At 31.9% G+C, this 133,172-nt stretch overlaps 11 protein-coding genes across 11 annotated transcripts; 5 read left to right on the top strand and 6 right to left on the bottom strand.

The window, feature by feature from the left end:
* Positions 1-15,400: 15,400 nt before the first annotated feature.
* Positions 15,401-28,356, top strand: LOTGIDRAFT_235779 (hypothetical protein; the record flags this gene model as incomplete). The annotated part of the gene is made up of 17 exons (XM_009065311.1): positions 15,401-15,445; positions 15,767-17,589; positions 17,779-17,878; positions 18,053-18,449; positions 18,780-19,153; positions 19,421-19,580; positions 19,971-20,135; positions 20,705-20,878; positions 22,159-22,313; positions 22,478-22,619; positions 23,475-23,642; positions 24,492-24,634; positions 25,107-25,265; positions 25,515-25,922; positions 26,125-26,780; positions 27,543-27,698; positions 27,964-28,356. 17 exons carry the CDS (start codon positions 15,401-15,403, stop codon positions 28,040-28,042), a joined length of 5,304 nt encoding a protein of 1,767 aa, XP_009063559.1. The 3' UTR covers positions 28,043-28,356.
* A 342-nt stretch (positions 28,357-28,698) lies between these two features.
* On the bottom strand, positions 28,699-38,029 carry LOTGIDRAFT_221280 (hypothetical protein; the record flags this gene model as incomplete). The annotated part of the gene is made up of 20 exons (XM_009065310.1): positions 28,699-29,841; positions 30,095-30,184; positions 30,418-30,521; positions 30,815-30,902; positions 31,151-31,254; positions 31,579-31,773; positions 32,176-32,314; positions 32,690-32,835; positions 33,140-33,236; positions 33,527-33,697; positions 34,030-34,240; positions 34,659-34,771; positions 35,138-35,216; positions 35,398-35,525; positions 35,896-36,011; positions 36,303-36,441; positions 36,947-37,074; positions 37,213-37,321; positions 37,439-37,498; positions 37,598-38,029. The coding sequence occupies 20 exons, from the start codon at positions 38,027-38,029 to the stop codon at positions 29,701-29,703; spliced, it is 2,790 nt and encodes a 929-aa protein (XP_009063558.1). The 3' UTR covers positions 28,699-29,700.
* A 188-nt stretch (positions 38,030-38,217) lies between these two features.
* Positions 38,218-39,569, bottom strand: LOTGIDRAFT_167807 (hypothetical protein; the record flags this gene model as incomplete). The annotated part of the gene is made up of 4 exons (XM_009065309.1): positions 38,218-38,296; positions 38,741-38,861; positions 39,080-39,209; positions 39,470-39,569. Coding segments are annotated over 4 exons (430 nt in total), but the record flags the coding sequence as incomplete, so codon positions are not given.
* Positions 39,570-40,682: 1,113 nt separating this feature from the next.
* LOTGIDRAFT_195769 (hypothetical protein) lies at positions 40,683-43,288 on the top strand. The gene is made up of 3 exons (XM_009065308.1): positions 40,683-40,771; positions 41,150-42,501; positions 42,997-43,288. The coding sequence occupies exons 2-3, from the start codon at positions 41,207-41,209 to the stop codon at positions 43,136-43,138; spliced, it is 1,437 nt and encodes a 478-aa protein (XP_009063556.1). The 5' UTR covers positions 40,683-40,771; positions 41,150-41,206; the 3' UTR covers positions 43,139-43,288.
* A 4,118-nt stretch (positions 43,289-47,406) lies between these two features.
* On the top strand, positions 47,407-51,763 carry LOTGIDRAFT_235776 (hypothetical protein). Its single transcript, XM_009065307.1, has 4 exons — positions 47,407-47,468; positions 47,584-47,802; positions 49,654-49,926; positions 50,745-51,763. Exons 2-4 carry the CDS (start codon positions 47,707-47,709, stop codon positions 51,138-51,140), a joined length of 765 nt encoding a protein of 254 aa, XP_009063555.1. The 5' UTR covers positions 47,407-47,468; positions 47,584-47,706; the 3' UTR covers positions 51,141-51,763.
* A 2,744-nt stretch (positions 51,764-54,507) lies between these two features.
* LOTGIDRAFT_130339 (hypothetical protein) lies at positions 54,508-55,539 on the bottom strand (the record flags this gene model as incomplete). Its single annotated transcript, XM_009065306.1, has 1 exon — positions 54,508-55,539. One exon carries the CDS (start codon positions 55,537-55,539, stop codon positions 54,508-54,510), a length of 1,032 nt encoding a protein of 343 aa, XP_009063554.1.
* Positions 55,540-57,317: 1,778 nt separating this feature from the next.
* LOTGIDRAFT_235774 (hypothetical protein) lies at positions 57,318-67,335 on the bottom strand. Its single transcript, XM_009065305.1, has 12 exons — positions 67,208-67,335; positions 65,669-65,762; positions 65,392-65,536; positions 65,102-65,227; positions 64,711-64,807; positions 63,224-63,364; positions 62,564-62,690; positions 61,918-62,052; positions 61,279-61,604; positions 59,306-59,444; positions 58,457-59,079; positions 57,318-57,901 (listed from the first exon to the last, which is right to left on the bottom strand). Exons 2-11 carry the CDS (start codon positions 65,733-65,735, stop codon positions 58,844-58,846), a joined length of 1,539 nt encoding a protein of 512 aa, XP_009063553.1. The 5' UTR covers positions 65,736-65,762; positions 67,208-67,335; the 3' UTR covers positions 57,318-57,901; positions 58,457-58,843.
* Positions 67,336-69,578: 2,243 nt separating this feature from the next.
* On the top strand, positions 69,579-77,556 carry LOTGIDRAFT_52845 (hypothetical protein; the record flags this gene model as incomplete). Its single annotated transcript, XM_009065211.1, has 7 exons — positions 69,579-69,632; positions 70,077-70,197; positions 70,494-70,743; positions 71,237-71,366; positions 72,305-72,521; positions 72,806-72,970; positions 77,423-77,556. Coding segments are annotated over 7 exons (1,071 nt in total), but the record flags the coding sequence as incomplete, so codon positions are not given.
* Positions 77,557-82,271: 4,715 nt separating this feature from the next.
* LOTGIDRAFT_204607 (hypothetical protein) lies at positions 82,272-84,841 on the bottom strand. The gene is made up of 7 exons (XM_009065304.1): positions 84,662-84,841; positions 84,416-84,533; positions 83,930-84,070; positions 83,616-83,700; positions 83,325-83,442; positions 83,078-83,128; positions 82,272-82,721 (listed from the first exon to the last, which is right to left on the bottom strand). Exons 1-7 carry the CDS (start codon positions 84,759-84,761, stop codon positions 82,687-82,689), a joined length of 648 nt encoding a protein of 215 aa, XP_009063552.1. The 5' UTR covers positions 84,762-84,841; the 3' UTR covers positions 82,272-82,686.
* Positions 84,842-85,689: 848 nt separating this feature from the next.
* Positions 85,690-90,406, top strand: LOTGIDRAFT_167800 (hypothetical protein; the record flags this gene model as incomplete). Its single annotated transcript, XM_009065303.1, has 12 exons — positions 85,690-85,756; positions 85,966-86,117; positions 86,283-86,391; positions 86,683-86,800; positions 87,229-87,288; positions 87,416-87,522; positions 87,695-87,797; positions 88,045-88,120; positions 88,322-88,425; positions 89,580-89,669; positions 89,878-89,968; positions 90,368-90,406. 12 exons carry the CDS (start codon positions 85,690-85,692, stop codon positions 90,404-90,406), a joined length of 1,116 nt encoding a protein of 371 aa, XP_009063551.1.
* A 3,259-nt stretch (positions 90,407-93,665) lies between these two features.
* LOTGIDRAFT_130403 (hypothetical protein) lies at positions 93,666-110,764 on the bottom strand (the record flags this gene model as incomplete). The annotated part of the gene is made up of 34 exons (XM_009065302.1): positions 93,666-93,842; positions 94,256-94,369; positions 94,744-94,845; positions 95,119-95,249; positions 95,647-95,970; positions 96,328-96,547; positions 97,040-97,206; positions 97,512-97,894; positions 98,380-98,483; positions 98,787-98,979; positions 99,190-99,257; positions 99,545-99,721; positions 100,125-100,218; positions 100,749-100,921; positions 101,164-101,227; positions 101,490-101,572; positions 101,865-101,990; positions 102,342-102,465; positions 102,899-103,101; positions 103,363-103,466; positions 103,921-104,046; positions 104,956-105,115; positions 105,440-105,637; positions 105,964-106,062; positions 106,223-106,443; positions 107,132-107,285; positions 107,729-107,863; positions 108,324-108,557; positions 108,698-108,807; positions 109,019-109,127; positions 109,375-109,493; positions 109,833-109,964; positions 110,185-110,251; positions 110,666-110,764. The coding sequence occupies 34 exons, from the start codon at positions 110,762-110,764 to the stop codon at positions 93,666-93,668; spliced, it is 5,094 nt and encodes a 1,697-aa protein (XP_009063550.1).
* Between the last annotated feature and the right edge of the window lie 22,408 nt (positions 110,765-133,172).

The raw sequence follows: 133,172 nt of genomic DNA, 5'->3' as shown, positions 1-133,172 counted from the left end.
TGAAAAATATGACATCAACTCACCTTTTTCATGTATAATTCTACAATAGGATTTATAAGATGGTGCATTCTCAATTAGTTTAACCATAACCACACATTATCCGAAAGAAATAGAATTGAATAACGTCTTGGCTGTAGTTAATTATCACTCTAACAGCTTCACAGCCGATGTCTAATCAGTCCAACCAATCGAAATCTATATTCATTATTGTTTACAGTCATGTTGAAGCAACTTAAGGAAATAGATGCACATACAATTAATGCCTTCAATAAAATATACACCTCGAATATAATATATTCTTCGTAACCAGGAAATCGATTTAAAAATATTCCTTATTAACATTTAAAGTTAACACCAGATGTCAGATGAAGTGCTTGAACCGATGTGACCGAAAAAAGTCACACAATAATTTCTTTCCACAAATAGTATCCTTTATAGTAAATGTAACAAATTTTTAAAGTACCATAGTATATACTAGTATACTGCTGAACATTTTCACTGTAAAATTACTTGATTATACAAAAACACTTAAAAACTTCAAGATTATAATCTATTTCAATAATATAATTCAGAGAAGTGTTGTAGCAAAACCTCTTTTCAATGACAACAGACTCATAAACTTATCAAATAGAAATTCCTCTGTCTATCTGTCAACATGTTAACCTTACTACATGTATTTGAATAATCCCTGTATACTAGCAAACCATAAATGTAATACCCTTCATTTTCAACCCAAAAAATTAAAATTTGTTTCTTCATTACGTCTTGAAGATATGATGTGTTTGTTTATTAGTTAGGTAATTTAATATTTTAAGAAGTCGATAACTACTGGTTTTGTAGCTTGCTCTGTACGCACTAACAATTTGTACAATTGTTGAAATCAGGGACATTTCTTTTTAATTAGAGAATTGTCCATTAATGGGCACTTATAGTCGAATATCAAAAGCTTATTGGAAATAGAGTTTTCACGCTTTTGTATTCTACTCCTGACGAATCGTGCAATTTGTGTTCTGACATTGAAAAAAACAACAATATCTAAGGATAATTCTGTTCATGTCAGGTAACTACCAGTCCTTCATTTTTAAACGGATCTAAAGATATATACAACCTTACAGATTGCCGATATACGAATAGTTTTTAAACGGATCTAATGATATATACAACCTTGTAGATTGTCGGTATACGTATCGTTTATAAACGGATCTAATGATATATATATATACAACCTTATAGATGGCCGGTATACGTATCTTTTAAAAGGTTCTTGTATACAAAAGAATGTCGTTATACGCAGGGTCAAAAATGAGGCATTGACCAAAGGCCCACCCTATAAATTTGTCAGTGGATATACAAATCGTATTTTCAAACTGATCTAAGGATAGACGGCCTTTAAGTTTGGTGGTATACGAAAGGTTTTTTAACGGATCTAAGGACGGCTTTGGTCAGAATTTCTTGAAAATAATCATACTGTACATATGATGTTAATGTGCACTAGGTCCTAAATATCTTCTTGCCACTCCGTTTTGCGGTATCGAATGTTTTTTTTTTACGGATCTAGACACTGGAGATGTATACAACCACACTTTAAGTATTTGCCACTTTGAGGTTACGGTGAACACGTAATATGCTGGAATGTGGGTTTTACTTGAAAATCGAGATAATTTTATTCACTTATTATAAATCAAGATAATTTCTATTGTCATAATGCAAACTCTTATACATATTAAATTAATAGTACATTATTCCTGAGGATAATAAGCATTATGTTATCAACACTATTGATAAACATTTGGAATGTCTATTATTCCACTTTATCCACTTTACTCTGATTATTTCAACTTCTTTTACATGAACTCTACCATATAAATAAGCTCATAGAAAATATTTCATCTCAATGCAAAAAAAAAACTTTTATATTTGAGAACAGGTTCTACTAGATCAGATTGCCATCAGCAGATTGCCACCAGTGAGAATTCCATTAGGACAGTGTGACCATAGGTTCTGTCGGTCAGATTGCCATCAGCAGAGTGCCATCAGTAAGAATTTCATTAGGACAGTATGACAATAGGTTCTGTCGGCCAGATTGCCATCAGCATATTGCCATCAATAAGAAATCCATTAGGAAAGTGTGACAATAGGTTCTGTCGGCCAGATTGCCATCAGTAAGAATTTCATTAGGACATTGTGACAATAGGTTCTGTCGGCCAGATTGCCATCAGTAAGAATTTCATTAGGATAGTATGACAATAGGTTCTGTCGGCCAGATTGCCATCAGCATATTGCCATGAATAAGAAATCCATTAGGAAAATGTGACAATAGGTTCTGCCGGCCAGATTGCCATCAGTAAGAATTTCATTAGGACATTGTGACAATAGGTTCTGTCGGCCAGATTGCCATCAGCAGATTGCAACCAGTAAGAAATCCATTAGGAAAGTGGGACAATATGTTCTGTCGGTCAGATTGCCATCAGTAAGAATTCCATTAGGTCAGTATGACAATAGGTTATTTCGGCCAGATTACCATCAGCAGATCGACATCAGTAAGAATTTCATTAGGGCAGTGTGACAATAGGTTGTGTCGGCCAGATTGCCAGTAAGAATTCCATTCGGACAGTATGGCAATACGTTCTGTCGGCCAGATTGCCATCAGTAAGAATTCAATTAGGACAGTGTGACAATATGTTATGTCGGCCAGATTACCATCAACAGATTGCCATCAGTAAGAATTCCATGAGCGCAATGTGACAATAGGTTATGTCGACCAGTTTACCATAAGTAAGAATTCCATTAGGACGGTGTGACAATAGGTTCTGTCGGGTTGCCATCAGTAAGAATTCTAGTGGGAGAGTTTGACAGTAGGTTCAGATTACAATCAGCAGATTGCCATCAGAAAGAATTCCATTAGGAGAATGTGACAGTAGGTTCTGTCGGCCAGATTGCCATCAGCAGATTGCCACCATTAAGAACTACTTCCCGGGTTATACATACTCATTTACAGCTGCGTTGAAAAATATTCAACGCCACAGACCTTCACACGCCGACCGAGATATAAACCCCACGGCTACCATTTGAGCGACGTAACCAAAATGACGTCAAGATCCCACGCTTTGGCCGTCTATTCAACATTCTGTCCTCAAATAAACCAACTGGTTTAAGTAACTTCCCGCAAACCTCTTTATATTTCAATAAAAAACAATCGTCAGAAATCGATTAACCCCGATATATTGTAAGGTGTTAAACTTTGAAGAACATGGAATAAGATAAGTATGGGTAATCTTGAAGTTATTTATTTTCACGCCTGGTAGTGATTTATATCATTACTACTGTACAACGTGGTGTGTCTACAATACACAATTTAATCCTCTAACTTGTAATCTGTTTTGTCGTCAATATTATATCATACTGATCAATTTACATTTACCCCACACAGTGAACGGCCAATGTAGTGTTAATTCTTGGATTAAAATTATTTAAAAGGGTGCATTCCAGAACATATTTAATCTCCACATGATTGACTACGATGTTCAGGCGATCCCTACGTTGCATGTCATGTCCGATGATAGTTCTTTTGAATCGGCATTGTATTCTTTACTGTATGAACGATAGTGTTCATCGGCCATTAACATACTGTAATAGCAAAGTGCTGAAGTTTTCCGATGTTGCTCTTAGATACATGGCTAGAAACAGCTCTTGGCTTTACTGTGATCGATGTTTGACCTTCAGATCATACAGGGGGTAATATGTGCAGAATTCAAGCAAATATATTAAATTGTTTCAAGTGCTATTTGCATAAACAGCCACATTTTATGGACTGTCGCACCCTTAAAAACATAAACCTCTAAACGTGTTATATATTGCCTCTGATAGCTTTTATTGATGCAAAGTCAGCCAGATGAGATCAATACATCACTATTAGGTGTCATAAATAGGGAATACCCTATGTTACCCCATCAAACATTAAAATTGAACTGACACCTAACACAACATTTTGAGTCACAGCTTAAATATAGTTCCATATAAGGAACCACTTACTTTGCACAAATCCCGCTACACACGTGCAAAATGTTCCAGACGCAAATCTTGGCGATAACTGGCTACTGAAAGCTAGTATAATCATACATGTACGCTATTGTGGTCAATTTAGCATTTCCGATTTCTTTTTCAAACATTTCTCATTTTGGAATTCGCAAAGCCCAATACGACACCTTTGTTATCTTGTTGTACCAGCATGTTTATTAATGACAATCGAATTTTGTATCGGGCAAACCCGTCTAACTGTAAAACTGTCTCTGACCTGCTGCAGTCGTGGCATGACAGACTATGTTCTTTTAACGGACACCGTAGCTCTCCACATGAGAAAAATAAAAATAAAAAGAGCAGACGAATGCATTTTCGGGAGCATTTAAGATGGGGATTGTCGGAGGGGGCATATCTTCCAGCCCAACTATACAATAGTCGACTGTAAAACTATGGTTCCAGTCTTGGAATAATTGCAGAATTGTTCAAGCATGTATTATAAAGTTATGACACTAGTATAATATAATAATAAAAAGAAATATTTTTCTTACCGCATAACATGATAATTAATTATAATCCTTGAATCATCTTTTATAAAGATACAACTTAGGTTAGACGTAACTATTAGACCACACTACTATAAACGTCTTACTATTATGTATTGAAAGATTATATTATCTGTCGTTTTGGACAGTGTCTATTTCCCACGTGTTATTATCCTAATCTATATATATACATCATCTTTTTATTTAGATTTACGAATTATACTATAAATAGAAACTGATAAACTGTACATATTCATTAGTTGACCAAATCAATTAAGTCAATATGTCACCAGGTCAAGACATGACGGAATAGATCTTATAACATAGTCTTCAATTTCTACCTATCGATTGCTCCGATGTGGGATTTAAATGGGGGAGGGGGGGATTTTTAGTTCCATGTCACTAGGCCTAATGAGTATAAGGATTATTGTTATCTGGCGCTGTCATTAGATGTTGTATAATAGGCCTATATTATGTCATACCGCTATCGTATAGTATTTGCGTCCACTGAGAAACTTTTCTAGCTATGTCGCTGGACGATAAGAGACATTAAAGTGCTATCGATTTGGAATTTAGAATGTTAAAGTTTTTCTATCCTAAATTGTATGATACTCTCCTTTGATTGATATCGTGTGAAAAAATAAGATTTGATTTAGTCGTGACGCATCTACATCATTTTAGTTCCAAAATTGCCTAGTTTATCGATGGATTATCGTCTGCTATGAGATTAGGTACCGTACGTTCCAGTCCTCGAAGAGTCAAAGGAACGTGTATCGGAATCCACGACTAGTGTTTCTAAAATCGGTTCTTTAGGACATAAATTTAGCATATAATCTTATCATCCTTTTTATCATCCAAATTGTAGTACCCGAATTTGATTTTTAGTCATTTACGTCATCTCAATCCTATGTTTCCACCTACATATAGGTGTGCATTTATATGAAATATAATACTTAGGTAATTACAATACTTAGGTAATTAGGATTAATTTGGTAAAATTCTTTTGAACCTTTTGTAAAATAATTCGAATAACATGCATATTAATACAAAAAGATCATTTGAATCGTGTCATGTGATTGAACTAAATGTTTTTCATATAATAGTAAAACAAGGCATTCAAGCGTATACACCGGGACAAGTTATGAGAACACAAAGGTATTCACAATCTCACGTTCATAATGGAAGGTCTTTCTCTTTATCATTTGTATGGAATTAAAACAGATCATGGTGTTTCAATGTAATATAATTTATTGGTATTTTTAATCCAGTTTTGGTATGTCTGGACACTTGGAAGAATACTTCATAGGAATAACAGATTTTCATTGTATAGTTGGTATCTTAAAGCGACCTGAATAATGCAAATTTAACTTAATACAACCTGTGTGGTCTCTCTATTAAAACTGCACAATAACCGTCATATTACAGAATAGTATTCATGAAGTTTCTTATTATATAATTAGCCACATCTGCTGACATGTTTTGACATGACATAAGATGTTAGACACGTTACAAATACAATCTAGGTCGGATTATATGATTTATTACAATTCTTCTCCAGTCAGTTGCTTGAAAGAAAAAAAACATTGAACCATTCGTTTAGTAACAAGAGGTTTTTTCGCCTGTGTAGAAGTTCATTATCGTTTCTCAATTCTGATTTTCAGCCCGATGTCTCTTACACTAATTTTTAGGAAATCTTGACCAGATTATGATGTCGTCACAAAACCTCTTTAACGTGGGACTTTTTTTATGAACACCAGGAACTTTAAAGAGATTGTAAAGAGGTTTTCTAAAAAAAAAATGATGCGTATCGGGGACACTGATATAATATGTTCGCACATCAATTTGCACCATTCCACTACGTCACTTATAGCAAAATATGCGTTAACCGGTAAGGCATTTCGCAATTAGTGAACAAACACCAAACATTTCATTTTAGTGGAATTGCAGGAACCATAGACTTCTGATTGAAAATCGGAATGGTGCAAATTGGTGCTATCAAAATCCCCGATACACTTTTCGATCATTTGACAGTCATCTGCCTTTCAGTACCTACAAAAATAGTTGTAAATTCTTTGACCAAGAAAACAGGTTAAGAAAGACCTCTTTCGACTAAATCACTGTCAATATTTCTGTCATATTTGCAAAGATGTCTTTATCATGACGAGGAAATGATGACAATGAAATAATCCAACCGCAAGTTGTTTTATGATGTTTTTCTATTGGATATTCCACATTTATCATCCAAAACCTGCCATAATGTCAATACCACGAACTCTTAGTAAAGTTGAATTATAATATACCGCCCATTGAATCATGTAGGTTTAACCAATGTAAGTGAATAGTATTGGATATATAACATATCCTTGTCTTACTCCACAACTAAAACTACAATGATATTACTTTAAACACAACGAATCTTGACAATTTCACTACAAATTGATAGAATATTTAGTTGGTTTCAAGCAGGAGATAGAGGTTTTTTTTAATATATAATTATACATTCTCTGTTTGGGGTCGATGCAGGTATAAAAATTAAAAGACTTACAATCTGAAACAGAAAATCAAATTAGGTTTCTGCGTTGGATATCTACGCCTTTCATTTTCATTTACAGTACATATTACATGTGCATGATAATGCATTTTTGTGCCACAATCTGAATAGATTTTGTAATCTAAGTTTTGATTAAAATTCATACAAAATGAAATGTGGAGAATGTTAACTATGTAGAGATTTAAGATCGTGGGGTGGTTAGGGTTAAACATTTGGGTTTGAGACATGCATTAAGAAAAGGGTGTAGTGTTGATTTGGGGATTTAAAAAAGATAAATGAAATATTTGATGCAGTTAGAAAGTGTATGTTAGACAATATTGATATTTCAACACTAAACATACGACAAGATATTTATACCCTGTGAGAGGCACGCGCCAAATCAACATTCCTTTATTGACAGGTTGTTTAAGATTTGTTTTATTTGATCTGTCGCATACTTCAAGATGTTTTCATATTTGTCTACAAGATTTTCTGTGAAAAGAAACTAATTCATTGTTATCTTAAAACTTGCAAAAAATCAGAATGTTAATTAAAACTGACGGAGTTGCTTGACGTTTAACAGTGTCAAGGTGTTTTCAAGCTCGCAATTTTCAAATGACGCAAGTATTTACGTAAAGGACATTTCCATTGTAGGATTGTCTATGGTTATTAATTGACCATATTTTTTTCATTTCCTTTTGATGATCATACCCGTCTAGTGCAGCTGCCCTAGAAAATCATGTTGTTTCTACAATCTGCCAGTCTCAAGGTCGACAGTATGAAAAAAAATATTCCTTTTGTCAAGAGACGATAGTTATGAGATTAGTTAAGGAACAGTATTTAAAGCGAACTCTAGTTAGTCATGGAGGGAAGGGGCAGAGTTTTAGGTGGAGCAGTATTATATGGAATTGGAAGAAGTGGTAACTGCAAGCGGTCTACTATCAGTCAGAGGGATTGAGAGGCACTTATTGTACCTCCTCGAATTACTCCGAAGACTTATCATTGTCGGGATCTTCCACCTTTAAATCTCTTTAATGTAAATTGAAAAGTAGCTAGAATTGGATTTCAAAAAATTTCATAAGTAACCTCGGTGGTCAAATGAAATTGCAGTGAATTCCCTCCCTTGAAATACAGCGTTTATAAAACGTTACTGTATGCTCAGAGCCGAACACGGTTAGAGTCATTTAGAGTAATTGAAATCTATGACACTTGCTTTGTTACGTCGAACGTGGGTGTTGATTTTTGACTCGGTGGGCGTGTGAAAGTCTGGTAACCTTGGATAAATTTGCTCATTATCTGGAAAAGATGAATGTCAAGATATTAGGCCCAGGACCAAGAAAGGATCCTCGTCAACCTATGTTGTTATCCTTGTCAAATATTGTTGTTGTTTTCTCTCTACAGTGACGCAGACAAACATTACCAATGGTCTGTCTATACTCGTCAGAGTGAAAACCTGTTCAATGATATAGATGATTGTTTCTGTTTGTTACTAAGTACCTAAGAACTTCTATGAAACATCAAGGATGATTGGTAATATCAGATTATAATGTTCTTTTTCAGGGTGTTCAAGACCACGTCCATTGTCTCGAGGACATTTGCGAGGGAGTGAAGTCAACCTTTACATTGCCATAATTAGAACTATATAATCTTTATTTCTATCACGATATTGTCTGTTTAATCAGTATATGATAGAGAGAATTAACAGATTAGACCAACTGACCTGGTATTCATTTAGAATATTGCCTGATCAATAATTTCAACCACTATAACAGTATATTTCTATCATATTTATAGGCAGTTATTCATTCATCTTTTTTATTACACTTGTTTCTCATTCTTAAAATAAACTTGTTTATCCAATAATTCATCGAGGTAAAAAAAAAGTAATATATTTACGATGTACATGAAACTTATTTACGCCTACATTACCATAATACAGTCGATGTGCATTGCTTCCATAGTACTCGAAATCATTTCATAAAACATAGGCGTGGAAGAACTTTGCCATTTGACTCCCTCGCGGACTTACGCCTACACAGTTTTGAGCATTCAATGCTACAATATTTCGAATTCACGATCCTTCTCGAAGTATTGGAGAACAGAAAAAAATATGTTTCCAACGCTTTACTGCACTATTCTTTATAAACCTGGTACCAAATCTTGGATTGGACGGGCTTTTCGTGATATCATAATAATGAAATAAGGGGTGCAACTCGTGCCTTCAAAACCTGGACAGTACATCAACCAGTGAGCTAGACTTACTATTTGGAAGACTTTGAAATCTCTCAAACAACAAGAATACTCATGTCGTAAACAGCGATCATCGAGCTATACTTCACCACTGAAGCCGTCTAGGGTCAAATGTGTATCACACGTCACAAGGGGGTTATATGTCAAATATTACCTGTGAATCGTTGTGCACAATAAAACTCAGGACTACCATTTATAGTAGGTATTATATTCCGTTTTGTACTATGACAACTGACATTTTAGTCCAAATATTTTTTGAATAGAAGGCTTTGTAGAAACTAGAAATACTCATCTACATTAAGGAAAATGCAAAAACATTTTAATATAACCTTTAACATTAATCTACAATGAATGATGAACAACTTCCCGGTTATTATAGGATTACTTATCTTTTGATTTACTTTTTGTTTTCTCGGTTTAATTTTCCGGAACATTATGATATTTCTATCAATAACGCCAAGGTTGCATCTCAGAGAAGTTTTATGGTCGATATCTCGAGAAATAAAATATATTTGTAACTTCCGTCATTCAGATTTATCATTACGAGATGGTTTCAATTATCATGCATCAAGTAACGTTTATTTTGGTTTTTAAGACAAAATAAGACAACATAAAAAATCTATATAAAACTTTAATTTAATCATCAACGGTTATAAATTCTCAAAGCTAACATAAATTTCAAGGTTAATGTAGCAAATAGTTCCGTTAAAGGAATAGTTTTTTTTTTGAGAATTTGAAATCGGAGATGATTAATAAATTGATTATATAGATATTATAAAAATCAATAATTCAAAAGCAAGTTAGTTTTTATTTAACTGTATATTCACAAATATTACTAACTTCGTCTTATACCTTGACTGCAATTGCAAGAGTTCTTGTAGCACATAAGTTTGTAAAGGCAGCAATTTGGTTTGATGTTTTTTCGTTAGCGAACACATCCAATCAGAGTCCTCGACAGAAATCTGTAAGAAATAAGCCATAATGTTTACAGTCTAGCTGTCTGTCGAGGGCTATGATACAAACGGTAAAATTGCTATCAAGGTATAAGACGAAGCTCGCAATAGCTTGACATTGTGAAGATGATTTAATGGTTACATTCTTTAATCTTTCCAGTTTTTCTTTCATCTTAATATAGTTTTGATGATCTGGGGGTATAAAAGAGGATGGATTTTATAGAAATATTAAAATTATCGACACTAAATGGGATATTCTTGTGTAAAAATTACGATATTGGTTGTACTCATTAACTGAGTAGAAAAATGATATTTTAGAATGCTATTATTACTGTGTCAATTTGTAATTAACACTTAATTAACCAACTGATTTTATAAACAAATATTAGCTCGTAACGATGACCTATTCACAAAGTGTAGGAGTATTCATTAAATAAGAGACGTAAATGTGATTTGCAATTAGACCTTTAAAGTTCCATTTGAAGTGCTGCTATTTACGGACTCGGAATTTAAAAGCAACGAATTTTTCACATTAATCGTCATCATTTAGCATTTTACAAAAGAAATGACTGTAAGATGTTAGGTACATCAAAGCCTCGTCCTATGAATGTTATGTCAAACGCCCAATAAGAACATGGTGTTAAAATTTACCTTCCTACTTTTGCCTAGTTTATAAATAAAACATGTTGCTGACAATTTGTCCTGGCCTTTTTTTCAAAGACTTTAACAATGTGGTAATATATTAAACCTATATTGAAACATTGGTGTAAAATGTCATAGTACACAGTGTTAAAACTGGCGATTGTTTGCAGACAGTTAAGTTAATGAAAGGCCACTTTGGCCCTTAAGATAAACTGAAGATTCTGTATAGTACCACCCTGTATGTTATTGAGATGTAGGGTGCGGTTTATCATTTAGTCAATTAGATAAATTCTTCAGAAATGAACTTATTACTTTCGACGTTTATAAAGTGGTAAAACTCATTAGAACCTATACAATATATTTGAATGGAGATACGCTGCGCATTTCATGGAAGGTTATCGTTCTTTAATGTAAATTCAATTTATTCTTGTAATGTACGTCACATTTGAAATGAAAATGTTGTCCACCCTATACATTTCCTCGTGTTGTTACTTTCTTTTTATAGATCACCCTGCACTGTTTGACCTCATGTCTCAGGTGACAGAAATTAAAAGTCATAGGATGGAAATTAACACCACGATGCATAAGGTAAAGTTTGGTTTTAGGGGATCGGGCAGTGACGGCACCAGTGGCTCTAGTAAAATGATTTGCACCCCCAATTGTACCCCCACTCTAATTCAAAAATTCGATTTTTATGCATTTTTGCCCCAAAAATGTACCAAAATTCATCGAATCTATTCAAATTTTCGAAAATTTTCTTAGAATCCTCTTAGACGCTCCATTTGGGGCTTCCGACATGACGCCTTCACATAGTTGCCGCATTTTGAATTCAGCCTCGACAGTTGTCCCATCATTGAGTCAGTTTGCCCCCTATTTGTACCCCCAGTAAAAGTGTTCACAGCTTACAGTCGAAATTTTAGTTATCTTAGCCATGTGCATCCGTGTTTGAAAATAACATTGACGACTCGTCTTTTTCAAGACTCCGTCATAATAAAAATATCCGTTGACATACACTGTTTTTCCTTATTATAGACCAAGACGAACAGTTTTTGGCTACCCCAATTTTAAGGAAGCGGATAAACTAAAAACTGAACTTCCCAGTAGGAATTTTAGATACAAAAAGCGTGTATTATTGTACAATTGAAATTAAACTTTAATTTGAATTTCAGGAAAGCTTAAAGTTGGGGTTTCCCTCTGAAATGTTACACTTGAAATTATTTTTATATTGTAGAGTGGAAATAAATGCGTATTCGATAGGAAATGATCTAGATGGGTAAACGAAACAATCGAATGTCAGTATATGCTATTTAAAGAGACAATATTTCTGTAATATATAAAGGTTTGACATTATAAAATGGTTTCTATTGTTTAACTTGTGTAAATGACAAGAGTTTAGGATCTGTTCAGATTACCGGTATTATATGATATCAGCTGGTGTAGTTCTCATGTCTCAACAATTTAATATCTGTCTATATATATATCTTTAAAGTTAGGATGCCACCCACCCACCCACCCACACACTGTACACAGAGCAGATTTTACCTTTAATTACACATCACGAAAGATTTCCATATTGTAATAACTACAACTTGTACCTGGCTAAACGTTTGATTAAAGATAGATTCCCACACATTATATGAATCAAAAGATAGGTTCCCAAATATTATAATATGATCAATAACTTCGACTTGTATTTGACTATATTTATTATTAAAAATAGATTCCCACATATAATATGAATCTTGAAGTTGGCTATAGATAGATAGATTCCCGCATATTTTATGAATCAATAACTGCAACTAAGTCTTGTACCTGGCTATATTTGTTATTAAAGATAGATTCCCAAAAGGTGTCACTGAAAGTCACTGGTGCATGACTTTGTTTATTGTAAACTTGGCATTAGTTATGCTATGCATTAGTTATGCTATGCTATGCTAAGCTATGCTATTGTCGTTAAGGAGGATATTGGGTGTCATCACATTGAATCAAAGTTCAATTTTGTAAACCTATCTTAAAGGGACTGTAAAGGAGTTTTCTAAAATAAATATTTATATAACATTGATAGCATCGATGTGCACCATTCCAATCTTCAGGCAGACGTCTGTGGTTCTTGCAATTCTACTTAACTAAGCATTTTATGGCGTCACTGTCGTCTTGTATATCAATAGCAGCTTTTACGATTGTTACATCATAAAACATTTAGTTTTAGTGGAATTGTAGGAACCACAGAAGTGGAATTGTCAATGATGATAACAATGTCTCCGATATTACATACTCGCTAACCTGAAGGTCCAGGGTTCAATCCCGGCATAGGTCGAGATAATACGTTCGGATTTTTCAACCCAGTTTCCCCCTGTCAGTGATGCAGGTGAGAGGGGCTGACATGGAAAAAGCGTCTAGTCGTTCGGATGAGACAATAAACCGAGGCCCCGTGTGCTACAGGCTGTGCACGTTAAAGATCCCTCGACAGTTGTAAATCGAAAAAGAGCAGGCTAATGCCGCTGTCCTGGCAAAATCACCCTCATTGCACCCTGCATGGCGTTGTCCGTCTTCATTAGCCCACATGTTGCAGAAAAGTAGGACGTAAAACTCCATTCATTTCATTTCATTTCCGATATTACATAAAAATGTTAGAAAACTTCTTCACAATCCCTTTAATATTACCCAAGATCTCGTCACATTCCCTTTAATTCTGGTCAATAAACAATGATATAAGACTATTAATATGATAATACACAGGGTGTAGGTGGATAATAATATTAATTAATTTTCATTAGTTCTTATCTATATTTAGACATACACAATAGCTGGATGTTCGATACAGAATTCAACTCATTAAATCATCAGACGTGAACTGGTCGATCTAATTGGTTCTTTAGATCTCTTATCTATATTTAACATCATAGGTTAACATGGTTGATTCTTTCTTATGTTAAAAAATCATCATTATGTTGTTTTTAATTAATAATATTTAATTATATTGACGTCTCTTGTAACATTTCCGCATATTGCCTAAACACTAAAGGTTATTTTTTGCTGTTACTGGGGTCAATAAAATTATATGTAATGGTTTATTTTATGCTCTGCAAAATCTTTTTCATGTATAAAAGAAACAAAGAAAGGTATAAAAGTTCACCATTTTTAAAAAAATATATATCCAAAGTCTACATGTAATAGCTTACGATCAAAAACCAGTTCAATAGGTTTGATAAGATCATCCGATTCAACATCATAGGTAAACATGGATGGTTGTTTTTCCCTTCGTTCTTACCCTTTCAGATTGTCTCTGGGCAATTGGACAGGGCAAAATACCCAGCAGTTCTAGACCACTTATTCCAATTTCTCAAAAAAGGATTTGTTCCGTCCAAGGAGCCTACATCATGAGAGAATCAACTCCCCCCTGGAACCTCGAAAAAACTTTTCAAATTCTAAGCCAAGTTGTATATTTGACGTATGCCCAAGCCAATTATAGCTTCCTTTCGTGATCAAAATTTACCCAGATATATATTTTTTAAGCAACTTAGCTGACCCTACTACATAACTGGCAAAATTTGCCGAAATGGGAAAAAAAAGTTTTGGCTATATATGATATATCTCTACTACAAGCATTGTTTTCAGAATCAAAACAAATACTCTTGTCTTTTGGAAAGCTGTAACTTAGGAAAGATTTATTCGAATGCGGCCAGCCATAAAAATTCACCAGTCATACTTGCATTCTAAGGCAAGTGTTGTCTGCTTTTCGGATTCATTTGAAGAGTTACTTCCCATTACTCATGTTTTATTCAAAAAATTAGAAAGTTATTTGTTGTCTGAGTAACTAGATGAATATTGAGTTATTTCCCATCCTTTACTTTTATGGTTAGCTTCATTCCATTTTCTTACGTCATAGTCGAATATTTCTATTTACGTTTGAAAATATAGAATTATGGATTATATTCAACAAAGAGAATTACTCCAAAACTTTTAAAAATCAATTTCAGGACTCGAATACGAAAATAATTTGATGAACTATTGATCAAGAAAGGTCAAGGTTGCAGCGTATTCTTTCCCGCCATCATAAAATCATAACAAACAAAATGGAACCCCAATTATATGAAAATAAATTCAGAGATTATTAGATGGTATTAGATATGGTATAAAATATCTAAATCTTTTTTTGAGTATTCCATTTCTGAGTTTGTATGTCTATTGTAGGTTACTTCAGTTACAAATCAGGAAAGATATACTATGACTATCTCACTCTAGATCTATCTGAAAGACTGAAGACTCCGTTCAATAAGAATGATATGATGATAATTACATAGTCAGCGTTTGTAGGCTAAGGTTTTTGTATTTAATCATCCACTTGTTGGCTGATAAATTTCAAAATACATCGATATATGATTCAATTTCTGTTTTAATATTTCTATAATTTGTGTTATTTGAATTTTTCAGCAGGATTCCTAATCATCAATGTAAACAATATGGCAAGTGCTTCAGTTTTGAATAAAGGTGAAAGTCTAAACAAGGTAAATATAAACTATCTACGGTATTAAATATTCTTTGAATTGTTTGATTGGCCCATTACTTATAACTTTGATATATTTGAATCTGTTTAAACAGCTGATAGAACTCATTTTCACTTTCACTTTCAGTTACTGGTATCTATAACATTTTTCAGATGGAAATAAATATGATAAATAAAATAGATTTTGATTTTTGATATTTTAGTGAAAAAGGCCTAAAGACTAAAATATTAAAAATCAAAATCTATTTCAAACATTCGCTTGAAAATTAAATCAATCCAATATTGAAAGTGATGATTATTGTGTCTAATTTTATTATTTTAGTTACCAGTCTTGGAAGATGAACTGCAAAGTCCTCAACGATCTATTACAGATTTTTTCAAATCTCCTCCTTCAAAGCAAAAGAGTAAAAATTTATCGCATGTATTCTTTAGTACACCAAAAGAAAAGTGTACCAACGTCCAACCAAATTTATTAAGTAAGAAAAAGAATATATCACTTTGTGAGGAGATTGGTTCTCCTATTGTTGAAAATATAAAGAAAAAGACTTTAAAGGAAGATGAAAATAAGGTAATAGTTGTGGAAAATGAGGAGTCAACAAACAGGAAGGACATTGCTAATAAATCAGGTATATCCAGACGCGTTAAAACTAAGAAAAAGAAGAAAAACAAGAAAGTGAACGATTCATTGGATGATCAATTTATTCAACATTTTGATTCTATTCATGTGAAAAGTGACACTAGTACTGATGATGTTAATATATTAATCAATTCAGCAAGTTCAGTGACAAAATCAGAAAACATTCAAAATTCATCCAAAATTTCTGACTTAAAAAGTGAAGAATGTGAAGGTATTGTTGGTAAAACTAGTTTAAAATCTGTGAAACACAAAGCTAAAGAGGTTTTGAAGAACAGTGAACAAAATTCTCAAAATAATTCTTGTGGTGAAACTAAAAATGATTTAAAATCCAAAGTGAACACAAGGGATGAAAACTCTACAGAGAACAGTTCTGTTGATAAACCAGCTCTCAAATCAAAACGTAAAAGAAGTACTGATGGAGAAGTTGTTGAGAATAAGAATAAAAAATCAAAACTTACTACCAAAAAAGAACAAACCAAAACTTCTGCATCATCTAAAGAGCCACAATCTGTTGAAGAAATAGAAACTAAGTCTGTTTCTTATGAAGATTATTTAAAAGATTTACCAGTGGATAGTACCACGACAGATATTTTTGATGTTGAAGCCCAACCTACTGATTTTGATGATACAGGGCTCCTTGTCCCTGATGATTATCCATCTGTCGAAAAATATTTTGGAAAAAATGCTTATTCGCCAGAAAATGTGAAGGCAGCTAATAACTCACTTACGATAACAGTTGATGTCCACCAAGAACCAACAGCTAAAGAAGGTGTATTTGATTTATTTAAGAAGGGTTCAAATAAGAAGAAAACAAGAGAGAAATCAGACAATCCTATTATTCTCTCACCAAATTCTTCTTATATCAGTGTAGATGATGATGAAATAGTTTTTATCAGTTCAGAAATACAGGAAGTAGAAGTTGACCAATCAAAACCAAGATCAAAAATAACCAAAGCAGACGTACAAGTAACAGAATCTCCAAAACCCAAACCACTGCAGATATCTAAAGAATCAGAAGATTTCCTTAAATCCAATGAGAAAACGGTTGCACCTACCAAGACTGCTCAAGCAACTTTATGTTTTACTGAGAAAGGATTGAAAACCGATGTAAAGAATATAGTTAAGGAACCACTTCCTCTAATGCCAGATATTGATGCTATTCCTGCTGCAGAACCAGCAGAGAAATCACAAAAACCATGTAAAAAGAAGTTGAAGAAAATTGACGCTGACATCAAAGAATCAGAGAACTTGACTGATAAGAATCAACAACAAAAGAAAACCAAGAAATTTGACTCTGCAAAAGAACAAGAAGAAAAAAAGCAAAAACGAAAGAAAATGAAAAAATCAAAAGCTAATGCTGTCATTGAAGAAAAACCTGATATTAATGATAAACTGTTCCTAAATGAAATGAATAATAATGAAACATCAAAGAAGAAGAAAAGGAAATATAAAGTTACATCATTACAATTTGATGACAGTAAGAGAACACCAATTAAAATGAAGATAAAGTAAGTATACAGTATCATTTCACTTGTTATTTTTTAAGCATTTTGACTTGTATAGTTTTACTGGAACACCAAGATCGATAGTTCAATTTGATTGCCATCTGCATGGCAATGAGTACTGTAGGCCCAGATATTCATGGCAAGAAATACTTCTGTTTTCTGTTTAATTAATTAATGTAATGTTTATTATAGATGTAGAAAGAGTCTAGGTGGTGGTAATTCTAGCCTAGAAGAAAATGAATTCACACCAAAATCAAGCAAACAATGTTCTAAGAAAGATAGTGCTAAAAAGGTATGGATAAGTCTTAATAGATGAAACAGTATTGGCTAAAAAGCATCAAATTTTGATTTGTGGTTGATGTCACCAGTGGTTAATTGTTTTTCATTTAGAAACCAGGAGACCTTTTCCAAGTTTGTGTTAATCGATAATATTCCAATTATTAATATATGCATTCCTTTTTTCCAGCTTCTTGTCAAAGCTCAAGAAATATTGGTTAAAGCTAAAAAACAGAAAACCAAGAAGACAACAGAAAAGAAGACAGCTAAAACACCCAAAACTAGTCACCTAGTTAATCGTAGATCTAGTCCAAGATTAGCTTCAAAACCATCCATATCCTTAGAAGAGGTCATAGACATTGATGATGATGATGATGACACTGATGATGTTGAAATTGTAGAAGAAAAAGTAAAGAAAACAAAGGCTAAATCACGTAAAGTTAATGCTACTACTGATACACCTACAAAATCTACCAAACCTCAAGTTAGTACTCCAGTTAAATCTACCAAAGCAAAATTCGGTACTCCTGTCAAATCAACCAAAGTTAAAATTGGTACTCCTGTAAAGACTGCTACGCCGAAAAAAGGTAAATATGGAAATTTTAAATTCTGAAAATCTCAATATTATGTACATTGTGCGTTTCAAGATTTTCATACTGTTTGAAAAGTAGACATAACGAATGATAAATAAATTACTCATCTAATACCCAGTTATTAGAAACTGGTAACTTAATTAACATCTTCGACAATAGTTGCTGCTTTAATGTATTCGAGAGACAGGTGAGTTGCCATTCTCATGTGGTGTCACAGAACTTTATCATCATGAACTTTTGAATTATATAGCTTGGGAGTTCAGTGTATATAACATTTTGTTTATTTACACTCAGTATTCAAAGGGTTTTTCTTTCTATTTATAGGTACTGGTAAAGTGGCATCCATCTTCAATGTGAAGAAGAAGCAAGATAAGAATGAACCTGAAATTGTTAAACCACCAGAAGATCCTGAGAAAGTAAAGCAACGTCAAGCTTTTCTTAGTAGTGGTATACCTGATGTAGTTAAGAAGCAACATGAATCTTCAGCTAGCCAAGTTATAGCTTTACCAGAATATCCTCCTTTCCCTAAAGATAGTCATATACAACAGTTATCATCTAGTTATAGACAGACAATAACTAATTTATCTATAAAACTATTAAAACCACCTCAATATACAGGCTGTAATATAACCTGGTCACAACTACAGTTAACTAATTTATATAAACAGATTACTAGTGCTACTAATTCTTATTTTACGGTAAGTATCTGATACCTATTTAAATACTTTTTAAGCTACATAAAAAAGTTGGACTGCTTGTGTTTTTGTTTCAGATAGTCCCTGCATTTGCACAAATATTTTTGCTTAACTATGCTTATACTTGTTCACATAGCATCCAAATAATATTTCAATAGTCCAAAGACAACAACATTTAACTAAGTGGACATGAAATGAAATAAAAATTACCCTAGATCAAATACAAATTCTTGGGAGTGCTTGCTAATATTTGTTGTGTTTTTATTGTAGAATTTTAAACATCATGAAACTATAAGTGAAGATATTTGTATGAAACTTTTGGAGGAAATAAAGGAAACTAACCCTGTATACCCAGCACAACTTATGTATGAATCATTGAAAACTAAGAGATTAGATGAATTAAACACTTTAAAACTGGAAGAAACTGCAGGTATGAAATTTGTTATCAGCTATTTTTTATACTGCAAGACATATAGAAATAGGCATAGATAAGGAAGCACAAGATATATGAATATACTATTTTTGATAATATATTAATAACTCAACAGGCAGTGTTATCAAAGGAAATGTTTTTTTTTTATCAAAAGGTGACAATAATCTTGAAAGATCCCTTTGGATATTCTGTGCTAACAACAATACAAGCCACTTGAATGTATCACTATTCATATTTGAAAATTGTGCTCTTTTCCTGCTTAAAATTTTTTTCTGAAAAAAATGCTGAAATGAGCTCCATCAGCATGCAATTTAAAACCCAATAACATTTACGATTTTTCTCCAAGTTTTTGGTGATATTTAATAAATTTGTTCTATATATTAATAGTAAATACTAAACTAGAAGAACCAGTAGTAATTACCTTAGATGATGATAATGACGTTATCAAAGTGAAAAAGAAAAGTAAACTCAAACGAAAGAAAGAGAAGAGAAAATCAGTTGAAGAAATCAAAGAACCAGAACCAGAGAAACCTCCACTTCATGCTTCATCAGGTAATTTGGAATCCATCTCAAGGCATTAAGCCATAGATAAATTCAGGCAGTCTTAGGTCAAACTGAGATTTTGATGTTTGTGACTTATGTCAGATTGTTGATGAAAGTTTAAGACAGGATGCTGGCCTTTTCATTAGATATTTTTCTTACCTTAAGGAGGATTCAGACCTACATCACCTAATCACCCAGCAGACTACAATCTATCACACTACTGACTGAGCTATAGTCATTAAATCAAATATAATAAGAATAATTTATCAACTGTGAAAAATATTGCTCAATATAATATAAGGCCATACAAAATAAATAGTCTGTTTTACAGGCCTTTTTTTTCAAAAATCGGGGCGAGAGGGCGAATTTATTATTTATTATTTATAAGCGCTTTTTTAGATTTTTAACTAGGATAAATCGGAGTGAGCAAAAGCATTTATTACCACAAATTTAATGTATATTTAATATTAAGGCAACAATATGGCATTTGGACAGACTATTTATTTTGTATGGCCTAAAAAATATAAATTTGAGTTTCATCTTGAAATTTTCAATTTCAATTTTCCTTCACTTTTTAGAGTTGCTGTGGACAGATAAATATCAACCCAGTCATTCCTCTGATATTATTGGTAATACCAGTGATATCAACAAATTAAAAACATGGTTATTAGAGTGGAAACATAAAACACATAAAGATGCTAGAAAGATGAAGAAACTATTATCAAAACAATCAAAATCATCAAAGTCTTCCAGTAAGTTTTGTTGTTACTTTTTAGGTCAAGGTAGTCAATGTTATAAAGATTGTAATTATTATAGGTCAAGGTAGTTAATGGTATAAAGATGATAGTAATTATTATAGGTCAAGGTAGTTAATGGTATAAAGATGATAGTAATTATTGTAGGTCAAGATAGTCAATGTTATAAAGATGATAGTAATTACTGTAGGTCAAGGTAGTTAATGGTATAAAGATGATAGTAATTATTGTAGGTCAAGATAGTCAATGGTATTAAGATGATAGTAATTATTGTAGGTCAAGATAGTCAATGGTATAAAGATGATAGTAATTATTGTAGGTCAAGATAGTCAATGGTATTAAGATGATAGTAATTATTGTAGGTCAAGATAGCTAATGGTATAAAGATGTTAGTAATTATTATTCCAGGTCAAGATAGTCAATTGTATAAAGATGATAGTTATAACTATTCTAGGTCAAGATAGTCAATGGTATAAAGATGATAGTGATTATTGTAGGTCAAGATAGCTAATGGTATAAAGATGATAGTAATTATTGTAGGTCAAGATAGTCAATGGTATTAAGATGATAGTAATTATTGTAGGTCAAGATAGCTAATGGTATAAAGATGATAGTAATTATTATTCCAGGTCAAGATAGTCAGTGATATAAAGATGCTAGTAATTATTCTAGGTCAAGATAGTCAATGGCATAAAGATGCTAGTTATTATTCTAGGTCAAGATAGTCAATGGTATAAAGATGCTAGTTATTATTCTAGGTCAAGATAGTCAATGGTAAAAAGATGCTAGTTATTATTCTAGGTCAAGATAGTCAATGGTAAAAAGATGCTAGTTATTATTCTAGGTCAAGATAGTCAATGGCATAAAGATGCTAGTTATTATTCTAGGTCAAGATAGTCAATGGTAAAAAGATGCTAGTTATTATTCTAGGTCAAGATAGTCAATGGTATAAAGATGCTACTTATTATTATAGGTCAAGGTAGTTAATGGTATAAAGATGATAGTTATTATTCTAGGTCAAGATAGTCAATGGTATAAAGATGATAGTTATTATTCTAGGTCAAGATAGTCAATGGTATAAAGATGCTACTTATTATTATAGGTCAAGGTAGTTAATGGTATAAAGATGATAGTTATTATTCTAGGTCAAGATAGTCAATGGTATAAAGATGATAGTTATTATTCTAGGTCAAGATAGTCAATGGTATAAAGATGATAGTTATTATTCTAGGTCAAGATAGCTAATGGTATAAAGATGATAGTTATAACAATTTCAGGTCAAGATAGTCAATGGTATAAAGATGATAGTGATTTTGATAGTGATGAAAGTGAAGAAGATGATAGACTCTGTAATACAATGTTGATAACAGGACAGCATGGTATTGGTAAAACAGCTACTGTTTATGCTCTAGCTCAAGAACTAGGATACAAGGTAAATATTAACTCTGACAAAACCTCTGATAATTCTTCTCAAAGATGACTGGTGTGTCATTTATACAAAATATTTGTACAAGGCCAAAATTAGACAATCTCTGTTAGATAATGGTTAAAATAATAATTATTCCTTAGAATCCATTTTTGACTTTGCTACTTAAGGTATTTGAAGTGAATACATCATCATCTAGAAATGGTAAAAAGATTTTAGCAAGATTACAAGAAGCAACTCAGTCACATCAAGTAGCTCAAAATAAAGATGGTATTGCACCTCCTGTATTTGGTTCTACTGATAGCCCCTTGAGTAAGTAATTCAACTGATTATGATTATTGCTCTTTCAGTATTTTATATTTATATGCCCACATGAAATGAAGGATTTTGACGAAATTAGTTTGAGTGTTGGTTATCACCCAAGGATGAACCTTAGTGAAAATCAGAAGAATCGAAAAAAAATATTTAGTATGAGTTATTGCCCTTGTTCTTCAAAATGCGTTCAATTTTAAGCTGGTAAATACTCTAGAAGGCACAATTCTTGATGGATTTTGACGAAACTTGGTGTGAGTGTTTGTTATCAGCCATGGATGAACCCTAATGAAATTCAGAAAAATCGAAAATTCTTAGTTTGAGTTATTGCCCTTGTTCCTTAAAGCTCGTTCAAGTTCAAGCCTGTAAACACTCTAGAAAGTCCAAATTGACAGATTTTGACAAATCTTGTTAATATTATTCAGTATTACCCCAAAAAGTTCACAAGAAGTGTATGACCGAAGGTTGAATATTTCATACTGGTGATTGTTACGGCACTGCCAAAATCAAAGCTGCCAGTGGGTGTATGTGCCTGGCATGCCATCTTATAATCTATTGAAGAATTCATCCAGCTAACTCTAATTATGGCACTTCCAGCATTTGATACTTCTGAAGAAGTACCCTTGAGAAAGTTTGAATAGTTCAACTGGTTCATGGATCAAATGTCTGGTGTATGACAATTTTGAGTGCAGTTTTCTATTTTGATTGATCTATCTCAGCATTTAAAAGAAATCTAAATCTTTTCTAGAATTTTTTTTTAAAAAAAGTTTCATTTGATTTATAGCAAATTGAATATATGAAGTGTTATGTTTGTATTCAAATATTTTGATATTAATGTTTTATATTTTCTCACAGCACCAAGGAAAGATATAAAGAATAAACTTCCTAAAGCTTTTAATAATTTATTTAATAAAGCTAAGAAAGTAGAGACTAAAGAGACAGAAACTGATAGTAAGAATGATAAAAAAGAGAAATCTAATACGTGTAATAAAAAGAGAAAACGTGAAGATGAGTTAGAAACAGGTATGTTTAACAGTGTAAATTGGCAGATCTTACAAGTTGTAACACATTTACAGAGATTTTGAAATTAAAATGAGAAAAATGAAAACTGTCCAAAGATATCTAACTTTGTTCATATTAGAATATGTTGAAAGTGAAATAAATCAAAATAGACACTACAATCAGATCAACTAGCTACTTCCAAAAAAGTAAAGAAACTTTATTTTTAATTTACACTCATAGAAATACGATAAAATGAATGGAGTTTTACGTCCTACTTTTCTGCACCATGTGGGCTAATGAAGACAGGCAACGCCATGCAGGGTGCAATGAGGGAAATTTTGCCAGGACAGCGGCATTAGCCTACCCTTTTTCGATTTCCAACTGTCGAGGGATCGTTAACATGCACAGTCTGTAGCACACAGGGCCTTGGTTTATTGTCCCATCCGAACGACTAGACGCTTTTTCCATGTCAGCCCCTTACCTGCATCACTGACAGGGGGAAACTAGGTGGAAAAATCGGAAGGTATTATCTCGACATATGCCGGGATTGAACCCTGGACCTTCAGGTTAGCGAGCAAGCGTCTAACTCACTGACCCACCACGGCTCCCTCATTGAAATTGGAGAGACATATATTGAGTCAATCTATGATATGATTATAATGGGTCTTTACTGAGTCTATCACCATGTGGAATTCCTTCAGACTATAGTTGTGTGATTCAAGGGAAATTATGGTGCATTCATAAAATAGCTGTCATTATAAAGTTTGTTATGGTTATATTTCCCTTTTAGAATTTCCCCTAATCAGAATGATGTATGATGCATTGAATAGAAAAATATAATGTAACTCTAAAATAAAATGATAATTTCAGAAAGTCAAGTTGAAAAGAAAGCTAAGAAGAAGATTGATGTTGATGATCATTTAGAAAGAATGAGTCAGTTATACCATAAAGATGATTCTAATCAAGCTGGTGGTTTAAATTTAACATCTACATCTGTTATCTTATTCGATGAGGTATATATATATATATATTTATATTGGTATCTTTTGAATTAAGAATTTACAACAAACTCATTAAAATGCAATTCTAAAAAATTTCAGATAACTCCACTTGCCATCCATGATCAGACGAAAATTTTATTTATCTCTTGTTCTAGGTCTTTTATTATTCAACCAATCAAATGCTGTGGTGTAGAAAAACAATTTTCTTATCTAAAAATATTGTGTTGCCATTTTTAACAGTGTTTTGATTGGTTATGCCAACTTTTGATGTTATAATATAAAATTCCACAGAGCAGGAATCTTGTCAGATCATGAATATCAAGTGTAGTAAGTAACCTACAGAAAAAACATGAAACAAAACATAGTATTGATATTTACCTTGATGGTTTGACTAATCTCTTCATTATTCTAGAGTTACAATTCTCATTGCATTTAAGTTGAATATATACATTATCATGATTATATATTTTATGTATTTTTTTAGGTAGATCTAGTGTTTGATAAAGACCAAGGTTTTATGTCAGCTATACAGTATTTTATGAGTACAACTAAGATTCCTATTATTTTAACTACAACTAATAAAAATGTAGCTAATTTAATCCAAGCTAGATTAGAAATTATACAGTTTTATCCTCCAACACAGGTAAGATATTCAACGTTTTTAAACAGAAAGTTCAAGCTTAGTGGATGAGATTGGAATAAGTATTTATGTAGTCTTTTTATGATGAGTTAATAGCCTAAGCTTGATAGAAGTTGACTGTTGATAGAAATTGAAGCTGAAAATGCAAAATTTACTTTATTGCATACTTCATAATGTTGCTAGTTTTATAAACTTATTCAGGTGTAGAAAATCATTTCATTTTTATTTACGTTTTTCATATTATACTTTTAGAGATTAATAGCAAGTCATCTGCAGACTATATGTTTAGTAGAGGGAGTGCGGTGTCAATATAAAGATTTATTATATTTAGTACGGTATTATAATAATGATGTTAGAAGATGTATATTAGCTGTACAGCTCTGGTTAGAGAGTGGTGCTAGTCCTATACAACATCAATATCAACATAAAATAAAATCAGCTGGAAACACTATTACATCTCATCATATAGATTCAGATGAAGAAGACTTTGTACAATCTAAACCTAGATCTAATCGTAGAATTCTAGATGATGATGAATCCAATAGTTCAACAGTGGATAAAGATACACCATTGATACATAGTTTATGTTTTGAATCTGTATTAGGCTTAACTAATAAATTACATACGTGTATTGATACACATGTATCATCTTTTCTTCAGGTAAGTCTTAAGTATACTATGTTGAACAAACTTTCATGGTATAAGAAAGGTGACTGTTGCTGTATAAAGTTCGTAATAGCTTGACATTGTGAAGATGTGCTGTGCTAACCACCATGAGTTAGTTATGATCTTTTTTATATTCATCAGATAATGTTGAACTTAAACATTTTTAAATCTGTAATATTATTTTTTTTTTTTTCAGGAAAATTTTAGTGTGGAAAAATTGAATTCTACATTATATTGCTGTGAATTATTACGGACATTACGGTTTAATCTCTTACATCATAATATATTACATCTAGTTCCCTTACCTCAAACATGTCTGACTAAATATAAACCTACACCTGTTAACTCTACAGTTATAAAACATAGACGTATCTTAGATAGCGAAGATTATGATAGTGAAACATCAAACAACGAACCTCCAGAAACTGTCAAAAAACAGAGTCGGCCTAAATCTAATGAAAGTAAAAAAGAAAAACGATATATTTCAAAATGTTTATCAAGTTTTTCGACGTACTATGATAATATGTGTTTATTAGATAATCTACAGACTAGTTTTAATCTGAAAGATTTAGATAATCCCGTTCACACCACCCGGATTAAAGACGTTCATGAGCCTTCGTTAATCGATGTACAAACGACGTATCAGAATTCCTATAGCTGGTTACATAATAGTCATACAGACATTATGAACCATATTGAAGCTAGAAGTTGTCAGATGCTATGTGAAGAAATACAAGATATATATCTAGATATAGAGAAGAAGAATACCAAACATGATGAAAGCTTTCTAGATAAACTATCATTACCAGTTGAAAATGGTGCTACTAAATTTCAAGTTTCACACAAACACAGGTAAATATTTATAACTGCTGTAGATCTTATGTTTTTGAATACCCATTGATATCTTTGACAACCATTTAGTCACTAGTAATAGATACCTATTTGGAAAAGAAGTAAGCTGAAAATAATAATTTTCTCAACAAAAATTATTGAGTCGAAAATTGGCGTGTTGAGTGTTTTATTAACTGAATACATATTTATTAAGAACCTAATTCACTTTTTCATTCAATCAGCATGGGGTAAGTGGCTCACTTGTTAAGAATTTCACAATTATGTGACATTTTGACTGACAGGTAGAGTTAGATTATAAAGCTCCCTCCACCCACTTCTTAACTACTAAGATTTTACTTATTATGATCTATAAAGGTCATTTATGATATTAATTCATGAGATTAAATTTTATCACTGAAATACAATTTTCATTTGTCTGGAAGCAATGCAGTGAATTACCCATGCCTTTGAAGCTTAAAGTGACAGTTTCACCATCCATTTGACAAATCATTCATTAGTGTCAGAAAAGTGAAATTTTTATCTAAGCTAATCAGTAATAATTTCCATATCTCACTGTTTGAATCCATGTGTATCCAAAATTATCCACATATGATGACTTGTCGTTTCTTGAGATGCTGCCATATGTAGAAAAGACATATATAAAGACAAATTCCTAGTGTACCCTCTAGTCATACATATTCGAGACCTAAATCAACCCTTGAAAATGGTGAATCTGTCCCTTTAACACTGTTTTGAAGACTGTATATGTATTTGTTATTATAGGAAACATGAAAAGGGTATTAGTGAAGCTCATGATAATATAATATCAACACTACCTCCTTCCTCTGCTAGACGTAATGTTTCTCTAGACTATATACCTTATCTTCGTACCATACATCAAACTGAATGTCTTAAAAAAATAGAAAAGGCTAAAAGAAGGTATGAGCTTATCAATATTTTCAGTTCTTTTGTTAAACGGGTACAGTTGTTAAAATATTTGCTATGCATGCTGATAAGAGCTCAATTTCAGCTTTCCATAGCACTTCTCACGCCAGTTGTCAGACATAAATATTAATAGTCCAGAATTTGTGCTTGTCCATTGCTTAAGTCAAAAAAAACTTATTCAGGTCGCAGAAATTTGAACAAGGACACAAATTGCTCAGGTTGGTGGAGTAAATTATTATGTGATGGTTTTATTTTTCAGATTTCATCATCATTTTGATAATATTGGATTTGGTTTGAAGAGATCAACGTTGTCATACCTTGATAAAAGTTTAGATTGAAACAGTATCAATTTAGTGTTTCTGCATCCTCACTTTTTACAATCAGATACAATTTTTCTTACTGGCTAACATTAGGATATCAAGATTTTTAAGTTGTTGGTGACGGCATTATTTCTATATATTATTAACTTGGAATCAAATTTATTTTATTAATAAGCTGATCATGGCGTGGGTGAAAATTCCATTCATATTTTAATTGAAGATATGTGAATTAGATGTTGTATTTATGTATTTATTTGAAAACATTTTAATGATTTTATTTTGTAAACTACTTGCAACATTATAATTTGTACAAAAATACATTTTACATCTATATTTGTTTCTTATCATTCTGTACAATTACAATTGATGAGAGACTTAGGAACATTATAAACATCAGGTAATATTAATTGTACAAGAGTCTCGTGTCAATATTATGATCTACTGTTAGAGTTATAAATGGCACAATAAAGATGGCCTCTATAATGGCAGATGAGAACTAATGGCGGAGATGCCCAGCCAAATTGTTTATCTGTCGAGAGATCTGATTGGCTGTATTTGTCAGCGAACAATCCAATCAAATTGCATTTTCAGCGTCAAGAAAAATGTCCAATGTGAACACCCTAAAATGGGCAAATTACTTGATAATGTGGGGAATAAAAGTGAGACATCAAGATGATCATTTCAGATTATTTTTATTCACATAAATGAATAGAACATTAGCAATGAACTTTGTACCATGCTAAATCAGAAAGAATTCTACAGTAATGATAAAATTTGAAGTTTCTAACCAAAAACAAGGTAGATGAAATGAGATATATCCAAGCCATGAAACTTAATTATAATAAATACATATATAGTTATTGTAACTAAAAGAAAAATGTTTAGAGAGTTATAACACACAATCAAAATTTACATATATACATAACAAAAACAACATAAAATCATTTAGCAAATATAGTTTATCTACAGTATTTAACATTGGCAAGGATTGCAATAAACCTTTCCATAAATTTGACACATGTTAATTGAATCTATTCAATCATATTACCATTATGAATGGGGTTGAAAATATGTTAAAGGGATTGTAAAGAGGCTTTCTAAACTTTTTATGTGTATCAGGAACACTCCTATTTTTGGCAGAGTTTGCAATAGACTTCACATATAGTTAAGCCTTTCTAGGAAAATTGAAATTATGTTACTTACTGTCTCCAAAACTGAACTTCTGAAGGCTTAAGTGATCGTTATCCTTTGATTGGCCAATCACTGATATTGACTTTAGTTCTATCATCCAATCTGATTTCTGTATTAAAATTTGGATTTTAATTTGTTTTAAGACAGATTTTGAGAATAAAGCCCCTGATACACATAAAAAATTAAAAATCTCTTTACTGCACCTTTAATGATGTTACAGTTAAAATTTAGCCAGTAAAGTCATGTCCAGCATATAGTTGGCCACAGAGAAAGGTTGAGAACAACTGTGAACATTGCAACATGTTTCATGCCAGGCCTATTGTTAATATTATTCAATATTGCTCCTTTTTTGTCATTAAGTCCAAAATAGTCCTTTCTGACTATTACTTTAATTAGCTGTTATTACTTTCACCTATATTATATATTATTATTGACACAATGACCGTATTAATAATAGTTATTGAAATAAATTCAGCACCAGTATTTTAACTGAGAATATTACGTATTTCTTTATGTATATGACACAGAAAATCAACATAAGAGGCACTTCCATTTAATCCTTTATCCTCTACTAAGAAATGATTGAACCAGGATTCTAACTTGTCTCTCTGTCTTACAATAGTTAACTGAAAATTTAATATAATAACAAATTAAATGAAGAAACTTTAATACATGCAAGCGAACTGTTGGTCGTAGCCAGTTATCTTTATTCTTGAGGTTGGCAATGTGATAGTCCCATAGTGCATTTGATTTGATGAGAAAACATTTGTCCATAAGTATGGTATGAATTTTTCTTAGATAACTTCCTGTGCTAGATGCTGTGCTAGTTTCAATTACATGTGTTTAATATTAAACCTCTCTGTTCTTTGATTTACTTACCTTCAGATATCTATGTCTTTCATTTCTAATCTCTGATATAATTTCCATAACTCGATGTGAAACAGGATTATCTAGAGCTAGTAACTGACCCTATCAATATAAAAAAAAAAATTAATTACCAAAAGTCTGACTATTACACTCAGTGAAACTAATTTCTTTTTCTTCAGATTAGTTCAGATCTAACAGCTGAGTTAAATACAAAAAAAACAACTTTATATTTAAAGTCACAACGAATGTACCACTTTATAAATTTAAATGATTTTTATCTTTCGCTTTGTTGTCTCACTGTTGTTTACATTATATTTTTGAAGAACAAATCGTACCTTATCAATGTCAATTTGGGCAGCACTATTTACACCAAATACACTAGATACCCATTTACTAGACACATTATGACCAATCCACATAAACATTGATAGTCCATTTTCTACAAGATAAAATAATATTTAATTCTTTAAATAAAAAAAACATCCAGCTAAGGACAGCTCAATTCTCATGGTTCTGTTCTACCAACTGGTTAACAGGCCAACTTATTGGTACTGAACTCATTAACAGCTTACTCTTTTGGATTTCCAAATGTCAAGGGATCTTACCTACAGTCTGTAGCATTGATAGTGATTACAGTTCTAACTCTTTCTAATTAATTCAAACTAGACATTAAACAAATATTTAAAAGAGTGTTTCAAAGTTAGATAAAAGAGTGATTTTAGAATAAGCTACCTAATAGATATACACCATCATCTTGTAATCTTTCTGTAGAACATCTTATAGCTGATGGAAACTCTTTAGTATCAGGATCTAATGTATGCTGAAATTATCAAATATAGAAAAAATTGGTATAATGGCTTCACTCATTTGGTGTTTGTAGATCAAGTAAATTTGTAATTTAGCCCACCATATTCTCGAGCCAAAATATACTACTTTTTACTGCTCCCTGCATAAAAGATCTGTTGGTTGGTACCAACCTTTTTTTGTCAGTTTGCTCTTGACCTCCATTTACAATTTGTGTCTGCAAATTAAGATAAGCTTTAGCAAGAAGCCAGTGTTCATACGTACCAATGGTAAGAGTCTAGGATAGAAGAATACACTAGAAGATTCTACAGACATACTGTTAATGAGATGTGTTAGATAACTTCTATCATCTGTAGATATTTCTGAACCTAAAATATACAAAATACATACAAAATTCTAGGACAGGCCATGAAAAACAAAACAGTGGAAAGAAATTTCAAAAGAGGATTTATAACCTATTTTTCAACACCTTGTATGGGCTAATAAGTGCAATATGGCACATTTTGCCTGGAAACCACATCAGTTTTCAATTTCAACAGTTGCAGATTTTCAACATACACATCCTGTAGCATATAAGGTCTCAGTTTATCTCCATGTCAGCTACTCCAAATCTGCATCACTTAAGGGGAGAAAGAGATATCCCTTTTGAAGAAGTCCATTTAGCTATGATAGAAGTTATAAGTTGTACATACCTCCTTGTATACCATCATTTTTAATAACACAGTTACCATATAGTGGTAATAACTTCATACACTCTGGCAGTATTAACTGACCGGCTGATGAGGGATTAGCACAATTCTTTCTATAACAGGCTAATATCTGTGATACCTCGTTCATTATATGTTCTCGCACCTGTTTAGGGTTGGTGTTTAATATATTTCTTATAGCTAAAAATAGAAATCAAGGGGGATTGATCACAAAATCATTCAAACCTTTCATATTGTTGTAATTGTTTATGTCAAATTTTCAATTTTTTCAACATAGTTTCATTTGATCCAATGTCTAAATGCATTTTATTTTATCATGTCAAACATATTTAATCTAAACAATCATTAAATTCTCTGCACATATTATATTTGGAGTCTAATGGACTAGAAGGATCTTAAGTCTGTTGTCTGGGAGCAGATGTTAACTTTTCATCTACCAACCAACTAATCTAGAAGATTCAATTACCCTTTGGTTCATTGCTTTGCCATAAAATTTCTGTGTATTAGTATATCTGATAAAACAGTGGTTCAAGAGAATAAAATGTTGAATTTTTTGTTAATATATTTTTGTAAATATTGTACCTTGTTTAGAGAAATAGTTGACTAATGTATCAAGTTCACAGCTACGGAATAAATCAGCCATCTGTGTACAACAATTAAATGATAAATTATGTATTCTCAATCTTCTCTGTCCACTTACACTGGTAAATAATACAGCAACCTGTAATAAAATACAATTTATTAATGCTATCTTTTTATGTGGACGTATATAGTCGACATCCATGTCTATTTGTCTGCCCCTTCATATTTCCATGATAACACTCTAGAACCTATTTTAACCAAATGCATGATACTGAAGTGGATGTAAGCCTTAGTTTAATATTGATGTTATCAAATTTGTAATCCATGTATGTTATTATCATCTGAGCTTTTCAACATATCCTCTTGAAATGTTTCCGAGATTTTCAGATAAACATGGACAAGATCATTAATTTATAATGAAAAAAAGAAAATGTCTTTCCCTACATGCAAACGGTCCTAGATTACATATTAGACTAAAATACAATACTATAATGATGTTTATCCACAACCTTACCTGTACATAAGCACCATCTGTTTCTGATAGTTTATCGTCATGTTTGATTTCCACATTAATAGCTTGATCACAGTCTAGAGCAGCTAATTCTACATCTGTTGTATTAGCCATATAGAAATTACCATAGAAATCTACTGGTCGTATACCTGTAAGAAAGCATGTTTTCTTAAAGAGATGTGTGAGCTTAAGGTCAATATGGACTATATCTAACCTATCTTAAGTTTTCTGCATCTGTTTGGGCTAATGAAGCGTGCTATGAGGGAAATTTTGTCAGGATTGTGGCATTAGCCTACTCTGAGGGATCTTTCATGTGCATATTCTGTAGTGCCTTGGTTTATTGTATCATCTGAATGACTAGACGCTTTTTCAATGTCAGCCCCTCTTACTTGCATCACTGACAGAAGGAAACTATAAAGTAAGACGTGATAAAGGAATTATAAAGTTAAATACCTGTACTAGTACGAACTCTCAATATAACATCAAATGCTGAAGAATGTTTAACTTGACGTGATAAATCTTCTAAAAATCTGTCACCATCAATATCAGCCTGTTCATAAATTATTCATAATAATAATACAACATAGCATATTCTTATCAAGCTCTTATGCTAGCTAGCAAGACTCTCTACATTTTGTCTTTCTGTGTGGAAATATCATGATGAAAAAGATATAAAATGGACAATTTTGGGATGGAAGTAGCATTAAAAATGAACTCAATAAAATATCCAAACAACATGTTTCAGGTTCTGTTTTAATATCCCTTAACTGTATCAAGCACTATTGTTACAATGAAGATATTTAGCTATTGTAATATGAAACATTATAAAAACATAATTACCTGAAAATAACTATACTTATACATATTTCCACCAGTTAGACGACAGACTTCTCCAATACTAGCTATATCTAGATAAGAATTGGGGAATAAAAATAATTCCACACAGCACCCAGCAGCTACACATTCCTGTCCTAATTTAGTATAGAAATTATTCTGTGGTGAGAGTAGTGTCTGAAATGAAAAAGTTCATATCACATTTTAATTCAAGTTTAAATAAGAATGTCATGTGAAGATTTTTGAAAGTCTTGATAGAAAATGTAATGAATGGAGTTTTACATCCTACTTTTCTACACCGGTTTGAGTTAATGAAGACGTGTGATGCAATGAAGTGCTAATGACAAAAATCTTTTCTTCGATTTCCAACAGTTGAAGAATCTATTGGCAGAAACTCTAGGACATGGAGTCTTGATTTATGCAGGGATTAAATTCTGGGATTTCGGTTTAGCAAGCAAGCGTCCAACTCACTGAGCCATTGTGCCACCCAAATGAAACTCTGTACATACCTTCTCTTTATCAGTACCAAGTAGTTTTCTATCATCTCTGTTCTTTAATTTACCAGGTGCTTCAGCTATAGGTAATGATGTATGAAATATAAACAATTTACCAGATCTCTCGGCTGATTTCAGAGCATCTAATCCAGCCTGTATTACTGGTCCTAATACTAATTCTGTTTCACGTGATTCAGCAAACATCTGTGGTATCTGTGCTAATAAACTGAAATGGGAAATATATATTGTATAAGCTTAGGCAATAACTCACTAATTTTAAATTCTTGAGGGACAAGCTTGAATTGTAACAGTCTAACAAGCATGACTAGGATAAGACTTGAGAAACTCTAACTCTATCCACAGGATCCAGTGGAGTAGCTCAGTCAGTAGTGCTAGTTGATTAGGTGTCATAGGTTTGAATCCTCCTTAAGGTAAGAAAAATCATATGCTTGTGCCATTGCTTTCAACAGTCGGCCACAGGATCCAACAGATGATTTTGAGAGCTGGCCTAGAGAGTTGGACAGCAAACCTTTAAGAGTTCATCTGTGTAATGTGTCTAATGATATCAAAGCATGAGATCCAAGTTTGTAATACCTGAACATACTAACAGTGGGTAAAATTCATTTAAAACATTATAAACTAACCTGTCAATAACTGCTGCTGATTCTGATAATTTGACTAAGAAACCATCTAATAAGGGTACAAATACATCTTCTAAATCCGATACCACCAACATCTGAGGTTGAGCTAATGCCCCCTATAAACAACATAATAGAAATATTTGATACAAATATAATAATTATCATTGAATAAAACACATGCATTTCATCAGTATGCAAAAATTTGGCAATATAGGAGATTATATATTATATACATATATTTAAAAGAAACAGGCACAGGCCCTAATGTAGCTATCACAAAGGCCCTCGATAATATAAGCAGATTTTGCATGACATAATACGCTTAGTTATAGTGGAATTGCATGAACCACAGATGCCTGATTGAAAATTAGAATAGTGCAAATTGATGCTTTCAGTGTCCCCAATACCTCTTAACAACCCCTTTAATAAAGCAAATTCATTGACTTAATAGTAATAATTTAAAAAAAAATCTATATACATACTTTAACATTATAGAAGTGTAATTCTTTACCATAGGTAGCAAAACCTACTCTTATTTCTGATTCTTCTACACCTTCTTCTCTATAATCATAAAATATTCTAATGTTAGACCTTTAATTATACTTTCTGTTCTATGCAGAAATTTCAATATACAGTCTTCATACAAAGAAGTCCTGAAATATTTGCCTTACAAAAATTCAACTGAAGTCAATTAAATGAAAAAAAAATATGAGACATGTGACAAACAATCAAGTTAACTTACTTGGGTAAATTAACCAGAATATCATCTTTTAATCTTTCACAGATCAGTTGTACCAAACCACTTTTAACACTGTTATATGATACATCAATTAAAAATATAAAAGCTGGTTCTTTTGGCTCCACACCATTCTGAAAAGAAAATGAAATGAAGAGGATATTAACATCCTACTTTCCTGCTCCTGATTGTGCTCATGAAGACAGACAACCCCATAGAGTGTGCAAAAAGCGTACTCTTTCTCGATTTAAAAGTTTGTAGCACACCTCCATCAACATACATCACTGAGTGGAAGAAATCAGATTGAAAATCAAAGGTACTATTTTGACCTATGCTAGGATTGAATCCTGGACCTGCAGGTTAGCGAGAAAGCTAACTGTGCCACTGCTATTCCCCGTTCTGTAAGGAAATGCATCACACTGATATCATCATTCAATGATAATAATATAGAAAATTTTTTGGAAAAAAGCCTTCAATTTGAAGTTATGTACAGAAAATACTAACCTTACAGTAATCTTTGGTAGCAGTCATTTCATATGAACCTAAACATAGTTCAGCTCTATTATAACAATCAGTACGACGTCCAGTGTGGTCTAAATGGGCAAAATATTCATTTGGTACTGAAATGCCAAAATAAACAAAATATTATATACTGAAATCATAAATGTAAATAGTAAAGAAGAAAATGAAAACTATTGTAAATAAGTAAACAACCATGGAGAATTATGAAATCATAACATACAAGGGCCACAAAGCATGCTCCAGAACCTAACTTAAAACGAAATGATTGCAGATATTTCATCAAACTTGGTGGTTTTGACCAGCAAAAGTATCTCAGTTGCATTTTGACCTATAATATTTCTCTAACCATGTGACTAATTAAAAGAATTGAAATTGTAGAAAAATCTTACCATCAGTAGCACATCCACAATATACACATTGAAATCTTCTACCACCATCTATAAATTGCATATGTGGATTGATATAAGCCTTACATCTTTTACATCTTACTGGACCTAGTTCCCCAAAATCTACTAAGGGTGGTGCCGGCTGAAATAACACATATCAAACATAATGTAAGTATATCACAGAAACCATGCTTAAAATATCAATATTACATGATAAATAACTAAGCAAGACAGGGTTCAAATTAGACTTTGATTTGCATTTCATAACATTTTTGTAGAAGTTTTCTATTAGACATATTTAGGTTATGCTGAACTGCTGTATATTTCTAGAGTTGGCAAAAAACTCTTAAAAAAAACAATTTGATTTGATTCTAATTTTGGCTAATCATAGAAAATTGGATTGAGAAACTTAATCTATAAGATAAGAAGCCATGGATTCCAGAGAGAATTCTATATTTCAATATCATATATTCCAAAAAGGGGCAATCAGAGAAATTTCATCTACTGAAAAATTCCACTTTTGAATGAGGAAGAACATAGTGTTTGTAATGCTTTCACATAATGAGAGTATATAAAATATCAGAAACAAAGGTTGCTCTTTCCTTCAGAGTATAGAGGAAATATGGTATAAAAGGAAAAATACTTACTTCTTGAGGCTTTAATTTAGCAAAGGGTGTGATGGTTAGAGAGAATGGTATATGACTATTTTTTATTATATCTGATGTACAAGGTATATTATACATAGTAGATCTCATAAATCTCGGATTACAATTGCCTGTAATTATAAAATATATTTTCATCAAAACTTCATTATCAGTAACTCACAATATAGACTTAAATCACCTTAAAGAGACAGGCACAGATATAGTTATAATCTTTACCAGTTTTCTCATAGTCTGATTTAATTACACACCTTGATCCTGTACTGAAAAATCTGTTGAAACTAATGGTGGTACAGCACCTCTAGCATTTGTTACAAATAATTCCTCCCTATTTCTCCTGTCTTCTTCTATTACTTGAATCTGTAAAGAAATGCACACATTATATGGTATTTTTATCATATATTCACAATGATCTATTATTGGAAACAAAATAAAATAAAACAAAATCAACTTCAGAAAATATGAAATCAGACTTACAGGACTAGGCATTTGATCAGGATCTAATTTTCTTGGCTGTTGTGGTTGAGGTGCTGGTCTCTGATTACTGTACTGATTATATGATGGTTGACCAAATTGATCAGGCTGTGGTGGAGCACCACCACCAAATGAATTATACTGACTAGAAGGAGGTGGTACAGTTCCCATACCACCCATACTGGTTGGTGGTGGACCATGCCCAGGTGGTGGTGGAAATCCTCCAGGCCCTGGTGTCTGTTGATAAAACCCTGGTTGTTGAGGAGGCATTCCCATCGTTTGAGAACCTGGTGGACCAACGCTCTGATGACCCATGTTTGGGGGTTGTGTCATCCCCATGCTGTTTGGTTGAGTTTGACCGGGTGGAGATCCCATGCTATTAGGAGCCTGACCCATACTTGTTGGTGGTGGGCCCATGTTACCTTGTGGAGGACCCATTCTGTGCTGTGGCTGACCCATATTTGATGGAGGGCCGAATGGTGGCTGTCCCATACTAGAAGGAGGTCCCATATTGTTGGGTGGTTGACCAAAGCCACTGCCTGGGGGTCCTGTGCTGGATGGTGGAGGGCCCATGCTTGATGGTGTAGACCCCATTTGGTTTATGCTTGTTGGTGGAGGTCCCATCTGGTTCATGCTTGGCGGTGGAGGGCCCATGCCACCAGTAGGGGGTCCCATTCCATATTGTGGTGCCATACTAGTTGGAGGGCCTCCCATTCTCTGTGGAGGTGCATTTGGCATTCCTTGTGCTGGTGGTCTCATTCCTCCCATATTGGGGAGCTGACCCATGGGTGGTGATGTATTACTAGTAGGAGGAGGAAAACTTTGACTGGGAGGACCATCATTTATCTTCATTCCAGAAAACTGAAAAAATTAAGTGAACAATTAGGTATCAATACATATTCTTAAAGGCCATTGTTCACCTTTTTTGTGGGTTGATTTTGGTTTTGAATATATGTAAATAGTCTTCAGAAGTACTACAACTGCTTGAAAGTGGCATTATCCCTTCATATATACTAGAACCAGAAGTTTCACTTTCTATATCTATTTATGTAGTTTAATATTGTGGAGTCTAATTAAAGACAAGTCGCCATTCAAAGCTACAGGCACACAAACAGTCTTTGTCGCCAATTTTTGTCACCAATGCGAATCTTGAATGACACACATGGTTTCTTTGACTAAGGTACGATTGGTCAAACAGATGGCATACCTGTCCTTTATGATGTCCAGAGAACTTTTTGGATTTCTTTTTTTACATTTAGTTAGAATATAAAAGCTTACAGAAATGAATAAACTTAACACACTCACCTGTGCATTAGGAGGCTGTGAATTGGGTGGCATGTTGCCTGGTGGTGGAGGACCTCTTTGTGGAGGGGCACCACCTACTCCATTAAATGTACCCACTGGAGGTTGTCCTGGAACTGGACCTCTACAAAAAGCAAAACAAATTATTACACAACTATACTAGAATGGTCATAAAACTATGGCACTCGTGGTCTATATTCTCTTACACCCTTGAATTCTCCATGGAGACATTATTCCTTCCTCGTCAGACTTCAGCCCCAAACAAACACATCTCATGAAAAGTGGGATTATACTAAATGCACTCGATCTAAAACTTATTATCAAGCAATAGTTGAAACTTACCTTGGTCCTGATGGAGGGCCATATCTTGTATCACCTTGAGGACCTGGTGGCACACCGCCCTGTGGACCATTTTGAACCATATTTGGATTAAACATACCAGGTTTAACTCCTGGATTTGGTGTGAATTGGCCTACAAATCAAACATATCTAATCAACTGACCATCAAAAATATCATAGGGCACTTCAAAATCAATCAATAAATAGTAAAAATATTAATTCATTCTAAGCACTCAAAAATAGAAATGTCTGCAACCATACAAACCAAATGTTTCATCATGGATGCATGAAGATAATTTACATTTCATTGTTTTATGAAGAAATGATCAGGAAGCTCCATAAAGATACATAAGCTTACGTATATTTAAAAAGTCGTTTTCTTTAACTTATTACCTGGAGGTTTATTAAAATTCTGACCAGGGGGTCCTGATGGTGGTCCTCCATAGCCACCTTGAGGGGGTTGTCCATAACTCCCTGGATATTGGGAACTCATTCTTTAATGTTAATATTCAATATGTTAATGGAAAACCACATCTAAATAATAATAAAAAAATCAAATAGAGGATGAAACTTTCTATTCATATAAGGTGATACTTTACGATTGTTCAAAAATACGGTGCATCTGTTCCTTTAGGTACATACATCACAGGCAAACATAAGCTCTTGTTAATTAAGTGGACGAGTGGTAGAACTACCATAGCTGTTTAGTTTGTACGGATTAGGTAAGCTTATAAAAGTTGTGTGGATCTATTCAAAACTCACTTTCTACTCTACTTCTGGAAAATGGGCCACATATTTCAAAATTATGTAGATCTTAGAAAGTTATTGTATTGTTTAAGAAAGGTCTTAATTTCCCCTATCAGCAATATCATTAACTAGCATAGCAGTACCATAAAGGCATAATGTAATATGTAATTATGTTATATGTTCTTTATATGTAGGTCTAGGGCTTAGTACATGAAATTAGATCTCCGTACCGGTATTCATATTTCATACCGGTAAATTTGAAATGAACAAAAATCATCAAGGACAGAGAGATTTATCTACGGTTTATCATATTATATAACATAGTAGATCTCAAGATATCAACTCATTGATTCATTGAGTGGGCCTAGTCAAATTTTGTCATTTGGATTAGGGCCTATGCCATTCCCAAATCCAATGTTAATATAATCAGTGTGGTGTAGTTATTCTTTTCTACACTAAGTACAGCAATGGATTACTTTTGACAATGACAATGTGAACACATACCCATCCTTGAAACAAGGAAGGAATTGAATTTCAAACCTCAGTATGTGTTGTTATGAATTTTTTACAAATTTCTGACCATGTCTGTTCATCAATCGCTGTTCTGACACGCATACCACAACAACAGAAACCCATCGTAAACTCTATCCAATTATTGGCATTAACCTTAAAACTGGCAACATTTAATCAAGACATATTTACCTGTTAAGAAATTACAATTTTTAACCAAAAGAATGAATTATAAGCTAGTTTGTGGACAATATTAAAAGTAAAATTTCACACCGTACTTTTTGCCACGTACGGATAACCGACTTGTGCTTCCGGTTCTGCGCATTGATGCCACGTCTACAGGAAGTAGACAAAATGCATGTAAACAAAAAATAATACAGTTCCAGAATTTTACTAAAAAAATGGAAAAATATTGACAAGAAACCACAATATTGCCATGTACTAATTTCATTTCACTTCTATCTCACGTTCCCTATGCTATTATTCATAATAAACGAAATGTCACTCTCTGAAAAGGCATTCGGTACATAGAACTGTATACTGTCAGAAATGTTCGGTATTATCGAAAGTGTCATATCATTCTCACTTAGCTGAAAAGGTTGGTGTAAAATGCCAGTTGACTCTTGCCATATGTCTATATGTAGGAACAAAGCACAAACTTGCTTTTCTCCATTTTCAGTTATTTTCACTTAAAACACTGCCAACACTATTTTGAAACTTATATTCCAATAGTCGACAAAGTTTGATTTACCAATTTAAAAGTAATCTGACAGAAGTTTTTACTTAGTGAAAATAATGCAGTGCTTTATATTTCAGGTCCTGACCAATCTTAATACCAAATAGTATTATTAGCTTAGCTGTGATCAAATTAAAATGAAGTATTATGAAAGCAGTGTGTTTTATCTTATATATGTTCTATATATAACAACTATCAACTGTATACATGATGAATCTGAGCATGATGAAGACATCAACCATTCAGTATATACACAAGTTTTTGATGCCAGTAGTGATGCCAATTATCACTCTAATCCTCATCCTAAAAATCGTAATTTACAAATACCACTGATTATGTGGTGGACGAAGCAAATCTATCCTCATACCAATGCAGATCTGTCTTTAGTTGATTGTGGAAATGTTAAATGTTACTCATCATTCCAGAGAAAATATCTCTCAGATCCTAGAACAAGAGGTGTTATGTTTTATGGTACAGATATTGAACCCTCTGATTTACCATTACCTAGATATTCTCACCATGAATGGGCTTTGTTTCACGAGGAATCACCATTGAATAACTATATATTAAGTCATGACGTATTTCTCAAATTGATAAATCATACAGCAACTTTTAGCAGACATTCCGATTTTCCTTTAACAACTCAAAATATTTATCATCCACATTTTTTTACTGAAAGAAAACCGATTCCACTTGCTGTCAAAAATGAAAAGAGGAAAAAAGAGAAATTGGCACCAATTTTATATGTTCAGACCCATTGTGAGGTTCCATCAGATAGAGATAGATATGTAGCAGAATTAATGAAATATATAGATATTGATTCCTATGGTGAATGTCTTCATAATAAAGATTTACCTCCACATCTCCAAGATCCAGTACCAAATTATGAAATCGATGAATTCCTGGAACTTATATCGTCCTACAAATTCCATTTGGCTTTTGAAAATGCCATATGTAAAGACTATATGACTGAAAAGTTAATGAGACCTCTGCATGTAGGCTCTGTACCTATTTACAGAGGATCACCTGATGCTGTAGACTGGATGCCAAATAATCATTCTGTGATAATGGTAGATGATTTTACATCTCCTGAACAGTTAGCTGAGTTTATTCAATATTTAGATGAAAATGATGAAGAATATGAAAAATATCTCACATTTAAAAAAGATGGTATAACAAACAAAAACCTACAGGAACATCTTAACAAAAGAAAATGGCAAGTTAGTCGTGCTGGAAATATGGAGTTTTTCCCTGCTTTTGAATGCTATTTATGTGATAAAGTAACAGAGAGATATGAAAATGAAAAAGAACATAATCTGAATCCAGATGTTGAATTGTTACCACCTAAAATGGCCAATGCTTCTCATCTAGGATGTCCACAACCATTTACTTCTCTTGGTACTCCAGAAGATATATCTGACAGAAAAGATAGGTCAGTAACACTTGTATAAGTATTTGATATGAAAAATCACACTATGTAACATGTTTGTATTGGAATGAAGCAATGAAAGAGATCATTCAGCCATAATTTCTCATATATTGTGTATAGAAATTACTATTGATCATTTCTAGAAATATTCTTTGTGTCATTTTACGAAGGAATATCATAATGTAATGAAAACTGACTATGGGTCCTATTTGGCTCATGATAAAAATAAAAAATCATATGAGTGAAAATTTGAAATTAACCAGTTTCGTATTAACATATTAAAATTCTATAAAAATCTGTTGTGAAGAGACTGGCTATTCCGACAGGTACTTAGCCTATAGGACTCAATGTATACCAATATTACGATGTTATAAAATTATATATTGGTTCCTTTACCTAAATTCTGATCTACTTCCATCTTCTTTCAATCTGCGATGGAACTTTTATTATCTTGGCCTTCTGAAAAATAGTTTTTCAAGAAGTGTTTTTTTCTTTCAGCTGGAAGAAAATGGGTTGGATAGAAATGTACTGGCAAGGCTTAGATGAAGCACGAGCTGTAAGAAACATGTTGCTGAATAATGAAAAGAATTCTTCTAAATTTCATAAATATTTACTGAAAGTTCAGAAGAGAGACAATTAAGCGGACACATCAAGGACTGAAATCAAAACTTTGCTGAAAAATAGATTTGAATTCTTCATCAGTTTTTATATTTTATTTATTTTTTATAAGATATTTTATTTTCTAAGCCTTGTTTGATGGATTTTAAATAAATTAGTTATCTGATTGTTTAACAAGGAAAATTTAAAATCAATGGGTACTGGTAGTGGTTGACCAAGCAGATTCAGTGACATTGGCCCCTGTGTATTATATGGTCCTCAATCAAATCATCCTATTAAGTTCAGTTTGTATGGAACCGATCCTGGAATAATATATGGTCCTTAGTCTTATTCAGAATTATATGTCTTTTATGTCTTCTATGTTTAAGATCTAACTTGCATTAGCTAATTCAATCAAGGAGAAAAAACATTGTCTGAATAGTCTGCTATATGATAAATTTTGGTAATTCCAAATCTTAGAAATCTGTGATTTGAGCCTATGCGAGACAAATTAATAGAATATTTGTGGTATTTTGCCTTAGAACTAGACATAACTAGTTGGATGTGGGATTATTTTGATGAACATGAATTTTTTTTTTTTTGGTTACTTCCCTTTGATTGATTAAAGCAGCCTACAATTTTGGACAAATTGGCTATGGAAGAAGCATTGAGTTTAACTCCAGAATTAAAAGAAATTAAGCATCCATAAGAGTATTGGAGTTTGTATTATCGATCACTTGATGTAAAACTATGGAGAAGCTAAGGTGAATTATGGCTCTACTGGGCCACCATACATAAATAATCACTTGTTGATTACCATACGTCTACTGATACATTTATCAGAATTGCTATCATCAGAATCCCAGATAGGTAGGCCTACAGTATAGATAAGTTTGGTTCTTTTTTTTATTCGCTTTGTTGTAACGCAGTTACAAATGCTTACATAAAACTGATAGGAGTATATCATTGATTCATTGCATTCATAGGCCACCATACAATTTATTATTTATATTAAAGCTTAATTAACAAAGATTTTCAATATCAACGACACGATTTTGTGTCGCAAAAAAAATTAATTTGGTGCAATGACAAGTACATACCAGGGTACTGTCATCATAAAAAATTGGCTTAAGTTAATGGAAGTGTGAAGAACTAAGATTCGAACGCGCCGGTCTGTTTTGTTTATTTACGTCACACAGAAAGAGGGCGCTGTATTAGACAAGCACCTGCAAAATTTTGACAGGTAGGTAGACTGGTAACTTTAAGTCTTGGCCTTTATTATTTTTTTGCCAATTGTTGTGCAATTTTAAAGTGTCAATGGCCTGTCGTGATGTGTGGCACTTTGGACGGTATATTATTTCGATTAGTTACAATAATTAGAAGATTGTATGTCTGTAAATTTACAAACTGACAGGTTGAGGTTACAGTCTGAAATGTAGCCTATGTGTGAATACAGTAGAAAAAGGGCCTAGCCAACTGACTACGTTTTTAAAAACAAAATCATATTTTGCAATTAATTTTGTATGAATTTAGATATCAACCTCAAAATTTAGGAAAATATATATTTTTGAAAAATAGGAAAATGTCATCATTGAAAAATTTATTATGCTCATGATTCTGGAAAATATGAATTTACTGACATTTCAGCGAAAATCTCAGTCTGAAAATTGGGTATGTGGAAGGTGGATCATTTTCACATGAAATTTCTGGTTGGGTAGTGTTTGTATTTATAAAATTGTACAAGTTTGTGGAACTACAGAATGGTAAATAATTCACATGCATTCACGACCTCTGCAGTTGGCAATGAAAGTGTCAATAATCAGAATGCATCCAGAGCTGTTTCAATCAAGCTGATATTTTTTTTCTGCAAGTCTTACATATGTCCTTTTCCAGGTTGTTGATGATAATGATTTCCTTCAAATTAATTATGTGCCATACATCAAAACAATTATTTGCATAATCATAATACCGGTACTCGATTGTGTACTATAAGCTTGGTAAATAGAATCTCCTGCGTTCATGTGTACATACTTCCTCAATGAATTCATGTTTAGCAAGTCATAGTTGAAAGTTTTTTCTGAAACCAACTGTTTGAAGAATAGGAGAAATAAGCTTAGCTGTGATATGCTAAAAATAGAACACATGCATGACTTGAGTATGACGATTGGTAGGACAAACAACTCTTACAACTGTTAAAATTGCGCATCATGTGATAAGCAAACCACCTCTATGACATCATGGCCGATCTGCCCTATTAGGCGTATCTGGCGGAGATCCCCTTTGTACTATCTAGCAAATGCCCATTGTTGAAAAGAGTCAAATAGAAATGTTTCAGACTTCATTAATGTTGCAATTTATTTAAAACTCAATATCATGTAAATTAAAGGTGTTCAAAACTTAATAATTGTAATCTATCAATATTTAATCATCCTGGATATTCCCATTGTTATTGGTCTCATCTGGCTAATTAAGTCTGATAATAATTACCCCATGTCATCAATTTTTAATATTTTTCATCAGTGTTGATACAGAATTATTTACCAATAAGCTGATATTTCAAAGAGATATGCTTGGAATACCACATGGACCATAAAACCATTACCAGTTAAGGCTTAATAGAAATTAATTATAAGCATTTCAATGTTACTGCAGTTTGTAAAATATACTACATAGGATTACTATAGGCTTACACGTAAAATCACAGAAAAACAGCTTGAATCAATATATATCCTTCAAAACTTGGAATTCAAAAGTTATGAATATGTTTAAAGATGATAATATGTCTCGTTCAGTCAAGTGGTTTGAAATTGATTCTAAATGTTGATAAAACTAAACTTGCCTCCAATTGTGTGTTAAATTGATGCTGTGTGAACCATTGACTTATTTAAGTTCATGCACATTAAAATAGTTCAAATTGCATGTGTGGTATTTTAACTGGTTACACAAGTGACACTGGTTGGTACTCAATCATACAACTCTGTCTTATATTCCTTCAAGAAGCCACAGTGAGTCAGAGTCTTGTCTGCTAACCTGAAAGTCACAGCTTCAATCAAGTCAAGATAATACCTTTAGATTTTTCAACGAGGTTTCTCCCGTCAGATTGGAGCTGACAGGGAAAGCATCTAGTAGTTCGGATGGGAAAATAAACCGAGGTCCTCTGCACAGGGTATGCATGTTAAAGATCCCTCTACAGTTGTATATCGCAAAAAAATGATGATGTTCTGGCAAAATTCCCCTCATGGCACACTGTATTGTGTTGCTCTTTCATTAGCCCAATTAGCTGCAGAAGAGTAGGACATAAAACTCCATTCATTTCATTTTATTTATATTCCTACATTCATTTAGCCTACAATAGGATATGAAAGTTAATTACTAATTTTTTGAAATAAATTTGTGCATACTGGTATTTTTAGCACAAAGTATCATTTCCAGTAAAAATCTATATTCAAAAAGTATCTATAATAAGAGTATAATAGTTGTTATTGTATGGTATCTTGCATAAAGAGGTCTTCATTAGCCCATTACGTGCAGAAAAGTAGGACGTTAAACTCCATTCATTTCATTTCTTTTCCTTTCTAAACAGGTTTTGACTGTATTTTTTCAAAACAAATATAACAGTGTACACATTATGAGCTTGTTGGTATAAATCTACATTATGAAGTATATTTGCTATTAGTGACTACTAGTAGGGCACTACTATTGATAGACAATAAACAGTTTCAAGAGTTTCGACTTTTTGTCTGGTAACTCAGTGAGTTAGATGTTTGCTAAGTCTAGGTCGAGATAAAACTTTGGATTTTTCAACTAGGTTTCTCATGTCAGTGATGCAGGTAGGAGGGACTGTCATGGAAAAAGCATCTAGTCGCTCGGATGGGAAATAAACTGAGGCCCTGTTTACTACAGACTACACGTTAAAGATCCCTCGACATTTGGAAATTAAAAAAAGTAGCCCTCATTGCACACTGCATGGCTTTGCCAGTCTTCATTAGCTAAAGATGCAGAAAAGTAGGATGTAAAACTCCATTCATTAAACTTTTTGTTTCATTGTAAATTGAGCATTTGCTTTAAAATCTTTTTCATATTTTTAAACAACAGGAAACACCTTCATATTATGTCAAATGAGATACGGTCTTTTTATTTTTCATCTTCTAAAGAAATCCTTCCATGTTATAGAATTTATATTTAAAGTTCATTTTAAGAGTTAGTAAACCTTTAAATTGTTAATGAATACTGAATATACATATTATATATATTATTACAAGTATAGTATAAAAAGGTTTATAAAACAATTAGTGGTTAAAATTAGGAGCAGCTTTACTGTCATTATTTAGTTTTTATAATCCTACTAATTATAAAGCTTGTTTGAATTACTGGTTAATCATATTTTACTTTTTATTTCCTTTTATTTTTTCTTTAATTTACTCCTACTGTGTTCTTTTTTTCTTTTCAGCTATAGTAATTAATGTAGTTTGTTATTGTGTATTATAGATATATACAGTGATGAAGAGGAAATGAAAGGGGATGTTTTGATTAATGTTTGTCAATGTAGGGAATAACTTCTATTCAACAATAAAAAATTAAAATGGCCTGTTTATGGAGTTAGGATAAGACATGCCAACACAACAAATTGCTGTTCAACCACTTCAAGATGTTGAAAAAGAGATGAAAGAGGCTCCTAGCCTAATGAAGCCTCAAGACAGTACAAATGTAAGTTTTACATTTATTAGTGCCATTCTGAGATAGGTTTAACGTTGTTGAGTTCATTGTAGGTTATAACGTTTCAAAAAATTAACCCAGTAATATGTGGTATAAGTCGAGTTCATTGTAGGTTATAACTTTAATAGTATTATGGCAAAGTTAGGTTCTTTGTAGGTTATAATTTATAAAAAAAATTATCCCAGTAATATGGCTTAGTCAGGTTCATTGAAGGTTATAACGTTTAAAATAATTAACCCAGGAATAAATTACAGTCGGGTTCATTGTAGGTTATAGCGTTTAAAAAAATGAACCCAGTAACAGTATAGTCGAGTTCATTGTATTTTATTTTGCTTTTCAAAAACTGCAATTAAAGTAACAATGCGAGAAAAATCTTTTGTCAATCATTTATTGATAATTTTTATTGTAAAAAGCACCAAGAGATATCGAACTAAAAAATCTTGAGAAATCTCAAAAATACTCAAAAAAGCGAACAAGTACTCAAAGGATATTTATCTGAGTTTATTTCCCAATTTTGACATAGGTCGAGATAGACCTTCAGATTTTTCAACATAGTTTCCCCCCTGTCAGTGGTGCAGGTCGAAGGAACTGATATTGAAATAGTGTCTAGTCATTTGGATGGGACATAAAACCAAGCCCCCACATGCTTCAGTCTGTGTACATTAGAGATCTCCCATCAGTTGTAAATCAAAAAATATTACGCTTATGCAGCTGTCCTGTTAAAATATCCTTCATTGCACACTGTATGGTGTTGCCTTTCTGCATTAGCCCATAAGGTGCAGAACAGTAGGACTCCATTCATATCATTTCCATTTTGTCATAATAACAAAAATATTTTAAAGTATGTCCTGTAAGTGTAAATTGGCACACAATACAACTTTGCTATTGGTGGTTAGGTTGGATTGGTGTTATTCATTTGATAAGAGCTCTAAATGAAAAAAAAAGTTGTTTACTCTTTATTGGACCTTTTTTGACCCTTTTGATGGTTGACCTAAATCTACCAATTGAATTGTTGATTTGACTGACTTTTATACGTCATGATATCAGTACATAATTATATAAGCTTTGACATGTCATTAACATTTTCTTTACAGTTTTAATAAGTCTAGATTTGAATTAGACACATATTCATTATCCACTCATATGAGATCCCCTTTAATACCATTTGATATTGTCAATCAGAGTTCCCATAATAAAGCTGATCCTTTATAATTTGATATATATATACCAATTGTATGTGCTGTATATTTCATGACTTTCATAACAGTATTATGATTTATAGGTCATTGTCATATGGTAAGGTTCTAAAGGCACATTGTTTGCTACATTTATAGTACAGACTCCATAAATACCTTCTTTCTATTCTATGTATTGATGTTGACAGGGCATTAAAAACCTTGCCCTGAGGCCAGAATCCTTGTTTCATACTTCGCTAAGATTCTACCTATATTTCGGGCAGCTATCTAGGTATATAACTGATTGTATCAAAGAAATATATATATCAATCTATTCCTTTGGGCAAAATAGTTTGGTCACAGATATATTGTGTATTAAATGATGGGTAAAAACCAAGATATTCTGATTAGTTAGAGAAATAGTCTCTGCAAAATTCTCCTTCTTAGTAAAAATTTTATTTTTGATTTGGCCACTTAGTTAGGATCTAAAGATGCGACTCATGAACATTCAACCATTTGATGATTCTGCCAGCCGATGAAATTTCTTCTTTCTCCAAGGCTGTGATTTTGTGATGCGAACAAATTGTATGTTCTGAGGAACATTAGATTAGACACTCCCAGCCCTTAATTGGTCTCCAAATTTATAAGGTTTAATTTATAATTTCAGGAGACTGTACAGATAGATCATGGAACCATTATTCCAAGAGATCAATGTGAATCTCAGATGTCAACATTATCAGGCAATGGGGATATCTGTAGAATATGTCATTGTGAATCAGAAACAAACAATTTACTTATCTCCCCTTGTTTGTGTTCGGGAAGTTTGAAATATGTTCACTCATCGTGCCTACAGAAATGGATCAAAAGTTCAGAGAAACGCAGTTGTGAATTATGTAAATTCGAATTTATTATGACAACTCAGACCAAACCTTTCGGTCAGGTTAGTCTGTTTTACTTATATCTACATTGTACATGTTTATGGGTTGCCTAAAGTTGGGTTACCTTTTTTCCTTGATGTGATCTTTTTCGCCACAGGGGAAAATTTATAGTAGTTTCAGAATAAATGAGGTTGATGTCTGTCACATACGTCACTATAACAAGTTATTTTATTGCACACAAATATCGGAAGCATTACATTTTTTATACATTATTTTATAATTCTTCCGTTATTTATGTGTTAGAATAAAACGTAATATAGAGGGTGTGTATGACAGACATCAACCTCATTTATTCTGAAACTAATATCACCTTATTATATTATATGTCCTTAACCCCAATATGGTCATCCATCATTTGTAACATTGAGTAACAGTTGTCCTGTATGACCATTATGATTTATTAGCTGTTCGAAGTGACAAGGTTTTCTAACTCCTCTGTGTGTAGGGCCTTATATGGTTTCTATTGGCATCATTAAATTTTTTTTTCAGAAGTCTGTTTCCTGTAATTATAGAAAGCTTAAACATAATATGTCACCTTTGCAAAAGCTGCTAATATTAAGGGCCTTTCAGATAGCATAAAACACATCTGATCAATATTAATGCACATAAAATATAATGTGCCAAATTGTAGCCATATTATCAATATTGTCAGGATTGAATAGATTTTTCATACTATGCATGGAACAGCTTTCTATGGTCTCCATTATAGTCATTATTATTATGACAGGTCAAATTACTTGAAACTACATCTTTGTAATTTCACGTTCTGACCCCTTAGCTAACTATTTCAGCCAATATATATTTTTGTGGTATTTTTCAGTGGGAGAAATTAGAAATGACCTCAGCAGAAAGAAGAAAGATCATTTGCTCAGTTACATTCCATATTATAGCTATAACTTGTGTTATATGGTCTCTTTATGTTTTAATTGATCGAACCACTGAAGAAGTGTCAAATGGTAATTTAGATTGGCCGTTCTGGACTAAACTAATCGTAGTTGCTATAGGTTTTACAGGTGGACTCGTATTTATGTATGTCCAGTGTAAGATGTATTTTCAGTTGTGTTTAAGATGGCGTGGTTATAATAAAGTAATTAAAATAGAAAATGCTCCAGAAGATGAAAATGTCAGAGCTGAAGCTGCAGCAAGGATCAAAGCCCAGGTTCATGAAGGTGGTAATATTAATTCTATATCATTAGATGAGATAGATTCCATCTAAAAACGAATATTCTGTATCTTTTGTATTTATTTTGTCTGTTTTATTAAGGTTTTAATTTGTTTTTTATTGTATAGTGGTAATTATGTTAAATCGGTAACATGTAGAATTTTATGACACAATGACTAAAAATACTGGAAGAGTTGGCATGTGCTATGCTCCACTAACCATGTATATCTAATGGAACTGAAATGTATTGTTTTATAATTGAAACTAAAAATATCTGATGGTGTACGTGATGCTAAATGACCTATTGGACAGTTTTGACCACTCGCAGCAGAGCTATCAGCTTATTTCTCCTCTGATCTCTGAACTCATTGAATCAATTTTTATAACAACTACTAACATTATGATTAAAATGTTCACCAAGATAACTTTCTTGGGAGGACTTCACTTGTCATCTATGATCCGATGCTATTGGATTGAAGGCGTATGAAAACTCAACCAATCAAAATGCTCTTGTCTTCAAAAAGATTAATCACTGTGAGTATATTCAATACTTAAAAAGGAAAAGAAAGAAAGAAACAACTATATTTATAACACAGTTAAGGTCCTAGCTGGTCCTTGGCCAAATCTCTTGGCATTGATCTTTCTCAGATTAACCATACCCATTTACTTATTTAAGGTCATCAGAGTTTCACACGCCCATTGAGATCGGAACCCACAGCTGATGTAACCAAGCAAATGACGTCATGTAATAAACCAATACTCTAACCGACTGTGATATAGAACCTCACAAAACATTGACTTATATTATTATTAATCCTCTTTAAACAGTGGATTTCATTGGTAAATGTAAACTATGTTTCAAAGGTCAACTGAACTTAGACTAAGAGAAGATTTTTGTCCAGTCTTTATATGAGTGGAGTAACTTGATAGGGGAAAACAAACTATCCAAATCTAATCTTTACTCTGATTGAGTGCTTTTGCTAATCTTGCCAGTTTGCTTTTATATACAGTATTCTCACAATAATATAGTATAGGATATGACAAATTATAAAACAGGTCCTAAATTTCATGACAAATTCCTGATTAGATTATAGCCACAGTGTTTTTTGAATAGATTTGGATACACAAATTCAACCTATTTCTTACCACATCAATAAGGAAAGGACAAATTTAAATGTAATCTTATATGATAACAGATAATGGATTTGACTTTGTATATATATAAATATTAACTTTGTATTGTCCGTCCAATTCTATGGTGGTTGTTTGGGGACACATCTTGCAATCAAATTCATAGTATGATATTACCAGCATATTTGAGATTTGAGTCAGACTGCAGGGAAATTTCACAAACCTATAAATTAGAATGTGTGGAATTCGAACTATTAACATGATCTCAAGTCGTGTTTACCTGAATAAACCTACTTACTCAGGCTCCAGATCATATGCATTTATTAATGTGTCCAAAATCAGCCACCATACATCCTGAGAACCTGTTCTCTAATTTAAAGGGACTGTAAAGAAGATTTCTAATCTTTTTATGTGTATTAAGAAATCTGAATGGTGCAAATTGATACTGTCAGTGTCCTTAATGTCTGTTAACAGTAAAGAAACTTCTTTACATTCCCTTTAAAGTGATAATATTTCTGACTAAACCTATGTTGGAACAACGATATTAAATAATTTGATTGATATTAAATACTTTTCACCTTTATTTTGATTTTATTTATAAAATTCTGATATAAATTAAATATCACTAGAGTTCTGATAAAATGGGAAACTGATAATCACTCTATTCTTTCTTTTATAACTTTTTTGAGCTTCACTTTTTTTTAATGACTCATTAAAATTCCTAAAAATGGAAATTGAAATCCCATTTGATTTCACCTCAGACAAACTATTTTAAACTTTTTCTATTATTATTTAGTGGAATCCTTGTTACTTATATGTGATATATAACATTTATACAAAATGTAAATACAGATGAATTATTGTATATATTTTAAGACTTATGTATATATTGTTGAATTCTGGTAAAATTTAAAATGGCAGGTACTTAAAGTGATAATATAATATAACTAATGTGAAGAATCATTATTTATTAACAGATGTCTCAATATAAACTTACAGATTCATCTACAGAAATCCATAATGAAATCACTATGCTATATAGTTATATTGGTTATATCTATAATTTTTGGACATCACCCATCACAAATTTTTTTCATTTATTGATTAATGTTGCTGCAAATCATGTAATAATTGATAAAAAGGTTTGTAATGTGGTATTCTAAATTTTTTGTTTGATTCGGGGACAATTTTTACCAATTTTCAGTCTGTGATTTCATTGGAACTATGGCAAATGTTTTTGCAGCTCTTGTAATATTGACTTCATATATTTCTAAAATTACATAAAAAACAGACATTTGAAGGAAAATTGGAATGGTGCAAATAGAAACCAAACATAAAAAGCTAGAAATACTGCAAACAGTTTAAAAAAAAATAGATAAAATATGATGAAAATTGACTTGGTAACCTAATCCAAGGCAGCAACTTGATCAGCATTTCCTTGTATGTAAACTGTCTTAGACATAGATATCATTTTTACTTTACTGATGTAATATTTTTCAATCAAATTATGAATAAACATGAAACTTAATTTATGCTCTTTGTATGTGCCAATATTCTTTTGTGTGAATCACATTTAGCTTGTATAATCAGACACCATGTTGGGTTTCTTCGTTTGTAAGGCTTTAATGATACCCATCTATTTTCAAGGTGATGATCTACAGTCTTAAAGGGATTGTGAGGAGGTTTTCTAACATTTTTATGTGCATTGGGAACACTGATAGCATCAATTTGCACGATTCAATTTTTCAATCAGATGTCTGTGGTTCCTGCAATTCCACTAATGACGAAGTCACTAATTGCAAAGGGCCTTATGTGATAAAGCATATTTTCAATTAGTGACTTTATCAATCACTTTTTGTGGAATGCAAATTGTTGCTATCAGTGTCCCCAATACGCATAAAATTATTCAATGGTGAAACAAGGCAACTTTTATATAGATATGGAACAACAGTCACTGGATAAATTTTATGCAACGTGTCTCCCTGTGGTCCTCAGACACATGTATCTTACTTACAATTTGCTAAATGCCATTTAAAGACTATAAGTCAACATTTGCTTATATTATTTGACCCATTCATGCAATGTCACGAAGTACCATCAAAAAAGAGAACCAAATGTTACCCTTCTGGACAAATTTTTGCACTTAAAATTCTCCCATTTCAAACTCTTTGTACAACGATTAGATCATAGTTTGTGTAGTTTTGTTGAAAAATAAAGCCATTGGGTACTTGAAAATAAATCGACACAAAACCGGTTACAACAAAGAAGGATTTAATCTAAACATTTGGTTTTATTTACAGTCAGTTTGAGAATGATTATTTAAAGTGTTCCATATAGTTTGAGCATATTGGCTATCTATATTATTACCTGTTATTATATATCTATTGATTATATCACACACTGTAGGCTTGCTAGAATACCATTGAGTAAACCCTTCAACATCAATATGTGTTATTTTTAATATCCTTATTAAAATACCAGTTATATACACGTCTTCAATATGTAAATATTTCACATATTCACTTGTTTTCACTAATTTAGATAAAAGATCTCCAGATATGACATAAGTGTTCCCAGCCATATAATCAGGATATGTAGGAAAAGGAAAATCTGATTTAGAAACAGCCCATTTTCCAACTCTTTTAACATTGGAATCAACATGGAGATGTCCATAAACAGTTTCTGGCATTCCAGATGTCTGTAAGAATTCCAAAAGTAATGGAATATTGGTAAAAGTATCTTCATCTGCTTTTAAGACATATTTAACTCCTGCGCATTGGTTTGAGACCCATCTTAAACCATTTAATACCTTGACAGTTAGGTTATAATATGAATCTAAATAATCACCTTGAATAATATCATTAAAGATTTCACTTTCTTCTTGTATAATGAATTCAATTTCTTTATGAAGATGAACTCCGAATAGAAAAAGTAACTTAACATTGTTTAAAATTCCACTAGGCCATTCTTGACTTCCCCATGTTCTTCTAATACTATCTCGTACCATTTTATTAGTATGAATTGAGGGCACCAGAATGATCAGATATGGATTTTCTTTGCAAAAGTTTCGTGGTTGGATGAGGTATTGATAATTTTCAGAATTAATTTTGTATTTTTGTAGAGAATAATAAGACGATTGCTGCAGAAAATTTGTGTTTTTATGTATATGAAATTTAAAAGTATTTAAATGTGTGCTTGTGCTATAGCGATCTTCATAAGCAAGAAAGGCTTCAGAAGTTTCATTATACACTGGTGTCACTACTATAGCATCATTATGCTTTGGAGTCACTATCAAATCATCATATTTTTTAGTCACTACCATAATATCTTTTTTTGATGTAGTCACTATTTTAAATTTCTGAGTTGAGTGGTGTTTACCATTGGTGAAATGAACGCCACTTATACACACATAAATAACTATAGATAATGATATAAATAGTAAGAGATATTTAAACCAACTTGTTCCAATAAACTTCTTTAAGTTTTCAACAGTAAATTGATTCATCTGAAATTTAAAAGTTGTAAAAAGTTTCTATGGTGATAATAAAACTTATAAATCAGATTTGCACCTGCAGCAATAAAATGAACATAATTCAAACTGTGTGCTATAGAGTAGGTTTTATTTCTTCCTTGTGGAAGTTCACTCATAATTCTTGACCATGTTAAAATGGCCTACTTAAACTTTTCATATAACTTTTTGTATCATACGCATAAAGTTTAAATGAATAAACCATCACCACACCCCTTTTTCATTAATTTGATTTTGATTTTTTTTCCAAGAAAATTACCTAAGCCTAACTGCATGCACAATTACAAGTTTTAATGGTCTCAAATCATGCTAGCCAGTTAGTTTTTCTGGCTGACTTATCTTTGATATATTTTTATGTCAATTATCAAGTTATAAATTTGTAATAGTAAGAGCTTTGATATATTTTTATGTCAAATGTCAAGTTATAAATTTGTAATAGTAAGAGTAATGCCTATGTCTAGGATATAAGCTATAATTCAATTCATCAACTTACTTTATTTTTAATTCCTTTATCTTGCTAGCTTCCTGTTGAAGTGTAAACAAGTTGCATGAATCTATTTTTAGACAGTAGAGTATCAGGTTTCATCTTAGACTGAACTTGGTATATTTACAGTGTATGTATTAAGATAAAATGGCAAGTTGGTAGAATGTTCCATGTATGTTCTCTGATTAAATGAAAATTTTTCGAAGGCTGGGAATATTTTCTTGTTTTGTATAATGAAAGTTTTGCAAGGCTTGCAAATATTTTCTTGTTTTGTATAATTAAAGTTTTGAAAGGCTGGGAAATATTTTCTTGTTTTGTATATTAAAAGTTTTGCAAGGCTTGCAAATATTTTCTTGTTTTGTATAATGAAAATTTTGCTAGGTTGGAAAATATTTTCTTGTTTTGTTTAATGAAAATTTTTCAAAGGCTGGGAAATATTTTCTTGTTTTGTATAATGAAAGTTTTGCAAGGCTTGCAAATATTTTCTTGTTTTGTATAATGAAAGTTTTGCAAGGCTGGGAAATATTTTCTTGTTTTGTATAATGAAAGTTTTGCAAGGCTGGGAAATATTTTCTTGTTTTGTATATTAAAAGTTTTGCAAGGTTGGGAAATATTTTCTTGTTTTGTTAATCTTAAAAGAGATATTTTTGATACTGAATATGGGTTGTAAAGAATTTTTCTTGCCTTTTTATGTCTATAAGAAAGTTGTTTATCATACTGCAGTTTCTGTAATTACAGAAATACTTAACTGTATATGACATAGTTATCACAGAAGCTGGTAATATTGTCTAAGGACCTCTGCATCGTAATATGTTTTGTTTAGAAAACTGAATTTTAAGATCCATACATATGACTCAAAAATGTAATGGTTCAAATCAAGCCATGAGTGTCCTCAAATATCTCTACAATCCCTTCAAGAAATGCTTTATATCTTTTTCAGTATATAACTGATGCAAACATTTTTTTTACTGTAAGTCATGCTGCAAGCATTTTTTTTTTATTCACGAACTAATACCTTTGTCCAAGTTGAAAAGTATGCTGCACTTTTGTCAACCATTCCCAGATTTTTCATAAAATAAAACTTTGAAAGCAAGACAATTAATTTTTTTATTTTTTTTTTATTTTACAAAGCAGAAACTACAAGCGCAGAGAAAATAGCTTCATATTTACAATTAAGAGACAAAATTTTGAAAATTGCTTCAATAAAATCAAATAATTTTAATCAATTCAATAAAACAATCATATTGTGTACACAGTTTACATTTTAAACAATCAAATCCAAAAGAAAATTATAATTTGATCATGTATTATATAATACTATAATACTTGACTTAAAATAATTTAATTTTATGCAAAAAAAGAAGCCCTATTTTATTAATGATTCTGAAAATACAGAATCACATCATATAGCGAGAAGATATAAAAGACATTTTTTTCTTAACAAAACAATACATTTTTTTTTTAACATAAACCAATAATTTTTTTGTTCAAAAAACAACAAAAATAATCACAAAATACATATTGAAATAACTTTAATGATGTAGAATCTATAATGATTCCATTGAGCCAGATCATGATTAAATATTAATTTTATTATATTTTCTGCCTCAATACATTATTTGGTCCCAACTAAAGCATGTTAATTCATGCAATTAAAATTCGCAGAGAACAAGTTCCCATTGAATGATATGTCTAGTGCAGTGATGAATGTGCTACTAAACTTACTTTTAATCTAATCGTGTCTGAGACAACATGAAAATTTAAAAACATGATGAAATAACTTTGTTATAACATGGAAATGAAATCGAATGGAAAAGCTAGACAATCCAATGAAAATGAGCAACGCAAGGCAGTGTGTAAAGTGGGAAAGAGAATATAGCAACAATTTGAAACAATTTCTAATTTTCTATGGAATTTTCACAGATCTGTGTTCCAAAAGACAGAGTATTTTCCAAAGTTCCAAAAGTATCTGAGAATCAAGTGACACAAAATCAAACCAAAGATCTACAGAAATACAGCGAACATAAGGTTTCCATGTTTAACATGTTAAACTAAGTATGATATTATGAATATGTCCACAAGATGTTTGTATATTTTATATACTGCACTCTGCCAGAGCACACACATTTCAACGAAAAAAGTATCAGTTACTATTTACAGAATATTACTTCTTAGATTCTCCACTAATGAATAATAAGAAGAAGGATGCCCCATTTTTTGTTATCCCTTTAAGTTATATTTCATGTGCATTCTTTCCAGATAATATTTTAAAATATAGTCTATCTGCTATAAAGGCACAATTTTATGTAGTAGTCCAAGCAATCTAAAAGAACTGTTCTTTATCTATAAAAACAATGTAAATCTAAAATACCGAGAATTTCAAGTATTTTCCTGCTCTAAAATGCTATGACAATAATAGGACAACGAGAAATTTCATCACATAATACCTATCAAAAGTATGAAAATACATCTACTATATAACAGAAAATCAGCAAAAAAAGAGAAGATTATACTAGCATTAAAGAAGCACTAAAGATGCAATAAGATAAACATTGTGAAATGCAACAGATAAATGTGACGATGTTGATTCTGTTTTCAAATCTTAAAGTCAATTTAAAACAGTGAATCAAAATTAGGAATGTTTTGGGTTCCAGTGGTCTCTGATGATTCATCTTTAGTTGTGTCAACTGTTGGTTTACTGTCTGGTTGTCTGGTAGCAGATGAACCATCAGTACGCATTTTATTTTCTATCTTCTCTTTTAACTTCAACTTGATACTTGCATGTTTCTCATCTCGACTTTCTAATGGTCGATAAGTCTGCTCATTGCTGCATCGTCTTTGCTTAATTCCTGTAAAAAATCAAAATATTTTCCTAAATTCTGGACAAGATAGTGATAAGATTGATATTTTATATAATGAGTCAGTAGAATTAGTGGATTAGGTGTCAACTAGTATCTACTCAGTTTTATATTATCAGCTACATACAAATGACAAGTTGAATGTGTGAATTTCTAACACTGTGTAGAAGTTATATTAATTTGTCATCATTTTCATTGATCTATCAAGTAAAATAACCTTCAAGTATGCATTTTCCCTGTTCAGCAGACGGTCTTTTTTCTACTTCTCCATTTAACAGATCAACAACAATACTTTTTAAATCTGCTTTAATAGTCCCTGGGACACATATTCTCATCATTTGTGGTTGATTGGCTACCTATAATTATACCAATGGATATATACATATCACTATAATGATTAATAGGCTTAAAGGGAATAGTAAGCCTTATGACGAAATTCAAGTTTTCTAGTAGAAAACCTTCACAAAAAAAAAAGATAGCTTGCCAGGCAAGGTAACATACGCCCACTGGCAGCTGTCAGGAATGATTAAACAGTCTTTAGTGACTACAAGGTTGCAAAATATAGCTAATAGAGTGAAACGTCAAGTCAGACACCATATTTCGGTGAAATATTATCCGATCATCGCAAAAATCGATAGGGATCATCTTCATAATGACATTGACATACAAAATAAAAATCAAAAGAATCTGTAAACAATTGTAGCCTGTAGAGTGAGAACCAGTTGCACAATATAGCTAATAAAGTAAAACGTCAGGTCAGACACGATATTTCAGTGAAAAATTATCTGATCATCATGAAAATCGATAGATCATCATGAAAATCAATAGGGATCATCTTCATAACGACATAGACATACAAAAAATTAAAATCAAAAGAATCTGTAAAGAATTGTAGCCTGTAGAGTGAGCACGAGTTGCACAATATAGCTAATAGAGTAAAACATCAAGTCAGACACGATATTTCGGTGAAAAATTATCCGATCATCACGAAAATCAATAGGGATCATCTTCATAATGACACACAAAATAAAAATCAAAAGAATCTGTAAAAAATTGTAGCCTATAGAGTGAGCACCAGTTGCACAATATAGCTAATAGAGAAAAACGTCAAGTCAGACACGATATTTCGGTGAAAAATGATCCGATCATCACGAAAATCAATAGGGATCATCTTCATAATGACATTGACACACAAAATAAAAATCAAAAGAATCTGTAAAAAATTGTAGCCTATAGAGTGAGCACGAGTTGCACAATATAGCTAATAGAGAAAAACGTCAAGTCAGACACGATATTTCGGTGAAAAATTATCCGATCATCACGAAAATCAATAGGGATCATCTTCATAATGACATTGACACAAAAAAAAAAATTAAAAGAATCTGTAAAAAATTGTAGCCTGTAGAGTGAGCACGAGTTGCACAATATAGCTAATAGAGAAAAACGTCAAGTCAGACACGATATTTCGGTGAAAAATTATCCGATCATCACGAAAATCAATAGGGATCATCTTCATAATGACATTGACACACAAAATAAAAATCAAAAGAATCTGTAAAAAATTGTAGCCTGTAGAGTGAGCACGAGTTGCACAATATAGCTAATAGAGAAAAATGTCAAGTCATACACGATATTTCGGTGAAAAATTATCCGATCATCACGAAAATCAATAGGGATCATCTTCATAACATCATTGACATACAAAATAAAAATCAAAAGAATCCATAAAGAACTGTAGCCTGTAGAGTGAGCACGAGCCAAATGTGAACGGACCGACGGGGTGATTACAATATACGCCCATCTTACGTGTGGGCGTATAATGATGTTTCAATTTTCAACAGAATTAACAAAATAACTTTTGACCTCCCAGTTCATGGAGGCTGCCATTTTGATATTGAATGCAAATGTAACAGATTATGACTTTGAAGATAGAATTGTAAACAAAGCAATATGACTGGCATGTAACTTTAAAACTTCCCCTTTTCCTCCTGGAAAATTGTCTAATGTGGGAAGCTGGAGAATAGCCTACATCTAACACGATTTTGAAAGTGAAAGTAGAATAAATTTTTCATTTTTTATTGCCTTCTAAATACGCCATTGTAACTGAGATGGACATGGATGCCAATAATTTATATCAGTCATGGGCATTAGAAATCCAAGTAAATTTGAAAAATATTCTAATATACATACCTGAAAAAGGAAAAGATAGCGGAAATCTTCACATTTTTTTGGGTCCACAAACATTAAGGCTGCATGGTTTCGTAGAAAGAAAAACAACATAGTGCAAGCCCAGGCATAGACATCATTTTTGCCACTTATTGTATCTCTAGTTATCAGGTACTGGGGTCCTTTACCACGTTGTTTACGATAACCATCAACAAACAGTCGACATAATTCTGGACTCATATACTCTGGAGTAACCCCAGCAAATTCTAAATTATCTTGTGGGGTCAAACTTGATCCGAAATCAGTCAGACTCAAATGTCCAGTTTCTGGTTTGATACATATATTCTGGGCTAAAAAAAAAACATATTTTGAATTCCATATAACAATATCTTGGAGGTTTTTGTTTGAAATCAAAGTTATACTGTACTCAAATTTGAACTTATCTGAAATCTTGTGGATATAATCCAACACATTAATTATTAAAAATTTTAACAAAAACTGTGACCTCTATGACCTTCACAAGCCACGTTTAAATATGTAAGTCTGTCATTTTTTGTTAAACCATACTCAAAATTCTTCTAGTGGTTATAAACCTACGAACGCACTTATAAACAGAGGCAACATTACAATGAACATTGGACATAAAAAAGGTTGAACACTTACGTTTAATATCCATATGTACCAAGCTATATTGATGCATATATGCTAAGGCAGACATAGCTTGTATAGATAAACAAATCACTTCATCTTCACTGAAGATCATTTTGTTTCTGATAATTAGTGTTTCTAAACTTGTACCTAGATGAATAACATTACATTAAGTTTATTCTATGACTAATAGAACTAACTATCAATTCGCTTCGCAAATTATACAAAAGGTTGGTGGGCATCAGTTGAGACAAATGATATCAAAACAAGCATGAGGGCAGTACGGTGGTTTGTGTAGGACATGTTTAATTTTTTTTAATTATGATTGAATTCTACTTATTTTTTATTTTTGTTTACTGAATTATCATTTTTGTCTACTGAATATAATTCAGCGGACAAAAATGAAAAAAAGTAAATAAAAAAAAATAAACATGTCCTAAACAAACTACCGTAGAGCAGCCATTTTTTCTTATCTTTCTGCTAATGCTTAACGGTTTGCATAGAAAATTAAATAATTCAGTTCCTCATCATTTTCTTTGATTGTTTTTTTTTAGTTTGGTGATATTTCTTCTGTTCCGAATTATATAGTTCCACAAATTTTTCATCTATGATATCTTTCATTCCAAAAGGCATGCATTATGTAAAATATCAATATATTTACCAGCAAAAGACATGAATACACTAATAGACTCTTCATTTACTATCAAACCATAAAATTCTGTTATGTTTCTATGTTGTAAACTTAGAAGGACTTCAACTTCTTTCCTAGCAAATTTTTCTTTCTTTATCTGTAATCAATGTTTTTACCAATTAAAAATCCTTTTTGATTTGCCCCTTCATTCCAACTTTTTAATGCAATATAAATAATCATCCTACTTTCCAGCAACTTGGGCTAACAAAGATAGTAAAGTGTAAATTAGAGAAAATTGTCAGGGGCAGCACCATCATACTACATGGTTCTCGTGTCCTGTGTTTCCTGTACATGCAAACCAGATAACAAAATAGTATAACATCAATATTACAATCATCTTCACAATGTCAAACTATTACACACTGTGTCTTATATGTTAAACTGCACTTGTCACCTTTCTTGTATCATAGAATGCAGCCAATTGATTGGATTATAGATCAGTGAATACAGCCAATCAGAGTTCTCGACAAAAAGACTGTAGACATTATGGCTTCACTAATGTACAATCCCATCAAATTGCTGCATTTAAAACTCCGTGATATAAGAAAGGTAGGTATTGCAGTCAAGACAAAGTTTGTAATAGCTTGACATTGTGAAGATGACAATTAAAAGTATCTTATAAGATCTTACTGTTTTCTCAACAAACTTTTCCTTTGATAAGTTATCAGTAACATAGTGTACTTTTCCAACACCACCTTCTCCTAGAAGATCACCTCTAGTGAAGTTTTTATTGACATCATACAATTTCCTAGGTGATATACAAATCTCATCCTAAAATGTAGACATTTAATCATATAATCTTTTCACATAGAGGAAGATGCCCATTGCCTTTTGTGAAAGTTTCAATGTGAAGTCACAATCAATAAAATAATTCTTAAACGGTTATGTAAGTATTTTAAATCTCACGGTTCTGGAAAAAAGCGATTATGACAACTCATCTTTGATTAGACTAATTAAGGAATGACCTGAACATTTTTTCAGTTTATCGATGTATAAACAGAAAAAACCTGTGTACACTGTATAAATCAGGGTAGCAGGGTATACATCGATAAACTGAAAAAATGCTCAGGTCATTCCTTATAATTAAATCAACTCGAATAAGTGTTTAAATATTTATCTAAAATAGCAACAAACTAGGGCACAAAATTTTAACTTAACGTTAATGAACTGATTCTAACAATAGAGACGTCATAGAGAACAGCCAATCAGCTGTAGGTCACCTATTTATAGCCTACTGTCTACTGCTTGAAAATTGACGGAGCGGCCACATTCAAAGTTCAATTATTGAAAGCCAAGGTTCGAAATAAGTTCAAAAATCATGATTTTGTTGATATTTGGAGAATGCACATTCGAGGGAATTTGGAAAATAACGTAATCATTCAGTAAAGTGTAGATTTTTGGTGACGTTCGAAGGAAAGACATCGAAGCTGTGTCGTGGCAAAGTCAATCAAACTCAATGATAAAAATAGTCCGTTAAGGGGCAGAGCTTATATTTACATTCCGTTTACACAGATATAAACCGAATTCACGCGACCGCTGTTATCCAATCAAATTGCGTGATATCTTATAAACGGAATCGTGATTTAATTATTTAGCATTAACTACACATATTTCCGACTGGAAGACGCGATAGAAAATAAAAGTATCGATTAACTTCGTTATTTTCATTTCTCATTATTGTGATTTTGTGAATTTTGCTTTAATGATACTAATCCATAATTTACATGTAACAATCGGATCAGTACACAAACAAAGTTAATTTTTATTTTTCTAATCGAAAATTGTGAGCAAAATCTTCTGCGCATGTCCATATTCTCGGAATTCCTTTCCCAGATGATAATAAATCATTCACGAGAAAACACTGGCCTCGTAAAAATTATAATAGGAAACTCCAAATTTGATGTTTTAAACAATTCTTCATTGGCCAGGTAAATTTATAGAAACTATATTAAAGGGTTTAGATATAGTTTCATGCATAACTAGCAGCATAATTCTTTACGTTGAAAATAAACCGGTCTATAAAAGCTATTTTAATATGATTAATATTGTAACGTATATATAACATATAGCATTAGGCTTGGTATACCAAGTGAGTATGAAATAATAGATGTACAAACCATAACATTACTGCTGATCACACCTTGGATACCATCTAATGTTTTATACTGCTTGAGTATACTTGTAAAGGCTTCTGTTTTACCATACACCACATGGCTAAAATTATAAACCATATACATATATAATTCAGTCTAACTGACAGTTTGAAGCCTGCTGAAAGCATTGCGATGAACGACAAAACTGACTTCAAAGACAACAGGATTTTTGCCTCAAAGAAAAAAGACCGTAGTTAAGGCCCTGACTCACAATCATTCAAATTTTAGTTCAAACATTAGTTTTCTTTCTGGTTATAAGAATCTAAAATATGAATGACAACAGTGTATGTATATAAAGTTAAATTGTCCACACAACTCTGTTGGTGAAATAGCGAATTGTATTGGTATTCCTTACCCTTTTTCAAAATCATCTTGAACTTTTTTGACATCTTCATTTTCAAATTCTTCATATTCTTCAAGTTCTTCTTCTTCATCTCTTAACTCAATACCAAGCTCTTCTATTGATGGTATACTTTTCGAGCTATACAAGAAGAAAGAGATATCAATGTCACTTACTTTCACAGTATATATATTATCTTTTAGAATTATCAAGAAAATATAAGGTCTGTAAACTCATTCAACAGAAATTTCAAATATTTGAGACTCCCAATTGAATATTTTTAAGAAATTAAGTGATATACTAACCCTTTACAAGATCTGCCTTTTTTTATTTTCTTGTTGGCTACATCATAGGGCGCACTTGTAACTTTCTTTTTACCAGCACTTTCAATTTTATTAGATCTTCTTGCATAGTATACTGGAACCTCATGATTGACACGAGGACTAAAACCTAAAAAACACAACAATAACTTGTTGGTATGATCAGTGTTTGAACATTTACCTTACCCTACCTTGTTCATTGAAAGCTATGGAAGAGAATTCAAAAATATCTTTTAAAGATGAATAAAAATAAAATAATTACCATTTGGCAATAATCCTTCAGGTGGTCTCCAGCCACTCTCATTAATAAGTAACTGATCTTTATTCATCTTTATGTACCAGTAATACTACAATATCTGAAAATAGTGATAAAAATTATCAGATTCAAAATTCTGTCTGCAGTGGACCTTGAATCTCCTATTTCAAACAATACCAACATGAAGCTTATCCAGTAAAATTTTACTTTAAAGATATATTTGTCTTATATTCAAGATGAAAATTGTTAATTTAGTTCCTATTTTTTTATTCCCAAATGCATTTTATTTCATTTAAAGCAAAGTTCTTACTTTTTGTCATTTTAATAAGAAGACCAAATTATATTTCAAAATCTGTGTAATTTTAATGCTAGTTCTAGAAATATTCTATTTTTACACCAAATATATACGACAGATTCAATAGTATTTGTTCTCTTTTTCAAAATATCATGTAAGCTTATATCAGCATGCTGATGAATGGATTTTGTAAGTGTAACTTGCTTCTTAGTCCAGTACAGTAAAAGGAATAGTCAGTCTTCTGATAAAAATCCTTTTAAATTTAATAATTTTGTACCCACAAGATTCAAGGAACATGGCATTTAAATACCATTTTGTTTCATTTTTTTTTTTGTATGGCATGTACATAAATACTAGTACCCCAGATTATGCCTTTAATTTATAGATAGAAATGTAAACAAAGCAATATTGCTTGCATTATACATTACTGAATTGGGCCAAACAATCACTACATTGGTCTTGTTATTAAAAAAACTGAAAGAACTACATATTGCGATACAAGAGTCACGATAAGATATGTATTGCAAATTCGCAATGTTGGATTATGGAATAAAATTGAACACCTTATCTTGAAAGTTTCAATATTTATTGATTCATAAACTTTATAACTGGAAATGTAAATGAAAATAGTGGTTAATGTCCAACGTCATATAAATAGTTACCAACCATTATAGTCAGTTCAATGAGACAAATTTTTGATTCCATTTGCCGTTTTAAAAAAAACTCCAATTTATTATGGAATGAGAAGTATTGTCATGTACCTTGCGATAATGATTCACAATCGTGGCATGACATGTCTGATACATTGATTCTTCGGTATATCATGCCAGGGCACTGTTGCAGTTTCGACCCCTTTCGGCAAAGCAAGTACGACTAAACAAAAGAGTTTCGTCCCCCTGCCATTTCGCCATAATCGGGAAATATTTCAGTCAGTACATCACTTTGAAATTTAATTTAAGATGGAAGGAAAGTTGGAACTGTCTAAAATTTGCTGTGAATATTCAGGACATAAGTACCCCTCTGCCAAGTTTCAAATCAATAGCTCAACAGGAGGGAAAGGTGTTGAAACTGCAACAGTGCCCATGCTAGCACAGTAGAATTAGTGCTAATGACTAATGTACAGATCCACGACCTAGATAGGGGTAACAACAGATCATGATGATGAAAGTGTCGACTGATTTGTCGAGTTTTAAGTCATTTCATACTAATTCTGCTCTTTATAAATATGAGGATGATGTCTTTCACCATACCTATTTATGGAATAGAAAACTGTAGAAGATTACTGTACATCATGGGTTAATATTAACTGTTTTAAAAGCCACAAATCACAACGTAACTGCGAAGAAAATCTCAGAAACGTAATTATGGCGTTATGGTCTTCCATAAAAACTACACTACCAAAATTACAACACAGTCAAGTCTTAATGTTATTTTGACAATTTGAGCATTTTCACTAATGTTATACCGTAAAATCGGTTTATTATGATGTCAAAATGTGTTCTACTGCTAGAAAAAAATAAACTGATATTTCTAACTAATGTATAAGATTCCTTTAATTTAACACTGTTTACTTCAAAATGTACAATTTAGTAACAACCGACCAGTAAAATGAGTAATATTTAGTAATAATAACCCGGGAATTCCCAGGAATAGAGATGTGTTTGATTCAAAGTGAGTTCCATTTAGTTAAAAGTTTATACATAGTTATTGGCTGATAGCTGACTTCTATCCAATTAAAATAAGAGAAGATGACAGCTTCCGGTAACATTATCAAGATCATAATATTCATAAAGAAACTATTCGTTCATTGGGTTTGTCTAAGTACTGCAAAGCGTCAGAAGCTACCACAAAAAATAGCAAGAAATGAAAATTCCATGAAGGCCTTACTTAAACTGATCAATAGTAGGCCTATATGTATTCTGATCCTTTAAATTCGAAAAAAATGTGTTTGATTAATAAGAGATTAAGAGAAAAGATTTAACTTTCTATGATTGTTGGTTTTACTGTTGTTTGACTTTACCGATTATCCCCCTTGATTTTACTCTCCTGATGGTGAATCAAATAAATTCAATACCGACGCCATTTTGTTGAAATTTCATCTTGAAACTAATGAAAAAAAATAGAATTTGAGGCTTAAAAATGGATTGCTAAACTGATTGGAGAGGTTGCTTTCTGATTATTTTTAAAATCCCGTTCTATGTAGATAAATCTCTGACCACAGTGATCTTAGAATTGAAATTTCTCATGAAGGCCTGTGTTAGTGCAAATTTCTAAACCTAAAACTAAAATAATATTTTACTTTATCAACCCAAGTAAGACAGTAAGACTAAGAGTCTAAATTCTTACAATTTAAGTAAATAGCAAAATGTGAAAACAGAGTGGTTAGAGTTGTTAGACCTAGTTAATCTGGTTTGGATTCTTCTCAGTTGTGTTTTAAACACAAAGCAAAACCATTTACAATAATAGGTCCTATATAGCCTGGCCTTCATTTCTTTTTTTTTAAGTTTATATATTAGAGCTTTTATAAGTTTATACCTGTATGTCGCTTTCATTACTTTCAGAGAATGTTAACAGTATCGTGTTAAGTATATAACTTCACAAAATGAATCAATATCCAGCATTTGTTCCCATGGTTATGCCACGACCTTACATGGTGGCTATGCCTGCAAATGCATTACAAATGGCACCACAAGGCATGACTGGAATGGGTGGTATGACTGGAGTGGCACCAGGTGTCTTACAACACCCTTCCCTTCAAATGATGAATCCTCAACTTGCAGCTGCACAATTAGCCGTTTCTGGACAAGGTAATGCTGTTACAACAGCTAGTACGATGCCAATGGTGGCCGCTGGTATGCCTGGGATGCCTGGATTGACGCCTGGAATGACACCAGGAATGGCTCCCGGCATGACTCCTGGACTGTCGTCTGGAATTGCTCAAGGTCTAACACAAGGTATGGTACCTGGTATGGCTTCAGCTCTAACACCAACCATGACACATGCAGGCTTACAAATGCCACCAGGAACATTGGCCATGGCAGGAATGGGAGGAATGGCTAATCTGATTGATATGAAGCGAGGTATGCTCGGTGCAGAAGACCCAAGTAGGTAAGTGAGAGTGTTTCTTTATTGATTAAAATGCATTTAACATAACTTAATTTTTCACTTATATCAGTCTTTTGGGAAAATTGGAAATTGTTGTTACAATTTTTTATATCATATTTTCATATTTTGTAGGTATGCTGGTGCAGAATTACAACAAGTTGGGTTGATGGGTGCTGTCAAAACAGAAAGTAGTGTAGAGGATAATAAACCCCTTAATCTTGATTCCTATAACTCAGATCTTCATTTAGAGATAGATGATGATGGGTAAGTTGTCAATAGAGGCTGTTGATTTATTTTTCCAATCAAAACCTGTGAAATCAGGTTCACCTCATCACCTGCATTGAGGATGGTCATAGTCTAGTTCTGGTATTTGTCTCAATTGGTTCTGTTTTTTTTTAGTGAAACTAAGGAGAAAAATATACAATGTTTCATGATTGTAAAAAAGGTTTAAGTTTTCTGAATAATGACATATTTCTATTTAGCTATGGAGCTTGTCCATTTACAGACCCACCAGGATTTTGTTTCACCTGGGCTGGTGCTAGGTCTACCCATGGTGTCTGTACAGGAAAGGTAAGATGGCTAATTTCTTATTTTAAACATCACTTTTCCTCTGTGCCATTGCTCAATTGTAACAATTACCTTTAATTATTTCCTTTCATCTGTTTATCAAAACCGATTTTCTCCTTTGACCTGAGGCATCACAAATTGCCTATCCAAAAGATATTTTCTTTTTCTGTTTTGAATGTCTGAAGTTACTTTTATAAGGGTTATTTTAGAAGATTTGACAGATGGAATATAAAAACCAACTAGGTTTAGAAAGACAATTAAACTGAGTGATTTCAAACTTAACTTTAACTCTGAGTATTGTATTGAGCACATTTGATGCAGTTTAATTCTTTAGAAAAAAATTAATATTATGGAGACCCCTATCACTTTTAAGTCCTTGATGGAGATGAGGCACCAATTCCTATATATATGTATCATAAATAATATACTTAATGATGTTGTTTTCAGGTTTTCTATGAAGTACACATCACTGAAAATTTACCTGTTAATTTTGGACATGATCATAATGAAACCAATCCTCATGTTTTACGAGTTGGTTGGTCTGTTGATTCCAGTTCATTTCAATTAGGTATGTGTTCATTGTTCTTTTTAATCAGAATTGGTCTTGCTCTCTGGAATAAAAACTGAAATCGTTGCAAAAATATGTTTGGTATACTCGCAGCAATATGACGTATTGAGGTCTTTAAAATGTTGAGATTACTAAGATTCTAAATAGCGTTCATGGATTATTGCTTGGATTTTACTAGATATATCTGACATTAAATTTGAACAGTTTCCAATTCTAAAGGATGGGCATTCAAAGCCCCAGATTAAGGAGAGAAAAGACTGATCTAATTCCCCATCACAAACTTGGAATAATTTTAGGTGAAGAACCAATGTCCTATGGTTATGGTGGAACTGGTAGATTTTCTGTTAATAGTAAATTTAGTGTTTATGGTGAATCATTTGGTGCTGGTGATGTGATTGGTGCCATGTTAGATTTAGATTCTTCCCCTGCTACTATATCCTATATGAAGAATGGAACATGGTTAGGAGTAGCAATGCCAATACATGATTATCAAGTTGGCAATGATAAAATGGCATTGTTTCCTCACATTTTATCCAAAAACTCAAGGTAAGTAACTTGTGACTTGATAAATGAAATTCAGCCTCGAAAACCCAGACATTATATTTTATTCTATCAAATATAATATATTGAAATTCCAAACTCAGATAAACATTCAAACAAGATGAAATATCTTTCTCTTCAAAACAAAAGAATGGAGACAGTAGCAGGCATAGAATGCATCTCATGTAGCACAGCAAAGCTAAATAAAATTAAGAAGATTATCTGTTGGTATCTGATGTGATTAGACAAGAATCTTAACTTGTCGAGTCGTCATTTTAACATTCAATCGTGGATAATTCTGAACACACAGAAGGCTGAAATTTCGACGGTGAGCTTTGAACACAGCTTAGCGAAAAAAATTCCCGTTTCTGAGACTAAAGTATGATTGGTGAAAATAAGCTAACAAGAATATGCCAGAATTCCTTACACTTAGCTACACTAAGATCATTTGACATACTGACAAACAAATATTTATTGTATCTGTGTACTATATTATTAGGTTTAGAGTCAATTTTGGTCAGATAGACCCATGGTTTCCACCACCTAGAGGTTATACCTATATAGATAAACTACCAACTTATCAACGAGTTAGAGGTTTACAAGAACCAGATAGATTTGAAGATTGTGAGGTTGGTATAATATATATTGACCGTTTCTCAATAAAAAAACAATGACTAAATACATACGTTTTACTACATTTCATCCATCTTTTGATTGAGAGTATGTACTCTAGCTTCATAACATGCATTGTGTTTAAATCCTTTTTATACGCCCACACGTAAGATGGGCGTATATTGTAATCACCCCGTCGGTCCGTCCGTCTGTTCACATTTGGCTCGTGCTCACTCTACAGGCTACAGTTCTTTATGGATTCTTTTGATTTTTATTTTGTATGTCAATGTTGTTATGAAGATGATCCCTATTGATTTTCGTGATGATCGGATAATTTTTCACCGAAATATCGTGTCTGACTTGATGTTTTACTCTATTAGCTATATTGTGCAACTCGTGCTCACTTTACAGGCTACAATTTTTTACGGATTCTTTTGATTTTTATTTTGTATGTCTATGTCGTTATGAAGATGATCCCTATTGATTTTCATGTTGATCTATCGATTTTCATGATGATCGGATAATTTTTCACCGAAATATCGTGTCTGACCTGACGTTTTACTCTATTAGCTATATTGTGCAACTCGTGCTCACTCTACAGGCTACAATTGTTTACAGATTCTTTTGATTTTTATTTTGTGTGTCAATGTCATTATGAAGATGATCCCTATCGATTTTCGCGATGATCGGATAATATTTCACCTAAATATCGTGTCTGACTTGACGTTTCACTCTATTAGCTATATTGTGCAACCTTGTAGTCACTAAAGACTGTTTAATCATTTCTGACAGCTGCCAGTGGGCGTATGTTACCTTGCCTGGCAAGCTATCTTTCAACAGTGTTTTATAGTGTGAAGAATTTCTGTTAATATTTTTTTACTCCATTTTAAAATGTTTTCACTATTAACTATATATCCAACTTTATACTTAGTTTAATATACCAATGATATTTCAGATGATCATGATAGTTGGTCTGCCTGGAGCAGGTAAAACATCATGGGGTATTAACATGGAGAAGAAACATCCCGAGAAACGGTATAATATTATTGGTTCTGATACATTGATAGACAGAATGAAAGTCATGGGGTTACCTAGGAAACGCAACTATCATGGTAGATGGGAAGTTCTAATTGATAAATCTATGAAATGTTTAAATAGATTATTTAGAATAGGTCAGTGTTTTGGACTTCTCTTTCTCTATCATTTTGGGATTCTTTTTTTTTTAATTTAATAATTCATGGCCACCATTCACAATTTTCAAGAGTTGATTTAGATCTTGAATATAAGTAAATAGCAAGAATTGTAAGATTACATACATGGGTTTAAGGCTCAAATTTCAACGATGAAATATTACTGATTAGCTTACAAAAAAATCATGTCTCTGAAATTTAAGTCCAATTGGTCAACTGGATGGCAAACGTGTCCCTTCAAAATTATTTATATTTATAATTTATAGCTTGTAAGAAAAAGAGGAATTATATATTAGATCAAACCAATGTTTATGCATCAGCGAGAAAACGCAAAATGAAAGATTTTCAAAAGTTTTACCGAATAGCTGCAGTTTTACAGCCAGATAACACTGAATTAGAAATGAGATCATATAAACGTACTCATGAAGACGGTAGGTAGAAATATCATCCAGACTCATTATATAGCAAATCTTTTAGTCAGACAAACTTATTTAAGCACATCAAGGAGGTTTGCAAAATAAATAAGATTAGTATACCTTAGACTACATTTGAAAGTATAACTGCCATACCTATTCTATGTTCTTTACTATTTACACAATAAAAAGGTGGATATTGTTTTTTTTGTTTGAATCCTTGATGTGCATAGATGTCTTTGAATGACTATAACATTTTAACTTTACTTAGTTTGACAGTATTTAAATATAATGTGGGACATTGCCATATGGATTGCGCCAATCTCTTTAATTCTGTCACAGTACAATTGTTGACTTGTTGTCACGCTCTTTTCTGTTTCTAATAAATAAATATGATTTTTGTGAGATATTCTTTTGAATAACTTCACATCTTCAGGGTTTTTGAAATTTTCTGGGAAAAAATTGTTTGAATCTAAGCTAGCCAATTTCAAAATATCTGATTCATTGTTGTATTGGTTAAGAAAAGTTTATTTTTCAAAACGTACATATTTGGATCTGCTGTCCAGTTTTATTTTAGTTTTGATAATGTTAGAATGATATCCAAAAAGGTATTGCATTATATTTTCCAAGGCTAGCAATATGTTGAGTAAGTCATTTATTTGACATCCCTCAACTTTTTTAGTAAGCTCTTCCTCACTTGAATACTTTCTATCAGTGTAATTGTTGTATATGTATGATTGGAATAGTTTATTGTAAAATTAGGGGATTTTCCTGTCATTGTTTAAAATATTGTTAAGTTATCTGCTTTAACAATTTATTTTATCTTAAAAACTGACCAGAATTTATGCATTGTGCATTTTGAGTTTGATATTGTGTCATATTTGATTAGCTCATTGGAGAACAAATTTGACAATATTTGATTTCAGCTTAAATATTTTAAAGTTTTTTCAGATTTTTTATTTCAGTATTTCAGTTAAAATTTTTACTTTTAAGATTTCCTTGTAGCTATTCATTTTCAGCTCTTTTTTCATTCTCATATTATTATCTGGGGATCCATTAGCTATCTGAAAGTAGAAAATATTGTATAATAGGCGTTGTGACTTATTTTGAAAGGAGTATCTTTGTCTTTAGTATTGGTAGGGCTTTTGATGTCACAAATTCCCTTTTATAAATTACTTTTTGATGGAGTCAGTCTAATGCATTTAACTTGGTACTGAACAATTGGAATTTTTATCAATTTTTATGATTTACAGGATGCTTGATAAGATTGTTTATTTAAAGGAACAGTAGATATTAGATTATTAATATATATTGCTGTTTATGATATCCAATACTCATAGAGTGATATTCATTATAAAGTACATGATCTAATGTTTAAAGGAGGCTTTATTATCTTCAAAATAGTTTAATTGTAGCCCATTTGAAAACAGGATTCAAACAACTTTTATTGAACTATAATATGAAGTTTAAAAGTAAAAAAAATTTTAACTGTATTTTGTGCTATCTTGTTTGTCTTTTTATGTGTTTTTGCCAAAATTTCAGGAAAATCAAGGTTAAAAAATATATAGGCATATCATAGGCTATAATATATTATGTGGGACAAATTGGATACAGATAACTGTCATAGACAGTATTCAATGCTCTTTTACTCCATGAGGATAGTTCCCTCTTTACTAATCCTGTTTTATTTATTATTTATCTCTATTGTCCTCCCTGATAAAGCCAGTTTATTTTCAGAATATTCTTTATTAAGGGCAATCTTTTTCTCACCTTTACCTTTTTTTTTTGTTCAACCTGCATCTTAACAATTTAGTTACTATTACATTTTGTTTTTCATCTTATTAGCTTCAAACCTTCAGGACAGGAATAATTCAAATACGTTTCTATATAGTCATTTATACTGTTTGTTTTGTAAATATGAACACTCTCGTTTTGATTTGTTAAATTCAAGCTATTTGGATAAAGTGTACCATGATTTCATCTATTAATTTGTCAGTTTGTTTTTAACTTCGATGCTTATTTTCCAAAATGGATTGCGATAGAGGTGAACCAAATACTAAAATATGTTAATTAGTGTAAGGTTCATTAAATATCAGTTCAACAGTAATCTTGTGAAAAGTTCATTTTGCCATCTTTTGAGAAAAAAAAATGAATTGTATATATCCACGCATTTGGTGAGGTTCTGATAAGGATAGATTAGAACCCATCCATGTAAATTGCAGACAGAGTGATAAAACATTTTTTTTTTTATTTGTCATACTTGTATAAGCTTATTAGATTTTCCAGTTCAGTTGTTATTTGTAACAAAATGGTGCATATTCTGTTTACATTTCAGTTGGTGATGGTATATAACAGTTTATATTTAATATGCTTGAAACATAATGCAAAATATATATTAAACATTTTTAGGAAATTTACTCTTATATTAATAGCCCTGGTGGTGAATATTTTTGCCAATGTAATATTCTAGTAAAAGTGAAATAACTGTTTTCTGTTTGTGTTGCTTCCTATTGTTTCTTAATTGTCAAAAGTTCGAAACTCAAATATAATAGTTACATGTTCTATAGGAGTGCTTCAAGTTCCAAACGATGTAATTCATACATAGTAAGTTGTCCACTAGCAAGACAACAATGAAGTTAAAATAGATATGGTAATATGCCGTAAAATAAAATTATTGTTGGTATTTGTTTGAATAAGATAATGAGCTCATCGAGCTGAGTTTGTAGACTACATGGTATAGAGATTCTTTTTCAGCAAAGAACTTTATTAATATTAGGATAAAATTTTTACAAATATTTTTATCAGGAAAGGATTTTATTTATATCAGGATTAAATTTTATTTATATCAATATAAAACCTTTTTTATATCAGAGTAAAACTCAATTTATACCAGGATCAAACTGTATTTGTATCATGGTAAACCTTTTTTATATCAGGATTAAACTTCATTTACATCAGGATTAAACTTTATTTATATGGTAAACCTTATTTATATCATGGTAAAACCTTATTTATTTCATGGTAAAACCTTATTTATATCATGGTAAAACCTTATTTATATCATGGTAAAACCTTATTTATTTCATGGTAAAACCTTATTATATATATCAGGGAAAGACATTATTTATATCAGGATTAAACTTTATCTATATCTGGATCAAACTTTATTTATATCATTGTAAAACCTTATTTATATCAGAGTAAAACTTAATTTATACCAGGATCAAACTTTATTTATATCATTGTAAAACCTTATTTATATCAGAGTAAAACTTTATTTATACCAGGATCAAACTTAATTTACATCACTCAGGATCAAACTTTATTTGTATCATGGTAAAACCTTATTTTTTATTCGGAAGAACTTTACTTTTATCGGGATAAAACTTTATTTATATCAGGATCAAGCTCTATTTATATCGAGGGTAAAACTTTATTAGTATCAGGCTTAAACTTTATTTATATCAGGGTGAAACTTTACATTGATATAAAACCTTATTTGTATCATGGTAAAACTTTATATCAGGGTAAAACCTTATTTGTTTGGTAAAACTTTATTTTTATCAGGGTAAAACCCTATTTATATCTGGAAGAACTTTATTTATATCAAGAAAAACTTTTTATCGGGGTAAAACTTTATTTACATCAATATAAAACCTTATTTATATCAGGGTAAAACTTTATACCAGGATCAAACTTAATTTATATCACTCAGGATCAAACTTTATTTATATCAGGGTAAAACCTTATTAATATCCAAAAGAACTTTATTTATATCTGTGTAAAACCTTATTTATATCTGGAAGAACTTTATTTATATCTGTGTAAAACCTTATTTATATCTGGAAGAACTTTATTTATATCAGTGTACAACTTTATTGATATGAGGATCAAGCTCGATTTATATCAAAGTAAAACTTTATTTATATCAGGGTAAAACTTTGTTTATATCAGGGTAAAACCTTATCAGGGTAAAACTTTGCATCAGTATAGAGCCTTATTTATATCATGGTAAAACCTTATTTACATTAGGATCAATCTGAATTTATATCAGAAGTGAAATGGATTTATTTCAGGAACAAACTTTTTAAACTTCAAGCAAGCACTTAAGATTCAATATACTCCAACATTTTTTAATAACAGTACATATATTATTTATTCTGACCGAAATTGTGCTATTCATTCAAATTATGTTCATGTAATGCATTGTTAAAACATGTTATTTTAGATAAGGCAACTTTTACTATCAAAATGATTTTTTTACAGGTTTCATAGAAAGTCAAATTGGTTTCAACTTCTGTATTTTTTTCAGCTCTTTTCAGCATTCTTCATTATATATCAATAAGATAATGCTCTCAAGCCTGCTTCATATGTATATATATATATGCAAATTTAATATGATTATGCCATGAAATTTAGCTTCCTGGCTTATTGATGAAAAGATATGTGAATGAAAGTCTATGATTGCAGGAAAATTTGTGCCAGAGGATGCTGTGCGGGATATGAAAGCTAACTTCACTCTTCCAACATATGAGGAAAATCTTTTTGATAGGATAGATTTTATAGAATTACCAAAAGAGTTAGCCGAGCCTTTAGTGCGACAGTAAGTAATGCCCAGCTAATCACTGATTCCCAATATTTTTTACTAGTATTTCTTTCATTTTAAATGTTGTAATAGCATTAGAAGTAGATTAGTATAGATAATTGTTTTACATCTGGAATCACTATTGTTTTTATTTACATATTAGCTTAGCAAACAAATAGTTTTCAATCACAAACAATTTTAGCACATTATGATATTGTGTATGGAAAGGATATATCTATTCATCTTTTTTCTAACTGTCAATATTTATATTTCACTGCATGAGGTGGGTTACATAAGGAATTGTTTGGGAATTCTGATAAAACTTGTTTTATGTTATTTTATTCCATTCAGCCAGCAAATCAGCCAGTTTATTTTCTTTCACCATTCCTGACAATTTTTCTTTTTAAAAAGACTTGCAAAAAAGGAAATATCCCACTAACAAACAAATATTGATCTTATGATTCTTTTTTATGTGAAAAACAGTCTCCTCATGCTTTTGTTTTTTAAACATGCAGGTTGTCTCGAATTTAATCAAAAAATAATATGCAAAATATCGAGTTATGCACATTTCTTCTAATACCATTTCTTATCTTTGAATATGAATGTTTTTTATTTGTCTATTGTGTCAAATCAAATTCTCTAAAACAGCTATAAAAAGTATTTTGTTTTTTTAGCTTTTTGTTTATGTTTGTGTTTATATTATGAGTAATCAGAGAGGGGCTGTAGGGTATGGTAAATGGGTGTTTGTGTTTAATGTTTAATGATTAACAATGTATAGAGCTGTTGGCTAGATGGTATATATGATATTTCAGATATAATGAAGAATGTAAAGCTTTGAAGAAGAACTACAGTAATAGTGGTAGATCTAATCAGGAAAAGGGACAGGTAAGATATCCACAACACAAGGGTTAATATTTACTCTATAATGTTGTGGGAATTTTAAGGAGGTTTTCTGGATGTGTATTTCTTATTGCATCAGTGATGTCTGTGGTTCCTGCAATTCATAGAAATGCTTGATTGTACATCTGCTGTAACAAAAGCTGTTTTTGATATCTAGAAGACATAATAAAATACTTAATTTAGGTGGAACCACAGACGTCTGACTATAAATTAGAATAGATTCTATCAATGTCCCTGATACTTATACAAATTTTAAAAACTTTAATGCAATCTTTCTTTTTTTATTAATTGATGATTAAACATGTTTTGTGTAAGCTTTTAGAATTTTACCTCCAACAGTAGGAATTTAAGTTATGCAGCCATAAAGAAGTGTTTGAAAAAGTTCTGACATGGAAATGATTTTGAAACTCTAAGTTTTAGGAGTGTATCCCCTTACCTTACCTTATGATATAGTTTTGCTGGTTAAATTGGTTGAATTAACGATGGTCATGAATATTTCAGTATGGAAGTGGTAACCAGTACCAGTCACAAGACCAATATTATGGTCAACAGAGTGGTGGATATCAAGGAAGATATGGTGGTCAAGGTAATGTTGGAGAACCACCATCTAAGAGATCGAAACAAGATTCTGGTAGTGCTCTTGACTTCATCAAGCAAGAGTATGCTGAAGAAGAAAAAGCCTTGAAAGAAGAACCAAAATGGGATACAAATATTTATGGTGGTAACAGTATATTTAATCAGCCAGCCTTCCATTTTCAACCTGGTCAGCTTCAACAGGCACCATTCCATGCCATACAATTACAAGGGCAACTTTCACAGGACATGTTAAGACAGATGTCGCAAATGAAGCCACCAGTTTGGCCACCTTCAGGTAAAGAAACAGGAAGTCCCTATACCGAAGCTGGATGGCCAGTAAAATCTGAACCACAAGATACGGGTCATTTTCAAGGATACCAAGGCAACCAAGGACAAGGTAATTCTGGTGATTGGCAACAAGGTAATTGGAATCAAGATAAAGGCAAAGGTGATCAGTGGCAACAGTCTGGTGCTCAACAAAAGCATGGATTCTCTCAGTCAAAACCATATGAAAACCAAAGTCAAAGTTCTGCTGGAAGACAAGATGATAGACGATCAAATGATCGAAACAATGACCAGAGTAGATATAGTGGAAGGCAGGATATTGATGATAGACAAGGCCGAGATTCCTATCGTTCAAACCAAAAGGATGACCAGTTTGGACGATCCAGCAACAGGTCATATGATAATGATGGGAGAGATTCAAGGAGTAAATCACACTATGACTCTTCAAGACCAGGATCTAGAGATAGTGGTTATAGCCGAGATAGAGATTACAGAGATAATGCTAGTTCTAGAGATTCTAGTTATAGCTCTAAGGACAGATCAGATTCTAGGTTTCCAGAGAGATCATCAGACAGACCATTCAGGACAGATTCGAGAGATAGTTCTCTTTCTGATCATAGACAAGGTAGTGATCGTAGCTCAGGTTATGGACCATCACCTGGTGATGTATCTGCTGGTAGTAATAATGATAGACATGTTGTAAAAGACAATCAAGAAAGCGGTAGAGTTAGGAAACGAAAATCGAAATGGGACATACCTAGTGAAGATGGTGCTAATGATAGCCCTCCTGTCCCACCTATTCAGGTCAAAACCCCTGCAAATCTTAGTGCTATTATTGCTAAACTAGAAAAAGCTGGTAAAGATCATCAGAATTCAGAAACCAAGAATGCTGGTGATTCTTCTGAAAAAGATTCTGAAAATGTCCCAAAACCAGACTTCTCCCTACCACCCCCAAATATGGACATGTCAGGTCCACCCCCAGGCATGCCTCCCCGACCACCTTTCCCCCCTAGAGGATTTCCTGGAGGTCACAGATTTCCAGGTCATGGTCCACCTCCTCCACCTCCTCCATTTGGACCTGGAAGTGATGGTCCTCCAAGAAACTTCCGACCAAGAAACCCACAAAATTTTGGGCCAGGTCCTCAAGGTCCAGGTCAGTGGAATCATCCACCTCCTCCTCCACCATTTGGTAATGGACCTAGAGGACCTCCTGGAATGGGTCCTAGAGGACCTGGCGGGCCTAGAGGACCAGGTGGGCCAAGAGGATTTGGTGGGCCACGTGGTCCAGGTGGGCCTAGAGGACCTGGTGGACCAAGAGGTCCTGGTGGTCCAAGAGGTCCACGACCTCCAATGAACCCAAGATTTGGTGGAGATAGATTCTCTAGACCTCCAGGAATGAGATGGCAAAACCCCCGATAACTTTCAGGTTCATTTAGTTTAGTATTTTAATGACAAAACCGAAAAAGTGAAAGTGCTTATTTTAATCACATTTCAGATACCTGCACTACTATATATAGGTTCATCACGTTGATTTTTTTGCTTGTTTGTGTTGAAAGTTTTTTTAATTTCTTTTATAGACTGTCTTGTGTACTTTACGTTGCCATAAGTTAAAAATGTATGATTAATTTTATTGTCATGTTTGTCATATGTAGCCTGCTTTATGAATTCCTTTTTAGCTTCACATAGCTCATATCATCTGAAATAAGAACATTTAACAGGTAGCAAAAAAAAACTAAAAACTAAGGTTGTTTTACTTTTTGATTATATATTTTGTACTATAATATGAACATGATTACTACTAACAACATAAGTATGCTAACATTATGTATATCAATATGAAATTCTGAGTATTGATATTGTCTCACATTTTTCACATTAGTGAGAGTTTTTTTGTTTATTTTAAAAACATATTTCTCATACATTCTTGAAAACTAGTGCCAAGCACAACCAGCAAACATAGTTTATAGAAAACATCAGTAGATTTTCAGGATAGGTTAGGAAAATACAGAATATAATTTTTTTTATATAAAAAGTTATTTAAAAAGCATTTAATTATTATCTAATTACTTATAATTTGTTGGGGACTTAATTAAAAAAAAATTTCTGTTTTTGAATTGAGTAATTGTCTGACTAATATAATTCTGCATGATTAATGCCTCAGGTATATATCTTATGCTTACTGCACTATATGATTAAATTTATTTTTCCCTGTTTTGTTAAATGATGTATGTATCCAGATATATCTCTCATCATTATTCTAACTTGTTCATTGGTTAAAGGTAACAGTTTTTAAATGACAACATTTAGTTATTAATGTACAAAATGTAATTATTCTTGTATGGTAAAAAAAAAACATGGTGGTCATTTCTGATTGATTGAAGTGAATTCTTGCAATTATGTATGTGAGGTAAAGTAGCTTTTAGATAGTCTTGTTTGTACAATACAAAATAAGCTTTTTCTTCAGTTTCTATTCAGTTTTCAGCCTTTCATTTCAGCATCTTCTTTTCAGTGATAACTATTTCAGTTATAGTTACTACTGTAATGTTTGTTTGTTGATGTGTATTTGTCTTGTTTAATTGTCAATTTGAATTCAATTATGGAGTATTTATTTATGAAATGAGAAAATTGAATGTGATTTAAAGAATTCAAGGGATCATTATCTATTTTAGCTTATCATCATAAGAATTAAATAAAAAGAGTTGAAAATCTTGGCCTTTTGAAATACTTCATAGTAACATTGGAAAGTTAACACCCATTTTTAAATCTAGCTGTCCTGATGAGGATTGTTTATGGTTAACAATTATTAGTAGCATAAGATGAGCAACTCAAGTAAAGGAGGAGATTCCAATTGTTCTGTCAACATGTGATAATGAAACCGGAACACAAACATTTACATGCTTAAGTTTTAATCTCTTTTATGGTAGATTTGTGCACAGCAGTGTTCAATAATCTAATTTTTCAGAAAAATGAAAGGATCTTTTACTAGATTTTATTTAGGAGTTATCACAAATAATACACAACATAAATGATGGAAATAAATGGTGTATTTGTATTTATCTTCACAATGTCCAGAGATTACAAACTTTGTACTTAAATATTTACTGCAATAGTCACTATTCTTGTATTACAGGATGCAGAGCTTCATTTACAAACTTCCATGATACAAGAAAGGTGACTTTTTCAGTCAAGGTATTAGTAGGAAGTTTGTAGTAGCTTGAAATGAATCCTTCAAGATGAAAAAATTTCACTTATTAATAATGTCTACATGATCTTCTGGGATATTGATTAAATGCAACTTTTATGACATTGATATTACTTTACAATAATCACTATTATACTTATACTTCAATCTTGACGAAAGTAGTAGTACTAGCTTTCCTATAGTATATCATAACTCTTCCTTTTTACCTTTATCACCTTTCACTAGAATAAACAGTTACATATCATTAATAATAACCACAAAGTTAATATTGTACCTTGTAGATAAATACATGTAAACCATCATATCATGCATCATCTAGGTCAACAAATATATATCTCAGTCAACAAATACATGTAAATCATCATATGTATCATCTAGGTCAATAAAAACATGTAAACAATCATGTCATGTATCATCTCGGTAAACAAATACATTTAAATCATCATATGCATCATGTAGGTCAACAAATACATGCAAACTATCATATTATGAATCACTTAAGAGCACCTGACAGAAAGTTGGATCGATCTGCTTGTAGGTTTTTTTTTAAGTTTAAACCCTCTTGATTAGTACTTACTTTCTGAACTAGACCCTTCATTTTGTGACCGCATGTCTTCATCTAAACATTCTAAAAAACAATGATTGGTTGCATATTAACATATTTAACTCATTTCAAATTTATTTTAAAAAGAAGCTAGTTATCAGTTTCTAATTTACCCCAAAGAGTGGAAAATGCAATTTAAAGATTAATAAGGCATAACATCAATCTAAAAATTAACAAAATACTTTGAGAATAAGAGACCATAAGTAACTTGACATTTTACCATTATTTTGCGGATTTAAAACCAGATTTCTACAGAAATAATCAAGGAATGGTTGATCTTGATGATTATAATACCAATCTTCTATATCTTCATCATATTCTTCTACTAGAGCATAACACTGAAACGCAAATAGTGTAAACCATACAGCAGGTTTAAATAGTAAAGGTTGTTAAAAGGTGACTGCATTGTTAAATCAAAAATTATTATTTGATTCAATGATTAATTTATTCATGTTCACAATCAAGATGCTATGATCAGACCTACAATTAAAACAGTAGGTATACAATTTACCTTTCTTTGCATCTGTGTGATTTCTACAGATGGTTTATCCCACATTTCATGTGGCATTCCTAATTCTACCTTCACTCCTTTATTTCTAAAATAATAACCATATTTATCTTAACTTAGTTTTCACTTTTCAGATGAAAAATAAGTTGATACCCATGAAAAAGATTTAAGCTCTGTACGCTACAGGCTGCTTATTTAAGAGAAATAATTAAACAAGCTGAAATATGATAAGAAAGCTTAAATATACACCTCATCTACAAACTTTCCCTTGCTGCATACTGCATTATCTGGCTTCATTAGATTTAAATTATACCTACACAAGACCATGTAAAGCTTCCATGGTTTGGGATCTTCCTTTGGCAAATCTCTCAATTCCTGTTTTCTCCTTATGTACACTATATTCTAAAATTCTATCACATATATTAGGTTCTTGTAAAGCTTCAATTAATCTTAATTCACTGAAATATACAATTGGACAGACGTAAAAAATGTCTGAAATGTTCTGGCAAGGCATCATTTCATTTCTTGAATTCTAATTAATGAGAGCTAATTAACTCACACTGATAAAAATCATTTAGTTTCCGCTACAATATTTATTATAATTGCACAATGAAGAGAATAAGATGGGTTTTAGCTCTTGACTGAAGTTTGAAAATGCTAAGAAGAAAAAATTAATTGTGAAAAAATCTGCAACAGTATAAGCTTATTCATAAATCAAAACATCAATTAAGCACTTTTTTTCATATATTAAATCATAGACCCTATAACGTCCATGAATGATTAAATTTGATTAGCCCACTCACGAAAAATTATATTTTTTCTTTTTCTTGGTGTCTAATCCATGACCAGTTTCTATGACTTCTTTAGATTTACCAGTTTCATCTAGCCTTAACTGTAATTCCTCAGCCAAAATTCTACAAACTAAACATAAAAACAAAGATTTTTAATACAATATCAACTACCAGCTGGCCTACAAAATACTACAGTCTTAGTCCTAGTTTGATTTTTTCAACACAAGTTCTATTTATCATGTGAAAACTATTGTATACCTTCACATAAAGTTGCCTCTTGTACACCATCACTGTCATCAGCATGCAGATAACCTATAGATACTATGATCAACAGTGTCTGGAAAAACATAAATGCCATAGTATGACAATTTCAACCTAAAACTAATGGGCATAATTTAAACAAGGAAATTATACATTGGAAGTATCCATGTGCATTTGTTGTTATTTTTATGTGGTCTGATTTCATTGGTTTATGTTTAGAGTCTCGATTAATAAGACACTATTAGAACCATCAACCGGAAGTTTAACTGTCAAATCTTCACGAAATTATGGTGGTTTTTCTAAAAAGAAAATTGTGTCTGTTTATGAATTGCATTGCATAGGGATATTTTTTGGGCCTTTTTCGTCCCTTTGTTGAGAGTAACCAGAATTACATCGATATTATTCCGTATCATAATGATTTTTTTTCCAAAAAAATGGTGATAATTTTGAGCCTTATAAATCTAGTCTATTTTATTGCTCATTTTTGTGTGGGCGTGGTAGTCTGTAAAAGGAAGAAATTCGAGAAGGAAGCGAAATTCGTGTAGACTGACCATAGTCCGCGAATTTCTTAAGTACTGTAGTTTAAGAACATCCCTTGTAGTTAAGGTAAGAGGTGGAATCATAAGACTTTAGGTTCAGAGAAGATGTTTATACCATATAACTCACCTTCCTTAAAAAGGAAAAAGGAAGTAGGAAAGCCTGCAAAAAGTTATTCTAAGCACCTGTCCTGTGACTGTGTAGGCTGTAACTGTTTTACTTAATGCTTGGACAGCTTTCTGCCAAGTTTTGGCTAACCTCTTCATGAAAATTACTAATTGAAAAAAACATTAATTCGAAATAGATTCATTTGGGATTTGCATAACACTGATAACCAAGTAGGCTACTGCCTTAGTTAATCTGAACAATAATCTTGATGTTTGGCCTAGGCTACTTATTATGAGTTTATGACTGATGTTGCCTCTAAGATTGTCTCTTTGTTCTTATTGAGATAATTGTATATTTTCAGGATTATTTAGAGCATCATAATGGCTGAAAAACATAACTTTGGTATTCAACCTGTGACCTGCCATACTTTCAATAAAGATAGATCAGGTAATAATATATTTAGATATTCAGAATCCATCTTGACCATTTGATGTTATATAAATTGGAATATTACTGAAAAAAATCTTAGTCTTTGGGTACTTGGAAACTCCAAAGGTTAATACTTGGAAGCTTAATTTTACAAAATTATAACATTACAGTAGGTCTGAAGTGGTATCTTTCCGCTAATGTTGTTGTTTCTTTTTACAATTTGATAGGCTTGGCTTTATCACTGAATTCATCAGAAGTCAAGATCTATAAGAAGAATGGAAGTAAATGGCAGCCAACATCATCATTACAAGAACATGGTCAGAGGGTCACCAGTATAGATTGGGCTGCTAATAGTAATAAAATTGTTACTTGTGGGGCAGTAAGTTTATTTGCTTTTTTGTGTGTAACGTGCACAAAGCTTATCATGGTCCAGAAGGGACGTTTTCTGTAATTAGATACAGTGGTATTAAGGTCAGTTTTGTCTTTTGATATTGTGTCATGAAAAGATTATTTAGTGAGCACTATTTTGACTTCTTTGTAATAGGATAGAAATGCTTATGTTTGGACTATGAACTCTGATGGTACATGGAAACCAAATTTGGTTATTCTGAGAATTAATAGAGCTGCTACTTTTGTTAAATGGTCCCCTAATGGTAAGTGTATACTTTCTTTGGAACCTTATAGGGAATACCTTGAAATGTGAATCTTAATGATATGACACAGAGCTATTTATAGCAATAGTGGTTTAATTTGCAGCAGATGGTATAGTGAAGTAAAGAACTTTGAGTACTACGACAATCACCATCATCCAATATATTTCAAGAGCCCATTGGTTGTTAGATTACACAGACTACACCTCATTATATATCCAGAATTTATAGAATTGTTTATTAGCCTACAGAGATGAAGATCTGTAAATTTTGATTTGAAATTTCGTATTCTAGAGAAGAAATTTGCTGTTGGTAGTGGGGCTAGATTAATATCTGTATCTTACTATGAAGAAGATAATAATTGGTGGGTTAGTAAACATATTAAAAAACCCATTAGATCAACTGTAACATGGTGAGTGTGTTATAATATTATGTAATATGTAATCACAGTCATTAAATGAGGATATGATATATTTCTGTGAGGGATCTTTAATGTGCATAGTCTGTAGCACACAAGGTCTCAGTTTATTGTCCCATCCTAACAACTAGACACTTTATCCAGGTCATTGACAGAGGAAAACAGGGTTGAAAAATCTGAACATATTATCTTGATCTTTACCACCAGAATTGAACCCTTGATCTTCTGGTTAGCCAACAAGAGTCTAACTCACTGAACCCCTGTTGGCCCCTTAGTGGTTGCCGAGTTATGTCCATTGTCTGTGGGGTAGTTATGTTTGGTTTAAAATGTAAGTTGTTGGCATCTAATTCCTTGAAGAAATAGAAAGATAGTTTTATCTCTGCCATATTCATGTCTTAAAAAAATGAATTTTATTATTTTAGCTTAGATTGGCATCCTAACAGTGTGTTGATAGCAGCAGGTTCAACTGATTTTAAAGCACGGTCAGTATTTAGAATTTAATTTACACACTAATTTTTCATTAGCTATATAGTTCATATTTTAATCTATTCTTGTATTATTTTAGGCTTTGGGTAGGTGTTTAAAGTTGTATAATATTTTAAATTGTAGAGTTTTCTCAGGTTATATTAAAGAATATGACCCTAAACCAGAAGCCTGTTCATGGGGATCAAAGATGCCATGGGGAGCTCTGATGGCTGAGCATTCCAATGGTAGTGGTAAGTACTTTATTTTATGTAAATGACTTTGATTGACTGCAGGTCTTACAATTAAATTTGAGGTGCTTGTAACTTGAACACTTGTTGACGTTTTGTAACCAGGATTGTCGTCCTTGTATCCTTTTTTGAGACTCCACATGGCTTATTATTTCATTTTATGTATTACTTTCAGGTGGATGGGTACATTCTGTATCATTTTCACCAAGTGGTGACCGTTTGGTCTGGGTAGGACATGATTCCAGTGTTAATGTAGTAGATGCTGCCAAGGGGGCCACGTAAGTAATTTTTGAGACAAGAAAGTTGTAAGAAATATTCAAATGAAAATTTGATGAGATATTACCTTATAAAAATAAGTTTGTAAAAATGATAGAGCAGTGGATTTTGTCATTATTATTAGTGATATTGATATCTCTTGTTGTCCATGTTCTCAATGATAGGTTATTTCATTAAAAGACAATTTGGGCTAGGCATATGCTTTTATTTGGTTTTTGATTGGTGTATATTGTATAAACTATATTTCAGATTAACTAGTGTAAAGGGAAATTTCCTGCCATTTAAAAGTGTAACATGGGTGACAGAGAACAGTCTAGTAGCTGCTGTAAGTATTAATTCAGAATAATGTTAAAAATGTTCTAAAATCTTTCAAATGTTTGCATCATCTGGTAATACCAGTGTTAACACCTTAATTGGATTAGCACAATTGTTGCTGAAACAGAGCTCTTATCAATTGGTTAACTCTTTATACTTGTGTATCCCTTTAAAATAGTATATGTTAATCTGCCTTTAATTGATATTTTAGGGTTATGATTGTAATCCAACAGTATTTACCTATGATGATGCCGGAAAGTTAACTTTGATAAATAAACTGGATCAATCTCAAGAAAAAGCTGCTGGAACAATGAGGTAGGCCTATTTTTATCCTGTGTCTCATTCTTAAAGAGATTGTTAGAGGTTTTCTAACCTTTGAAGTCTATCCGGAACACTGATAGCATCAATTTGCACCATTCCAATTTCCAGATGTCAGTGGTTCTTGCAATTCAACTAAAACTGAGCATTTTATGAAATGGTTATTGCAAAAGCTGCTAATATTACTCAAGGCCCTTGCTGATAGTTATGTCATAAATTGACTCCGACGTCAGACAAAAATTGAAATGGTGCAGATCAATGCTATCAGTGTCTCCAATACACTCACAAAGACTAGAAAACTTTTTAACAATATCTTTTATTCTTAATTTCCATCTTTATTGCCAATTTCATTCTTAAGATGTTGACAAAAACTGCCTCTTGCAGACAAGAAAGCTGTAATTCTCAGAAATCAGAATGTGAAAGAGAGAATAATTCTGAAGAAGAAGAAGAAGAAGAGGAAGAAGAAGAATGGTCTATGTACAGGTTGGATGGAATGATGACAAAAATGTCATAACAGAGACGTGCTCTAATGTTTGTTTTAGTACAGATTTAACAGAAAATTAACGCTAAAATCTGCATGGTTTGTGGATAGCATGAAAATGTTTTCTTTTCAGAGTACCCTTTTCCCTGAATAACACCTCAATAGTTAAAAATATCTGACTGTATGATTTTATTAGGAGATTTAAGAGCATGATGTGATAGAACATAGGGCTTGTATTGAATTTGAGTTTGACACGTCATGTAGTTAACTAACTAGTTTAATCTTTACAGCAGATCTTCCCCAAAATGAAATTTACCATATGATAAGTTTGATGTAATAGCATGTGTAAGCTGCTTATTGTTTTCATGAGAAAATATAACTAACATTTCAAGATGTTCAATTACCTATACTTTTATCATTAAGATAGATTTGTTTGTTTAATAACTAAGAACTAGAAAGGCTATCAGACTACCATTGCTATCAGAAAGTGACCACCAAGATCGGCAGCCGCGTCCAAGGCTTCAGCCTGACCGTAGCGACCCTGCTACATGTCTCAGCTTCGGCCTGGAGAAAATTGCCAGAGTAAATAAATGTAAAATAGCTGCTATTTAGTCATAGAAAAAAATAATATTCATTTTGCTTCAAATTCAAATCTAATTTATCATTACAGTGCTATGAATAGATTCAAGAATTTCGATACTAGAGCTACATCAGGTGATTCTACTAGTGAACTAAAGACACAACATCAAAATACTATCACGTAAGATATCTTATCTTATACTTATGTCATTGTCACTCACATTCATTGAGGCTGCTTGGTGATTTCAATTTAATCTCCCAATATTATAGATATGTCTTAATTTGAGGACATGTTTTGTTAGGATAAGAGTTTTTGTTGATTTATATCATATACTTTGTGTCTTTCAAGATAAAATGGTTGAAAAATATCTATTTAATTTATCTTTCAGTGAGATAGGTATATACTCAGGGACTAAAGCTGATTGTACCAAGTTTTCTACATCTGGAGTAGATGGAAACATTATCATTTGGGATATCAAGGTAAATTAATCATTTAAACTTAGGTACTAGAATATATACTTGTATATGAAATTCATACCATTGTGAAATAGACATACTAGGGCTATCCACTTTAAAGTCCATGGTTCACCATTATCGGGAGTAGATGTGGGTCTTGAATATATGTAAATCATTTTATGGACAAACATGGATTTGAAGGCTTAAATCTAGCTTAACTAAAAAAAAAATTCCAGTTTCTGAGACTAAGATATGTTCATCAAATGGATAGTGAACCTGTTCCTTGTCTGTAGATGAGTTTTGTATCTTGAGGGAAAAAAAGAGGCAAATGATGGCCCAATATTTGTACATTATAAGTATATAAGGTAGTGCATGGGTAACTGTGCTCTTCAATATTTTAAAGAATTATATTTTTAATTTCAGAGTTTGGAGAAAAGTATTGCTGGATTGAAGATTGCTTAAAGATACTGTACATATACAAATATTTAACTGAAAAACCATTATCAAACCATTTGACCAAACCAAATTTTGTAACAGTAGACAATTTCTCTTTGTATAAATAAAATATAACTCCAAAACTTTTGTTTAGTCTATCAAATGATACAGTAGTGACTGTAGTTACAAGTAAAATTACCTAGTTTTATAGATTTATTGGATTATAGGGGGATTCTGTTGTATAGTTATAACACCAGGTAGGTCCACTGATGAATATATTATATAGTCTTATTGGCCAAGTTTGAAAATTTAAATTTGATATAAATCTGATTTATGTATTTATTTTTTTTTGATTGAACCCTGGTTCTTCCCTTCCTAAAATTACATTGGACTGCTCATATAATTATTTGGAATCAACCCAAATGTGCTTGAATATGTTTCCTGTTTGATTTGGCTAACAAAAATATTTACAAAGATTTGAAACAATTTAATGACACTTTTACTAGAACAGATACATTTATAAGAGTTAAAAGTGTACAATAAAAGTTGGTAATTTACATATAAAATAAATCTTAAACTGTACAAACAATATACATAATAACATCTATAAATAATATATATATACAATTGCCAAGTTTGTATCATATTGCAATCTATTGGCACAGATACAATCACTAAGTCTTTTAAATATATTTTTGACACAAAAATTCAAAGCCATTCTTTAACTTACAAATAATTTCTCAAAGTGATGTATTTACCAAAAAGAAAATTTGTTATTATGAATGCATTACTTATAAATGCAAAGGACATGTTATGGTATTTAATTTGGTTCCCCAGTCCAATAAATCCTTTTAATATTAGTATAATATAATACACTATCACAATAACAAACTATAATAATATTACATCAATAAATATTATATTCATATATTATACTCTTATAGCTTTTGTCTTTACACTGCCATATCACTGAGCAAGCAAAAGTTTTGAGAATATTTCCTGAATTTCTGACCTGTTTTAGTTGGGATCTTGTCAACATAATGTGCGTCAACTATTTACAAAAACAATGTATTTCATGCACCCTCCATTACTTATTCAGGACTACCAATTGGGTTGTTATGCCAGACGCGTCTGATTGTAGCTGAAAAGTAGCTGACTGCCTTTTAAGCCTAAAGATATTTCATTCCATACTAACTTTCGTGAAATTACAAATATGAATCATTTCTCAAGTTTAAAATAACAATCCAAACTATCTATATACATTTTAACAAACTCAAGAGTAGGAATCCAACTTTAATACTCAAATCAGACAAAGAAAAGTATTTCTATATATCCCAAGTAACTAAACATCAAGTTGAAAATATTTGTACAATGCATTGAATAAATATTGAGGATGTTTTATAGCTACCACAGTGTGTTGCATACTCAATAAGAGGTGTTATAAGATATTGTTGTTTATATTATTGTTTTATATAGTATGTATTATTGAGGAAGATTTGGATATACTGGTGTCTGATGCTGATTTTCTTTCATTGGTATTGGTTTTGTTTTCACCACATTGATCTGTAATAGATAAATTATATTCAAATTTATCAGAAGGAATTACCTTTAGAAAATGAAAGGATTGGATTTTCACATCCTACTTTTCTGCACTTTATGGGCTAATAAACCCTGGACCTTCAGGTTAGTGAGCAAGCATGTGACTCACTGAGCCACCGCGGCTCCAAGATATCTAGAGGGAAGGTCTCAATACATTCCAAACAATATATGAAGCAAATATACAGGCTTAAATAGTCTGCTAATATGAAATAAAAATATAACAAAAGCCCATGACAACAGTCTGAATCATGTTCTAATTTAACCAAACTTTTGTGAATTTGCAAAGATAGGAGTAATGGAGTATAGAAAAATGTTCTATATAAATAAAAAGAAAGCCAAACAGAGTACATACAGATATAGCCATTTTATTAGCTAACATAATCATGGCCTCTATATTACAGCTAGAATACATGCAGGAGGCAAGCATTTTGTTATGTATTCTAAAAGAGCCATGTTACAAAAAAGTACTACCTTGGGCATACCAAAGTTGAATTCAACAGACAAAAGCAGAACCATGCTTTCTATCTCTCTGCACCTAGCATGCTCCAGTCCTGTACAGAAGCAGGCTAAGAAGCGAGAATGTACTTACTGATTGTAATAATAAAGGAAATGATGTACCTGTATAACTACCCACTGATATAGGTTGTGTTTGCTGGGTACTCAGTGATGTTACTATAGGTAATGGTGGATGTAAGATATAATTAGTACCAGGTGCTTCTTGAGATATTAATGGACTGCTAGCTCTTTCTGGAGATTGTGATCTATCATCTATAATAAATTAATATCATTCTTGCTTACAAAGTTTCCTCCTATCTCTTAATCTTTTCATTATAGCCCTCTCACTGATGATTATGAATTTCATGTCCAACATGTGTCAATACGAATTTTTTGATTGAATGGAAGTTTTTAAATTGCTCAAAATAGTTACTTAATCAAGCTACTTCAAGAACATTCCAGGAAAAGTTTCCATAATTGCAATCTCATTGAAATAAGATTATGATTTTGTCGATCTCCATCGTAATCTAACAAGATTTATTCCATGTACTGGTGAAGTTTCGGCACTCTCCTGCCAATCAGAATCACTTTTACAAACAATATCATAATCTCACTGGTCATATAGCTCTACTTTGGTGTATCACTATCCAATAATTCTTGGTATAGATTACAACTGGAGATCGAATATTAACAAAATGAAATCATAATCCAGTTTTAATTAGATTGTAATGTATGATTTACCTCTGATAACAGTAACACCTTCTAAAGGAACATCTGGCTGTACATCAGTTGTATTAGTACTGTTATTAGTATCATTACTAACATCATTACGTTCTATTTCTTTATTCTTAGGTTCTATAATATAAACAAAATTAACATTGCAGTAGTCTTTCCTCATTTCTTTAAATCCAACTGTGAATGGTTAAATATATCCATCACTTTCAAAATATAAGCCTAAGAAACAACTAGTAGAATTCTATTTTCATTAAAAAGCGATAAAATAGAGATCATTTCATTGTTTAAAAATGTTTCATCCATTGTCTCATCTTGAATGATGAATGAAAAATAGCCAAAGCCATTTTTTACTCCATTCAACACAGAATACAGATAATCCTAAAATAGATAGCAGTGAAAGCCTGACAAAGCATAAGCTTTAAGTTGTCATCCTTTTACAGATGGATGTTACTGTGGATTACAAAGAATAATTACCTGGTTTGAAGAGTTCCTCCTTTAAATTTGGTAAGAATGTATCAATTTTATCCCAGGTTAACTTCCACAGCTGTGATTCTATACCATCAGCTGTATGAAATATACTAGCTGTTTCCATAACTAATAACATATTCTTTAATGATTCTGGTATGGCTTCCGACTAAATAAAATATAGAAAAATCATAAGCTTATATCATATAATCATATATTAAATATAAGTTTAATAGATCCTCCTTTGATAAAAGTTTTAAAAACATATTTATGACACTTTTAACCCTACTAAAGAAATCTAAATTTAGAAGGGTACAAATTCATAAAACCTCGTACCTTATTCTCGAAAAAACTCAAATAAAATCCAGATTTTAAGAAATTCAATATGTTCTATAACTTAACGAATGTCTGTAACAAATGACTGTCAGATCTGTTTCGAAGGACGTGATTGGATAATAAAATTGATTTTCAGATGAATGGTTAGTTAATGTTTCAAGAACTAGGTCCATGGTGTAGAATTATTGACTCCAGAGAAGGGAATGTATTAAACTACTCTAATATGAGTAGTAAACTATAACTTACCAATAAATCACTTCTATCAGCATGCATATATTTCTCCATAAAATCTAATATAGTTAACCACAGTGCTGTAAATGTTGTTAATGATAACAGAGGACTTAAATGTTGAAGGAAAACCTAAAAGACAATCAAAGCTAATAATTGGCTTTAGAGCTTAATAAAAAGAAAGAAAGAAAGAAATATACTTTGCAAGGTTAATAACTTAGGTTCACAAAGGATCCTTTTCTTGGCCTAACCTCATAGCATTGATCTTTCGTAACCTTCACAGCTGGGTCGGCTGGAATTGAATGAAGATGCCACAAGGTCATCAGACTTTCACATGCTGATAGAGATTAGAATCCACAGCCACCATTTGTCCACAGAATGACAATCTTCTCAATGGAATACATGAGGATAACAATACCAAATGTTTCTGATTCTTAATATTGCAAGAAATTAACTCACACGCATCACTAGACATCATAACAGTCCAATACTTGAATTATACCTACCTTACAAAGTAAAGTGGAAGCTCTCATTCTAGTTTCTTCCATACCACCAGGATCTTGTGAGTTGATATTCTCTAGTAATTTGGTTAATAGTGGAAATAGAACCTGCAGAATTTAGAAGCAGGTTAATTTACAATACAAAGAAATTTTCAGTTTCTCTCAAAACCAAGCAAGTAATTGAAATAATTCAAGGTATGAATGTGGATTATGTTATCGTTCTGAAGAAATAAACACTGCTTTGTCAAATGACAATAAAAATGACCGGGCAAAGCATTTGCTAAAAAGAAGCTAAATTTCATTGTCTAAATTGGAGTTTCACTCATATTGACTATTCATACAAATTTTGGACCACCTATATAATTAATATGTATATAATACCTTATTAAAACAAGCCTCCCATTCTACAGCTGATAATGTTTGTAAGTCATGAACTAATAAAGCTCGTTGTAAATAGGTTAAGGCTTGACTTCTCACTTGTCTTCTAGAATCACAACATAATCTGGCTATACCTGTAACAAATATATATATATATCAGTATATTAATATCTAATATTGAACTTGAGGAATTTAATCTTTGCTGAAGATTTTGACAACAATACATAAACAAATTAAATGGCTCTTCAAGACAGACTTTATCAAAATGACAAAGATAGTGTTCAGCAGACTAATTCTGCTCCCATACTGATTTTCAAAATCTTAAAATAGATACAGTTGCTATAGTTACGAATGCAAATGCCTGACTTCCAAAATCTAAGTTTTTTTAAATTACATTTTTAAAAATCCACACCGGACTCCTTTAACTCAATTGAACTTGGATTGCCTTTTGGCCTTGGGAATAATAGACAAAAGTTTTAAGAATTCTCACCTACATAGAATAAAGAGTTTATAAATATCATCCTTACATACCTTGTAACAATGGACACCAACATTTAGCCCACAATGAGCTGGTTTCAGCATCAATACCTTCACTATCAACTTTAGCCCAAGAGCTAAATATATTAGCAGCACGAGTATGTAGTGTATGCATGAGGTCTAATAGCTGGATAGACAATGAATGTAAACTGGCAGCCATATTGTCATGTTCACTATCATCATCAGAATTATTAATATTAGTTACACTTGGTGAGGAGCTAGATTTCTTCATTTTATTACTCTCTTTTTTACTACGATGTATTCTATGATGAGACTTTTTCTCTTTTAATGTTGTTCTCAATTGTGTCTTTAAGTGACCTGAAGACAGAGTACAAGTAAATTAGTAGATTACATCTAAAATCAAGTTCTTATTAGAATGGTGTGTATATATATACCTTGAGGCCATTCAGAGGAATAAAGTTCTAAATACCATATAATTGCAAGTATAATGCGCATGTTAAATTAACAATATGAAACTTACGTCTGAAATAGTTCGCAATAGTTCTGTACAAGTCCAAATGTTGATCATATTAATTGTAATTCAAAGCCAGCTATTCTGATGACGGCTTTGGGATAATGACCAAATATAGAATGTCCAGAAAATCTTACCCAGTGGTATGGGTATATAGTGTGAAAAATTCATGAGAATAAACACATAAAATAAATTTCGCTTACCTCCATTTAAACTGGCCTCTACAAAAGTCCTGATAGCATGAACACAACTTTCAAAATTATGTGGAGTGATATGGGCTGCATCACGAACAAGGAAAGATAAAGTCTCTGAAGATTTCAACAAAGCTTTGCTATCACAATAATGTAGTACTTCATTTAAATCTATTGTAAATTGGTTGATTTTTCTTTGTTTTGAACTGGGTGGAGGATCTTCTTTATTTACCTACAAATATTATTTACATATATCTAATTTCAAAATACACAACATTTTTGGCACCTTCTGATTTCATAAAATATTTTTCATGCATTTTAGGACCATTTTTTTCATTATTTGCATAAATCCAATTTTTCATCAAAAGTCTGTGGTTTCTGTTATTATACAAATGCTTAATCGTATAAAGTTGCGCATAATATCTTAAGGTATTTTGAGATAGTGATGTCATTAAACGCTTAGCTTAAGTGAAATTGCCAGACCCACAGATGTAATTGTGTTGTCAGCGTCCCTGATACAAATAAAAAGTTAAGAAAACCTCTTTACAATCCCTCTAAGTCTAATAATAATGGTAACAGTTTAGATTTACATTCATCTGGCAAAAATTAAAATCCAAAAAAAGATTTAGTCCACTTATATTGCTTGGTAACAAATATTTGGAGAATTGTATAAACTAAGTCTTATTGAACCTGCAATGATTTTATATGATTAGGGTATACTTACCAAAAGCCAACTACCGTTATCTGGTACAGGACGTAACTGTAATTCTGGTGAAACAGAACCAACACGTTTATTCTGTACATCATATAATTCACTATCACTAGTATAACCTCTTTCACTAATATCACTAGTCTGAGAATTATTACATTGTATTTCACTATCAGACTGGGCTCCTACAAATAAATTTATAATGAAACAAAATTCTGGAAAAATGATGACAGGCAATGTGATGCAGTATGCAAAGAGAGAAATTTTGCCAAGACAGTAGTATTTTTTCAATTTCCAACTCAAAAACCAAGTTAGAATATCTATTCGGAATTGACCTCTGAACTTCCAGATAAACAAGCAAGCATCTAACCCTTGAGCAATTAGAGAGAAAACAAGTTTTCCATGTGAATAGACATGTCTGTTATGACTCGCATAATAATTCACATTGTGCATTGAACAGAAATATCATGAAATTTACCTGCATCACATAATGATTCTTTAACATCAACACCAGAATGAACTTGCATTAGAGGAGGAGGATTGGCTCCAGCTCCAACAACTTCCAGAGTCATGAACAATGGGAACCAGTCTTGACTAGAGTGTATATTAGCTGCATTTGTACGTAATAAATCATGTAAACCAAATGCTACTTGTCGACTGATATTATGGATAACGTCAGGTTTCATCATTAATAAGATACGTAATGATGTTAAAACTTGTGGTGCTATTTCTTCACGACGTAACAATCTAATAGCTAGTCTTAATAATCCCACTACAGCACGTTCAACTAAAAATGACTGTTCATTAGCATTGACTATAATATTATAGAGGTGATCTCGTACAGCTTGCCATATCAATGATACACGATCCCTACAAATAGAAATAATTCATACAATTAATCAATTTGCCAAAGGAAAACTTTTTCAAACACCTTTTCTTTTGAATCATTTTGTACAAAATGACCATATAAAGTTTAAGACATTAAAATTGATAAAAAAGATACCTTCCCAGGCAAGGTAACATACACCCAATGGCAGCTGTCTACTAACGTAATTTGATTGACTTTTACTAATTCAAGGGCAATAACTCAAAAACCGTTCATCCAATAATTAGCAACTTCAAAGTTGACCATCAATATATACATGCATACCAAGTTTCATCAAGATTGGATGCAAACTACAGCCTCTCTTGTCTACAAGAAATATGGACAGACAGAACAAAAGAATGGACATACAGACAGGTCAGACAGCAAAATACATAAACACTAAATTGTATAATATAAGCTTACAAATGATGACTAATAAATTTTATTCATACACAACATTCAATTTTACCCTACATGACATATGGCTTACCTATTTTGAAGGACTGTTTTTATCAACAACTCTAAGAAAAATACAGCTGCATCTTCATCAAATTGTGTTTGATCTTCATTACCTTGACAAGCCAGTATCAGAGCCTAGAATATAGACATCACATTTAATGTAAGCAAACACATCTATCTGAACCAAAAATGAGGACAAATAGCTCACTTAACAGCAAACAATAGCTCTCTGGATATACGTCTTCTAAGATGGTTAAATTTATTTCGAAATATTTTCAATGGAAAAAAACATGACATATTCTATATTAGCAAAAAGATTTCTAACATTCATGGACACGAAAATTTCATTGGGTATTTTAGATAAATGAAGACCAGACTTCCTCATCATATAAAAAAAAATCCTTGACTGTAAAATGACAGAGATAATCATGCTCTTACCTTGACTAATTCTTGTAAAGAATCTTCACGTAGAAATTTACTATCCAATATTAATAAATCTATATGACAAGCTTCAATACATTGCTGTGCCTGTTTAGCAGCATCTTGTTCTTCTAATGTTGGACCTTTCTGATTGGAAGCTTCTGATAGTGAGAAATATGAATAAAAACTGCTAAATACACCAGCTTCTGACCTGTAAATAGATAATAGTTTCAATTCAATTTCTTTCTTATCCTTTCTATGATCATATATATAATCAAATTTCATCAAAATCTAGAAAAAGCAAACACTGACCAGGAGGAGAAAACAAGAATATTCTACACTTTCGGACTTTCAGCTCAATTCTAGAAAGCATAATGAAAAGAAGAACATGTTTATATCTTTGACAATAAATTTCTATTACCTTTGATTAGTTGTGTTATCTTCTCTTATGATACATATTTTACCAGCAGGATCAGCAAAATCTTCCACCTATACAAAATACAACCATTCAAATAAGTGAAAATATTTATTTCAAATGAATCTTTAATTTTGAAAAGGAAGTTCTCTATAAGTATTAGCTGGTCAAATCAAACAATTAGCTTTGAGTTATTAAGATTAAACTTCAACTCTGCTACGCAACAATTTAAACTGCCGCAGTTGTCATTATCCATGATTAGCCTGGTGTCACTATACTACTGCTTTATCTCTTCACCATCCTTTCAGAGAGTTCACATACCCACTAATACTGATTCTATATATTTCAGAAACTCTCTTACCTCTATCATATTTTGTGGTAATAGTTTAGCTCTATATAACTGTAACATACAATCTAATATATTCTTCCAGCCTTCACGTAATATATCACCATGTCTATGTGCTAGAGCAAACACAGTTCTAGCAGCTAACTGAGCTTTAAAATTAATACCAAATGATACTGGTATGTTTTCTGGTGCCTGCAAGAACAATATACACATTGAAAAATTGGAATGATGCAAATCGATGCTCACAATCTCTTTAAGTGAGGTTTATTTTATCTATGAATTGGATTGAAAAATTAGATTAATTTCATTGTCAAAGTCAAAACCAGCTTCAACTAATATCATGTCAGGCACATTTATAGACATACATAAACATGTTGAATGTTATTAATTTAATTTATTGGAGAAAATTGATGAAGTGATCTGATAAATATAAAAACATATAATCAATGTATCATATGATATAGCCATAAGAATTTGTTTGTCAGTACCAGTTCAAGGTCAAATGATATGAAACAAAATAAAATAGCATTATTCATCATATAGACATAACCTTGGCTGTTATGAATATTATGAATATATTATTTCTTACCTCTACAGAACTGAGTAATGTAGTAAATTTACATAATGATATTCCTAAATTATCAAACACATCACTAATACCATAATGGGCTGATATCATAGCACATTTCCTAAAGATCAGGGAAAAAATAACACATTCTCATACGATTCTCACAATAGTTTATTGAGATAAACTTAAGTTTATGATAATATAATATAACCTGAGCACTGAGACATGTTTTCTTGCTTCTGGATGGATTCAAAAGCTCAACAGACGACACGTTATCAGACCCCCTAATATGGCATGGCTTAAATACAGAGAAATTGAAATGTAACCTAGGTGACAGTGAGTTGGCTGTACTGAACAGGTTCCATCTCTTCCGACTCTATGCGTGAATCGAACAGTATGGAGCCTGTGACATAACATTCAAAATGGAGGTTGACTGATGTAAATTTCATTCTTCTATTTCATTCATGGAACACATTGTAAACCTTGATCTAACTTTGAACTTTGGTTTAGTCCATGAATTCTGAATTAGCAGAACTCACCAAATGCCAGTCTATACTTTCAAACCTAAATTTGTGTCCAAGACAGCTTAATTGAAATCAAAATATCTTGTTCATTTCATTTGCATTTTTGATCATTAGAATTTTCACTCACCTAAATCCAGAGATAGCTTTCTGTATCATGGCCTCATCACCACTCTTATCAAATACAAAACTTAACGCAGCTACTGTAGGACCCCAGATTAAAGTAAATATCTCATGATCAAATAGTCCAGTAGGAGCATGTATATAAACACCTTCTTTAGTAGCTCCACGCTTTAATGATTGCTGCAAATAGAGCAAAATGAACACCATATTTTACAGAATTCAAATTTACAAAACAAAACAAAAAACAACGAAATTTTGTGGTTTTTGTCACTATGTTGAAATGGGATATATAACATTCAAGTCATTTGGCTAAAAAGTCCAATTGAATTGTGAAATTTTTTATTAAAATCTGTTCTTTTGTGAATTGATCTAAAAACTCTTTATAAGCTTATTGAATAGACAGTCTTTAATTTAATTTATACCTTCCAAATATAATTCTCTTTAACAAGTCCAGTCTGTTCAGCTGGCATCACAATCTCATCATTTCTAAAAAAAAAACCAGTTTATCTATATAATAACAATACAGGTAATGATAACTTTAACTTAATATAACTATATAATCATGATATGCATTGCTTATAGGAGAGTTACAGTGGCAGATTATATGGGTTTCACTGCTGTATCAACAAAGAATTTGAGAATACGAAGCAAAAAGTTTCAGATTATATGGGTTTTACTCCTGTCAATCAAATCAAATCAAATCAAATCAATATTTTTGTATATTACCCAAAACATATATTAAACTCACTTGATAGCATTATATATTTCTTCTAACATATCTTCTTCAAAATCATTTCCACCATTAGTTTTAGTTAAATTCTTTCTGAATTCCTATCAAAATACAATTAATTGATCATAAAACTTATTGAACTCAAAGCAGGTCACAAAATGATACAAAATTAACCTCATTATGATCCCAATCAAGCAAGCATAATGAAGCACACATTGTAAGTGAAATAAACTGAAATGAAGTTTTACATCAAATTTTCAGCACCTGAATAAGATACTGAAAATGAGCCAAGCCGTGAAGTGTGCAGTGAGGAAAAAATTGCCAGGATAGCCTCATTAGACTACTCTCTATGGCCGTTATTTGGCACTAGAAATTGTGTACAAATTTACTTACTGCAAAAGACATGGGAGTTGTTTGTCTTCTAACATTATGATTATGTTGATCAACATTTAACATAATTACAGCATAAGCTAGAGTAAATGCAGCATCTACATTAGCAAATGGTTCACCATTAGATATCTACAATATAAAGATTACAATTTATAACCATTTATTTACAAATTTGTTTTAGATTTGATACATATTGCAACAATTTGTGGTTGATTACATTCATGAAAGTTCTATCGAGGAACCGTTTGCTTCACAATACCAACATTTGTTACATTGCAACAGAATGAATTATGCATCACACTGCTTTGGAACGTGCTATTCATTTGAAAACATCAAGTGGAAAAGATAAAAGCCTTTTATGTCATAATAGCTCATCAATAATTTTTACATAGTTTTACATAGAAGCACAGTCAATGTCCTTTCCCTAGTCATTCCAGAAAGAATTGGACCTAAAAAAACAGAAGAAATATCATTCATTACCGTCCAATGTTCAGCAAAATGTTCTAATAAATAAGATATAACAGGAGCTTCACCAGGTAAACGGAATGCTTCTAAATATTGTCTTAATGATTCATCTACTCTTTGATCTTCAAAATTGAATGATCTGAAATACAAATATGTTAATAAGCAGGCATCAAGTTGTTTTTCTAACAAGGCAATGCTGATGATTGAGCTGTAATCGAACAGTCAATGAATAAATGTTTGTCAATATGAAAATCAACCAAGATCTTATCTTAGTAAGCATTCCAAGTTTCCCAGCAATCTCTAATGAAGCTATGTTTAAGGTTGTTTCTGGTAGAATAGGTATACCCCCTTTATACAACAGTAACTGTGACAAAACCATTTAATCAATTGTTCAACAATAAGTTGGTTTTAGTTAAAAAAATCCATTTTGCCATTAATGTCCGCAGCATGTGTAATGCTTGCATTATGAACTTAATTTGGTTAATTTGGCAAAAACAGCCTTTTAAAATTAACTATAAATTGGTTTTCACTGCCATTTTAATTATAGGCAACAAATAAATACATAAGCTTACTTGACATAAGCCAACAATATGGCTGCATGTTTTCTGTTGGCTATATATTCTCCAATCATCTTCTTATCTAAACGTGGATTTTCTCTTAAAAATGTCACCACTTCTTGAACATCTAATGGTGTTTTCAGTAAACCTTGTTCTTGTAGGAAAGCTATTCCTTTAGCTGGTTTGATATTAAACTGTTCTGTACCAGTATGATATAGCTGGAAATTCAATATTTAATAATTAAACCCTGTTCACATGAGCACGATTTCATTGGCTATATTAAACTAAGCTGGTTTAATATTCTATTTGTAACCTTTAGGAAGTGGTAAGTTTCTTACTGTCATGTGTGGACACGGTGTACATCACCAAGGAAATCGGTCTATGCATCAATTTTGAGCGGTCGTGCATCTACACTAGTCATCTTGCTTAAGCACTAGGTGAAATAAAAGCTAAGTATGTTCAAAGAAAGAGCTACATACCCTTTTTTTATGTTTAATAGCAGCTATCTCTTCTGAGGTCTTAATTCGTGAGTTTGATTTCATTCTGTTAGGTTTAATTTGTGGTCCTTTTCTACTTTCTTTAGCTGCTTTATTTACATCTACAAACAGAATTAGTTCTTTAGGTCTGAAGAGGAATAGGGTGTTCTTGAATTGAAATCCCTATATGTAAGTTCAAATGAACTCTGCCAATCATACATAAACTGTCTCAGGTTGATTGCTAATATGCATGAATGGAATAGTTAAATAGAAAGTCAAGGGGGTGTCAAAATAAACAACCAGCACACTATATCTATCGTTCTGATAACTCATTATTACAGTTAACTCAATATGAATATTTTTGTTGACCACAGATCATGAGAAATAAAACCTTATGCCTAAGGTGTAAGCCTTGCAAAATATTATAGCACATAAAATGGTGTTAATACACAGCAATGTGTCAATATCTAACAATAACTCTAAGCTTGATGGTAAACTGATCAATGGATAAGATTGAACTTGATGTTCTGAAGAGTGTGATAAGCATAATAATATACCAACCTAATGTTAAATCTGATTTTTTGAGTAGATTTTGAGCCATACCGTAACCAGTTGATGGAGGACCAATATGATTGATGTCTGAATCACCATCTGAACTACTAGTAGATACTTCATTTCTTGTTTTCCCTACAATAATATCAACACATTATTAATATCAACACATTATCAATATTAACACATTATCAATATCAACACATAATCAATATCAACACATGATTAATATCAACACATGATTAATATCAACACATTATAAATATCAACACATGATTAATATCAACACATGATTAATATCAACACATGATTAATATCAACACATTATAAATATCAACACATGATTAATATCAACACATTATAAATATCAACACATGATTAATATCAACACATTATTAATATCAACACATTATTAATATCAACACATTATCAATATCAACACATTATCAATATCAACACATGATTAATATCAACACATGATTAATATCAACACATGATCAATATCAACACATCTAAACACATGATCAATATCAACACATGATCAATATCAACACCTGATCAATATCAACACATCTAAATACATGATCAATATCAACACATGATCAATATCAACACATTATTAATCTTAAGAGTAGAGTTTCAAAGAGACCTTGTTCATGTCTCTTTTCTTGGAAACATGGACAGAAGTCTCATTATCTATTGAGAAAATGGTGACCTCATTTGAAGAAGTATGAAGGAATAGTCTAGGTGATGTCATCCAACATTTGACCAAAAGTGAGACAATGGGCTTAAAACTGGCCCTTCTCAGAAATGTGTGAAAATATTATAGCTTATTGAATTATAATTTTAATGATGTATAGTATGAAAAAGTTTGAGTTAAATGATACACACTGAGACGTTAAAGACATCTACTGGCTATTACATAATTGAAAGAACATGGAATCTATCAATACTTTACTCATGGTGCCTAGATGACAAATAGATGATTATGTTCATCTAAAACTCGTTTAATTTTAATTTGAAAGATTATTGTCTATGGCTCACCTTCTGTTTTTTCATCAAGTTTATCAGGATTATCTAACTGTGTTTTACTAGAACTAATAATACGACTATGACAATGTTGTTCTATACTGTCTACCATTGTTAATAATACATCTAATGATAGTAGATGTGTTGTAAATAAACCAGATACAGGAAAAGCATTCTACAATATAAATATAATATACATCTTATATTAATTTACATATACATATTAAAAATTTTATAGCATTTTTCAAAAATTTAGTTTTATGGATAATTATTTTGCTTTCTTTGTTTGATAAGTTATAACACCAGGTAAGTTCACTTATGAATATTTACTCTTAATGGTAAAGATTGAGAATCTAAATTTTATGTTCATTCTAAGAGGAACTATTCCTTTAAGAAAGAAGACAAAACCGTCTAAAATTTAATCATTTCAGAAATAAAACCTTATGAAATCAAAAGCTCTAGGATGGCTATCTTATACCATAAGAAAAGAGTACTTTACCTTTGATATTAATTTAGTGATATCATCTAGTAGATTAGAACAATATAAATCACAATCATAATTTAAATATAACTCAGTCACCAAGCCTGGTATTCTCCATAACTGTATCAACCATTCCAACGCCACTTCTTTAGTTTCATCATGTGATACTTTAGGTGATTCTGATACTATAATATCAGCTAGCTTCGTCAGAAATATCTGCAAGAAAAAAAACATAATTCAAATTAAAAACTTTTATTCAATACCTTTGGTATCAATAAAATGTTAATTATCATATGAAATTCTATCTGTTCAGGTTAATGCAATCTAATTCAAATTAGATTATAATTTCGTATCTTTTCCTGTTTTCTGACATTTTAAGTCTACATTGTAATCTAACAAGTTTTCTACCAAAGCCTGTCCCGATAATGTTATTTTAACCAATCAAAGCGTTTCATGTAAAACTCAAATCTAAATATTTTATTACAATACAGAAGCGAGACATGGGTTACATGATTGTATATACAATAAAAAGATGAACTCACCTCTAATTGAAATTTTAAATGACCTCTCATAGATTCAAACAATAAAAAACAAACTCTTAAAGATGCTGCAAATAATGACAATCTATCCATAGATAAAATCTGAAAATATAATCAAATTCAAAATATAATCAAGGTACGAAAATCATACAAAGACAGAACAATCTTTTCTGTTCTTAAAAACAGGAAATTCTGAAGAATCATACTGCTTGAATAACTATCCCAGAAGTATATAATTTTAACGTAACATAACCAAACTTACCAATAACAAATTTTTACAGGTTTCATCTTTAATCAAATACAATAAACTATTAAAGGAACTAATATGGTCAGCTCCTACTTCTAGAGCTACAGTTATCAAACTTAATCCCATATGTATCATAACATCAGTATTATGCCTATCTAATGGATTAGATAGAGATACAACAAATCTTAATAACTCTCTAACACATGGTAATCCATAGGGAATCAAAGGTCCACTTCCTACAATACAAGACAAAAATTATTCTTAATATTATCATTAAATGTAGGGTTGAATATTGATGACTACAACAGCAGGCTACCCATCAATAATCACAATTATTTTATTGAGAAATCTTCTAAATACTTAAAGATGGGTTTCCTTATATTTTAGTGTCAAATTAAGCAATATTTGATAAATTGGTGTTTCTAATAAATTATTGTGTATTCTTAATCATATCATTATGATCTTATTGCATATAATTAAGAGTTTTAACCAATCACACATCTACATGTGTGCACATTCTGGATAAACAAAAAAAGACTTTTGGACCTTTCTTTATCGGTCACTTATTGGAATTCTGCTGGAAATTCTCTTCTTATTTAGTTAATTATGAATTAATTATGGACATGTGAGAAAAACTGGTATTTTTCCAAATCATAAGAACACCTCTACTTTCTATTCATATAAGTATTAGCATTTTCATAAATGAAAATAAGAGAACCCTTCTTTAAGAAAGGATTTTTAATACTACAAGTTATTTTTGTGTCATTTAATAATCAGTATACTAGAAAAATATGAATATTTCTTGCTTTGATTGCCTTTATTACATGAAAATACAGTTTCCCATTTACAAATAGTGTTCAGAGTCTATAGAGTTAAAAGCTTCAAGTAATGGCAAATAAAATAAAAGATTGTATTATGTCTTACCTTCTTTATGTTGATAATGTGGTTGAGTAAATCTGATACCTCTAGGATTAACAAAATCACCATCATTGACTGAGGCTGTATCAACAGAATGTACTGATTCATTATCATCACAATTTTCACTAACTTCAGAGATCTCAGTTTCACTTGATGATTTCTATATAAAAGATAAACATAAATTACAATTATAAGTTTATATACTATATTGAATTCTCTGATGAGTTACTTCCCCTACTTAGCCTTCTGCTCACAGTTGACAGACTGACAGAAATTCTGAATAAAAACATGTACCACCTTAAGCTACCTATGGAAAGATATTCCACAAGAAGAATCAAATTCTAGCACTTGAAGTAAGTCTGTAAGATAGTGCTTAAGGAAATTTCCAAAATGGAGTTTCTATCATCTACGAAGATTTGCAAAGACCTTTTACAATCAAAAAGAACAATAAAGTATAATCAAATGAACTTGGGATTTATAAGATCAGTCTGTAAGGTAACCAACCTTTAATTGAGGATCATCAGGAGTTGTAAGAGTTACTACTGGTAGTGAAGCTAACTTTTGATCATCATCCTGGTTATCTGTGGTATTGGGCTGCTCAACTGGTGGTGAATCAACATTCGGGTCAGTATCACCCACAGTATTCTGCTCTGAATCTACAGGTACAGATTCAACATCTTGATCTATATCTGTGGGTTGTTCTGATGTTGGTGTTCTATCTTGTATATCAGTAGCAGCCTAATAAAGCAATGTTTAACATTTTTATCAAGTTTACAATTTATAGTTTGCAAATAAAATCAGTATCATATGACTTTATTTTGCTATTAAACAAGCCAAATGTAGCCACAATAGTTTATTATATAAAAAATTATAATACTTTTTAATGTAAGAAGAATTTCTAAACACTGATAGCACTATTCCAATATTAAATCAGATATAAGTGGTTTTTGAAATTTCACTTAAACAAAGTGTTTTATGATCTATCTATCCTAAAAGCTCTTAGATATCAAAAGCAGTTTTTGTAATAGTGACATAATATACTTGTAAAGCATACTTACAAAATCACAAACATCTGAGAGAAAACTAGAATGATGCAAGTGGTCCCTGATACACATAAAACTAGAAAACCTCTTTACAATACCAAAAGATTCATGAAATAAGTTAAATTTACCTGGAAACTTTCATGAATATCAATAACACCTAAATCAGAAGATACAGGAGTAGTAGCTATTCTATCTGAGGTAACATATTCAAAACTATTAGTCTCTGGATTCTGACTACCATCTGAATTCTGTTCTATATTCTCTTCAACTAATCTATCTGTTTTATCTGGTATTGGAGTTGACTGATTCAATTTCTTATTCCTGGGTTTTGGTGATCTTTTTCTTTTACCTAATCTAGAGGGATCAACCCCACCTGCTCTCATTTTTAACTACAAAAACACAAAAACAGACGCATCAGAAACTATCTTGATTCTATGTTGTAATTGAACTTGCTAGATATAACATTGAATCAATACATTGTAATCAACATTAAACATTATGACACTGTTATAACAACAAGTAATATTACCTTTTTCATGCTAGCGCTCCATTTTGGATCTTCTTTGAAGACAGGTAATCTAGTAAATAATAACTGTACCATATCCATTAGTGTATGTTCAGCAGACTTTCTTAAAAACTCTACAAGAAAAAAATAAAAACTTCAAATGAACAGTCCAACCTCACTTATGAGGCAGGCTAACCTTCCAGGTTTAGGAGGGTTAGTTCACCTGTTTACCTCATCTCAACAACTAGTAAGGTATATCTCTATTATCTCAAAGAAGACAGCAAATAAACATTCTACACTTCTAACAAATAGTTAGTGAAGTTAATATCATTAATCAATACACACCTGAAAGTCTCATTTCAAAACAAATTCTAAAACATGACTGCATAATTTCACAAACTGATTCATTAGTTAATAAAACACCAGCAGGACATAATAACAAAGTCCTTAAAACCTACAAAAACAAAATATCTTACAATAATAAACAAACCACATTAATCATAGCAAGCATCAAGTTTTTTGAACAACAAAAGTTTCTTCTCCAAATATAAGTGTATATTTGTGTGTATAAAACAAGGGTCCTATACAGAAAGGGTTCATACAATATACTTGCACAGTGAAATATCTATATTTTCCCCCAAGTTTAGATATTAACTTCTGAAAATGACAGAAAAATGAATTGGAATTAATTTGGTACTTACATAAAGAATTTTCATTAAGACTACTTCATCTGTACTAGGATCAGTTCCTACAAACCTAGCATGAGTTACAGCATCAGCTATATTTTCTATAGCAGCTGGTGATAATTCACATTGTACATCTGAAATAGACAAGACAGGAATAATAAATAGACTTGTAGCTTTGAATGCTAGACATGTCTGATAAAAGCTCTTAATTGTCTGGCCAAACTTAATTTAACATTAAATTTTACTGATTTTTGATAGGTATATTTTAATCTTACAGTTAATATGATCAGTTTTCTTTTAAATCAACATTTTTGTAATATGGTATGAACAAGTTGTATGTTTTCCATGATCACAATGAAAAAACCCAAACAATTTGACAAAAAGGTTTTAAAAGAAAAACAATGCTGTTTATCAAGCTCTGCATTGAACAGTGACAAATTTGTTCCAAAATAAAGCATAATCAAACTACTTACCAACAAGTCCATATGATAGGAATTTATTGATTGAAGTCAAAGCTAGTCCTGTAATAGGTCCTGTAGTATCTTCTGAACGAACCACTTCCAAAAATGGTGTTAGAAAACCATTTGGTTCCAACTCATCTAAATCTGTCCAAAAAAAAAAATGTTACCTCTCTAGTTAACTCAAATGTTTGACTTTTTGACCATTGTTGAAATTTACATTATAGTTAGCTTAGCACTCGAAAAAATATCACTATTTAGTTATCCTTGATTATAACTCCAAATAAATACAAACACATATTGATCAACAACTTCTTAAGCCGTACACAAATAATGTAACAATACAAATGATAATAGAAAATCTTACCATGAGCTGTATTTAAAAGCTCTTTAAGTTGTGAAAAGGCGGACAATAATGGATCTCCATCTTCATCCTGAAAAATCATAACAATTTCTAGAATATATTCAACATGAAATAAAGGCTTACTGTTCTATTGTACTTAAAACATCAGATATCATCATGCAGTTTACAATATATTTTGCAATGATAGCAAGATTAAGCTATTCTTTACTACTGTCAAAGGGTTTTTAATACAGTCTGCTGCACAATGTTGGATCAATGTCCAAGATAAACAACTATACTCCTGCTTCACTTACAGGAAAAAAATTGGAACAAAAAATCCCAAATCATATATCAATTTTTGACCTATTGTGGGATTGAACATTCGGGTTAGTGTCCACCAAGCAGTATCACACTCATTGGGCAGCAGAAATCAACAAAACTGACATAAAATGTAAATACTGTGAAATTCTAGTTTAAGAAAAGTAAATTGAAAAAATAAACTTACAACTGTGCTATGAGAATTCCATCTTGTAGACCGTTTCATAGCAGTCACAACAAGAGATATTTCTCCTTGAACTATGTATATTCTATTGGGGGGACTCATTTTTGCTGAAAAGAAATCAATAAATTAAATCAAACTGCAGGTAAGTTGTCTGTAAGAATAAAGCCCCTCACGAAATATTGATAATTGAAAACCTGTAGACACATGAGTATGGTGTAATTGGACAAAACATCATTCAAAGAAAGTATGATTTGCTGAGACTTTTTGTTAATACATGAAAGACAGATAAACAAACTGTTTGGTATTATTATGTGATTCCGATATTACAGAATTTTCCGAAGAAAGATGGAATTTATCTTAAAAATATGACTCTAGGCTTAATAGGGTCAAGGCCTTAATTGATGTAAGCAATAACCACAACAACGTAAGTCAAGAGTAGGGTCATTGACTCGATTACAACCAATCTAGGCCTCATCTTCAAAATTCATTTGCCTTTTAGCCATTACGTTAAATGTTTATTGCCTGAAAAATGCAGTCAACATGAAATCACAAGTAGGTGTAATTTGAATCTAATTCCCAAATTGACTAATTTTCAAGACAAACTTATGAAGTGAAATAGATCTAGAATCTATGTCTATAATAAGTCAATGAAAATATAAGAAAGTAAACTGGATAAATAATTATTCAATGACAGATGACACATACTGCTATGCCAAACACTCGGAAAACATACCTCCTTTAGCTTGATATGTCTGCACAAATTCCCCAGTTAACAAATAAAATTACAAACAGTGTGTTGTACACAACTACATGGTTTAATTTTTCAGCATAATCATAATCTTTTTGATCATTTCAAGTGACGTGTATTGGAAATCGAGAGATGGCGTAGTACGGGCAACAACTCTTGATAAATAGGTAGCTTTGATTTTCTAGTCTCTTTAAGACAATGAGTCGATTTGTCCATTACATGACTAAAATGAGACAATTCGTGCTGTATACAATGGGTTGTTTGTGAGCCGTTTGATATGAAATAAAATTACCAGTAAATACAAAGATTCGACTTTTCCACAGAAAAAGAATAAAATAAGTTTCATTACATTTAAACATAGAACTGTAATACTGTATACTTTGATTTGAATGATAAAGTTGATTTGATATTTGGATTAATAAAAGGGACGCAAGTATTGAATGATTTAAATCAGACCTCATATAATTTTGTTTGCTGCTCAATGCAGCTATATTATATCATTTTCATCACGAAAACCAGATAGGGGATTTTGACCTTACCTGTTGTTACAATCAAAACATCTGCCTCTATTTCAGCCTGAGATAGCTAAGCACAACAATATATCCCGGGCAATGGGGGAGTAGGGGGCGATCCTGCCATGTTTTAGGGGGTTAAGGCCCTACCTCAGTGCAAACTAATATCGTTTCCCCCTTATTTCAGCCTTATATGACGAAATATGTCAGACTTGGAAATCCATTATAGTCTGGAGTCGAGAGATTACTTTTGTTAACGTAGTTACGTCCCTTATATCAAATGATAAAATTATACAATATTGAAATTTTGAAATTAGAAGTTCACAACTTTCTTCCTCTACCATTCTCAGGATTATTAAATCGCACAATCAGTGTTCCGTAATGCCTTTAACATGCAGACTCGATTTTATTAAAGAGATTTGATATATCTTATGATTAGCCAAAATTAAAATTTATCACGACGATCTGCAAATCAAAGTGTATAATTTTCATGATGAGTATGTAAGCCTATCTTGTCAAATCTAGTAACATTTAATTAGGTAACGCTCTTTTATTCAAACCAAGGGGAACTATATTGTACGCTAGAGTAATCTGTAGTTTACAACCGGAACATATTGAATTGCTTTATATATGCATCAAAATTTATAATTTAAAAAGTAACGTTTTATATACGTTTAACTTCAGAAATTTTTGTTGAAATTTTATATGACCACTGAGGCTAGTTATGAAAATGGATTAAATCTAATTTAATACACATAATTAAAATATCAGGTGGGAGATGTAATAAGGCAAGTCAAACATAAATGTTCGGAGTACTGTAATTCGAAGCATTGCACGGAGGTATACACTGTGTACCTCTCAATGTAAGAGAATTTCCATTTGATCCTCTGACTAGTACCAGCCCATTCCTGATTCTACCTCCTATCTTTCCACAGACGTCTGATATTCCAAACTTCCTTCTCGTGATCTTGCTCTTACCTCCTTCTTCACTACACGAGCCTCCCGATGTATACTTAGTACTCTGTTTCCTTTCCCCGTCTCACACTTCCACTTAACATATCTTCTAACGTTCTACTTTCCTCTCTATATTCCCTCTCCCCGTCTTCATTCCTCATTTGAATAAGCTATAGAAGGAATATAAAATAAAGTGTATATATAAGTGTCCATAATTTATTCTCAGCTTTACTAATACAGTTTACAGATCAAATCTGTCCACATCAGTATCGATAGTAATAGCCTTTTCCCCCTTATTTTATCCTTTCCGACAATGTAGCAGAAAATATTAGAAGGGGTTATTAGATCTATTCCAACAAATCCTTAATGGTCTGTAGTCTAGAGATTATTATTGTTAACACAGTTATGTCCCTTTTATTGGTGATCATTGTGACTCATAGACACTCTAATTGCATCTTATTACAATTACTATCACAAAGTTACTAATTGCAATGGACAATACGAGAATATCACATCTATCTGCCTCTATTCACAGGATCTTACAGAATCACTGGGTAGTGAAGATAGATAGTCAACTCGATAAGCCATTTATGAGATTCAAAAGAGGTTTTTAAGGTGATGGATTTGTATAACTTCTTTTTGGACCGTTCCTGTTTCCCATCCGACATTCTGATGTGCTTGTAAATCAGAAAACAATCAACAACAAAAAAGGGAAAACTGCGCCAATGGTCAGTTGAAGGGAGAGAACTGATAACAAAAGAGATTTTAAAAAAAATAGTTTACTGAAAATATTCATATTTTATTGAAATTTGCAACCAATTATCTTTTAATTATTTTGTGAGCTTTTTAAAAGAATATTATATATAAAATTGTTATGGAAGTGGACACGAAGGTGAAAAGGGGTAGATTTTCTTTATAAAATACCCCAAATATAGATTATTTGCTTAATTGCAAATACCCTCTCTTTCACATTTCTTCTGTTCCTTTGATGTGGTGCGTGCTTGCCAACTTTCTACCTTCATATAAAGAGAGTCAACGGCCAGAAATATGCCGAGATATGTCAGGAATTTGTCTTGTTACATATTTTCTTGTACCGTCTGTTTCTCGTTCACAAATCTATGAACACTATTAAATCCAAAGCTTTCTATACTGGTGTCGTGTAAAGGGCACCTGAGACAAAAAATTTTATGAGTATATAGTGAAAGGAGGAAGGAAATTTAATTTTATGGAGTTCACAGCGTCTCGTCTGATTGGTTGAATTCACGTCGACGTATTTCCAGACTGTTACCAGTTGCTTCAACCGGATGGACACAGATTTCCACAGCTCAGTTCTGTGACAATTGTTTTTACATAGTGGAACATGAGCAACTGATGGCAAGTGCGAAACCCATGGATATATCATGAAGAGCTTGTCAGGTGCTCGTTGTAAATTCCGTCAGTCGCAAAGTCGAACGAATCGAGTTCATTAACATTGTCGGATATTACAATTTAACAAATGAGTGCATTACAAATACACTTTTCCAAATATGTCTAAACGACTTTTTGTCTTACATTTTATATCCACAAAGGCATGGCAGAAACAGCCCAAATAATATTTTGACAATTGATTTAAGATAAATCAAAATGACAGGCAAAACATTGAATTATTTGCACGATTTCACAAAATGCATTGAACTGGATGTGACCACGAAGGCTGGTAGAATTATAAAATATTATTTAGTGTAAATGCCAGCATGCATGAACATATTTAATACCGATTAAACGCTTAAAGAAGTAATTTCCTAATGGTACTGCTTCTTAATTCTTTCTAAATCTGCACTAAAACTGATACAATAGAAAACAGATTAGCGGTTTCTTTTAATTGGTCAGACCACAATAGCTATGCGATTTATCTATAGGATTCAAGCGATTTCAGCATCTTTCTGAACAGCCTTTGGGTCTTGTCTGTCCATATTTTATGCCGATCATGATGAAAGCAACAGACTCGCTTCGTCTGATTGGTTAACTGGTGTTAGTTGTAATTTAAAAGGATAAAGATAAAGGATGTATCACTTTGTATAATTGAAATATAGTTTTGAGTTCGCCTTCAATACAATAAAGAGATCATCTTCGGAAGTTCAGATTGTCAATTCCAGGTCTTTAAGTAAATTCCCAGTCTTGTGCAGACAATGTGCGAATGTTATCTCTTGATACGCTTTTGTTTAAGCTTGGTCAGTCATTACTCCAAGGTTTAAGTACAGTGGAAGGAACCGAACGTCAGATTTACATATTGACGTGGAAAGTCGAAATTGAGCTGCATCAAGCTCTTTCCGGTACCTTAGACGACAATATACCTTTGAAAGTCACATTTTTTAAGCGAAGTGTATTTGTACTCTTCTCCATACAGACAGGATAGAAAGTATACGTTTTTCCGAATACTTTTTTGAAATTTTGTGATGTCGTGTTATCTAAAATAGTACAAGTTCTGAAGTTCTGTGAACTATTGTTTCAAATTACTGTTGATAAATGAAGTAAAGAAGTTTGGAATGTCTCCTTCATTAAGATTAGCCAGAATAATAATAGACCTCTAACATAGTCTATAGTTAACTTGTCACGGGTACACTATTATCACTATTTATTATCTATAGTTTACCTTGGTCACCATTGAATACTTATTGTCCACTGGATTTACTTTTCAATCAACTTTCACCTCTCTTTTTTAACCATTGCTTCCGCTCACTCATTCTTTCTTCCCCGCCCCTGGCAGAAACTAGACAGACCACTCATCAACCGTGACAAGATTGAGAATCAATTGCTTTGACGGACGTATACCGAGTTTCATTTGTAGCAAATAAGAGAGCAATTACATGTAAATGTGTGTTGGTAATTACTAGGTTTGATGCTGGAGTGAAGATACATGATTTCCACTAGCCTATAGTCTGTATTGTTAAATACAAAGAACATATCCAAACTTTCAAACAGACTTGACCATTATCTATTCTTCTGTAATGATCATTTCATATTTAATAAGACTAGTTTATCCCTTATTAATCATAAGATCAACAAACTGGCTTTGATTTCACTGACCGGACAATGGTCAAGGCTTCAAGTCTAATGAACCAGTAATTTTGTCACATATGGACGAGGAGGAAATTGTAGCCTTTCCATCATTTCTTAACGCATAATTTGGCATTGATATTGAACAGAGAGTGTAATGGAAGCCTCGGGTCGTCTGAGGACATGATGCTCCGACAGAGTAAAATGGGTCACTTGAAGATGGCGGTGTTTCTTTGTGGTTCAAATTTCTCATCTGTTCAGTTAGGTATCAATACTGTCAGTATATTTTAATCAGTATCTTTTTAACTTTTGTTTATTTTAGTCAATGTTAGATTATAGTAGATGAAGAGTTATAGTGAATATGTAAGCTGAACCTGATCCTGGTTGAACTATGGGTAGTTAAGCTAGGATTAGTGGTATAATATATGACCAAATGATACAAAGTATGACTGAATTAGAGGAATAGTTAAATGTAATTTTATACTTCCCTAAATTATGTCCATTTTAAATTGTTTTTTTCACCTCCAATAAAGACGTAAATTTCTTGAACTTGCCGGTTTGTATTTCAATATTGTGCCGATTAGATAAAAGTAACATAAGTCCCCTTCACACTTTTTTGGCGACACACACACAGCAGAGATAACTTGTAAAATTGACTATTTAAGAATGGAGTAATTAAGTATAATATAATTAACGACATAACATTATAATTATATTTCTATATGTATATAAAGTCATAATGGAAGATAAGAAATAGCAAAAGTATGTACATTAATAAATTTCTTAAAGGAATACTACGTCTTAGAATGAACATGAAATTTAAGAATTTTAAACTTGGCCAAAAAGAGAATATATTCATCAGTAGATATACCTGGTGTCATAAATAATATAACAGAATCCTTATATAATACAAAAAACTAATATTAAAACAATTACTTAGTTATATGAATTTTCCAATTTTCTAGATTTTACAGGGATTATGTTGTAACTTCAGGTAAGTTCACTGATGAATATATACTCATATTGACCAATCTTGAGAACTTAAATTTTATGTTCATTCTAAGATGTAGTACCACTTTAAAGAGTTTCTAAGCCACTTTACATTCCACAATAACAATTAATTCATCAATAACTATCATAATTTTACCATCATAATAATTCATTTATGGATAATCTGATAATACAACGGTAATTTGCGATATATATCATATAATAACAAATTACACTATATTTTTACTATATCAATGTGAGATATAGTTTATTACCTGTATATTTAATCGATTAATCAACTGAAATATTTGGCATCTTGCTTATTGGGCGTCAATATTACTGTATATGATATAATCAGTAAAAGTTAATTTTACCAAAGGTAAATAAACGAGAAGGTTGCAAGAAATGACATCTTCAGACAGACATGTCTGGAACACTTGATGCCATTCTGTGATTGAGTTTTATCTACTCAAAATAGCTAATATCGTTTAATTGACTATCTACAGGATGGATGTCGAACCAGAGATAATGTCACTTGGATTTGTGCCGATTTTTTTGTCAACCCCAGACTGAAGAATTTCGCCGCATCTGTAAACCAAATTTCCATACCTTTCCGCTCCAAAAAGCCAAAAGGAGCCAAAACAAATTAGGTGCACAAGAAAATCGATTGAGAACCAGTGAAAGACAACTTCAAGCTTTCAAAATCTAAAGGTTGCGAAGTCTGTTGTGAATCTGCGAAATAGAAACTAATAAATTGAAACAATGGAAAATTCAAATTTCTGTCAATGTTCTGTTTGCTTCAGTCCAGCATGAATTGCATTGAAGTTTTGAAATGCATTTCAAATTTTCTTATTAGGTCTGCTATAGCGGTCATTAGCGTTTCTATAAATCTCTAGGTTGAAAAACACAATTGCTACCAGCGCCATTTGCATTGCTGACCTTCCATTGTTTATGATACATCCGACATTGTAGGCTCTGTGTTTGTTTGTTCATGACAACCTCAAGAATTTCAATGAAAGAACTGGATTTACTATGATAACTCTTGTGTAATGGATCAACGTGGTCCTAAATCTACTATATTGTGTATTTCGGTATAAAATGACCAATGTGGTATCCATGACATCTGAACTCATCTGTAAGCAATAGGATTAGAGGGATTTTGTGAGATTTCTTTCATTTCAATAAGTGACATGGTTTAATATTAAATATTATTGTATTCCTTAATTACCGACATCCATCTTTACAATTGTTCATTTCGTATTATTCGTGAGACCATTTTACTATTAAAGGATTTAGAGATTATTTAACTTGGCGCCTACGAGTTGTTAGGTGTTAAGTTATTTGAAATAAAAATAAGAGGCCTTATTGTTCTCTAATAACTTTGTCCCATTCATATTTATTGCTGTGTTAAATCGAGAAAATCGTCTTCCGATTCATAACAATCTGGATAGCATTAGTTTGCTTTTCTGTCTTTTGAAGTTTATTATGAACCAATGAGTCTCAGCGAGGAATTGTTTGTCTGTAACTGCGAGTTCGCGATACGACTAGGGGTCTTCGATTATATAAGTAAAACGGACAGGTCGGAACCTGCAAGCGTATCGAATTCCTGTGAATGGAATGATTAAAGGAAACTAAAAACTATCCAAGAAACCCTAAAGAACTGATGCTGTCCCAGCTTAGGTCCGCACTTTCAAATACCCGATCTTTGTACATATCTTTTTGTTCTACCACTCGACCTGCAGACGTAATGAATATTGAATCAACACAATTTGAGCCTTGTCCGTTATAAAATAATTTCAATAGTTTTTAACTTGAAAATGTCTGTGGTGTAGGGTACGAACACTCTAAACCAATACGCCCATTGCATTGTGTGCTGTGAAAAATTATTTGTTGAAGTTCGATATTGTATTTATAATATTTATTATTTACAGCAGGCACTAGTTTTTTCCTCGGCAAAACATTTGAGTTGAAACAATCAAAAAACTGAATCTATTTCTCAATAGGCGCCAAATAATCCTTTTAATTTTTCTTAGTCTTTTCTAACTATCAACTTATTAGTCTTAAATCAACATAGAAATTTTTCTTTTCATTAAAAAGATGGGTATATTTAACGTCAACATGAATTAAAATATCCTGTTTGTAGATTAGAAAATAATTTCACTTTTTCTAAATACTGTTTCATTTTCACGTAGATCTATTTAAGATATGTCTTCTTCACTTGTATTCTGTTTGCTTTAGGAAATCTTTTAATCCCGAATAGCGATAAAAATGTGCCATTTTTCAGAAAGCGTCGAGGACATTTGACTTTTGTTACACGAAATGAACAACTGCGTTGAATACTTCCGCCTAGTAATTGGCCGCTCATGTTAACAATTAGAGATATTTTGTAAACTTTGAAAATTTTACACCGAGACTTGGCGTCTTGTATTCCAATGTTTGTTTTTACTAATTTAATAATGTTGAAAGAAAATAATAAATTGGGAGTCGGGTTTCCAAGATGCTGCCGGTCACGTGGTGCGGTATGTTGCTCAGGTGTTTGATTACCTAGTTCCGGTGAAATTAATTATTTAATATTGTAGCAAGGGGCAGATAACTAGCAGGTTACTGTATTAATATGTATTTTATGATTAGAATTAAAGACACATTTATTAGCTAAAATAATCAGTTAATCGTATTGAAGTACCTTCATTAATTATGATACATCTGGCTTCTTATACTCAGGAGGCAGAATTTCCCTTTTACTTTTTCTTTTATGATCTTTAGTTGAAAACCATGCTAATTGGCACAATTTTATTGGTTAGGATCTTGTATACAGTTACTGCAAAAATTAGCACTAGCCAGTAAGTTTTTATTGAACCTCTTTGATGAGGTTTAGTTGATATCTGTTTGCAATTGTCAAAAGTGAAAAGTTACTGGTCTGGACTAATAGCTCTCATGGCGTATTGTGAATATATTGAATTAGTTTTCGCTTGGTGGTAAAATTGCATGGGAATATACCCACAATTACTGCGGTGAATGCTGTCAACTCTCGTCCTATAACCTAAACATTTAAAGCATTTTATTTGATTTAATAGTCTCTTCATATGCAGAAGATTTCCTCTCTCCCTTACAAAAATGGTTTGCACTCCAATTGTAGCCCCCCCCCCCCCCCCGCCCCCTTTCCCCCACACACACATTTTACTTTCATCAAATTAAAAAAAAAATTATTATTTTACGTTTTTTTTCCATCATAATAATATGCCAGAATGTACCAAACACTTTCAGGCGCTCCATGAGAGGTTTGCGGTTGTGACGCCTCCAAAGAGTTGCCGTATTTTGAATTTCAGCCTCGACAGTTGTTCCCCAATTGTGTACCCCAAGTCTAGTCTAGCGCCGCCACTGACTCTCTATCATGTTGAATTGCTGAAACAGTGGAGGTATGAGTACTCGTTTCTAAATTGAAATATCAGCGTTTTAAGCTTAGTAAATATAGAGCTGTACGAGTTCACGTCTGATCTCCAGAATAACTTATTGTGTCTGAAATGTTAGACATGTTTTTTTTAGGTTACACGTCATGAGGAATTTATTCTAATATCATATATTATGTGAATTGTCTCAATATTGTTTAAATGAGGCAATAAAAAAGTTGCAGGTGTTATATTTGTTGAAGTTTTCTTAATTTATTTTGACACATTTTATCAATTGTTTTAGCACAAATCCAGACGGCATTAATTACCCAATAAATATAAAACTAGGGCAAAATATACACTGGAAATATTTTAACTTCTACACACGATTTAGTATACAAAGGAACAATCCCATTTACTATACTACCGTCAACGTTTTTCTCCAGTCCTTTTGTGTTCAGCGTCTTGGGGGAGGTGCTCGATTGATGAGTTCGGGATTTATAGAATCAATAGAACGTTCCATAAAACAAGTTGGAACAGAGTTCAATACGTGTCGAAAAAATAGTAGGTTCAGACAAAATTCAAAATGGCGGAGAAGGAAATAGATAAGACTATGTTGAATGTGACATATCCACTTTCATATCGTTTGATAAGGGACAGAATTGGAGCGGATGTAACCTGTTCAGAACTCTCCAATCAAGCGCCACCTATCGTAGTCGTAGTCCAGATCAGAAGTTATTTAACTCGGTTTGGCAAAAATTATGTGGCGTTATTTGACTTCATCAGCCTTTTCAGAGGCATGAAAATATATATATAATTTATTCATTGTGGGAACTTTCCTTGAAATTATTGTGTATTTTTAATGAGTATCTCATAAGAATTTATTTAGTAAATTATAATATAATAGAAAACAGAAACGCCACCTGCAGTAGCCCCATTTTAACTAAATACATATGGTATAATTTTAAAAAGTTTTAAGGGTAAATTATTGAAGAAAAGTGCAAATGGAAATAATTCAGATGCGAATTCGCAAAGACATTCTTTTGGATAAATATTCTGACAGAGATACATTTGATTTGGGTATGATTTTGGCAGTGGATGACCATTTGAAGGTTTGTTCAATGTATTAATCAATTTGAACATCATCATGGGTGATTCATAAAATGTATGAGTCAATGGGCAATCAGTTGATATGTTCGAGATTTTTTCCGAACCTCGAGAACATGCTTTGAATGAGTTTACATCCATTCTGAACATTTTGCCTGGACCTAATGTTTGGTGTAATATTTGTGCACGAAAAACTGCCAATCTTTGCATATTGTTGATACCAAATGAAACACCCTTGCGATATGGAATCTATATTGTTCTAAGTGTTTGTAAAGCGTTTCTGTTCCCAATATCAGATTGTGTTCTAAACGTTCACACTTGTGTTTATCAGATAAGATAAAACTGTTGTCTTGATAGCACATTGACCATAAAACACCTGCCTTAAAACAACCGGTCATCATACATCATATAGCCGGACTATAGCTGACCCCTTATTGTTTATAACAAAACATAAACAATCCCTTGTCATTTTCATGATAATTCATGTCGTTTAGGTAAAAAAAATCTCAGTTTCCATTGTTCACTTGTTTCAAACCAGAAGTATGGCTTTGATGTCTGTCAGTTTTGTTAAATATACTAATTTTGAATATGAATTAATCCACTCATCATACTAATGAGAACCTTTAAGGTATAATTTTTCATAAGAATGGACACGCGAGTAGCTACTAATATCTTAATGGTGCTGATTGTACATCTAAATAATGCATGCACGCTTGTAGGTTATAAAGAATAACCTAGTAACACTTGCGATTTGTTGGTAAATGTATTTGATTAAGTTCAAATTGACATGTATAATTGAGAGAATGTATTTTTACCAGAAAGTATCACCTGCACGACCAGATGTTTTATGGTTTGAATCATGGAATATTTTTTACAAAACATGCCAACATTTCTGTAATCTGAAGGAATAATTCCTGGGAGTTATCTGGATTATTCTGTTCTGTACTTCTGTAAATAACGACTATAAATAGTGATAGTGTTACTATAACAAACGTATACCTTTCTCTGAAATTCTATAAGGACAATTTCAGAAAATATCAAGGATGAAGAATGAAAAATTTTATGGGCAATGTTTAGTGTTTCATATTGTGTTTTATAAAGGGAGATCAACGCACAAGGCTTTAAAACACACACCAGCTTAACCACCAATTTTTTTTCACATACACGCTCCATTACAAAAAAGATCAAAAATAAGATAAGAGTAAAATTGTAAATTATTCTTTACGTTGCAACTAAAAACAGAGATTTCTGTGTAATAAAAGGCCTCCAAAATCTGAAAAAAAAGAAACGCACATCTACACGACCTTATATGCTTTGTTGTAAGGTGGTAGGGTTGTATCTTGTATACTTTATGCAAACCATACCTTTCGTAGAGTCCACATAACTAAATAGTTCTAAGTATTGATATATAATAATATATAAAAAGAGCTAAAATGAAGCTTCAAGAAATCTACCAGAAGCTAGAAAAAATGATAAATCAAGATCGAGTAAAAGCATGGTCGTCTCTTATATTTAGTTGTGGTCTTAGTCGAAGAAAAACTACTAACAAGTCGAGTAGCTGAAGTGTACTTATAAAGTATTATATGATTTAGTATGTATAAAGAGGAATCTGGCTGGGATAAAAGGTAAAGCTACGATGAAACATTTGGATTAATTTAGCTATGTTTTCAAGTGTTAACCACTATGTTATGAAGTCCTGTTAGTCTTGTTGGTATTATAGAATAAAGGACAGTGATCAGACCTAAATTCACCTCTAAACCTAGAGATTTGTTACAATATTAATGTGTAAACCTTAATCTTAGAAAATTGTTAATTATTTAAAGTCAAGGTTTTTGATCGTGCTTTATGACAAGGTTAATTACTGTTGTCGTTTTTTTAAATAGTTAATTTACATTTGTTTTATTAAATTCAAAAGATGTAAAATACGTACATGTATTTTGATAACATTTATATACTGATTATGGAGGTATAACGTTGTCAAAATTGTCGATTTTGTCGCAGCTTTAAAATACCAATGCCGTCTTTACAGAATGCAGTTGTCAATGCTACAAAGTACAATTGTCGATCTGTAAAAATGCAAAATGTACAAGTATTCTCCAAAATCCAATGAATTTCCACACAAATGCATTTAACACTTTGCATTATGCACTTTGCATTATACACTTTGCATTATCACGCCTTGCATAATAGACTTTATATAATTGAACATAGCCTATACCTTATATGGAATGATAACGCATTCATTTGCATACGTAAAAAGACAGCTGAAATGAACGGAAATTAATAAATGTACGTAAGCAATACAAAAATACAAGCAATTCAAAAATCTAACATCAAATTTGTATCAAAATTTCCGCAAACCTTTTCATCGTGCAATTGCGAGGGTCCGCTAAAAAGAGATATATAATACAAAGGGTATAATAAATGTACTACAAAATCGATAAAGAATTCCAAAAAAAAAACCTTTCGCTGTTTATTTTAAAAAAAAGTTAGATCGATTGATGAAACAAGACATTGTTATGCCATTGCTAAGACAAATTAGTGCGAATTATACACAAAATTTACCAAAAGTTTTTTAATAATTTTGGGATCTTTGAATTTTATGACGCACACGAATTTCACATATTTAAGGCATGAATATTACTGTATACAGTAATTGTTCTACAGCCATAGGTACTTTTCTTTATGCGATCTATCTTCGGAATTCGTTGCTATCTGTTTGTGACGTCTGTCTTCGCGCACTCGACTTTTACCCATTATGTTATGTGAAAAATCAGCTCCAGAATTGACCTTGACTTTTTTTTACAGAGGACAATTTTCAGTCTAAATATGCAACACTTTCGGTTGAAATTTATGAGAGGGAAGTCTATTACTTTTTAAAACAAACTCACGCAATTTTAAAGACTTTCAGTACTGTTTTGAAGCTGGAATAAAAATGTAGCGATGAAGACAGTAGTTCCGGCAAGATCTATAAAAACCTGTTAAATGTCAAGTAAATTTATAGTGAAAATCTGTGTGTTAGATTATATTATGTTACAATATTGTTAATGCATCGTTATTATGTTACATGCGTCACACCATATAACATCATCACATTATACCTCATTATAACATCATACTAGAATGGAATTGATTATGTTCCGGATTTTCTCTGTCACTAACCATTCACATCATATGAACATTCATAATTCACTTAAATTTCTTTACAGGCTTTCGATGCCTGTTATGTCTAAGTTAATATACACAAAAGCTTTCTGGCTTGATTATTTAAAAGATTTCTAATTAGAATAGGAAAATTCTGTCGGATAATATTTGGAGTCGTGTTAAGCCTTTTAAGCTACCTCTCCGCCAAAATAAAACATAGCCTATATTCTGTTCATTATATTACCTTTCAACTAATTTCTCAAAATTTCATTATTTTCACATAATTTCACCGGTAGATTATTTTTTTCTGAAATTGGCTGTCATAGAGTACCAAATATTAGATTTTATTATTGCTTATAATGCATATTTTCTAGTTGCAATAAATAAAAAATTTGCCAAGTTTTTCAATTTTGATTTTTTTATAAGCACTGATAAAAAACCAAATTGTGTTGCATTTCAATATCGCAATCAAGACTATTTTTAATACACAAAAATTATTTCGTGTTACTGCAGTACAAAAAAAAACTTAACATAATTCGTAAAGGCGACTACATATACTTCTGTCCGGCGATTATAAAGTCCCAAAAAAGTCCAGTATTTATAAAGCCTAGTCTTTACAAAGTCCAGTGTTTATAAAGCCTAGTCTTTACAAAGTCCAGTGTTTATAAAGTCCCAAGAAAGTCCAGTGTTTATAAAGTCCAGTGTTTAAAAAAGTCCAGTGATGAATTGAAATGAATAATATAAAGAAAGGACATTGATAAATAAATTACATGGTCACCACAACAGGCTGTTTTCACTCTATTATTTGGGGTAAATGATGTGAAATGCCAAAATAGAGATTAATTTCTTTTTAATTATTTAACCTACGTATTGGAGACGTCGGGAAATATCGAATGTTTTTCAAGAAAATTAAAAAAGATCGTAATTCTAAAAAGACACAAAATGCTTAGACAATTTTCCCGCAATTTTTCATGAATTCTGCCACACATAAAAAATGTTGCACACCAACAATTCAAAAGATCAACAATTAAGTTAATTATAAATGAATTTAAAATAAATAAACATTCTTTACAATATTTTCAAAAATCCTGCAGGAATTTTCATAAATTCTGAAACACATAAAAATTCTCCAGACCAAAAAAATTACAAAAGATCAATAATTATTGCAAATAAATTTCCGAAATATTTAAAAAAAAAAAGAATTTAATACAGAAGTAATACTTCTTGGTGATATAATGTATGAATGTGGTTAATTCCGAAATATTTTCAATTTTTTAAAATGGAGTAAAACTTCTCGAAAAACGTAAACAGTAATCTAAAATTAAGAAAGAGTTTTCAAAAGAATTTTACAAAAGAAAAGAAAATATTTGAAGGATGTGTTTAAAGATGGACTAATAATCAAAGTAAATGTGGATGTTGAGGGACACATAAATCAAGATAAAATAAAGGACGCCAGTAGCTGTCAACAGGATTTTATCTAATTGTTGATTATTGCTATTGATATGGTCCGAGATACTAAAATGACATTTACTTAAGTTTATTTTAGTGTCGACTAGTAATAGATACCATCAAAACTTTTAACTTTTTCAAATGCTTTTAAAGGTAATACGGTGTAGTTAATGAGTAGAACCTAATGCAAATTCTTTAGTATAATAGTACCAATTACTACTAAATATAGTCATAATACAGTTCTAATGAGTTTAAACATGAAACTTTATACTCCGCCTGTCATGCACGTTTTCAGATGATGTTTAACGCACTGAAATTTTAATAAGAACTGTTATCCCTCTTTCGTCATGTTAACATTTAAAAACGGGCATTGTGAAGCCTGTCGTGTCATTACTGTCTTGTATGTTCTGAAATTGAAGTCGACAATAACAATCTATCTAGATTTTAATGCTGAAATCAATGGTTCAAAAACTACTTTACCAGACTTCATGCTGAAATTAGTTTATCTGGTGTATCAATAACTATCTACATTTCACTGTAAAGCCGTGTACCAATAACTATCTAGATTTCAGTATAAAGCCGTGTATCAATAACCTATCTTGATTTCACTGTAAACCGTGTATCAATAACCTATCTAGATTTCACTGTAAAGTCGTGTATCAATAACCTATCTACATTTCACTGTAAAGCCGTTTACCAATAACTTATCTTGATTTCACTGTTAAACCGTGTATCAATAACTATCTAGATTTCACTGTAAAGCCGTGTATCAATAACCTATCTTGATTTCACTGTTGAACCGTGTATCAATAACCTATCTTGATTTCACTGTTAAGCCGTGTATCAATAACTATCTTGATTTCACTGTAAAGCCGTGTATCAATAACCTATCTAGATTTCACTGTAAAGCCGTGTATCAATAACCTATCTTGATTTCACTGTAAAGCCGTGTATCAATAACTATCTTGATTTCACTGTAAAGCCGTGTATCAATAACTATCTTGATTTCACTGTTAAACCGTGTATCAATAACTATCTTGATTTCACTGTAAAGCCGTGTATCAATAACCTATCTTGATTTCACTGTTAAACCGTGTATCAATAACTATCTTGATTTCACTGTAAAGCCGTGTATCAATAACCTATCTAGATTTCACTGTAAAGCCGTGTATCAATAACCTATCTTGATTTCACTGTTAAACCGTGTATCAATAACTATCTAGATTTTACTAGATTGTTCAATATATTAAGTAAAAAAAAAAGTGAATTTCATTTCGACAAATATATTAATAGGGCCTACCCTTTTTGACAGACCTACATTAGATAACCAGTTACATTGCTTCGACGTATTTACTTTGAGTTTTGGTAACTCGTTTGCCTCACACGACCCAACACAAACAGTCCAATAAAGTTGACTGTGGTCTTTAGCCTAATAAGCTGGTGACAATAAAGGGAAATAACTGATTACTGTAGTATTAAATCAAATCCGTGTTTTAGCTGTTTAGATTGTTCAGGGTGTTAAAAAGATTGTACGAGGTACTAGAAGAACATTTACAGACTTTCAGAGGATCAACAAGGCTTGAACTTGGTTTTGTGAAATAATGATATGATAGTAAAGAATGTTTATGGCTCTTTGGAAGTGTTGCTAATCATGCAACAAAAAGCAGGAAGATCGCATGGAGATATTGTACCACAAATTGGCATTTAGGATTTAAAAAAAAAATGGTGGGAACATTTAGCGATTGCTACACTTAAAAAAAAATTGGTTGAGCTATCGTGAAATGTTATAGATACGAATTATCGCTCATAAACTACGGTACTTCCTACTTGGATATTGTTTTGTTTTTGGGTTTTTTTTTTTACCTTAAAGCCAATCTTTTATGTAATGTCCGATTTACCTCACGCTTTATGTTAACCTCTATAATGATGATCACAACTCATTTCTTTAAAATCCTTTCACGTCCCTAATATTAGGCTATCACTTAAAATAGCTTTCTTACAGTCTGTGTTTCATTTTTCGCTTTTTTTGGTTCCTTATATAATATAGTCCATTATAAAATATCTATATAGATTTTTTTAGTTATTCTGCATAGAAATCAGTTTTAAAAACACTTTTTCTTTTTCTTTTAATTTAGGGAATTTATTTTTATTTTGGGATATTCTACTTAAATATTTTTTCTTAATTTTACCTAACAAAAGGTTAATGATATAAGAGATATTAGGAGTTCGGTGGAGTGTAATATAGGTATTAAACTATTACCATGCTAGCTAGTTCTTATTGTTTATTTACTATACAAGACTTATACACCCATACATAGTAATATAATCATTTTCAAATCAAAATATACAGGTAATATAAAATACAAGTTGACGTGTAAATAACAAGGGAAAATAACAGTAAATTATAAGAGTTTGACACATGTTTTAAGATCTGGGCGACACCCCCTCTTGAATTAAGCATAAATGTGCGATATGAAAGAAAGTTTTGTCATTTGAAATGAGGTAAAGTAAGATAAAATCAAGGGTAAAGAAATGGTATTTAGGATTCAAGTGTCGAGGTTGTTTATAAATCTTACTATAATAACTTAGTGAATCAAATACTTTACGCTAAATAAATGAACAATAGGCTAGCGTAATCTTCAGTATTTATAACCTGTCTCCCTTTCATTGACCGTTGGTCAATCAATGGCTAAAGGCTCGGTGTCAAGGGCCAGTTACCAAATGAAAATGACCCTATGTTAAAATCACCGGGTCACAGACAGATGACCAGACAAGTGGTCATCGTGCAAATCCCTGCTGACCATCAAATTCCGTAACGTTTTTTGATTGGATCAATGGTCATTTCGGGTGAATTAATGAGTTGGCCTTGAAGGTATTTCATGACTTGAATGGGGCTTTATGACTATCGATAAAAGAAAATTCCTGCATAATTAATTTCTACTACTAAATCAAGTTGACATGAATAGTAGTTGGGCAGAAATCCGCTAATTTCGGATTTGAAGACAAGTTAATTCATCTATATATAAACATCTACCATTATTGTTTTAATTACAGAGCGGTGAATTATACCCAGCTTATTTCTAATATATACCTTGAAACATGGTGGGAAAATCCCCCTGAAATTATTCTTTAAAAGTACACCTGGTTCAAATTGAGACATTAATCAGTTTGTTCCGAAAGTTTGTTATACGTATATATATATATATGTCTTGGAATCGCATCATTGGAATATGGTTTCAATATGCTTGTTGTAAATATTCTACGTGTCCTGTCCCCGGAATACTTTCTTGTTACATTTTAGTGATGTTCCAATAGCGAGCTCTTCTGCATCGAGGTATTTAAAGCATTTAAATCGTGAAAGCATATAAAGACTTTGGAACATGGTGGCTTTAAAGATGGGTTTCCTTATTTTTTAGAGTCAAATTATGCAAACTATTTGATTAAATGGCGTTTTATATCATTATTTTCTTATTGCATATAATTAAGAGTTTTAACCAATCATAAATCTACATGTATGTACAGTCTGGATAAACAAAAAAGGCTTTTTGACCTTTCTTGATCGGTCACTCATTGGAATTTTGCTGGTAATTCTCTTTAGATAATAATTTAGATAATTATGAATTAATTATGGACATGTGAGACAAAGTGGTATTTTTCCAAGTCATTAGAACACCCCTACTTTCTATACATATTAGTATTAGCATTTTCATTTTCATTTTCATAAATGAAAATAAGGGAACCCATCTTGAAGGAAATATAGATTTGAGGCCATTTTTGACTACAACCCGAAATTGAACTTTGATTTAATAAATACTCATACGTTGAAAAATAACTTTACCGCCAACAGACCTATTGGTGGCGAATAAAAATACCAAAATAACCATTGCATCTCATTAGAAAGACATCGAATTTGTACACACTACTAGGTACATTTTTCTAACAAAAATTCATGAACGTGGAATCTGTATTCTATATGGCCCTAATAACTCTAGAAATACAAGACTCTATTGTATCATTGTAAATATGTTGATAGTATTGTTGGACAGTTTGTCTAATTATTTTATATTGTCTCTTACCAATATTAAACATGATAATATAGGTATAGCAATAGTAGAGGGATTTGTACAACGATTAACTGGATTAAAGAAATAAGAATATTAACACTTTGTTAAATCTGTATTAATCCTTTTCCCATTTACTACAGAACTTACCAGCAACAACTGACATTAAACCTTCACTCGGTCATAATGTGCATTCATTGTCGCCTCATAATTAATCACTTTCAAGGAACATGACGTGAACACGAGTGGACATTTCGGACAAACTGACCATGGAGAACGGTGGTGCATCATTTGTCAAGTCAAATATAACAAATTAGAGTGTCCAGTGTCAGACCACGAGAGATGGACAATGAAATTATAAATTCATCTTATTTACATTTTTAACTTAATGTCATTATTCATGTGGTCACAATGCAGAATAAATACATATATCATTGGTTTGATTAATGCATATTATTTACAGTCATAGTAACAATTTCAAAGCACATCATGAAAGCAGCGTTTACATTTTGTTTGGAACGATATTGTATCGAATTCAAGCAAAGCAAATTCTGACAAGTGCACTGTATGGCTCTTGAATTAAGAAAGAATTTTTGACACAAATGGTATTTTAGACAACCTTCGACTACTGCCAGTGCCTCTACTATAAAAGTGGGGTCCAGCGAACTTACGTGTCTTTTTTCTTGGTTGTGAACCCTTAGGGATGAGGGCCCGTGTATTTGGTTCGACCAGTCCTATTCATGACTACTTCATTTTAGCTCTTCAACTTCTACATTCGACACCAGGTAAACTTATTACTAAACCAACGCAGTGGCGGAGCCGGTCGAGGGGGTGGTGGCGAAATATCTCAGATTGCCCAAATTTCTAATTTAGATTTTTGCCCGAAAAAACTTGCTTTCCGTGATGTGAGGTGTGACCCCCACCCCCTTTGGCTCCGCCACTGAACCAACGACTACAGTTAGAGAGACATTAATTAAGAATTTCTACGATCATAACTAATTTTGGAAGAAAATATAAAATTCTAAAATATTTGTTCGAAGTTATGTATTTGTTTACCACTAGAACTCTGATATCAAAACTTTATTCAGATGGACTATTGAGGCTGATATCTGATCCAAACGACTATCTCTGTATTCGTCCACTCACAATATGCCCTGGAGCAATGTACTGTGTAATAGACCAACTCCCCACTATTTTTCTTCATATAAACCGTTAAAATTTTAATAAATAGCCCATAATTTAATGTATCATCTATTAAGTCCTCATGATAGACGGAGATATTGTGAGAAATTTGCATACATTTGTCAAATCATGGGAAGACTTGACAAATCTTTGAAGACGTCTAACTGGGTACCATTGAAATAAATTCATTCTTCATTTTATTCCTTAGTAACATTTTTATTTACACTTCGTCGATTTCATATACAAATACATTTACTGAAGTATTTTTTAGTGAAACCAGATTTTGAAAATCCATTCTCTACAGTAATAATAAGAAATATTTCAAGAGGTGTACTAACGAATATAACAAGTTCAAAGGGTAACCGCCTTCTCAGATTTCAAAATTATAATTTTATTAAAGTACAGTTAGAATTCTAAGACTAGTTATCGGTGTAATATTTTAAGAGGTCCTTCAGAATGTAACCGTATCAATATCTATTTTTTCTGAGACCTGAACAGTCTATAGAACATAACATGTGTTAAGTTATAATAATGTATTGTGTTTATAACGCTTCTCGAAGCACCTTTCTCGTCCAAGATCTCTAGAATTTCATAAGAATATTCAAAGATGTGCCAAGTTTCCTTCAGTACTGCAAGGCTTCCCCGTCTATCGTATCCCAATCTAGAAACAGTACGACGTATCATCCATTTACATGTAATTGAGTTCAATTTTTAGAGTTTTGGAAATGAAGAGGCAACTCGCCCAAACCTTCAAGAAAATCATGTATTCAGTTGGTATAAAGGAGTAAATCATGTTAAATGTCATCATTCAATTGACACCAAAACAAATGTTTTAACATAGATATGTTGATATAGCTTCTTTTACATCTACTGAAACTTTCTTTGACTTCAAACATGCATGGAATAAACATTCTTCCACGAAATTACCACATCGGATCGCAGAACATGCTACTCAGAATGCAATGCCTAGACTCTAGAGTTTGAATTGGAACCAAATTAATGCACTCAAGCATTGATGATGTCTATGATAAATGAATTGCCATGCAACAGTCATGCATTTAAGATTCACTGCTTTAAAAATCTTAAACATTGGTAAAAATGAATTAATCTATTAAAGTTGTACTGATTAGTGTAAAGAAAATGAGGTATTTACAAAAGCTAAACGACCCTAACTAACAGACGAGTGAGAAGATAGAGGAAGCGTAACAAGTTTAATCCACGTGTCGATTCTAGGATTAATCGTCAATGGTTTAATCCTTCATCTCTCTTATTGTCAACACTCGAATACTTTCTAATACAAAAGACAACATTGGGCATTCCTTCACCATTCAACTGAGGCAAGCATCTTTGACCCTTGCCTTTGAAAGAAACATTTTGAGCGGAAACGTAAATCTGGCAAGCCGTGATTTGAGTATTATATGTTTGTTTTTGAGGTTTAACTAAGACAGAAAGTGACAGTTACGGCAATTAGTTCCTAAAAGAGAGCATTTACTTGTCTACTGGATATGTTTTGATCAACAGCAGGTCAGACATATTTTATTCACTGCTTAATTATTAGGGACTGGTAATAATTACAGACATTAAATTACAAGAGGATTTTTAATCTCAAGTTATCTTGGCACTATCTAAATCATTGACATGCCACAGAGCCCTGGTACTTTGATCCCAAAACCTATCGAGGTGGCCAGTTCTACGATGCGAATGAGAGTAACTGGATTGCCAACGGGTACTATCAACTTGGGGTGTTTGTTCATTCTATTTTCCCAAAAAATCATCGTCTAACCCACATGAAAAAATGTTCCGGTTTCTGTCAAATACTTCTTATGATGCACGTTCTATGCACATACATTCGAGATCAACTAGGTCAACGATTCGTCACGTGACACGTCATCCATGGCACCCTTGATACACGCTTACATCATTCAATGAAATTTACGTTGC

Source organism: Lottia gigantea (genome assembly GCF_000327385.1).
Source record: "Lottia gigantea unplaced genomic scaffold LOTGIsca_69, whole genome shotgun sequence".
Classification (NCBI taxonomy): domain Eukaryota; kingdom Metazoa; phylum Mollusca; class Gastropoda; family Lottiidae; genus Lottia; species Lottia gigantea.
Note: the sequence above shows the minus strand (reverse complement) of the source record. Positions and strands in the feature narration are given on the sequence as shown.

What these genes read in the sequence shown, in the direction of transcription:
- LOTGIDRAFT_195769 (XM_009065308.1), top strand. Translation starts at nt 41,207, where the DNA reads ATGAAGTATTATGAAAGCAGTGTGTTTTATCTTATATATGTTCTATAT. An exon ending in ATATCTGACAGAAAAGATAG is followed by an intron (nt 42,502 to 42,996) that starts GTCAGTAACACT and finishes TTTTTCTTTCAG; the next exon opens with CTGGAAGAAAATGGGTTGGA.
- LOTGIDRAFT_235776 (XM_009065307.1), top strand. Translation starts at nt 47,707, where the DNA reads ATGCCAACACAACAAATTGCTGTTCAACCACTTCAAGATGTTGAAAAA. An exon ending in AGCCTCAAGACAGTACAAAT is followed by an intron (nt 47,803 to 49,653) that starts GTAAGTTTTACA and finishes TTATAATTTCAG; the next exon opens with GAGACTGTACAGATAGATCA. An exon ending in AGACCAAACCTTTCGGTCAG is followed by an intron (nt 49,927 to 50,744) that starts GTTAGTCTGTTT and finishes GGTATTTTTCAG; the next exon opens with TGGGAGAAATTAGAAATGAC.
- LOTGIDRAFT_235774 (XM_009065305.1), bottom strand. Translation starts at nt 65,735, where the DNA reads ATGAATAAAGATCAGTTACTTATTAATGAGAGTGGCTGGAGACCACCT. An exon ending in TGATCAGCAGTAATGTTATG is followed by an intron (nt 63,365 to 64,710) that starts GTTTGTACATCT and finishes TCTACATTTTAG; the next exon opens with GATGAGATTTGTATATCACC. An exon ending in GGGAAAATGCATACTTGAAG is followed by an intron (nt 59,080 to 59,305) that starts GTTATTTTACTT and finishes GATTTTTTACAG; the next exon opens with GAATTAAGCAAAGACGATGC.
- LOTGIDRAFT_204607 (XM_009065304.1), bottom strand. Translation starts at nt 84,761, where the DNA reads ATGGCATTTATGTTTTTCCAGACACTGTTGATCATAGTATCTATAGGT. An exon ending in GAAGCTTTACATGGTCTTGT is followed by an intron (nt 83,701 to 83,929) that starts GTAGGTATAATT and finishes TTATTATTTTAG; the next exon opens with AAATAAAGGAGTGAAGGTAG. An exon ending in TTTAAATCCGCAAAATAATG is followed by an intron (nt 83,129 to 83,324) that starts GTAAAATGTCAA and finishes ATTGTTTTTTAG; the next exon opens with AATGTTTAGATGAAGACATG.